Source organism: Salmo salar, chromosome ssa17, assembly GCF_905237065.1.
Source record: "Salmo salar chromosome ssa17, Ssal_v3.1, whole genome shotgun sequence".
NCBI classification, from domain to species: domain Eukaryota; kingdom Metazoa; phylum Chordata; class Actinopteri; order Salmoniformes; family Salmonidae; genus Salmo; species Salmo salar.
Window position 1 is genome coordinate 11,182,352 of NC_059458.1, and position 144,179 is coordinate 11,326,530.

General features: G+C 42.5%; 1 protein-coding gene and 1 long non-coding RNA gene across 8 annotated transcripts; one reads left to right on the top strand and one right to left on the bottom strand.

The window, feature by feature from the left end:
- Positions 1 to 15,341: 15,341 nt before the first annotated feature.
- LOC106575233 (uncharacterized) lies at positions 15,342 to 21,549 on the bottom strand. Its single transcript, XR_001321708.2, has 3 exons — positions 21,385 to 21,549; positions 18,233 to 19,640; positions 15,342 to 16,899 (listed from the first exon to the last, which is right to left on the bottom strand). It is a non-coding gene; the product is annotated as an uncharacterized lncRNA (long non-coding RNA).
- LOC106575232 (zinc finger E-box-binding homeobox 2) lies at positions 21,413 to 98,131 on the top strand. 7 transcript variants are annotated; one of them, XM_045698789.1, is made up of 11 exons: positions 21,448 to 21,562; positions 41,619 to 41,624; positions 79,860 to 80,111; positions 84,127 to 84,195; positions 84,411 to 84,509; positions 86,556 to 86,780; positions 87,904 to 88,118; positions 90,226 to 90,334; positions 90,679 to 92,765; positions 94,230 to 94,410; positions 96,045 to 98,131. In XM_045698789.1, exons 1-11 carry the CDS (start codon positions 21,490 to 21,492, stop codon positions 96,620 to 96,622), a joined length of 3,894 nt encoding a protein of 1,297 aa, XP_045554745.1. In that variant the 5' UTR covers positions 21,448 to 21,489; the 3' UTR covers positions 96,623 to 98,131. The 7 variants fall into 7 exon arrangements, with proteins under 7 accessions (XP_014007085.2, XP_045554746.1, XP_014007083.2 ...); XM_045698791.1 differs by having other exon boundaries at positions 94,230 to 94,332; XM_014151610.2 differs by lacking the exon at positions 41,619 to 41,624 and having other exon boundaries at positions 21,413 to 21,562; positions 79,857 to 80,111.
- Positions 98,132 to 144,179: the final 46,048 nt, after the last annotated feature.

The following is a 144,179-nucleotide window of genomic DNA, read 5'->3' on the forward strand; positions in this document are numbered from 1 at the left end:
AGTAGGTCTGTTTGAAGTTGGTGTACTCAGAAAAGCAAAATGTAACACCACCATCCTCATTATAACTTATCTAAAAGGCAAAGCCTCGTGATAATGAGCAATTTCCAAAGGGACGTGCGGTAATGCAGAGGGAAGATACTGTGTAATTGTGTCAAATCGCTGGAAGTATTTCAACTTGAAAAAAGGACAATACACGCTAGGTTAAATACAGTAAAGACCAACTATTAAACCTGTACGCAAAAAAATACAATTCTACTGCAGTAGGGTTTCTAGCTCAAAACTCTCATTTTAATATTATAAAATTTCTAAAGGTTTATGACGTTATAGTGAAGATAAATGTTTTCCCTTGTGATATATGGTTGTAGGCTGTCCCTTTTAGTCATAACTGAAATGACACTAGAACTCATAGTGACTGAGGATAAAACACCTTACTCCATCATGACAGCGAAAATAGAGCTATCAACCCCAATTGGCTTTGCCGGTTGATAAAGATCAAACAGTGTTCCTTGAATATACTACTTTCAGTTGCCGCAGCCACATCAGGGCTTCATCCCAAATGGCCACCTATTCCCTATATAGTGCACTACTTTTGACCAGGGCCCTTTGAGAAGCAGTGCACTACATAGGGACTATGTTGCCATTTGGGATGTAACCTAGGAGTCAGAGTGCTCAGATCAGGTGACAGTTGATAGTTACCCAATCTGCATTTCAAAGCCTGTTCCCTCTTCGTCAAGAGAGGCCGTTTAGCTCTCGGTTTCGCTGTGATCGCTCGCTGATGAAGCTGCTGATGTTGGCAAACGCCTTGCTGCGTAAAGCTCTTTGTGTTCCGTCATGCAGTTGTTTATGTATCTGTTGTAGAGGTACGATGTGAACGCTAGCCCACTGCTTTCATCTGTCTCCACCAGCCGCTCAACAAAGACTGAAAGACTCAAAAAGCTCCTCCTGAGTTGCAGTGATAATCAGTGGAATCGCCGGGAACATGGTTGCGTGGGACCTACTATTACGTGTATTTCACCGTGTTGTATAGCCAACCACATGTGCCACGTGCGCCGATGTAATAAATGGATGCTTTCAATACAATTGCGTCCCTCAATATTGTATTTTTCTTGTTCTTCATAAATAACTGTCGGAAACTTCAAAATGCTTTCCATGAAATGTCCAAAGGCTCTGTACAGTTTTGTACCAGCAGCTAAAACATGTCGGTGTCATATTCAAACCAAACATTTTATGTCTGTCTAGTAGTCTATGACCAATCGTGTGGGATGCCAGCAATCTCCGTTGAAGAAAAAAAAAAGCATAGGTCTGACCCATACCAACCTCTCAGCTCATAGTCTGTGTTAAATCTAGAGAACGTTCCTTGGTCCAAGCTAAACACATTTGGTCATGGTTAGAAAACATAACCTCTCTCAGACGTAGAGTATTCTGAAGAAGTGGGAGGAGAGCAGGATGGTGGGTGGTTCTGGAGGTTGAGGTGATTGTTAACGTAATGTACTGCTCTTGATATATCCTGGAAAACAAAGGCAGAATGTTCTCTTCACCTGTGACCACCCACTGTATATCAGTCTGCCAAGTTATGCTCCAGAGGATATTCATGTATATGTATTGAATTTGGTTTTGTTTTGTCCTGTCTCCTAATACACCTAAATATGCAAATCTATACAGGTTCTGTAACCTATCGCTGGCTATGTTTAGAAATATTACTTTAGAATACTGTGAGACACCATGAACCAACAAACCTTTTCTTATTGATTGTGCATAACCTTTCCAAACTTCGCTCATATTTTGTTGGCGTCAAAACACCTGATGCAAAATCAGTCTGTAGCGTTAGTTTCCTAGCTAGCATTCCTCACCTTGCAGTTCACTGACATGAAATCAGATAAAATAACAATTGTATACATTAGGTATTACCTAATCGTGTAGGGGTGAGAACGTTTCCACAAGGGACTTGGTCTCTATCTTAACTTGTATTTTCCAAGCATTTTGAAAGTCGACCTCTCGCAATTCCCTCCAAGCCAACCCTCGCAAGGATGCTTGGCTACACCGAGGACATAAATAAAGTGGAAAAAGTAGGCTAAATAGCTCAACAATCGTCAATTTCTTTCCCCGTACAAACCTCAGCGGCAGGCGGTGACAGGAGTGATGATATATTTTGTGGATACACGGAGGTGCAGTGACTTAATACAGCACGGGGGAATACCCTTTTTACGGCGGCCTTGTAAATGTTGCAAACTGATGTTTCCAATTATAATGACTCAGAAATGGTTGGGTTCATACCCTTGATGCCTAAAATAAGCAAAGACCTTTTAATCCATTGCTCAGAGCTTTAATGGCTTTTCGATGTAGTCCCAAATGGCTCCCTATTCACTATGCAGCGCACTACTTTTGACCAGAGACCATGGGGGGGGGGGGGATAGGGTGGCATTTGGGAAGCAGAATTCAGCAAGCCGTAACTCAGATGTTATGAGGAAATATGGCTTCATGAGGAAGACAGCATATAGTGGAGGTGGAGTTAGCCACACACCAAAGGAGATCTTTTCCCCAGTTGGACCTGAACCACTCACATAGCCTCTGAGTGGTCTTGCAGGACCGGCTGTAACTGACAATAGCTGACAGGTCATAGCAATGAGATTTATTTTATTTTACACGATGCAATTCACCCCTGTTCTTATGGAAAATACTATGGCAGTGTACACACTACACTCTTAGAAAAAAGGGTTCCAAAAGGGTTCTTCGCCTGGCCCCATGGGAGAATCTTTTTTGGTTCCAGGTAGAACCAGTTTTTAGTTCCAGGTAGCAACACTTTTGGCTTCCATGTAGAACTTTTTCCTCAGAGGGAATCCCAAAGGGTTCTACCTGGAACCGAAAGGGTTCTACCTGAAACATAAAAGGGTTATTCAAAGGGTTCTCATATGGGGACAGCCAAAGGACCCTTTTAGGTTCTAGATAGTATATTTTTCTCTAAAGGAGAACTGCCAATTAGAACGAACTGCCAACAATAACCTAATGATATAAGTAATTAGATTATACTACAGCATTATATTAACAAATACTGTACATTGCCATTCATGTTACATCTTAACAGCTACGTTGCCCTTTGGGGCTACCATATGTTAAACATATTTCACATTGGGGAAAATATCTTGAACTATCTGTGCAGACTGCTAGCGTGGGGGTTGACCTCCTGGTGTAGCAAAACGTTTTCAAAAGCCTTTGCTTTACTCAGGAGATAACCCTGCATACCTGATTAGCTGCAAATAATTATTTTTCATAACTCTGTCCATGATGGCCAACAGAAAGTTATGAATGTCCTGAGTATCAGTTCAAGATAGCAAAGATGTATATAGCAAAGACGCATATGGAAAAGACTCGTATAGCAAAGGATTATTTAGCAAAGACTCATATAGCAAAGACTCATATAGCAAAGACTCATATAGCAAAGACTCATATAGCAAAGATGTATATAGCAAAGAATCATATAGCAAAGACTCATATAGCAAAGACTCATATAGCAAAGACTCAAATAGCAAAGACTCATATAGCAAAGGATTATTTAGCAAAGACTCATATAGCAAAGACTCATATAGCACTCATATAGCAAAGACTCACATAGCAAGACTCACATAGCAAGACTCATATAGCAAAGACTCATATAGCAAAGACTCATATAGCAAAGACTCACTGAAAATATCAGTTCAAGATATGCAAAGATTAGTGGGAGGAACCTTTAGTAGCTTTTGCTCTCAGATGACTGTACAGTTCCTCACGAGGACCATGGATGTTGTTGTAGGCCTACTGGTGATGTCCTGGTGCTCCGGCCTTGGCACATTCTCTACCACAACACTGTTAATCACTCTTTCCTACAGTGCGTTATCAGGTGAAGACTCTCAAAAGCAGTGACAGAGTGTGCATGTGTCTTAGTTGCACACATGACATAACAATCCGTGATTCACAGTTTAGTCCACTTTTATTTGCTACCTTGTATCTTGAATATAAGTACTAAACTGTGTGTTTAGCTAGTAAAAAATGTTGAATACCCGAATGCCTTTGAATTGAAAGTTCTACTAAATGTTCATTGCAGCTCTTGAAAGCCCATAGAAGATATCCCATATGACAGCGATATGGTGCAGCTATCTGGAGGCGTTGAATGATTGCTTAAACTGCAGCTGTGCCTCCATGGCCAGGCCAGGGCTTGGATCTAGGAAAGCAGGGGCTCCTGGGGGACAGGTTCTGGGCCGTGTTGCTGTGTACGTTGGAGACCAATCCTGTATGTCATGTTGCTGTGTACGTTGGAGACCAATCCTATATGTCAGTGTTCTCTGCCTGAAATGTGTGTATTTTCCCCTGGATCAAGGCAGCTGTCCCCCCCTCCCATTAAGGCAGATATTAAAGTGGGTGGTGGCTGTGTGTGTGTTTGTGCGTCCGACTGTGCTCTGTGTCCGTGTGTGTGTATGAGAGAGTTTTATTTTCCTTTGACTGGCTGTTAGCAACGGGTTGCCAGCATGTATTTAGACCCTCCTGCTCGACTTATCAGCAGGCCCTGTAAATCTACCTGACAGCTCTTTACAGGTAACCTTAATCCCTCTGATTTAATTCAGTTTCGGAACTGTCAGGAAGACCCCCCCCCCCTTTCCTCCCCTCTCTCTCTCTCTCTCTCTCTCTCTCTCTCTCTCTCTCTCTGTTTCTTTCTCTCTCTGGGGGGAGATCAAGCCCTTATCCCATTTCTTGTGTTGCCGAGTTACTGTAACATTCAGGTTCCTATGTTGTTGCGAAAAGGCCAAATCCAACATTTTGATACCTTGTGAGAGATCAGCCGCCGTCAGAACGGAGCGTGAGCGCGTTGCCGTTCAGATTATATTTTTTGAACATTTGTCAGGTTTTTGTGTGATAGATACAGTATGTGTGGGATTTCCTAAACACCAAGGCAAACACTGTATAATCTTGTTTGATAATACTGCTTTTCTCAGAGTTTATATACGACATCAGAACACAGCAAGACGCTGAAAAACACTGGAATTTCTGTGAGCCGTGCAATTTCTATTGCATGAAGTAAATATTTCAGTAATGAAATCTCACAACAATGGTTGGACGTGATGAGACATAGACAGAGGCTTAAACTGTAGACTTACATAGGTTATAATTGATAGTGTTTTATTATCATTCCTTGCATTCACTTCCTTCCTGACTGAGACACAGTCCTGTTTTTCTCCTAGAGACCTGGCTTGTCATGTGATGACACACACATACGCACGCACGCACACGCACACACACATTGACAAGGTCAACAGGTCTTGCGTGCTTCCATTGGCCACATCCTCTCTGTTTTCCACTGAAAAAATCAAGCATCACCTTCTTACTGAGATTAGACCTTGCTTCCTGAAGACTACTTCAGAGGTGAAGTAGTTGAAGGAGAATTTTGCTTTTTTTACAACCAAATCTAAGTGGCATATTGTAGAAGGGTCCAGACACTTTTTTGGCGATTACCCCAACCAGCGAGGCACTTCCTCATCCTCGTTGTGCAGTACAGGGGGTCTGAAAAAACACCCAAATACGTCTTTTAAGAAACGGAAAAGCTCTCAGTATAGTGATGCAGGTCTTTAGATGTTGTACACATGAAATTGTTTCATTATGAACTTAATCCACAACGTTATATCCCATGTTGTGAGACTCAAGCTGTTTCCCCTTTCCAACTGTTCCATTCTCCGTGTAGCCTGCTGCTAGAATGGATGGAGAGGTATCTCTGGAGTTGCAACAAAATGGAATATAACAGTTCGATACAATTTCATGACACAATTTAATATTAATACCAAAAGTGGGGTGTGTGTGTGTGTGTGTGTGTGTGTGTGTGTGTGTGTGTGTGTGTGTGTGTGTGTGTGCGTGTGCGTGTGCGTGTGTGTGTGTGTGTGTGTGCGTGCGTGCGTGCGTGTGTAACTGATACAGTTAGGGGGAAGAGTTGCCCCTATTTGTCAGACTACATTTAGATAACAACCCCCCAAAATTAAGGAAGACAAAAGGAGAAGAGGGGCCCAGAAGTTTAGCCTATTTAACTACAACCTGTTGGACGGTTTCCTGTTCCTCCTCTGTGATGGGACGGCCATCACTAGTTGGCGCACGCAGGGAGCTCTGTAAGGTTGTGTTATCTCTGACCTGCAGCTTTAGCCCCACTGTCTCAGCTGCCAAAACACTCCCATTCAACATTGTGCTGAGTTCATCAAAGCTCTGCGGCCGCGGCCCAGAGCCATAGATCCCCGACAGGACAGGAAAGAGCAGGACAACCACAGCAGTCAGTACCATCACTCTAGCTGGCCACAACGCCTGGGGACTTCCATGACAAGTCCTATCTCCCTACCGGCCGCCTGGGCTTAGCTATCAACCTCCCACAGGTCACGACCACCAGGTCCCTCTACACACGTCCACCACCAGCCCCCACACTCCCACACCCCCAGCCCAGCCTAGGAGGACCCAACCCACGTCCTCTCCACTGTCATGGCTGTCACTTGACTTTCGCAACCAGCCCTCTTTTATCAGAAAACCTGAAGCCCCAGCAACTGACAATGGAGAAGAGCTGCCAAAGACCGACCCTTGTGTATATTTAGCGATGGCTAGCTTGGCAGGCACCCATCCGAACTGTCGACCTGTCAGACGCTCGCACTGTCACCATGTCCCCATTTGATTATGTTGTGAGGAGTCGCATGGGGCTCGGTTTTGTATTGTTCTCCTGCATGTTTCAGTACGGTTCTGAAATGAAGAGCTCAACTGTATCCGTTTCTCTCTAGCACAGAGTTCAAACGGATGTTAATTATAACAGAATATTTAGAATGCTTAAATAGACACTAGAACCACATGCACTGCACCAGATAAGCACAAACATAGGATAGGAATAGTGTGGCACAACATTCCTCTTAACAATTATCAAAGGACACATTCATGAATATTATTATTCACCTCGGAACAGGTTAACGAACCAGAGTGGTGCATCTTATTATAATTCTCCTAGGTCCTAGCTCCTAGCTCCTAGCCCCTAAATAGCCTAGAGTCCTCATCATAAGGTGACAGCTCGCAAGAGTGAGTCAGAATTGTGCTTGTTACATGAGAATGTTATTTTGAAATATGGGGGCAGAACATTAGCATAGGCCTACCTTTTGCTGTGCACATTATCGTACGTTGCCCAGATTGAATCAGATGTATGAGAACATTGTGAAGGAGCACGATGCGTGAAAGGCATCCTCACTTACCTCCACTCCAGCATCTAACCTTAATACAATCAGCCGCGCACAGTGCAGTGGTGCAAATGTTGAGCTTTACTCTTACATCTAAACTCATGGGCATAACAGCTCCTCTACAACAAGGCTTTCAACATGAACACGTTACGGGAAACACGTTTTGACTGTTACCTCTGTGATGACTTTGTTCTTGGTATTGACTTGACTGGCGTGCGTGCGGACAAGGGTTCAGATAGTATAACGTTCTCATCAACAGTCAGTTGGCAACGATCATTGAACACCTTGTACTAATGAAGTCTGTGCTAATGTCGATATTTAGTTATTTCTTCAGCGGAAAGTTTAACTACACACGATAGATGACACGGTCATTTAAGGATCACTTCAGTAGAACGGTATAGACCACTTAGCAAAGGGTTTCAAATGGGACCTAATAGGTTTTTTAGTGTTTAAATGGTCTCTGCCAGGTTAATGGGATCTACAGTGGGAAGTCTGTGCTCGACATTAAAGCTGCATAGACGACTACAGCGGCCGATGAGTCAAGTGTTATTAACCTTTGACCTATTAGCCTGTCTGCAATCAACCGTCCGATACTCAGGTGAACTGGAACGCAGCGCGGAATGTGTAAACATGCCATTTGATGTTCTAATCTGCCATTTGATGTTCTAATTGTGTAAAGTATTCCTGCACATACTCGGGGGGGTGAAGCATTGTTTGTATTCTAATTATCTGTTTGTTTGGGTCAGCGTCCATCATAATAGCTTCTCCTCTGCTGGCCCACAGCTGACCTTGATATCCGGCATTATCATTGAGGATTAGCTAGCGAACCGTCTTAACCAATGTCAGAGAGGCAGAAAGTGTGGTGTTGCCACCTTTGGTAGATCTCATAGATGCTCTTAGCGAGCGAGTTAGCTATGGAAATGCTGCCGAGGCATTTCAGCATTCTCACTGAACTGCAAAACTCCAATTATGTTCCTCCAAACAGTGCTAACCAAAAGACAAATACCACTGCATGGCCTGGCACATGTTACAGCCAATGGCTAAACATAACACACGGTTGCTCTCTCTCGTCTATGCTTTTGGAAATGTTTTTAGACACCCGGCACAGATACATCTTTGAGGTATTTGTGAGAAGAAACGTCTTGTTTTTAAAGCCAAACACGTCTGTCTTGTATGTGCTGCTTGTTGCTGACCCGTGCTTGTTTAATGTTGTGTGTCTTGAAGTGGAAGGAAATGGGATTAGAGACACAAGAGGCCAAGTGTGTCGAGCGGAGTCGAACGGACAAAGCGTTCTAAGAGTCCAGTCAGGAGGTGACATGTTTGGCAGAGCTCCCCTGAACGTGCCACGACCAAACAGGTGCACAGGTACTAGAGCTAGAACACCTCAGCTTCCTGCCCCGAACACTCTCCCTACTCTCCCCACTCCAGTCCCCACACCTCCCCCATAGCAAGCTCCTTCCCAGCACACACCACCAAGATCCCAACAGGTGCAGAAGCTCAACTTTCAGCACTTTTTTTGGGGAGCTGCTTCGGAAATAAATGCCCAGCTTTAGTAAGGCTCCTCTCTTTATCTCTCTCCTCTCTCTCTTTCCTTCTCTCTCTCTCTCTCTCTCTGACGTGCTTTGCTGGGAACAAGCAGGGATGTTAATAACCAGCAAGGTACACTAATCTCTGATTGCAACATTTGGTTTACCTTAATCTGTAGGGACTGCTGTATTAAAGCAGGAATTATACTAATCAGTTCAAGGCCTCTTGCATATAAAACTTCCCATTAGGCTTAAAGTACAACAGCTTACTGCTCATTCGCTAGGAGGGCTACATCTGCCTCTCAATAAGGCCTGTCTCTAATTTTCAAGGTACAGAGTGAAAAGGGGAGGGGACAGAGCTGTAGAGTGGGACATCAGTGGCAGGGTGGGCAGTGTGCGACAGTTGTTGGGGGATGGGTGGTGGTGGGTGGATGAAGCAGGAGGAGGAATGAGCGTAGTCGCCCATCTCTCTCTCTTTCTCTCACTCTCTCTCACTCTCTCACTCTCACTCTCTCTGTCTCTCTCTCTGTCTCTCTCTCTCCGACTTTCTGAGAATCTGAGAATGTGGAAACACAAAGCCAGCTTTGAAGAATCCACTGCATCATAACATGTGTTCATACCCTTGGCAGTTTTTCCTCCCTTACTTCCTCCCTCTCCCTCCCTCTAACCATCTCCATCTCTCCCGTTCTCTCTGTCCATCTTACTCTCTTAATCTCTCTTTCTTGCTCTCTTTCTCTCTTACTTTCTCTCTCTCTTCCGCACATGCGCAAATACAGACCCGTACGCACGCACGCACGCACGCACACATACACACACACACACACACACATACTTCCGACTCACTCCCAACCCCCGCCACCCCACTGACCCTATTCCTGTGCCCCCTGATCTCTAGAGGTGAGCGACAAAAGTACAAACGTCGTCCACAAGGAAGAACAGGACAACAAGAACACAGCTGAGTACAAAGCAGGTCTTTGCTATCTTTAGGTCAGAAGGTATGATAGGTTGATAGGCCACGCAATCCATCTGCAATCCCACTCCCACTGTACCTCTTACCACCTGACAGGAAGCCTTTATTTGGCATACAGGGTGCAGGTTAGTAGAACTGCCTGGTGTGTATATATATGTGTGTGTGTGTGTGTGTGTGTGTGTGTGTGTGTGTGTGTGTGTGTGTGTGTGTGTGTGTGTGTGTGTGTGTGTGTGTGTGTGTGTGTGTGTGTGTGTGTGTGTGTGTGTGTGTGTGTGTGTGTGTGCGAGTGTGTGTGCGAGTGTGTGCGAGTGTGTGTGTGTGTGTGTGTGTGTGTGTGTGTGCGTGTGTGTGTGTGTGCACCTGTCTGTATGTGTGTGCCCCTATGCGTACTCCCGTGCGTGAGGGGGTTAGGGTAGGGGAGGGGGGGGGGTTTTGGTCAGACCCATCTCGGCCAGACCCAAAGGTTTGTGGCGTTGATTTTTCTGAACCCTGCAAACTATAAATCCGACTGATTACTCTGCACTCTTTTGCTTGACTGAGCCTTTACAATCAGACGTCCCCGTTAACAATAAGGCCCTGATGAATCAAACATCTATGGCATTAGTTTCACCTAGCTGCCTCTTTCCCATGCACCGCACTCTCTTTGTCAGACCTTGTTTGATGAGAAAAACGACTGACACTTGGTGCACCTATTGATAAACAATTCTGTAATGAGGGTCCAAAAAAGCCAAATATAACTCGCTGGAGGAAGCTGGGGAGGGAGACAGAATACTAGGGCAGAGAAGAGCTCTTGGGTTTAGGGTGGATTTTAGTATTTTTTTGTAAAAGCTTTTTTATTTTGGCAAGAAAAATAAGATATAATTGGATTAAAAAATAATAATAATAATCGTCACCTTATTATTTATCCTAAATATTTGGGGAAATATTTTGAAATAGGTATATTCAAAGACCCACTGACACTTCATAGGTAGTGAAACTATAATGTTTTTGTTGCGAGACTGAATTACAACAAATATGTTTTTATGTAAATTATCTGAGAAAATGAAAGTATTTATCTATTTCCAGAACATTAATAGCAATTGATAAAGCATTCCACGTTTTTTTTTAAAAAGCACCAGCTCAGACAATAAACCGTAATATCCATGGACCATGCCATCGCTGGCAGAGGATCAAACGTAAACTTACTGTTTGGGATACAAACACCTATTTGTTAGGATAGAGCTAAACCAACAGGAGAGAGGAAAAGAGGGAGAGGGGGAGTGAGGGAGGAGGGAAAGGAGGGGGGTGAGGGAGGGATGCGGGTGATGAGAGAGAGGGGGGGTGTGAGAGAGAGGGAGAAAGAAGGGGAGTGGAAGTGAGTGAGAGAGAGAGGGGGAGAGGGGTGAGAGAGAGGTGGGGGTGGTTCAGCAAGTGAGAGGTGATGGGGAGTTGAAGTGAGTGAGAGAGTGAGAGAAAGAGGTGGAGAGAGGGAGAGAGAGGGGGAGTGAGAGAAAGAGAGAGGGGGTGAGTTAGAGAGAGTGAGTGAGACGGCGAGAAAAGAGAGTGGGGATTCTAACAGTGTTTTCCAGTGACCAGGTCGTGCTCATGGTTCAAGGCCACAGACCTCAAAACCCACGAGCTCAGGCCCTGGTCCTGTCCCCTAGACCAGGCTACTGAGGACTGTCTCATACCGTGGCTTAGACTTGTACGCTGGGTTGTGGAAAAACATGTCAAAGTGGTCTAAGAGGTGAACATAGGGGTGAGAAAAGGTTTGAGCCACCCACAATGCACCTGTAATTGGAAACAACTTTGCAAAACAAGTGTCGGGACAACTGATTAGCCCCAATGTCAAAGATCAGGTCAGATCAGTGATGCCAAAGATCAGGTCAGGGGCAATGGTTAACCTTTAGCAGATGATATGGAGATTATAAAAAGGCTAACTTTATTGTTATGTTTTATTAAATGGATAGTAGTTTATGCAGTTTAACGCTCTGACAACAGATATAGTATGCACTAAATGAAAGCAGAAAGGCCCCATGCACAGAGTACAGACATAACCATTTACATAAAGGAAACACCTCTATTTGTCTGTCAGTACACACATCAAACAAACAAAAGAGTCTTTGAATTCCTGGTATTTTGTTACACCCACCTATTCATTCAGTACCTCACTGTGAATATAAGGGACAAAACAAGTCAAAGTTAATAATGACTGGCTGGAACAAAACACTTAAATCAATAGGTTGACAGTTCATCTGCTCATCATTTAACCATTACCTGGGAGACCTACACCTCCTGCTGTGGCTGAGGTTTGATCCAGATTTGCCAGCGCCTCTCTGTGTCTAGGCAAAGACTCAAACACACACACATATCGGTCTGTGTGTCTCCACCTCTCATTACCCTGTGTGTGTGTGTGTGTGTGTGTGTGTGTGTGTGTGTGTGTGTGTGTGTGTGTGTGTGTGTGTGTGTGTGTGTGTGTGTGTGTGTGTGTGTGTGTGTGTGTGTGTGTGTGTGTGCGTGCGCGTGCGCGTGCATGTGTGTGTTTTACCAAATACCATCTTGCCTGTTTAGAATAGAGCATTATACATAGCCAGTCCATTACTAACAACATAATTAAGTGGTGAGGATTTAAGAGTTTAAACACTGTGGTGTTTCAGGAATAAATGCATTGCAAATTGTGATATTTGTATTCATGCATGTCTTTATTATTGTGTCTGTTTGTGTAGATCCATACAGTATGGTTGTTTGAGTGTGAACGGAATGACTGGGCATATATTCCCAATCTGGGGAAATCTGTCATCTCTAATCCCACCTCAACCTGTCTCTATATTCCTAATTCAGATGGGTTTAATTTCCAGAGCAGAGAGATTAATCAATCTGATTTTCCTGGGATTAGTAAACTACACAGAACAAAAATATAAACGCAACATGTAAAGTATTGGTCCAATGTTTCATGAGCTGAAAAAAAAGATTCCCAAAATTTTCCTTACGCACAAAAAGCTTATTTCTCTCACGTTGTGCACAAATTTGTTTACATCCCTGTTAGTGGGCATTTCTCCTTTGCCATAATAATCCATCCACCTGACAGTTGTGGCATATCAAGATGCTGATCATTACACGGGTGCACCTTGTGCTGGGGACAATAAAATACCACTCTAAAATGTGCAGTTTTGTCATACAACACAATGCCACAGATGTCTCAAGTTTTGAGGGAGTGTGCAATTGGCATGCTGATTACAGGAATGTCTACCAGAGCTGTTGCCAGAGAATTGAATGTTAATTTCTCTACCATAAGCCGCTTCCAACGTCGTTTTAGAGATTTTGGCAGTACATCCAACCGGCCTCACAATCGCAGACGATGAGTATGGCGTTGTGTGGGCGAGCATTAGCCCATTTTTTGGGGGTATCTGTGACCAACAGATGCCTATCTGTATTCCCAGTCATGTGAAACCCATAGATTAATTAATTTATTTCAATTGACTGATTTCCTCATATAAACTGTAACTCAGTAAAATCAATGAAATTGTTCAATGTTGCGCTTATATTTTATATTTATATATATTTTTAGTATAGATTCTGTTACTCATTTTACTCATTTACATTTCTAAGGACATTAGACATATTTAGATTAGGGATGTGTTTATATGTTGACAGGAAAGAATAAAATCTGGATTAGTTAATTTACAGTAGAAAAAGAGGGGAATTAGATTATTGTGGGAGAGATTATTCAAACAGGGAGATCCTGGCCGGACAAAAACGCCTCGAAGACCTTCCACCTTCTCTCCCTAGTCCCTGTATTGTCCCACTGAGTTTACAACCCCAGTCAGACGAACAGACAAAACAGCGGTAGCGGCCTTGACATGGCAGTCAGGAGAAATGAAGTAAAGGGAGCGACCAGGCGCAGGGGTGGGGGCAATAGAAATGATCCTAGGCAACAGATGATGGATATTATCCTATCAACCTGCTGTTAGCTCTACACCACCACCACCACCCTCCCTTTTTCCTCCCTCCCTCTATCCCTCCGTCCCTCCTCTCTTCTTTTTCAGTGACCAGGAGGTTGCCTAGAGTCCACCATCTTCCCCAGCTATAAAACAGCCCAATAATGGGACAGGCAGTGTGGGGGTTGAAGGTGTTGAGAATAGAAACCTCAGAAGAAGAGAGAAGAGACCATTAGGATGCTACTATAGGAGTTACCTCAGCAGAAGGTTTCCCTTCACTCACTGCCTGCAAATCAGCATTTTCACTGGACAATAGGCTCAGCAGTGGCCCCATGATTGCTTCTTTTCAAATGGTAATGAGAATCCAGCTCCTCTGCCAGGTTTTTCCTTAGCAAGAGGACAAATTACAGTTTACAAGGCGGGCATAGAAGAAAAAATAAATAAAAGAAAAAATCTAAGCTGAATATCTTTTTTCGGCCCTTTTCTTTTTTTTTATTCAACAAACTGACATGTAAATTACCCTTTAAGTGCTCCACTCCAGGGCTCTGATCATCTCCTAATTGTCGCAGTCAATTGTGGCCAACAGTCTCTTCAATCCCAGGCGCTTTGACAACAAGCACCAGGATCAAAGAGGAACCAACTCCCTTCAATTTATCTCTATTTATGGAAGTGCCAAAAAGACTGCAGTGAGAGGTGAGAGGGCACCAGACCACTTGCTTGAGAGAGAGAGAGAGAGAGAGAGAGAGAGAGAGAGAGAGAGAGAGAGAGAGAGAGAGAGAGTTTGTTCATTATAGTTCTATAACCCTGATATTTGACAGCGGTCCTGTATTGATGTGCTCCGTATCCAGGACAGTTACATCTGATAACAAGCTTGACTCACATATTGGTACAGTATGTATTGTTTGACAGAGTATTGTAATAACAATTGTCATTTTTTTCTTGACGAAAGTGAAACAACACTATATCTACACCTCTATTTGCCTAAACTGTTCAAGTGTGCCAGTGTAGGAGAAACTATTGCAGGTATACCTGTTAACTGTGGGGCTGCCGGTTTACTTAACACCCCTTACCTACCTTGCAGTGACAAGCAGCTTCACTGTGATTATTATTTCACTGAGGATGAAAATAAATCACATACAATGTTAAGATAGACAGTGTTACAACTCACAATGACTTATATCTTCAAACCAAACCAAAGTATGCTCTTATTTTACATCCTGGTCATTTGAGAGTCAAAGTAACCCCCCCCCCATCTCTGCGGAGGACTGAACCTGATAATTGTCCTACCATAATTCCATTAAATTAACGGTGTCTGGTAGTTGGGAGGGTGGGGAGAATTACATGTCATTTTCTGCATTGTTACTTCAGCCTCATCAAATTGAGTTTATTGGATTTTTCTCTGTGACATATTACCCTTGCTATGGACCAGGTTAGTGTAAATGAACACACTGTATTGAAATTGCTGAGAGATAGAGATAGAGAGATAGATAGAGAAAGAGGTGTGTGTGTGTGTGAGAGAGAGAGAGAGAGAGAGAGAGAGTAGACATGGTTTGGTTTGAAGATATAAGTTAGTTATATTAATTATATTTCTATGTCCTAAGAGGAAGTAGCTGGAAACACTATGTCCTAAGAGGAAGTAGCTAGCGTCATATACGGAAACAGACTATAAAAGGCTGATATGCAAATGTAGGTAGAGATTAGAGATACAACAATTATTCAAATGTTTTATTAATAACGCATCATAGCCACCCTCATTTATTAATCCCAGGGAGTGATAAGTCATCTTTAGAGTCGAGAGTGAAATACGTTTCCTGTTTTCCTGAACAGCTTACCTTAGGGTAAAAGAAAACTAACTGTTGTCCATGCCAAACATTAATTGTCTGTGTTTTCTGCCTTTATCCTTTCTTGGTATATATGCTTCACAAAGAGGGACAATCAAAATATTAAAACAGAAATGTTAGTCTTTCTGAGGCCCTCATAGCCTCCCTCCACCAATCTGTTACTCTTCTGGCCACTGGGGACCTGACCTCTTTCCACAGGAAAGATACAAAGCAAAGCAGAACATCTGATCTGTCTCTTATTGAGCTGCGCAAATGAATAAGTTGTCATTCGCAGTCTCAATCACCATGCACTTACTCTGTTGATTTTAACAAGAGCAACCAACAGAAGAAAAATCAATACGTTTCTGATGTGAGCTTTTTGTTTCTAAGCAATCTGTTCTGTTACTTTGTGATCTCTCTCTCTCTCTTTCACTCTCTCGCTCTCTCTTCTCGCTCTCACTTTATTTTATATACACTGAGAAACATCTGAAGTGTTTTTGAGAAAAGAACAAGCAAAGGAGAAGTGCTCGTTTGCCTGTAAGGCCTGTAGCGAACGTAAACCAAATTCATATTGCGTGTTTGAGACTTCTCCGCAAAGATCACACAAACACACACGGTCACCTCTGTTCTCTAATTGTCCAACAATCGCTCATGTTCTTTACTCTGTACACTGCGAGCAGCGGCGGAGTTTAAAATGGCATAATATCTACAGCTATTTACAGCAGTGGGTTTCAGAATATCACAGAACGGGTCCCATAGAGAGATCTACAGTCAATGTTGTTGTCGTCATTGTAGTGTAGGGAGAGAGAGAGGGAGAGTTACAAACAAACTAGAGGGATAGATGTGAACTGGGAAAGATGCTTTGTGTCACACCATTATCATTTAGGCCCTTATACATTGTATTGTATACCGAACACCTTTAGAAGGCTGTCAGCTGTATGTTTAGGGCCTCAGACATAATGTATACTCACCATCGCTGAAAGGAGCTGTCAGCGGTATATAGGATATAAGTAGTCATAAAGGCAGTCATACCTGGTGTAAGACGTTGAATTGTCTTCAACATAAATCTTACTTAACATAATGTATCATATACCGTACTTGTGGTATGTGAAATTATTCAGGGGAGACATTAAAACAGTGAAATGTAGAGCAGCTTTGGGGTATGTTCTCATGTACAGGAAATGACACAGTCCTGTTCTCCTCCTCCTCCACTCATCCCCCTCACCCCTCGCTCTCTTATTTAGTTTGGGGATTCCAATCCATTAGATTCTTTCCCCACCACCACCTGTGCATTCTCCTCCTCCTCCTCTTCCTCCTCCTCCTCCTAAGTTTTAGCATAGATGTAACATTTCCAGGGAGCAATTCCATCGCGATCGCCGCTCCTTTCTCAGCACAGAACAGCAGTCCTGCAGGGAGTTGGAATCCCAAAATAGCTGTGTTTCCATGGGACTGTAGGGGGAGGACAACAGAAATGATATATCTTTGGGAAAATAGAATCATTTTGTGGCTGGTTTGTAATCATACAACAGACTGTGATTTGTGCAACCGCTGTACTTTTACCTGTCAAGTTATCTTGCCAACGTGTTGTGGTCAGACAAAACATCTTATTAGTATACAAAGAAAATATGTATTATGCCTATGACACTGTTATAGCACGTGGGAAGTTAAAACCTGGTGCCTGATATAATCATGAACAGTAGTGTGCTTCAGCAGTGGAGTCTATGAACTGAACGGAGTCACCCATCTGTTCTCTCCATTCAAAGTGGGGCAGAAAAACGAGGTCTTGGATTCACTCGTCATTCTCCACCTTTCCCCTTTTCTTGCAAAAATATGTTCCACCTGATGAGGGTGATTTCGGGACCCTAAACGGTCAGTAATGACTTTGACATATTTTGTAATCATCGCTTGTTTAAAAATCTAAATGCGCGGTATTTTAACGCTAGAATCCTTATACCTGACAGGTGTGTAAACCAGTTGACTGGTTGAATAATTACCAGGCTAAATACCAGGATCATTACTGATTCCACTGTGTATTCTGTACTGCAGCACTATGGTTTAAACCATAGGCCAGTACTGCTTCTGTGGTGCATAGGATATAAGCTATACAGTTTTATTGTTGCACCACATGATCATTTAAATGTCATCCTAGTTGAAATTGACATAGCCTATATGCATTTCCTGCTTCATGAAACGGTCATATTTGATTCCTTGCTAAATACATAAGTAATGATAAAACTGACAAAGGGCATATAGGGCATATATATGCTGTATTGATATTCATACCAGCAAATATGGCACGTACAAATAAAGACACTTGCTTTCTAGAGCCACAAGAGTGTGTTGTGTTTCCTCTCAATTAAATGAACAGATTCATTAACCCTAAAGTCCCCCTATAGGTCAACTATCGTCAGTAATCCCTTTTCACGCTGTATATGTTTGTATAAAATATTCAAGCTGAAAGCAAGGAGCGGTGTCACTCAGAGCGCGCGGGGTTGAATGAGCAGGGACACCGCTCCAGTTGTGGCGCGGCAGCACAGAGGGATTTGGCAAGTCAGACAGAGACCCTGCACTTGCTTGACATACATTCAGTGCGCACTTAAAATGAATGACTTTGCGTCTTTATCTGGCATGCAATTGTAGGCTATTATTTGCTGTCAAAGTCGGAAGCGAATCACACGCCTACATCAGTCTTCATCTCTCACACACGCTGTACATGACATTAACACACAAAGCAGATAACTCCGTGGAGCTGCAAAACTTGAGTTAGGAGTAGCGTACCTACCAGCTGCAGCAAAGCGGGTCCCCTTCTTCAAGTCTGTGACGCTCTATCACCTGGCTGCGACCAATAACAGCTGCACAAATGACAACAAAGTTATTTTGTACATAACTAGCTAATGAAAATATAACAGTGCAACATAAATAGAGTAGTAGGCTGCAAATAAATACAGTACTGTACATGTAATAATAAACATAATAATCATAATATTACAAATACAACATTATATTCATATTGTTAATAATAATCAGAATTATAATTAGTACAATTATATATAATTCATTCAAATTAATTGCAGATAAGAATATTGAAAAATACTCTAATAGCAATCTATTTTCAGCTGTTCTGTCTATATCGACCGTCTTTTTGGAACATTTAATGCCAGATGTTGAGCACCTTTTCCTCTCGAGCTGTGCTTCCGAGTTCTCTGGAATTTGATTGGCTTTGGACAAAGGCATCAAACAGTCGAGCATCTTGATTGATGATTTAATTATCCATACAATTGATAACTGCATAGGACAGGACAGCAAATATAATACTTTATTTACATAACCAATCACAGCGTTGCAAAGGTGGAGCCTTTCTCTCCATCTATAGCGAGAGACAGACAGAAAATGAAGCAGCAGCATCACAGGGAAATACATAAATAAATCAAATAGAGGAACATTAATTGGAGTAATAGCCATGGCATATAGTTGCAATAGAGTGAAATATGTTCGTCGATATAACCTTGAATAACACCTGTGGAAAAAAAGGAATAAAGTATACCCTTGACGTATTTCAAACCTGGTCAGAGTGATGAGTGCACATAGACTTTGTTTAAAACACACGGGGAAAACTTCAACTAAAGTACCTGTACGCAGCTGACTCCACCTGGCAAGTGCGAGAAGCATCTCAACATACACATCTCTGTCGCTCTTGTAGATGCATGGGGCACGCGCCGTTATACATGCTCATAGTGGTTATTGCGATAGTAAAAATAAACGCACGTCTATAGAGGAGGCAAATAAATAAACGTTTACAAATATAAAACATGAACAACCCAAACCGCTGATGCTCACTTCCTTAACTCTGCAAACCTTACATTTTCATCCCTGGTATGTGTGAGAGTCAGTCAAACTTCCAACGCTTATCATTTTGGTCCGTTTTCCCCCCTTCCAGTTGTGGTCATGTGCGTTGAATATGAGAGTGTTCCAACTTTTCTTCTTCCGGATAATATTCTTGCTTCTTCGGCTGCTATACATGGTAGTCGTAGTCCGACAGTCACAGTTCATTTCACTCGGATCAAACAGCTTGGGAGAGAGAGAAAAAACGTATCACGTTTAGCAAAAGATGCTCACGTTTGGTCCTGCTCAATTATCCCCTCCCGTGACGATAGGTGGCGCGTGTCCCAGGGTTGGTTCTCTCCTCTCCTCTGTATTACAGAAAAGAGAAAGAAAAAATGTCATTAGAAGAGGCGTAACACGTCAGTCCGTCCCCAGGTTTGTTTCCTGGAGTGTCTGAAAGAGATCAGTCCTAACCTGCCCTAGCAGGAATAACGGTCCTTCTCGAACCACTATTTCTAAGGCTTTATTATCATTGCAAGGATCCCTGCACATTTCTCTCCACAATTGCTTACCGCTGCAGTCTCCTGTTATCACTACAACCGAAGTCAACCGAAAATATACTACTATAGGAAATCAGGTATGTGTCCGTTTCTTTACCTCGACTAATAAACTTTATACAATTGGTCATTTATAATTTTTGAGATCGCGACTTAGAGCTTTTGTAGGGGCTTTGGTGCTATAGTATTGCGTTCACGTTAAACTTTCTCTACCTGCACAGGTGGATGAGGGAGCGGTGCGCTTTAAGTATCTAGGCTTGCAGTGCGTTTCATCAGAGAAGATGCAGTTTTGTAGAATTTGCTGAAAAACCTACTCTTCGAGCCGAAAAACCATTAAAAAAAAGAGAAGAAGCTCTCTCTTATTCAGCTTTGGATTCAGTTTCACCGAGCCATGCCTGCACCCTTTTGTATCCAACTCGTTTTTGTTAGTGTCTTTCTGTATCCTTTGGTTTCGTAGAGCAGAAGTTGTCTGTCTCACAATAGGGTAAATATTCGCGTATCATATCCATGTCATTTACATCATTTTGTTCAGATAGCTATAATATGTTTCATATCCTGTCTGGATAATTGTATTTTTGTTGACACATCATTTTGTGGTATTTGTTAGTTTTTGTGTGTTTATTTGTTTTTCCTGTCGTGGGTCGTTCCCCATAGTAATACAATCCAATGACAGAAATTAACCCGCTCATTTTGCTCGATTAGTCCATTGAAAGCATGAATGTTTTCATGTTTTGTCTGTTTTTTTACTTATTTATTTATGTACGTATTTCAGCATGCTAGGCCTAAAACGTAAAATATGCATGCTATCTAAAATTAATCTTAAATTAACACATGTAATCTTCGTAAATTAATGGTGGAGTACTTTTACATTTAGGCATTTAGGCCTACGTATTTCACAACATAGCTTTTTGTATCATCTTTATATTTTTTTATTGTTGTGTGTTGTAAGTGATATATTGCCTGGCGGAGTGAAACTGTTCTTTCAACCTTCTGATATTTACATTTGACACAAAGCAAATCGTTGAACTCATAACTTTAACATTGTGTCATCATCAATATAGGTTACTCTCAATTTTAAAAAAATGTAGGTTAAAAAACATGAACCCAGATAAACCAATGTCGGCCTACTGTTTGCGATGTACGAGTTATTTTTTTATATATATATCGAAGCAGAACATAAAAAGAAAACAGCACAAAAGAAAGAAAAGGAGCAATGGTAAAACTTTACTTATTTGAATTAAAACAATGTAAAACGCATGCTTAACCCAGCACGACCAGTCCGTCTGAATTATGCCTCATACTGAAGGTGTAACTCCCTGTCTCCCCCTTTCTCTGCATCCTCTCCTTCCCCGTCGTCAATGTTCACTTCCACTTATCATCATCCCGATCACTGGCATTATACAGATCAACAATACATTGATCGACCCCTTATCGTACTTTAGCATAGGTATAAAATACACGTTTTGTATATTAATAAATGGTTTTTCTATTATTTTCTGTTTTATTTGGCGCCTGATATTGAAATATGTTCTCCCAGTCAGTCCAGTGTACCCACATTGTTGCTGCCTGTGTTTGGTTGTTAGATATTGAGCCTGCGTGCTGCTGCTGCTGATTCAAGGAGTCGAGTCCATGCGAGCTGCCATCTGATCCACTCTTATCAATGAAGCACGAGATCATGGCGGATGGCCCCAGGTGTAAGAGGCGAAAACAAGCCAATCCAAGAAGGAAAAACGGTAAGAAAAGACATGAAAATAACAAACTGTCATTTGCGAAATATGTTTGTTGTGGATCTAGAGTTGTAATGTTGTCACTGTGACTGTAGTTCAGAGGGGCTGGCTACGAATTGCCAAATGCGTGTTCTGTTCTGCTCTCGTCTCATAGGAAATAAAGGGACACTTCTAACTGGGAAAGAATGCGTAATGTGTCAGTATTGTACTGTGGACATGCGGGACTGTCTATCCTTCATTGTGAAATTAGGATCACAACGTCTTTGCTCATTTCGTAATTTTTACAGAGACGATTTGATGGGAGTTGTAATAAGTTGAGAGTTTATCGTTGTGCGAAAAGACTGAGTAGCAGTGGGAGGAATTTCAGAAAGTTTCCCTGCCCAGATAACGGTTCAGTAGCGAAGTCCCTTATTTTCCACCAAGACAAACCCGTTAGATGAGGACTGATTTTATTTGCTGTTCTGTAGTTGACGTACCTGTAGATTTAGTGGTTTGAGCATTTTATTCAGCAAGTGTTTGTTCCTTATGCTACACATTGCTTAGAGTCTCTCACACCCCTGAGTATATTATGACATTAATGTAATTCATTTTTATATGTCTAAACGTTATTGGTATGTTTAGTCCTCGCGTTGTACCCAAATGATTTGTTATAGTGTCTATCTGCTTTCTCTCGAAGCATAGTCCCCTTTTAGTAGGAAATGATTAGTGTCCCAAACCGTTGGCAACTGGCAAGAATATGAAACAGAACATGGGTGGACAATTCGCAGTGAACATTCTGCAATAGCTTAGTTTACTAATGTATTATAACCAAATAATATGGCATGTGCGCTAAGATGGTGATATTGACCGGTGGTGTGTCTCGTGTCATTTATTTTATTATTAGCATTATGAAGTGCTTTGTGTGGAGCAAATAGCGGTGAAGGATACATTTGTCACTCTGCTATTGTCAACTGTTTGTCCACCCACCGAACTGTGTTACATGTTGGGAGTTATTGAGCCATGGCGTGGATCGCTTTTCGCAGGGAATAGACGTTTGTTCCTTTCCCTTTTTGTGGACTGTAGACTACAATACACCCCGTGCACAAGTAAATCCAGCATCACCACGTCTGGGTCCCGAGATCTTTTCTCAGACGGGAATGCTTTGGATGTTCATTGTTGTTGTACAAAGTAGCCTTATCAAATGCGTATGAATTTTTGCTTATACTTATGAAATGTCTCCCTTTATGTGGCTCTTTTCCTTATTAAATTTTGTGTATTGATTTTGTACAATCAATACAAGGAGAGTCATTGGTGCTTCAAGCTTGTTGTTGTTCTGAATAACAAAAGACAGGAGTGAAAGTAGGTTCCCCTTTTCACTGTAGTTTCTAGGAGATACGAATGTTCTTGCCTCTTCTTGCCTCTGAGCACCAGTTCCCACCTGTTCCAGTAAACAAAAGTTTGGATTACTTTAAAACACTCCATTCAAGTAAGTGTTTTTTCTGACAAACACACAGGCTGACTGATTGACATTTGCATTTGTCAGAAACAAAAATCCTTTCAAATTCCCCCCTTGCAACAGCAACAAGCAGCAAGCAACTTCACACACTCTCAATGCAAAAATAATTAACATGTTATTTTAGTCGCTTCCCCCTCAGTGCCGATGTGGTGTGCAGCGTGCACATATTATAGGCTGACTGAGCAAGTAGAAATTCGACATTCTTGATTCTATCATATTTTTTGAATATGCCATTGTGATCACTGAGTTGCCCCCCCTCCCCCTATTTACATTTTCTCGTCATGGGATGCCTTCAATAGCTCTCTCCCTTTGGGAATGCTGTGGTTGAGCTATTCAGACAGAGTGGATTTTATTTTCTCCCCTGGATGCATGGAGAGATGTCATAGGAGCTGAGCTTGTGTGTCTGGCCGATAGATAACACCACTATATAGCTATATATGAGGATCCTTATCAGACCGATAGCCTACATACTGAGATTACTTGAACGCAGTAAACAAGATTAAAAAAATTGAAATTGAAATATTTTGAATATTGATAGATTGATGATGTAAATGATTTTTTTAATGACATGGGTAGAGAAATAACTGATTTTCTTCTGCATGACAGTTTGTCGTGTTTTCCAGAAGACATTTATCTGTAGTTATAGAATATTTTCAGTAGGATTTCAACGTTGCGATTCACAATTATAGCTCAATTCTATAGCCAGTATTCTGACCTTAGAGTGAGACTGGAATTCCAGGTGAATTTATTCAGATTAGGTTATTTGGTCACATTATAGTTGATAATAATGGTTCTGTAGCCGTGCATGGTGTATTTGGCTTCGCTGTTTGTTGATAACACGCCTTTGGCGTGTGATTCTATAGGCCCACATATGATACTATACATGCTTATCGCATCCAGAGTTAAAGAGTGTAAAGTCAATCTCACAGTTCGGTGCAACTTGATATTGGCAACTCTGTAGTTTGTTGGAGTTTTCTCTCTGCCTGCCTTCCCAGGTGTTGCAAGTCAGACCCAGCTGTGGGGATCTACCTCTCCTTGTGTTTATAAGTAAAGCTGGAAAAGTACTCCACAAACCTATTCCCTTCTAACTTGATTAGTCAATCAGTACTGTTAAAAAGTAGTACTTTTGTATGGCATACTTTCAGTTTCCACACTTTTATTGCTCTCTCAGTATAGGTAAAGAGACATTTACTATGGAAATGACAGACAGGGGTACTGATCAGTATCTCCCGCTCATCTATTTGGTTTACGTTCAACTCTGGGGTAATGTTGGAGTTGTGTGTGTTATGTGGTTTTGTCTGTATTGGGTGTGCCATTTTATGAGGTGGTACATAAAATGATACCACTTTTTCAGGAGAAGTTTCAAATGTAAAGGTAGCAATTCCAATGGTCGTTTTTTCGGACATTTTCTGTAATGCAATACAAAGACCTATACATTTTCAATCAACAGAAAGCCTCTCCATAGATGTTACCATACTCCAGAATATATTGATTACATAATTAAAGGTATAAAAGAAGAAGAAGCTTTCGAGCTTCTCTCTGTGTCTCTCTCTCTCTCTCTCTGGCTCCAATAGTTTAATACAATGCTGTGAATGTGATTATAAAAGCCTGTGTGCATTCACGCTAAAGATATAAAGGAGTTCTACTAATTCTTTAGCCTCAGCTCTGCCTTCAGCCCAAACAATGGCAGATTCCTTCCAGTCTAAACATTTTGTCCATCTCTATTATTCATTTGCTTTTAAGGTGCATTTGCTCCCGAGTCGAAGAGAAAAAGCTCCCCTTTCCTTCCCCCCCACCAAGCCCCCCCCCCTTTCCCTTTTCACAAATGTTTCCTCTTCCCAAGGTAGGCTCTATTTTGTTGCTGTCACAGGGAAAAGGAGGGCAGGTTCGCTGGCGCTCACGGACAATTGATTGTCAGTCGTAATGTGTTTCATTTACATGTTTATAACGTCAATAGTGCTGGGGTGTCCACTGTACCATTTATGCTGTCATTCCCACAAGGGTGCAATTGTCTAAGCAGCCATAGCTAGTCACCTTTTCTGATGGCTTTTTCACTCGGGCAAGAAAATGGAAAGGGCGGTGTTGCCGTGGTGCATCAGTGTTTAGAAAAGGATTATTTTGTTTAAGCAAGTGAAATAATTACTGCAGATATTACGAGCCAGCAAGAAATAATCTCCCTTCAGCAGAGGCCTGCACTGTTCGCATGGCAGTAGTGACAGTGGTGAGACATGAGGTGTCCAGACAGACTCAGGGTTTTTAGAAAAGCGATTTCATATATTTCATATGATGAGATATTATTTGATGATTTACTTTAGACTCATAGACTGATGGTGTCTGGTAATGGTAGATGCAGCATGTAGAGGATGTGTGTTTTTTGTGCACTGTTCCCAAAACAACATCCTGATCCTGATTCCTGGCATGTCGTTATGCCAGAGACCTTTTCCCGCTTTTCAAGCAGATACAGTTTGGTTGATGCATCACTGTAGTTTGATGTTTGTCATTTTTTATCAAACGGGGGGTCATCATGAGCTAAATATATCCTTCTGCTAAAACGACTATAGTCGGACGTACACCACTGAACACATTTCTGTTACTGGATCTCTTACCTGTTAGATTTCAGAACTTCCAGAATAATAAAAAAAGCTCCATATGCATTCCATTGCCTAGTGTGGTGACTTTCGACTTAGTAAAGGTTTTCGTTCATTCAAAACTACATAGATCTCCCTGACATCACGTTAAGCCACAAACACATGTTGTGTTTGCTGTGAGGAACCAGATTCACGCCAGTATCAGACGATTACGAATCTCATAGAACACTAATGACCATCTCCTCAGTCGGACACCAATACGCAACTTTATCCCAAAACATTTTGTCTGTTTCAAAAAAAATCTTTCCCATTTTATTTATTTTTTGGGTTTTTGGGTTCTATATTTTTTTCTCCCTCTCTGGCTTGTGAAGATATTTCCGCCTAACAGGGAGAACACACACAGCAAAGGCACCGTTAGCTGAACCCCTGACACCGCGGTCTTTGGAATGCCTTAGGTATGGTTTCACTTTTGCTCACATCAATGCTGACCTGAATGTCTTTCATATCTGATCCGCCGTGTCTCTCTCAGTAAACATCCCCCGAGGGGAGAACAAAGAAAGGAGCTCTTCTTCTTCTTAATCACAATTCAGCCCTTTCACCGCCAGCAGGCTACATTTGCATTCAGCATCAGAAAGGCCCGAGATGAAAAGGGGGGAAAAAAGGAAAGCAAGAAAGGAGAGCAATAGTAAAAAAAAACAACAAAAAAAAAGCAGAAGGATGGGTGGTGAACAAAATAACTTAGGTGTTTGTGGCTGTTTGTTGGGCGTCCCCTGGTTACTAGCCTAATATAGCTCCTACTCTACCGGGGTAGGCCTGGCCCTCCTGACAGTCAGATAGTGTTACGAGATGGCATGCCTGTACTATTCATGGACACTCACTCTCTCACTTTAAAAAAAAAATGAAAACGTGTCTGAAACGGATCAGATTCTAACTTAAGAAGTCTATACTAGCTAGGAGCAAGGTGTGTTTAGACACAATTACTTTTTTTGGGGGGGGGTTGTTTTTTTGTTGTTGTCCATTATGAAATAAGAATTGGGGAGCAACGCAGTGCTTCTGTCTACTGCTATTTGTCAAATTGCATTCTCACGTGATATTGTAAGGATTCCTTGTGGATGTGTGTTTTGTAAGTCACTAGAAGAGCAGGTGTGTCAGAGGTCAATAGGAGAGTATTTCTGGAGTTGTTGCATTGTGATCTTTCAAAGTATCATGTTAGTTGATACACTATGCTGGGTTTACTGAGAAAAGTTGAGTAGTTGTGTTATGGGATGAAAATAAAAACCCATTCAAACAGTGTTGCCGTTTTTGTTTCTCTTAATTTTATAGCTCAGTACTCTCTCTACTTTAAGATTAGATTTGGTCCCCCCCCTCCTAGAAATGTGGACCAAAGTTTAACCGCATGCTTCCACTCTTCTCTTAAGTTGGTTGACGAGATATCTTTATTGTGTAGTGAGATCTATTTCTCCGCTCTCCTCTCTCTCAATCAGACTAAAGAATCATGTATGCAAATCCGTTGCCAAGCTTTGAAAGGGTCGATGCTTCAGCCTACAACTTTAAATGCATCATGTGATATGAATTCCAGATTCTTTCTTTTTTTTTTTCCAACCAGAACTTTTTGTTAAGAAAAAAAAGGGTTATTAGTACACCTTCCCCCATTCCCAAGCTGGCCGGGATTTAGACAGATTTACTTCAGCAAACACCTTTGGACACTGGGGGAAAGTAGGAGTCTGTTTGCAAAAGGAGTCTTTTGTTCCGAGTGGTGCAGGGATAATTCTTTACTAGGCAGGCGTGATATTAACCCATGCTTCGATACCAGGGGAAGTGGTTAACTCTTTGTGGGCACACACTCACTCTTTACTTGGACAGTTCAGGTTTCTGCTCTTCTCATGCATGGAACATTTTCTCATCTCCGTTGAAAACTTTCCCTCTCTCCCTTTTGTGTGGAAAAGTTGCGAGCTCTTGGATAGGGGACTCGCCTGGCTTTATAGAATACCCAACCCATCATTATAGCTGAAATTCTTTCCCTCTGCAATAGCTTCAGCTCTAGTTGCTGCTCTGTTGGCAATGTCTTCTGTGCTGCTTACTTATGTCACTGTCGAGGACCAGGTACTGGTGAGTTTCTTGCGTCATCAGTGACTAAGAAAAATGCATGAATCATAACCAACGAGAAGGCAGTCCTCAAGCCCCTTGGCTTAATATGTTGATTTGATGTCTCGATATTCATAATGCTTAAAGCGAATAGACATTTGATCATGTTTTGATGAGGATTAAGTCTTAAGTTTGACTTGTTTTGAGACCCGGTTCACTTTATCCACCTCTAATTCTTCGTCCTGCGCTGGATCATATCATGCTGTATTTGGCTGTGTGTGTGTTGTCCGTAGTTCAGGTTGTGTGTGTGTGAGGACTTTAGCGACTCGCGGGTGTGAAAGATTGAATGATGGAGGAGAAGTGACAGAATTAAAGGTGTTTGCGGCGCCGTTCCGCCGTGACTCGTCCTCTAAGCCTGACTCTGTCACCATCCTCTTGCGACTTGACAGTTCATATCCACTCCCCTGTAAGGTGATGTGAACTCCCACAGAACTGAAGTTGGAAAATATTCAGTCGAATATCTTTCTCTTCTTTCTTTCGTTTATTCCTTCGGCTCTTCTCTTTTTTTTTCTGTGTGTGTTATACAGACACAAGGCAAACACTGAAATTGAAACTTCAGTAGACTGGCAAATAATTGCATGCATTTGGATTTTACATTTATGTGTGTACTTTCTTATCCTAAGCCCACAATGTTTTATGCATTGGGTGAGAAAAATACATTTTAGAAAAATATCATGCCTCATTTGATATTTTCTCGAGTGAAAATGCAAAGTCTTTATTCGGCCCATCCATTCGGTTCCCATCCCGCTGTTTGCACACGTCTAGTTGTTTACAATGGCTTGCGTGTGATTTTCAAAATGTTCCACGTGTCAACTTTCCTATTTGCAAGGTACACTTGGTATGACTTGCGACAGGTTGCGTAGCAGGTGGGAACTAACATTTCGATTTCTTAATGAAACAAATTAGAAGTTTAAAGGCACCGTGTTTTGTGCGTATAATCTTATATTTCATTATGCTGTATTGCATGTCACGTACAGTCAGCGTAATACACAGCAAGTCGACAGTTCTAGCAATACACCGTCTGTGCTTCAGAACAAGAAAAATTTGATGGAAATCACGATGGAATTCTCCCATTCTGCTGATTGTCCTCTTACAATATACATCTGGATTTTCCTCATGAGTGAGTAAGTATAGTGCCCACATGCATGACATTTGTGGCTGCTCCACATCCCCCATAGCCTAAACAGCATGTATTCCGCAAGTTCAATAATGACTGTATTATGGCCTATAGAAATATTGGTGTGCTAATGATAATGGCTAAGAGTATATCACTCCATACTGCTCTCGGGGATGGGGAGGGGGTCTACTAAAAAGCTAAAAAAGGAAGGTAGCAACACTAGTTGTGAGGAAAATAAAAGGCGCTTTATCTCATCAGATGCCTTTTGATGTGGTTGGTAGTGTATGAATGGTGCTGTATTTCTCTGTCCGCTGTTCGTTATCTGCATGTTCAAAGTTTTCACCTTTATGGGAAAACAGTGCTGAAAGTGGTCCCTCAGTTTCCTGTTTCGTCCTCTGAAGTCGGTGGAGTCTGACCAGACACAAGGCACGCGTGGCACACACACACACACACACACACACACACACACACACACACACACACACACACACACACACACACACACACACACACACACACACACACACACACCCACACACACACACACACACACACACACACACACACACACACACACACACACACACACACACACACACACACACACACACACTTTTTGATGTATGTTTGATTGTCGGGTGGAAGAGCACTTCTGGCAAGGTCATGGACACATGGGACAATCAATAAGAGATTGTCAGATTAAGGTATCATGACATTTGGAAATGTAGGACTTTTTCCACATATGACTCAATGCATTTTACACTGTTATACTATTACCCTTAATAAGACCTAATAGAACATGTTGCCTCATTCCAGCTCATTTCCTTCCATTTGTTTGAATCATGTAGAAGCCAAGTCACCTAGAGAGATTTTCTCCTTTCCTACCTTTGCCTGGTTGGAAATGGGGAAGGTTGTGTCTGTCTTGTTTAAGGACGTACTGTGTCCGTGTTGAATATTATGGAAGGTAACTGTGCCACTGTTATTTCTTTGTAATTGCAGTTGATTGCTGTGCAGATTCAGTCATTTGTAGCGCTACATTTTTGTCACTTTAAACGCTTTCATCTTATCGTTTGATCAACTGAGCTCTTAACCGAACGTTGCAGCAATAGAGGAAATTGTATGAAATTACATTTCCCCTTGTTATTCAAACATACATTTAACCTTTGCTAAAAGTGAGCCAAGGAGAGAGAAAAAACACACACCTCCCCCCTTTAAATGTCACCAGTAGTAAGGACATGTGTAAAGATAGTGTGTGAACCAGTCTGGCCTTGTAAAAACTCAGAGGTGAATTCTCGTGTTAATAGGTTCTGACTGGCGATGGAGCCCCCACTGAACGGCCTGCGTCCTGCCGCTGTCAAACACCAATGTCAAACAAACACCTCCTCAGGTAGCTGGAGAATAATCACACCGACAGGCCTGTCCTCAGCCTTTCTGACACACAGGACCAGAGTCATGGGGTGGAGGCAGGGTCAGGGGAAAAGGGCTGGGGTTGAGAGCTAGGGTATATTTCTGGGAATGGGGTAGGGCTGGAGGGCTAAGGTTAGGGTTGGGGCTGGGTTTGGGACTAGTTGCGGCTAAAAAAGGGCTGACTCGGTGCCTAGACTGCCCTAGTCTCTACCTGCACTATCACTGACTGTAAGTCCAGGCTAGACCCCAGTCATCAGTAATTACTGGCTACTCCCTGCTTTCCTACCCAAAGGAAGATTCACTCTTATCACTCCAGCGTCTTGTTCCAACATTCCTGAGATAAATTCTCCATCACTTTGTTATTCTTACTACTTAGGGGTATTAGTATTAGCATGCCCATCAAAGCAGACCTTGTACTTTCCTTCTCTCCACGGCCATATCAGTGGTCGTACGTTACGCCAGGGATGCACCATTGGCGGCAGCATAGTTAGAATAATGTTCAGGCAGAGTCATATCGAACTGAGGCACTGACATCACAGGGAGTCAGGATGATGAAGTCGTGTAAATATATGGCTGGTAGCGCGGAAGTTAGGTTAGAGCCACACAGGTACTTAGTCTTGTGAATTAAAGGATTAATCAAATTGCACTTCACGGCCCAGGTACTTGGTTGCATCAGGGCTTTGTTAAGAAAATGTGTAGGAGGAGAAAGTCTCTCAATATTCTGTCTGTTTTCATTCAAATGACAGGGACATGTAGTAGAGGTGGTGAGGTAGAGGGAGAGAGAGTGTGAGAAACATAGAGAGGTAGAGAGAGATCATTTCCCTGTATGTATTCTAGTATTGAATGAGTCTGGGATGTTTTAGTGGCTCAACATGCCAAGTAGGCTACCTTGTAAACTGGCAATCACAGGATCTCTAGTGTTATTACTTTTCATAATTAGTTACAGCAACACTCGGTCCATACTGCCGGAAAAGGAATATTCCTTAGTAATTAAAGTCATGAAATATTCAGTTATGCCTACCTTTTTTAGCAGCCTCTCAAATGAGGCAGCCATTTTTAATGTCCACACTGCCTCTGATTTTATTATAATGGCAGCTTGGCACATCTGCAATTAGTACTTCTACTGACAGTTACCATTTCTGAGGAGCGGTAAGAGGCAGCGAGGGGACACGGGGCGGCGGGGGGACGTGGAGCCCGGCGCTATTACATGTGCACCAAAAGCCTCTCTCTCTCTTTAACCTTGTTGTGTTTTTTTCTTCCTCTCCGACGCAGAGGTTACCTTTTCCCAACGGTGCAAAATCGACTTGACATAACTGTTCATCAGTTTCAGGATTCTCCCCTGAGGTATTTGCATCAAATCAGCTCAGTCAAGCTTCAAGTTGAAATTGGCAGGCCAGAACCTGACAGCCAGGGTAGGGACCGGGGAAAGAGACAGGGAACTGACAGTGGCAGGGCGGGAGGGTGAGACAAATCTCTCCCTGGCTTGGCCAGGGTGGAGGAGAGAAGCGAGAGGAAAGGGCCCTGAGCGAGCTAGGTCACAGGGGTAATGGGCGCAAAGTTAGGCGGATGAAGGGATGAGTAGAACTTTTTTCTCTACTTTTTCTTCCCTTTTTCTCCTCTGCTTCCGAATCTCTGCGGTAATGGCCATCTTTAGTGTTGTCTTTTATTGGGTTTTGGGGGGATGGATATGAAGACAACCATTCGTTGTTTAGCTGGAATAGTGACTTGGAAAAATTGGTTTGGTACAATGGATGATATTGCTGAGGATCAAAACCACTCAGTGAGTGAGTGCAGTGGTGGATATTAAACGTCAGGCTTTCAGAGTTACTCTGTGCATTGGAAAAAGTTGTACACTCGCACACGCATGCACGGACACACGGACACACGGACACACGCACACACGCGCACACGCACACACACACGCGCACGCACACACACACACACACACACACACACACACACACACACACACACACACACACACACACACACACACACACACACACACACACACACACACACACACACACACACACACACACACACACAAAGAGAGAACAAATGCAATTGTCGCACCTTGAATGGCCTGAGTTACATAGAAATGGGTTGTAGCAGGACACAGATGAGCAGTACTGTTATCTTCTTGAATTACTCTCCTCTATAGCCCTTAGAGAAATCGAGATAAGGATTTGTTTGATGAAACTTTTAGTGATTCTTCGCTGCTCCAATTCTGTCTCTGCGACGTCACAAAGCAGGACGAGAATTCTGCTGTAAAATGTTTCAAATCCCCTAAGGAGCAGAGTTGAAATCCTCTTAACATATATTCTTATTAAAGGGGAAGCAGAGATCTAGGTGACTATCATTGTTTCTTGTATTCGTCTTTGCTCTCTTTTTTTATCTTTCCTCCGCACACATGCTTAAAATGTCTTTGCCCCTTTAACAGCCGTAGAGCCTCGGAGAAGTATGACACTCTCACACATCTTTTTTTTCAATCTCTCCTTCTTGCTCTCTATCTCCATCTCTCCCCTCTCTCTGTCTCTCACTCCCCCTCTCTCTCTCTGTGAGCTTTGCATGTGACAGCCAGGGCCTGACGGGTTGATGGCCGTTCGACAGGCAGCATTGAGTCAAAGTGGTGTGACGGCAGAGTTTTGTTAAGCTGGGAACAAAGGCATGGAGATGCCGGCCTGGTATTGTCTGCGTGCATATGGGCCTTGTCACAGTTCCTTCGGATTTTATGCTCTGTTTACTCCTAGCCATCACCACTAATATTCAGAATGGGGTTGCCTCTTTTCTCCAAAGATATGATTATATATATATACCAAGTTTTGCTGTGAATCTCTTGAGGTGCTCTTGGAAAGTCAGAAGAGCAGAGACTCGTAAATATTCTCTTTTTTTAGTGTTGATGTATGCTCAGAAGTTATGTGTTTACTGCGTAGTATATATGGGTTATTTTCATGACCAGTATTACGGATTTTGTTGATGTTTTTTGGAATTACACACTGTGCTCAAACTCTCTCGCGAACCAGTTTTCAAAACCCATAAAAAAGCAACAAATTATAGTTGCATACACATACTGTACTTGAGCCCCCGCCCCCCTATTTCATACCGAAGTTTTGTTCACAGAGAAGCTTCACAGCACTGCCTGTGGCTGCAGGACTCTGATGCCTTTCTCTCCTCCTCTTTATGGTCTCTGCTCAAACTGAAAGCTGTTTGCAGTGAGATTAGTGAAGGGGAGGGGGAGGCAGGCAGCTAGCTGGGGGAAGGTAGACAGGGGAAGGGGGGAAAGATGTCCGGTAGCAGACCATGCCAGCCAGGTCAGGGTGAAAGGCCTGTAGGCCCCAAGCCATCAGCCATGCCAGATATCTCCTCTCCCCATCAAATGTGGACAGTAATGCGAACAGTCCTCTGGTCTCTAATGGGTCGGTTGGTCCCACCATTTCAAGCCAGGACAGTGTGTGTGTCTGAATAAGGTCCATCTATTTCACCTCTGTGCCAAACGCATCTGCCTTATAGGTGCACCTCTATATCAGTTGAGATTGTTAGCCAACAAATTATTTTAGCGGAAGAGACAATACCATTTTCGGGGAACTTGCTATGTTGATGTCTTTTTGTCTTTGTTGTGGCAGTGCTTGTGACATTACATAAACGCAAGTTCCTGAGAACACAGCCTGTAAAAGTCCTCTAAGACACCAGTCTTCTTCAAACCCAATGATATTTTCATGAGCCAGTAAAGATTATGAGACCATTCTTGTAGTACCCATCTGTGCTTTCATTTGCAACTGTCTGCTCAATTGTGAAAGGGGAGGGAGGGGGAAAGAGTGACTTTCATTTAGTTAAATAGATGGGAAAGGTCGATGGAGGTAAAGATGTAGTTAAGTTTTTTTGTGTTTTTTTTATTTTTATTGAGAGGAAGAGTGTAACACAACGTGTACAGACATTAGGTGTTGGGCTTGATACCGTGTAAGTACACATCAGTAGCAGGGCTGCCTAGCTTCTGCTTGTCAAAATTTACGTTTTACCCCAAACACGTATTGGCAGCAATTACAGGGTTAAACAAAATGAAACAGTCTGTAAACAGATGAAATCAGTCTGTCTGTCCAAATAATTTTGGGTTGCAAAACAATTACAAAATTACAGTAGATAAAAATTGTTCCCCGCTTGTATTTATGCAATCAACATAACGAAGAAACAAAACAATTTAATGTGGGGAAATCATCATTCATCTGCATTATAATTGCTTCTTTTTCACATCTACACTGTGGTTAATTAAAATTGTGATTAAATGCGGCTGCGTTGCCTAAGATGTCTTCTCCCCCAAACAGGTGGTACAGAATTTAAAAGTAAAGAGAAAAACGTAATTAGCATTGGAAATTGAGAAATTGCCTGCAAGAATCGGTGTTAATTTCAGTCACTGATGAGGTAATTTATAAAAGGAGCAGCACTGCGGAGACTGTGTAAACTGAGATTGCCATCCTCCTCCTGTCTGCTCTTCCCTGTTCCCAGCATGCAGCTGAAGCTGTTTGCAAAACATTGAACCTATTTGGAATTCAGTCTTCGTTAGCATCATTTTAGCAATTCCTCTCGGCTGCTACTGATAAAATAAACACCAGCGATAGGAACATGTGGCATTTGAAAGGTCTTTTAGGTGTTTTTTCCCAGATAAATCCATCAGAAAAGCAGGGCCAAGGGATAAGGTCATGTGTGTGTCATTAGGATAATGGAAAACTTGTCCAGTTGTAAATACAATGAGTTCTCTCCATTGTCCGGTTCCATCCAACAGTTTCTTCGCAGCACCGCACGTTGGGATGGAACTCTTTGGTCAGGTTCCAGAACCACTTGTTTTGGTTCCAGAACACTACGGTCAGGTTCCAGAACCACTTGTTTTGGTTCCAGAACACTACGGTCAGGTTCCAGAACCACTTGATTTGGTTCCAGAACTCTATGGTCAGGTTACGACCTGACCAGGTTACGACCTCAGTCCGATTTTCCAGAGAAATCCATGAAGGAGCAGACTACAGGCTAGCTACTGATGGTCTGTACTTCTGAATATGTTGTCTGTTAGTTAACTAAGTGTTCATCACTTGACTGACCTTGTGACGTCAGCACTGGCACGAGAGGGATATAAAATGTTACACGATGTTCCCCCGCAATATCACTTTTTGATTGTGGTGTTTTATCAAAGAGGTTTTGTGATATGACACAAGTTTGTCAGTCTGGGATAGTGGCAACATTTACTCAGGTGTGTGCCTTTAGATACCCAGCACATCAATCTCTAGGCCTCACAGCACACGCACACGCACACACACGCACACACACACACACACACACACACACACACACACACACACACACACACACACACACACACACACACACACACACACACACACACACACACACACACACACACACACACACACACACACCTCCCTCCCTTTTTTCTCCATCCTCTGGTGCACTCAGCGAGCGAGCCACAATGTTTACCAATATGTGACAAATTGTTGTGCTTTTCCTCATGTTTGACATCCTTGCTGGGATTGTTTGTTGTATTTTTTGTTTGGCTGCATCCTGAGACCCGAGGTGGCTGCTACTGTACAGCATGTCAAATGTGGTTAACATGCAGCCATTTATCTTTAAAGCCCCTTGCGCACAATGGCTGGGGTGTGCATGGCTGATTGTGAGGAGAGAGCAGTGAGCTTCCGAGTAGAAAGGCAGAAAGTGCTCCCTTTCATAAATGCTGCACCACCTCCCTCCTCTCCCTCCTTCCGTCCTCCTCACCTCTCTTCTTCACAGAATATCCCTTCGTTACTATTTGATTTGATTTGATTATTTTCAGAGTCACTCTGCTGAACAGGTCAGGCAGTATCTGACAAGGTATTTCATCGTTTTGTGAACCTTCACCAGACAGATTGTTCAGTGCAAGTGTAGTGTAACTGAGCCGCTTGTTGCCCGCTGGAGTGTGGCAAATAAGATCCAGGACAGATTTTTTTCTGATTCATTTTTTTTTTTTTACTTCAATAATGTAAGATAGCAAAACAGATTTGTAGTGGCTGGAGATGGGGTGGGAGGGAGTGGGCCTTTCATATTATGCCTAGCTACCTTGCCTTGGTACAGTACATTCCATATATGTCTACACACCGGGTAATGTAGGTACAACATTTTAAAACCTTAGATGTTTCCCACCTTTTGTTTTCGATGTGATCCAGAGAAGGTAGAAACCCATAAACATGTTGTATTTCTGGAGGTACCGTATAAGCTATCACTTCACTCCTCATGGAAGGTGTCTGGGACACAGCGGGTGTGAAAATGGATGCAAAGGAATACAGTATCGTCGCTTTTCAATGTTCAAAACAAGGCGACAAAAAAGATAGATGTTAAATGTTTAGAGGGTATAGTGGAAACATATTGAGGAAATTGTATGGTGTGATTGAGCCAAAAAATCCCTATCAGTTTATTGGATGTATTATTTGCTGTGTCATAGATTAGCATTAACTTGTTGTGAGCAGATAAAGATGAGACATTATTATTGAATTCAGTTTTTCCTAGGTGGGCAGCAAGGCAGGGTAAGCGAGGAGGGAATGTTGAATAGGATGTATTAAGGTTGGTATGCCTCCCTTACTCATATGTAAAGAGAAGAGGAAGAGAGTTTCTTTCTGATATTCTCCTAAACCCTAAGGGAATAACTCTTCTTCCGTGCGTAAATACAGTGAGAAAACAATCCCTAATATCAGGGAAAACCTCTAGTTTGTTTATGTGCGCTTAATGTGAGTCTGTCCGCCTGGGAACCGCCGCAAATGGGGGAAGTATGCGTGGATTTCACAGGTAACGGGATTACGTGGGCACATAATTGATCCATTTGGGGGGAAAATGACAGCGCTCTAAAGAGGGCTAGGCTTTGGAAATGGAGTTTATGAAACAGGCATTCGTAAATTCAAAGGAATCAATACGTCAATTTTATTACGTCTCCAGGCCAGATGGGCTTTAAAGGCACAGTGTCTCCGCTATTTGTATCTTTGTCTCTGTGTCTCTCAGCGTGTCACAAAGGTCCTCAGTGGCCATTTTGTTGTTGCTATTTTACTATAGGGTGGGGGGAAGCCAGATTACCATGGGATCCAATATCCCTGGCCGAGCACATTCATCCAATGAAATATGTTTGTCAATGCAGTAGTTGACTTGTGAATATTATTCTTAAGAAGAAGCCATTTAGTGAGACCGGCAAGAACAATAAAGTATTTTCAAAGCTTGCTCGCCCATAGTCATCCATTTATAAGGTGAGGAAAGTTGATTAACAGCATTCTGCATTTTCATCACAAAAATATTCACATTTAATTTAAATACAAATGAACAAACAGCATCCCAGCTAGGAGAGATTTAATTACCCAACCCGCTAAAATACTAATGAATAATGCAGTAAAGACTGATGCAAACGGACCGAAATATAAGGCCATAGATGTTTTCTTAACCGGAAAAGAAAGGAGAAAAACGGGTTCCAAATCTCATCATGTCTAAGATGCTGGCTTGCCTGCTCTCATTCCATGCAGGTGGGTGAAAACCAGAGGAAAAAGATAAGTAAATAAGAGAAGAAAAAAAAACTAGGCATAATTATGGGTCTTGGCGTTTGTAATACGCTCCCTCCTCTCTCTCCTCTCTCTCTCCTCTCCCTCCTCTTGCTCTCTCCTCTCTCTCCTCTCCCTCCTCTCTATCCACCATTATAGTAGTTCATTTTCGCATTAAAGTAAATAATAAGAAGTTGGTGATGCTTGCCTTTTTAATTCCATTTTCCTCCTTTTTTGTTCTGTTCACTGACTGACATCTGCTATCAATGCTAAGCAGGTGTTTCTGTGTAAACAGACGTGCCCTGTTTGTGTTGCGCCATCCTCGCTACTGTGCACCCAAATGAGCAACGTGATTAAGAATCCTGTAAATTTTTGAAAGGAAACGGATGGCTGCCCGGCTAGAACATAATTACACCGCTCCGACATCCGCAGCTCACCGCCGAATGAAGCCAGAGCCAAAGAACAGCACCAAAATTAATAATATATAATAGCATCTTTCTTGTAATTCATAAATGAAATAAAGTGAAGGGGAGTATCTGCTGATAAGGGTTTTTTTGGGTGGATGGAGGAGGAAGGAGGAGGATGGGGGTAATTTTCTGAGATTGAGTGAAGATTATAGCCTCGGTGATGCGTAACTCAGCCCGGGCGTGTTTAGAAGAGCTTGAAAGACCATTTTTTTTAAACTTTTGCACAGTTCTTTCAGCTAATTTATTTACCAAATGAGGCCTCCAAGAAATGTTCTCTTCTGTTTCATCATTACGGATCTTTATTAGTGCTATTTGATCATCCATGCTACTAAAATGGATGATTTGGCTCTGAAGTTTCAGCTTTCATCCAGTCAACCTTGTATCTGTGGAGTTATCATGTGATGTAGCCATGGTGATGCATACGGGTTAAATGGGCTGCGTTTGTTGTTGTTTTCTCTCATCATCCAATCAGAGACAAGCAGCATTCATGTCACTATAGAAGCTGAGGCAAAGTGAAACAAGAAAAGCTGTTCATAAAAAAGAAAGTGAGGAAGAGGAACGTCCCCCAACAATTCACAAGTCATTTCTTACACTTTGCCTTTTTGTATTTCCCATCTCATTGTTGGTCATGCTCTGTGTTAGCACATCTTCCAGAGATAAACATCACTTTCCCCACAATGCCAACCTCTCTGGAAGCGTGAATACAGACCACAATCGCAGGTTAATCTAGGGAAAAGGACACGAAACTGACAAAACGGTAGAAAATGATATACTTGTGGGGGAAGTTTGAGAATAGCAGTTGTTCGAAAGTGGGTAGGGATGGTATAACGTCTTGAAATTCAACTTCATTCCAAATCTACCGTTGATAAAACGGCATGACTGATAGGCCGATGTTCTGGGGACAAATGTAGTGTGCTCGATTCTTCATGCTGATTTTTTCTTTCTTTCTTGGACTGAGTGAATAAAGGGTGTCTAAAAAAAAATATGTATTCTGTCACAGGAGTTGCGTCTGAAATGTGTTGGAGCTGTTTCTCTGGGCGGGTTCAAATGGTCAGTTCTCTGGGAGGAGAGGGAAATGAAGGTAGCTTGACACACTGACAGAATGTAAACCTTGCAGGGGCAATGTTGACAGTTATCCAGGTTTTTTTTCTTCTTCTCCCCCCATCTTGTTGAAGCAAAGCTGCACTCCCTTTTACATTCCATGTTCTCCTGATAATACAAGGTAACTACGGGTATCATAGATTTAGCATTGCCAATACAAAAAGATACCACAGCAGCATATTCAAAGGATCCCATTGAAGTGCCCATTGTAGTACCTTGTATTTGGAATCTATTATCAGTTGGATACCATGTTTATTCACAGTGTGAGTCCAACTTCCGCCTCTGGCTAAATGCTAACTAACCTTCCTTCTTGCTAAGTGTAATCTCCTTGGTCAGTGGTCAGTGGAAGTGTTACGGTTGTGAAAGGTGTGTCTCCCTGTAAACACACTTGTAAGGGAGCCTTCACTTGCTCACTTCTATTCTTTCCCCTTTAATCAGAGGCCTGAGATTACATCCTCCATCCTCCCTTTCGGAAACATGATAATTACACTCCTCTGTGAACACAGAACCCTGTCCTGTCTGACGTTGTTGGCACTCTGCGAGACTGGGAGGGACAGGCCCCAGATGCTGACAATTATATTCGAGAAATACACGTACACTATACACACACGCTGGCTACTTTAGGACCTTTCCCCTTGTCTCGTCTAGTATGTAACATCTCAAATAGTAGTTGTATTAGATTGGTTTGGTTTTCAACTAATGAGGATATTTGTATATTTGTATAGGCGTCAACATCACTACCTACATTGCAATATGACAAATACAGTTGGATTCACTGAGCTGTGATCTTTTGGTGCTGTCCTTATATAAAGGAGGACCCGTTACTTATAGAATAGGAAAAAAAGATCATATATAAGCCCTCTCTTTTGTCCTGGGTGAATTGAGATTACTCCTTGTTTACCTCGGCCAGCTGCTGTGAGATGATTTGCGCAGGTTGGGGTCACCACAAGCTACTCTGAGGACAATTTGCTGAATCAAGAGGGTGATTGTGTCTGGTGCCAGTCAGTCGCAATTAAGGACAGGATCAGGGGGTAGGCGGCAGGCCTCCAGGCCCCAAGCCCCTGTGCCTGTCATATGTTATGGCCCCGGCCCCATACAAACCAGCTCACCTGAACATAATCGTCCCAACAGCCAGCACGATGCAAATGAGCCCTGAGGTTAGCGTGGGAAAAGAAGCAGTGTCGCAGAGAGCTAGGTGACCCACTAGGCAGGGGGTCTGCCTCAGGAGAGGCCTTTGTTTCTGGACTGCCCACGTTAAAAATAGTCCCCCTTCTTTAGTCTGGCTGGCTAATGCAATGCAGGCAGGAAGGAAAAAAAGTTGGTGATATATGGTTTGTTTTAACAAAAGGAGGGGTGTGTGTGTGTGTGTGTGTGTGTTGGTTGGGTGGGCGTGTGGATGGATGGATGGAGGGGAGAATACTACCTCGGTTCAGGTTGTTTCTTTTGATGCTATTTAGTGTAAGGATCACACTGGGACCTAAGATCAGAAATAAGGCCCCGGTCTCCTTTTTCAGTCTCAGTAGATTCAATAGTGACTGCCAAGCCAGATTGAGGACGTTTGGATGAAACGAGAGACTGTGAAATGTGAACACTAGGCTGTAAACAGGGACTCCTGTTTGACACTAAATCTAGGTTAAATGCAAATTAAACAGCAGTACCAGACAGCAGTAATTAATATGTTACTTACAGTATATATGTGCTGCGGCCCAGAAGGAGTTATGAAGAGATGGTATTTTCTGCATTTACCCATTAAATCTATCTATAGAACAACAAATGACTATATCACATCAAATAGTGTCTACGACAAAACAATTACTCACACTTACTATTAAGGAATAATATCGGAAATAACTCACACTTGCTCTTCCAAGTGCCATGATCATTTGACAAAGCTAAGAGGTCATTGTAAGGAATTAGCTAAATGTACGTCTCTTTAGACCTGTATGGCATCATCACCTATCATGACCTTACTACATTGCCTGCAATGACTATCTCTTGTTGTGTGCCTTTCTGTATCACTGTAGTCAGTACAATATTGTGTAGCATCAATTTTTCCCTTATTTCTAAAGGAAAGTGTTCATGATTTTTGTCTCAATAACATGACCTATGACACTAAATGAGTCAATGTTTTCTTTCTTCTTTTCTTCTCGGTGCTGTCCAATTTGCTGTGGTGTGCGTTCGTCAAGAAGCAGGTAAGCACTGCGAAGTGGTGTATGTTGTAACTGTACTTTGTGAAACAAACAGAAGGCAAACGGTCAACTTTTGGGAACTTCCTTTCATGCAATGAAAGTGTGCATGATTTTTTTTTTATTAAGAAAACATGATTTTAGGGAAAATATACACCCCTAGATATTTGAATATGACATGCATCTACATAGAAAACAAATAGCTCTCACTATGCCATCTTTAAGAAAAATGTATTATTATGTGGAAGAGTAATACACAGCTTCATACTGAATTCTCCTTTGTGTGGTTGTATGTACTGTATGTGGTTACAAACATCTTGTCTGAAAACTTTTCTTACAAGGCAGCGTATTGCCTCTCTCAATACAATACACCCTCGCTGACGCACTAATGCTCTTCTACCTTAATGATCATTTATTGGCAGTTTCTTCTTCTGGCCTTTATTCTCTCCCCCATTTCCTCTTCTCCTCTCCCTTCCCCTTTATCACCATTCTAAATCATTTCTACCAGTAAGGAGCTTTTCTCAGCATGCACAGAGCTCTCAGCTTCCACTCATCAAACTTTAATCGAAGCCGCATTTTAGTTTTCGAATAAAGCACACTTAAAAAATTTAGATGCAAATTATTTTGCATTATTCATGCTCCTGCACGTCCTTGTAGATTTAAACATTTCCGAGGCCACCTTGATTCAAGTAATTACCTAGGCTACGGCTCCCTCCGTCATGAATAAGGTATTTCCTACAAGCAAAGTATGCGCCTGATGAGCTTTTAAAGTGGCTTTACACCGAACTTGTGTATTGCTTCTTGTGCATGAGTGACTCGAACATGCATCGCAATCCGTCTCAGGTGGGGAATACTGGCAGGGCAGCCATGAGTGACAGCAAGGAGCGAGGAGTCTCAGAGAGCTGAATCCGGGGCCTCTTCTCTCTCTTTCTCTAGCTCTTCTCCACCACTCCCCCACCTCTCTCTCTCTCTCTCTATTCCCCCCTCTCTTTCTCTCCCTCAAGTCTCTGCCCTCAGCCCTCTGTATCTTTATCCATTTCACTCTGAAGGCTCCCAAAGTGTTTTAGATCTTACAGCCTTAATACCTATCTTTAAGCCAGCGGCTTTGAATCTCTCTCTGACATACAGAGGGGAAACTAGCAGCTTTCTCTGATTTACCTGAGAGCCAGAAAAGATCCTCAGAAATAATACTGGGCTTTGTTGGGCAAGCCCTATGTATCTGAGTCTATTTGTATTGCCTTTCTGACAAAAGATAGCAGAAAGCCTTTCATACTAGCATCCTTACAAAAGGTAAAAGGAGTGACACTATTCACATGAATTACTCTAAAGTCAATTCAGAACTATGTTGTAAGGGAATATGAATGTATCTGACTTAGGTATTGACTGGTACCTGTAAGTATTGACAACTGAGATCAATTCTAATTTGCCTTCCAAATTCTTTTAAATGAAGATGTCAGATTCTGTGTAGAGTCATTTGTCCGAAACACCTGGAAGAAGTTCTATAGCCGTTGTGCCAAATCCAAGATTGCACACATTCTCCTATATACATTATGCAGTAGTCCTGCTAAAAGCATTGAGACATTTATAGATACATAAAAAGGAAGAAAATTAATGCAAGTACCATTAGTCCTAAAATAACTCAAAATCTGTATAAACAGTAAAACCGCAGAACAGTAAAAACATTGGTTTGTTTGGCAAGATGGTGAAACAATACAGGATCACGTTTCACAGAAAGGAGTTCCTCTTGCTTCTGGAAGAACAATAAAGTAGTTGACACTGTGGCTCGATCATCTTTTCTACCCAACAGAATAATTAATATTTAAACATTCTCATAATGTAGCTTGCCTTTGCCTTGCATGCACTTTTAAGCAAAGCAACAATATTTTTCACCTGGGGTAACACAATGATTTTTCTTCCTGCTGTGTGCAATTTCCCTTTCTAATGCTTTGTGGAGCTTCCAACTACCATCATGCATCTGGGTTATTCATCCCCCAACACACTTTTGTGGTTTTGTATTATTTTTCCACTACAAAAATGTATTCATGAAGATAAATATATTGAAATGAATTTTCCTGTCCATGAGAAAGAAACTGTTCAGACCAGCCTTTCTGAATGCAGAATATTCCCTAGAGAACCAAGTAATGATTTATAAAATCTATCCTGTTATGAGAAGTAATGTCGAAAAAACACATAAGCAGGGGAGTTTTGCTTATTTGAATATCTCAAATAAAGCACTGAATAATGCTGACATTAGCCAATAAATATATATATTTACATTAAAAGTATGTTATTAATGTAGAAGGTCAAGTCTTAGGAGCTTGGTACCTGGCTCCCTCACGTGTTCTCTTCCTTTCCTTGCTTTCACCTCATTCTCGTTCCAAAATATTTGGCCTACTTCCTGAGCAGTCTCTCAAAACTCACCAGTCTCAACCAAACATAAATCCTGCAGTAATTACCAAACATATAGGTCTCTCTAAACTCATCAGTCTAAATCAAACAGAAACCCTGCAGTAATTACCTAACATGCAGGTGTCTCTCAAAACTCACTAGTCTCTACCAAACAGAAATCCTGCAGTAATTACCAAACATCTAGGTGTCTCTCAAACTCTCTGGGGAAAACACAAAACAAATGTCATAAAAGAAATTAGGCAGTTGAATGTATTCCTGCAGGAACACTAGGCAAACACTATGAACAGCTAGTCAGTGTAGGTGTGTGTGTGTATGTGTGTGCCTTCACACAAAATGCTTTACAGATGCCTTCAGGTTTTGTAATTGATCATGAAAATGAATTGCGGAATTTCTGAGGCTGAATTGAACGGCATAAATAAGAGTTATGTGTTTAGCCTGTTCCTCTTTTGGTTGATGTGTATCCATGTAGCTTAGCAAGCACTGGGAGGGGGGTGGTGGTGGGGGGGGGGGCTCAAGAAGCAATGGCTATTTTGCTGAATACAACACACATTGTCTACACTCACTGAAGCAGTAGACTATCTTCGAAAAAAAGACTCCTGTTTATGAGTACATCAGACAGGGAAAACTCTAAGACAACGTGATTGCTTGCTAAGGTGTTTGTAAGAACCAAGCCCGAAGACAACAGTTATAGCCTATGTTAGGTGTAGAAGCACCTTTTTCCTGTCTACCTCTTTGATAGGGAAGGCTACATGTTGTAACCAATTGAAATCCAACAGTGGTTAGGTTTACCTCATATGTAACGAAGACGGAGGGCTTTATAAAAAGTCCAACAGAACCCAACTGTTATGAATCCACTTTATCCCTTTTACTCTCCCCAGAGTCAGAAGCCAGAAGTCCAGATTTTCCCTGTTACCCCCTCTACCGCTGCACCCCAATCCCAAAGCCCCCCTCCGAACCAATCGCAGCAGCCCTTTGAAAATTGATAGCTCATCTTAAACTGGGTGTGACAGAGCAAGGGCAGAAGAGGGCAGTTCATCAGTGCCCTCCAGGCGCGGAGTCATACATAGCTGCTAGGAACGCCAGTCAGAGATCAGGAGCACAGACACTTGGAGGTGAAACCTGAGAAGATTTATAACGAGAAGGTAGCAGTTTAAGGCCACAGCGTGAGCAGGAAATAAACCATGCTGTGTGAGGAGGAGGATGAGGGCTGGGAGACCACTGCCGCTGAAAGACAGAGGTCTGCTCTGCCTCCAGAGAATCCACTCAACCACCCACTAGCCCCCACCCACCCCCTTCAATCCTCCAGAATAATAACCCTCCTCACCCTGGCCAGCCAGGAACACCTTTTTAAAACTTAATTGATTCCTTTAAAAAGCTGCTTCTGCTGACACATTATATTACTGGCTGGGTGAAGTGCCTTATGTCAAATTACCTTGCCATTCTGCATTTACCCCATCTGACTGCGACAGACATTAGTGTAGGACTGTCAAGAATTCTGTCTAGACTGGGGTAGGATTTACACTGTGGCTTGGACCGCATGACATTCAACAATTAGATAGAGTCATGTCTAATTTAAGAGAGCTTTACTTACAGACCCACAACAGTCAGGTCAGGTTGAACCTGTCTACGGTAAGGCCGTAAGGCACCTCAGGTTTAAAGGAAACCTTTTGCTTGGACAATATTTGTAAGCTTTTCGAAAATATCTATCGGAAGATTGACTGTAAGTAATATTCCCTTATTGTTAAAGATGGATCAAAGGTTTTAGGGAGTAAGATAATAGGGAAGACAATGTTTGTCCAGCTCTGACTACTATAGAGGAGCACAATCAAATCAAATCATCCAATGTGAGTGTTACTCCGGGAATGTAGACACAGCCTTTCTATATCTGTTGTTTGCAATGCGTGGACGGTGGACGACGCCCATCTGGTCTTAATAAATCAGGGCTCATCCTATCCCTGAGTCTCATTGAGTCTCGCTGGGCCTCCAGCTGTAATAATACACAGCTTCATCTCAGGTCACTTCAGGCACGGGTCAGATCCTACGAGATGACCATGAAGAGAGAGGTGGGTGGGGGGGGGACCAAGCCGTATTGTCCTAGTCCAGACTCCATCAGCCTAGGGTAAGGCCAAGACAAAAATAAGCATTTAGCAAGTGCAGAAATAGAAAGTGGGTCAGCTTGATCTAGAGTGTAGACTGCTAAACAGGCCCAAGTCAAAAAGGAAACGCGAGGTATTTTGTTGTTGTTTTTAGTGGTATAGATTGCAGAGATCAGAGTTTTTCACTGTTGACGTTTAGTGGAAATGGTCGGCCCTGGGGGAAGAGGAAGATACTCTGCATAACAATACCTACATCTGTCCCCTGTTTTGTTCTTTGTAATATCTGGGGTCTCTTTGTGACCGGCGCTGTCGGGGCAACGGGACTAGACGTTTGGGGGGGGGTCTGTTGTTGTAGGAGTGAGAGAGCTTGTGACTTGAACGCCCCTGTGACACAGCCTTTGTTTTGCTTAGATATTTGATCCTCTTAGCTGTTCAGGGTGCCCCCCGCTTCACCCCTCAATACCACTATACCACCACACACCAAATGCACAGTCACGCCCTCTCTATGTTGATCTCTCTCTCTCTCTCTCTCGATCTCCCCCCTCTCGCTCTTACACACACACACACACACACACACACACACACACACACACACACACACACACACACACACTGAAACTCATTACACTCCTATTATAGTCCCAGTTTGTTGTAGCCTCACCGACTGGTATGCCCTGATGTCAGATTTGACACACTTTGTGATAGAGCAGGACTTGATAAGGTTCAACGTATTTCCTTTTTTTTCTTTCTCAGAAATTGTATTGAAGTGAAATAAAGTTAGTGCAACAGGCCTCTGGAGAGTGTATTACAGGGCCTTTATTGTTTTGAAGCTGAGGTCATCTTTCTAGCCGAGTGAATGTGAGACAAAGGCCAAGCGTTTATTACTGGGCTTTGTGTGTGAAAGGAAACCCACTCCAACATTGTTTGATGGTTAAATGATCCTTAAAAAGATAGTGGGAGTAATACTCTATTCCAGCACTGCATTGGGAAAACCATTGGCTAGCTCACTTGGCTAGCTGTGTGGTTTTCCTAACAAAGCAAGTTAATTCTAGTCTGTAAAAAGTTACTTATTAGTAAAGGCTGGTTTATGTTTCATATTGACATTTTGAATCCGGAGTATGGAGTGTTGCCCTAGTGCTGAATACTGAATTCCGAGCCTGAACGTGTCATAAAAGAGATGTCAGACTCAGCTGTTTTTTTCTTTCTGTATACTAAAACGGGGCAGTGTTCTTCAAGCGTGTACACAATTTTATATGAATATGTTTGATTTGATACAAATAGGTTTCGATATCTGGGAGTGGGCAAGCTGAAGTGCTCTGAGTGACAGTTCACTTGTTGTCATCCCAATTTGGCTGACACGTTGACATGCATCAAGGGCTTGGGTGATGGAAACAGAGTGAAGGACAGTTTCAACAAAAAAAAAGGGAAAATAAATCATTTGATGTGTTTCTCTCATAGTTCAATAATTTCCCCAATTTAAAACAACTAAGATTCATTTAAGTGAATTGGTACAGCATATACAACCCATAGTTCTGTCATACACTAGAAAACAAACCAATGTATTTGTAAAAAAAAACAAAAAAAAAACCCACATATCACTTTAAATATATAAAGATACGAAGATAACATGATGTCACAGTAAATGTGTGTCAGCTAGGGTCCTCAAAATGTCGGCCATTGTTTTCTTAGGTGACCTTGATAATTGTCAAGGTAATTACTATAAGTGGCTATTATATTTCAAGGTGCAGGCATTCATTACCCAAATCAATTTGAGTCAGTATCTACTTGATAATATTCTAAACACCATAGCTTTACGGTATATGAGTGAGAGATGCTGCACACTGCACGGTTCTTTGTTGCGTCTTCGTAATGGAATGCTGTTATTGGGATTGAACCACCTCCCTCCTATCCTCTCTGCAGCAATCAATATTAACAGCTTGTAAAAAAGTACTGCAAAGATTAGCATCAACAAATGGAACGGAGATACTTAAACAAAGTGCATTGAATCAAGCCTCAGTTTTCAAACTTATCATTTTACTCTGTACTATTAGGGTTCCTATAAAGCTTCCTTGGTATGCCATATGCAGCATCTGCCTTACACCCAACATGGAGGGAAGGTTGATCATCCGTTTCAGGCTCGCAGAGTTCGATGGAATTCTATGGACAAGAGAGGGCCATCTCTGCATTCCTTTATGAGGAATTGGTGGAACTTAGCTGTTAAATGTGATCCACCTGGATGGCGTAGGCCCAAGCCCAGAAACCCGTAACAGATATTCAAGCACGGCTGGACGCTTGTCTCAATAGACAAGCACAGCGCTCCTGATAGACAAGCGCAGTTTATGGCCCTCGTCAAGACAACCAAGTATGTGTTGTTAAATCCTGCACCTGCGTTGTGTTACAATAACACACATGTTGTTGGAAGAGGACAGAAGAAGAAGAAGTGCAGACCAAGGCACTTCTACTGGCCTTGTCCAACAGCAATATTTGGGACTTATTAATAAAAACAGAATTATTTGGCAGTTCTTTTGATGCATGTGTCTATTCACAAAGTGCCCCCTGCCTCTTGACAGTAGAGTAGAAGAGATTGAGATTGTTTTAGCTGAAATGCTGCACTCCTCCAACCATTTGCCAATGAGAAAATGACTGAGCCGGCCAAAGACGTGATTTGTGAGAGGCGTGACATAATTCAGTATCATGTAGACACATACTTCAAATGGTAAGACAAATATTGTCTTGCGAAATGTCAATGTAATTAATGACGATAATGATGCCGTTGTAATTGTTTACATCTTCCTGTAAAATCATAAGAGGGTTGTCAGGTATACGAGACACAGGGCTTCACAGACAGTGTTTGGTACGATAGTAAACCAGGGAAAGGAGGAACACCTCAACAAAGGAAGAGAAGTCCAAACACTGTAGGAGCAGAAAGTCCATTCCTAACCGTCCCTATCATTCCCAGTTAGAGCAGCAAGGATTATAAAGGACTGCAATTATTTCACTGACCTTAATTGTCATTCGGAGGGGAAAATATGTAATTAGTGGCGTGTTTACGAGTCTGGCAGTAACACACCTGCAGCTCATCCTATGAGCTTTAATGTTTGCTTTCAAGAAGCAAGACTGGTGCCAGTTTCTGTCACTGCCTGTCACTAAACAGAGAAAAAAATGAGAGAGAGAGAGAGAGAGAGAGAGAGAGAGCGAGAGAGAGAGGGTGAAGGAGAAGAGAAAGAGAGAAAAGAATGAGGGACACCACTGTGCCATTCTTCGAAGAAAGAGAAGAAATCTCAGATTGAGACTGGCTTAAATCCGGGGCTGTGTGTGTATGAATGTGAAGAAGAAATGGGTAGCAGCATTTACATGGTAGCACAATGGAGAGTGCATTACTTACAACACTGGCCTCATTATATCCCCACGCCTACCTTCTGCCCTGCGCTGGTTTACTCACTCCTAGCTCTTATTGTTGGGCTATAATGGCGCTTGTGCATTTCTGAAATTCCCTCATTATTCAGCTTATTAAGGATGTACCAACTCGGTAATCGCGCTGCATTTTGTGTCAAAGGGGAACTGTGTTGATTTACCCACATTTGAAGGCAGGCAAGACGAATGCAGGCAGGCTCAGACTCAATCCGTTCAGTGCAGGCAGGCAGATGAAATTGTTCTGTAAATACGGTGACGTTATAATATTTTGCCCGGCTGACACAATACTGGTGTCCCCAGGAGACGGAGCCAGGCGAAGTGCACCTGACTGATAACCCTGTTGATTTGGATACTGTATGTCATTACAATAGGGAGCGCACACGCTCCAATTCTTTAGGAAAGAACACAAGTAGGGTTATAACAATAACAGTGCAGATGTAGAAGAATGTTGAGCATTGCAATATCAAATAGGTTTATACACACTGTGCATCAGGAGGGAAGTATCATACCCTTTCCATCTTGTACACTCATGAGGAGGGTAAGACAGGATGACAGAAAAGGGCGATGTCTAAAATATATATTTGAAAGGCTGTCTGATAAATTGTCACCAAAATGTTAACCTGAACATCTTTTGATAGCTTGCCTCCATTGCGATCAAGGCATTTGTCCTTTATTTATCGTGCGACAAATAGGTATGGCACATCTCTTAGTGTCATGGACCGAGAGGGGCATATTCCTTAGTGAATGGACATGTTTGTACATTCTACTGTCTCCGAACACAAGACATGGTCTGCCTCCACTATGTAAAAGCATAAGCCAACACAGCTTGAAGGTTATGCCTTGAAAATAGACTGAAACTCAAAAGGGGTCATAAAGACACATAAACAAGCATTGGTCCTCCTAGAACATATTATACCTTCTAAATATTATGCAAGCTTTTTAAGCTTTTTTTAGCGAAGCATCCTCTTCTTTCTGTTATTTGTATATATTTTTTTAAAGTCTATTCAACAGCCATCCAGGATGCCAAGAGTAACAACTGCCTTCTTGCCCCTAAGGGAAGCTGGGGCTGCATTTTGTTATGTGACATGTTGTCATATAGGGGAGAAAATCAATTGGCAATTAAATGATGCACCTTGTGAAGATGACAAAAGGCATTGTGTTGCACAGGAAGAAGTGGGTTGTGAGGGGTTTGTAATGAAGGCCTAATGACTATTCATAAGCGATTTTTCAGTCCTCTGATCCACTTGACTGGAAAGTTCTGCCCTGGAGAGTTAATGCTGTCAGCTTCTTTCACCTCAAAAAGCTGCCGCGATCGACGGTGTAGAATGAGAGCGAGAAATTACCCCAGCTCCTGGCTCCAGGGCTGTCTCAGGTCACATGCAGGAGGCACACATCTGGAACACTATAGGTGCCACCGGGGGACAAAATACTTTGAAACAGGAAGTATAAATACATAAAATTGACAGCGGTGGATACCTCCTTTTCCTCCATGGAGCGTGCCACACTTCAGCTTTGTTCCTCGCCTATGGATGGATGTATCCTATTTCTATTATTGAGCTGCGAGACGCTCCAAGTGTCCATCTGTCTATCTGTCAAGGTCCATCCATGTATTTATGACCTTCTGCTGAACCTTGGTCAATAGTTGACACATTTAAGAATCCCCGTCTGATAAATAGAGAGATGCCTTAAATCTGAAGAGAGCGCTCCAGGGAGTAATGCGGTGATGTGTTGCGGGCAGCCAGAGATGATAAAATAAAGGACTCATCGATGACCTTTCCTCCAGTGTGAGCGTTACTGGGTCACTTGGTAGAGAAATATCAGTTAGCAATTAGAACACCGAGAGGCGATATGAGGTCTCAAACACGCATGGACAAACACTGCTTTAAAACTACTGCTAACTGACCCTTATTTGAATTGTTGACTGTTTATTTCACCGGTTTATACCCTAGCCAATATGTACTAGATGCATTTTTTTACACCACAAAAAAAGAATGATAGTACATTTAATATGCTATTATATATATATATATATATATATATATATATATATATATATATATATATTTCTGAAAACTATAGAGTACAGTGAAACGTTGAGCCGGAAGGAGCGCTTCGAATGCCAAAGAACCTACATATACACCACGGATTCGTTTTCCATTCAAACAATGTGTTATCTTGGCTTTATCTGCTCAGGCAGCTCACCTTATCTAAGGTAAATACAATGATGTTCTCATTAGGCCTGTTTCGTGGGCACTTGGCAGCCGTGTTTGCAGAGAAATAAGAGCAGGACAGAGCCTGTCAGACACAGACCAGGTCACTGATGTAGAGGGAGGGAGGGAGGTAGGGGCATTAAACTGCAGGCATTGCACTCTGAGTGTAATAGTGTAATGCACTGGTGTGGTTTAAAAAAAAAAGTCCAGTGTGTGTACGGTCTACCTGAGCGGAGGGGATAGTGTAGTCCCCATCGCTGTGCCTATCACTTGCACTAACCCAGTCTAGGCTATAGGCTTCACTTTTAACCTCTCTTGGGCAGGTGGGACGCTAGGTAAACGTTTTTCACGACAAAAAGTAAAAAAAAAGTTATATTTACGTTCGTTCAAACATGTCAAATGTTGTATAGCATCAATCTTTAGGGCCTTTTTAACTTAGAACTTCAATAATATTCCAACCGGACGATTCCAGTGTCTTGAAAAACGTTTTGGAACACAGCTAACTCTCACATGAACGCGCGCCAATGAACTCATTTGCTTTCCTGAGTCAACAACTTCCAACCTCCTCTGTTTGCTCTCTGTTCATCATAGATGCCTCAAACAACTTTCTAAAGACTGTTGACATCTAGTGGAAGCCTTAGGAAGTGCAAAATTAACCCTAAGTCACTGTGTGTTCGATAGGCAATGACTTGAAAGGACTACAAGCACCAGACTTCCCACTTCCTGGTTAGATTTCTCTCAGGTTTTTGCCTGCCATATGAGTTCTGTTATACTCACAGACACCATTCAAACAGTTTTAGAAACTTCAGAGTGTTTTCTATCCAAATCTAATAATATGCATATTCTAGTTCCTGGGCCCGAGTAGTAGGCCGTTTAATTTGGGTACGTTTTTCATCCGGCCGTGAAAATACTGCCCCCTACCCTAGAGAATTAAAAGGTAGCCGGAGGAGTGGAACGCTTCCAAAATGACAATTACATGTATTAATCTGCGTCGATCAGCTGGTTAGCACACGAATCAAATGTAAAAATCATTGAGCAATGAAGTGGTGTTGGTTGAGGTTGTCTCGCTTGCATTTCTTTCTCCCACAGTGTCTAAATTGACCCAGGGCAGAGCTAATGCTGGAGCTAGAACAGAAGTCCAAGGGACAATAGGTAACATTTTGAACCAAGGGCATTGAAAAAGCCATTCTCAATGTTACCCTGCTAACCCCGTTGACCCTTAAATAAAGGGAAGCTCAGAAGAATCAACTAGTGTGGGCCCACATTTGAATTTTCCCCAGAGTAGAGAGCGATTGGTGATTTTTGTATGTAATCAGGGACTATAAATTGTCTCTAGATCCTGTGTAAGAACGATGCTAAGTTTCCTTTCTTTATTGTGATTGTTAGGCCTTTTATGGGCTTTCACCAATGACATTAGGACCCATACAGTTGGAAAATACATCATCTCATCTAAAAAAGGAAACATTTTTAGGTCGGTGAGCTATTGGTCCTTGTTATTAGAGTGACTTAGTAGCACAGGACTTCACACTTCTGTCCTGCTCAGTCAAGATATTTTATTGCTAGCGTGACACTTCCCGTTTTGTGTGTGTAAGTGTGTGTTAGAATTCTGACATTGGTTGGAGAGTGTTTGTGTCGGTCTGTCTGTGTGTGTCTGTGTTTGTGTCTGTCTGTGTGTGTGTGTGTGTGTGTGTGTGTGTGTGTGTGTGTGTGTGTGTGTGTGTGTGTGTGTGTTAGTCCTCAGCGTCAGTGTATCACAGCTCACATAGTGCTTGGCCAAGCATGTCCTGGAGGCCAAACTGCCCTGATCAGCAGAACTCTGACCAGTTTCACTACTGCAAAATTTAGCAGGAAATTTACACAACTAGGTGCACTGAAATAACACTGTCCCTTTAACTGCTGAAAAGGTAGTTCTACCTAATCGAGGAGAGAGTGTAACTGAGCCGTGTAAATCAATGCCTATCACTTGGTCTGTGTGTGTGTGTGTGTGTGTGTGTGTGTGTGTGTGTGTGTGTGTGTGTGTGTGTGTGTGTGTGTGTGTGTGTGTGTGTGTGTGTGTGTGTGTGTGTGTGTGTGTGTGTGTGTGTGTGTGTGTGTGTGTGTGTGTGTGTGTGTGTGTGTGTGTGCGTGCGTGTGTGTGTGTAGCCATTGTACTGGTCGAAGTAGTAGCAGCTGTACTCGTAAGTACTTTTAATTGAAGTAGTAGTAGCATCATTATCATGGCTATCATTATTACAAATCATGCCTTTCAGTGGATACTTCTCTTCCTGGCCAACCCCCTAGACATCAGCACATCATTATGTAGTGGCATCTATCAGATACATGCTTAATTAGACGCTGTACAGCACATTAAGCCCAGGGAGTAGCCAAGCTAAAATATTTATAAGGTTGAATATATGTATTATCTGTGTCATAATCCTTTATCAGATTGAAGAGTTTCAAATAGTCTCTTCTTGGTTCTTTTTACAACTTCTGTTCACCCTGTTTCCCTCCCTCTCCTCTGCCATCCTAACCTGCAAGAAGGAAGGAGGCCTGGAGTTGTGGTGTGTTATAATTCCTCATTTATCAACTGAACTTTATGCTATTCTTAGGGGTTATGGAGGCTCTGGAGTGGCACAGCTTTAAGTGCCAGTGAGTGGCACTTCCGTAGCCTGAGTGCTATCACGGGCAACCTCTGTCTGATAAAGCCCCTTGTCGTTTTGCTAGGGGAGGTGTCACCGTCAAGAGCCTTTCTCCCTCTTTCTCATTCTCTCCGAGGCCCTTCCGAGCCAATAGCAAATAGTCACTCCTTTCCTTGGGAGAATTCACAAGGGTCATGTTTATTTCCAAAAATGCCTGCCCTTGTCCTCAAAATATTCTGTCTCTCTGAAAGGGAAGGTTGGAGGGGAGGCGGGGCGAGAGTGGGGGAGCGAGGAGCTCTCCTTTTGGGACTGTAATTAGACATCATGCTTGAATCTCTTTTTTTCTCTCTCTCCCCACTGCAGCTGATAAAAGACAGAGGAAGGCTTAATGAATGCAGATTTGTATGGGATGTGATACACTTGGAGGAAATATATTTTAGCCTCGGTGCTTATTACAAATGTTCTGCTTGTTTTCTTCTTCTGTTGCCTCTTTTCAACCCAAAAAGTCCAGAGACCTAGTTATCGATGCATTTATTTATCAACCATGCTCAATAATCCCTGTCCATGTCTTCTTGTAAGAGACTCATGTTGTTTACTAGCTTTAGGTAACACTTAGAGATGAAGAAAGATGAAAGGAATTAGCTCATACCCAGAAAGTGTACGACAACAAAAAAAGAATCCCTGATCGGTAAATAGCCAATGACGTCAAATCCCTACAGCATTTATGTTGATAATGTACAGTTCACAGTGAACCAAGAATACACTGTATGCAGTTCACAGGGGAGCAACAATGCACTGTGGAGATATTCTGGCTCCAGCAGAACAACATCCACCTACATTGTAATGTCCTTAGCTCCAGAGACCCACGGAATTGAGGTCGTGTTCATATCTGTGACCCGAGCATATCCACTCATGATGAGGAGGGTATGTGTGGGCGGGCCCAACATATCCCAGGAATCTCACTCGGCAAATGTGGCTTATCCTCGGCCAAACCCTCGCTACATCCCAAATGGCACCCTATTCCCTATTTTACTACACTACTTTTGTAGTCCGCCGTATCGGGCATAGGGTGCCATTTTGGAAGCAGCCCCTGTTAGAGAAAAGAACAGCCCACTAAAGACTGTCTACAGATTGCATAAACAAAAAGGAGAGATGGGGTCCGCACTCAAAAAGACGCTGCATAAAGCTTACTTCCTAGCACCTACACACTAAAGAAGGCTGTGAAGCCGAAACATCTGTGTACGCTATCCCTGATGCAGTGAAAACAATAAAAAATATTTTTAAAATGTATGCGACATCGTTTTGAGACCCATCACACCTTTTTTTCCATCTGAATTTACAGGTTTTACGCTCCAACCAAACTTCTGTGAGAGCGCGATGCTCCCCATCTAATTAGCTTTTAATACCGATTGCATGCCAGGAATGAACAGCAAGCCAAGCTTCCAACCCAGCAGTAGAGACCTCACCCCCACAATGTATTAGTCTGGATCCTCAGACCACTGAGCAGTTAAATATGACAGTCTTCTACAAGAGCATCCAACTGCTCACCTGCCCTTAGTTGTGGTTACACAGGAACAGTAACAGGCTCTCTTGGATAAGAGTTGAGCCAAGGTTCCTCTGATCTTCAGTCAAATACATGCTGTATAGGCCTAGTATTTGAATGATTCAAGGTTTAGTTTAAAACCGCTGTTGGAACACATCAGCTTTTTTATGTTGTTTAGCCACATGTTGCCAGTTGCCTTGTCTCCTAAGCCGGGAGAAGGAGTAGGTGTGTGTGTGTGTGTGCGTGCGCGCGTATGTGTGTGTGTGTGTGTGTGTGTGTGTGTGTGTGTGTGTGTGTGTGTGTGTGTGTGTGTGTGTGTGTGTGTGTGTGTGTGTGTGTGTGTGTGTGTGTGTGTGTGTGTGTGTGTGTGTGTGTGTGTGTGTGCAAGAACTCATCCCCGGGGACCTGTGAAGTTTTTTAACACTTTGTGAAGGTTCGATGCAGACCTGCCAGGCTGAGTAGGTGGTGACTGGGTTGGGGGTCGAGGTTCGTAGCGGCGAGGTGGTTCAGGGAACGGGGTCAGAGGTGTCCAGTTGCTGCTCCATGCAGAGTGCGTGATCCTGCGTTCCGGTACAGCCACTGATGCAATGGAGCTGGCATCCAGACAACTCTGTGGGATGAGCCTTGTTGCTCCAGGCCCTCCCAGATGGCCTTGCTGCAGCGGCCCCACTCTCCTCGCACTGCTCTGGCTTGGCGTAGGAAGCCAGGGCCTAGCTGCCTGGATGTGGAAAATGATCCGAGCTCTTACAACATATACAACTTATCACTGGGGCCCTTTGGCCAGGTGGGGGGTTCCTGCTTTATTGATTTTTATTACTTTCTGACGACATACTTCTCTTTGTTTGGCCACCAAGGGCAGTAAATATTGAGCGCCTGTCGGGTGTTGAGTATGAGGGAGAAAGATAAACAGACATACACATCCCTCCTCTAGTCCGGGTAACCGTTGTTTTCTTTTTCCATTTGTCCTCTCCCTCTTTCTCCCCCCTTTTCTCTTCCCTTTCTAGTTTCTGTATTGTTTCAAACAATAATGAAACCATAATTCAAGTGTTGCTGTTATTAAGATTTAAACTGTAATAATAAAGGTGTTCCCTCTCCTTAGTGAGCTCACTTGTGAAGGCTTGTTGGACACCTCAGCTCATTGTGTACTTTGGCAACCATAGGCTTCACCTAGGATTGAGCTGTCCTGGGATTCAGATAGTGAGCTATGTCCTTCATTTAATACCCTTTAACGTGCTCCCTTTTGGTCGCCGAATCCCCCACACTGTTCCGTCCTGGAGGCCTACATCTGTTCAGAGCACAAACCAACTAGGTGTCCATCCATCCATCCCCAGACCATGTACCACATCAAAACTGCCAGACACCATCTTGTTTGATGTCTGAAACACCTCAATTCTATTTTGTATCTTTTTTTTTTTTCACTCAGGATGAATGTATTTTCAAGCATTTTCTTTCACCAAAGGCAACCTGAACTCCAGCAACTTCTAGGCAGCAGTGATTTGGGGGTGATCCTGAACATGTCATCACAGATTTGTGAGAGAGAAGGCGCATGAATTTCCCTGTGGCACATATTGAAACCTGACAAGAAGCCAGCAGGGTGTTGACTCACAATGCCATTTTTACACACACACACACACACACACACACACACACACACACACACACACACACACACACACACACACACACACACACACACACACACACACACACTGAGTCAGAATGCAATTTTTAACCTTCATCTGGGTTCTGACTTCTGACACTCTGCGACCGACAGACCGAGTGGGAAGGTAACCAAACCTTCTCTCATTTCAACACCGTAGATTTTGCCACGTTTGGGTTTTTCCTCGCCTGTCGTTTCTTTTTTTTGTTCTTTTTTTTTTACATTAGATTTCCTAAACCATCTTTATTTTAGTCATTGACACAGATGTTAATCGTTATCTTGTGTCAATATCTGTCTTCTTACAAAAATATATTCTTCTAACATCTGTTTGAAGAGGCAAATCTTGTGAGATTTTATTGGACACTCCTAGGTATTAGCCAATTGAAACCTCTGCTTCTTCCTCTATGTAACCAGAAGTATTCTGAGACTCTTCCACCTGAATGTTTGAATTATTCACCCATGCAGGAAGCTAGGCCTTGTTCCTCCTGAGTACTCTCCTGGGTTGGAAAGGCTAAAATTGCTTCATCATGCCAAAGTGAATGTATGCATACATTATTTAGTCTAACCTGAGAAAATGTGACTTCTCCCTGGGAATTTGTGTCTGTTTGCAGCCTACTTACATTTCAGAGGGGTGGACGTTTTCTTTCCTTCCAGCACAATAACTAAAGCCTACATCAATTAATTCATGGAAATATTTGGAAATAGTCAAATATTCTGATTTAGAAGAAAATCCTCTAAATATTCAGTGGTGGATGCATTATACACTGCTCAAAAAAATAAAGGGAACACTAAAATAACACATCCTAGATCTGAATGAATGAAATAATCTTATTAAATACTTTTTTCTTTACATAGTTGAATGTGCTGACAAGAAAATCACACAAAAATAATCAATGGAAATCCAATTTATCAACTCATGGAGGTCTGGATTTGGAGTCACACTCAAAATTAAAGTGGAAAACCACACTACAGGCTGATCCAACTTTGATGTAATGTCCTTAAAACAAGTCAAAATGAGGCTCAGTAGTGTGTGTGGCCTCCACTTGCCTGTATGACCTCCCTACAACGCCTGGGCATGCTCCTGATGAGGTGGCGGATGATCTCCTGAGGGATCTCCTCCCAGACCAGGACTAAAGCATCCGCCAACTCCTGGACAGTCTGTGGTGCAACATGGCATTGGTGGATGGAGCGAGACATGATGTCCCAGATGTGCTCAATTGGATTCAGGTCTGGGGAACGGGCGGGCCAGTCCATAGCATCAATGCCTTCCTCTTGCAGGAACTGCTGACACACTCCAGCCACATGAGGTCTAGCATTGTCTTGCATTAGGAGGAACCCAGGGCCAACCTCACCAGCATATGGTCTCACAAGGGGTCTGAGGATCTCATCTCGGTACCTAATGGCAGTCAGGCTACCTCTGGCGAGCACATGGAGGGCTGTGCGGCCCCCCAAAGAAATGCCACCCCACACCATGACTGACCCACCGCCAAACTGGTCATGTTGGAGGATGTTGCAGGCAGCAGAACGTTCTCCACGGCGTCTCCAGACTCTGTCACGTCTGTCACATGTGCTCAGTGTGAACCTGCTTTCATCTGTGAAGAGCACAGGGCGCCAGTGGCGAATTTGCCAATCTTGGTGTTCTCTGGCAAATGCCAAACGTCCTGCACGGTGTTGGGCTGTAAGCACAACCCCCAACTGTGGACGTCGGGCCCTCATACCACCCTCATGGAGTCTGTTTCTGACCGTTTGAGCAGACACATGCACATTTGTGGCCTGCTGGAGGTCATTTTGCAGGGCTCTGGCAGTGCTCCTCCTGCTCCTCCTTGCACAAAGGCGGAGGTAGCGGTCCTGCTGCTGGGTTATTGCCCTCCTACGGCCTCCTCCACGTCTCCTGATGTACTGGCCTGTCTCCTGGTAGCGCCTCCATGCTCTGGACACTACGCTGACAGACACAGCAAACCTTCTTGCCACAGCTCGCATTGATGTGCCATCCTGGATGAGCTGCACTACCTGAGCTACTTGTGTGGGTTTTAGACTCCGGCTCATGCTACCACTAGAGTGAAAGCACCGCCAGCATTCAAAAGTGACCAAAACATCAGCCAGGAAGCATAGGAACTGAGAAGTGGTCTGTGGTCACCACCTGCAGAACCACTCCTTTATTGGGGGTGTCTTGCTTATTGCCTATAATTTCCACCTGTTGTCTATTCCATTTGCACAACAGCATGTGAAATTTCTTGTCAATCAGTGTTGCTTCCTAAGTGGACAGTTTGATTTCATAGAAGTGTGATTGACTTGGAGTTACATTGTGTTGTTTAAGTGTTCCCTTTATTTTTTTGAGCAGTATATTTCTGACTGCATTTACTCTGCAAAGGCAAGCCATTAGTTATCATTTACATGGAGGCTGTAGTGAGTCATTTATGATAACTCATCTCCTTCTAGAAATATCTACAGTACTGTAGTTACACTATTTAAAGACAGACAGAAATGTTGCACCCTATACTACCGTGTGAAACGGCGAGGCCTTGTGAAGGTGTCAGGTTCACTAGTTCCTGCTTGTGCTTAGACACTTGTTTGACAGAAGGAGCTGACTCATTCCCTTTTCTTAGAAAATTATATATTTTTTTAAATCCACAGATGTTTCATTCCTCTGACCTTCCTTCCAACTGTCTCTCTCCTGTACTCACCGAGACACACATACTGTAGGCTACAAACCATCCGGCCCCAGCTCTGTATCTGTACCTGGCTCTTATCTCCAACACACAGACATAGCATTACGTAATCAACATGAGCACTCTCTCTGAGACGCTGCCGTTTCACAGATCTTTTGTTCGGTTAGCCTCTTTTACCAAATTGTCGCTAATATGCCATTGCTAATTTAATAGAATAGTCCCTTTCAAATAAATCACTAAATTTGCTAGTTTTGCACGCTGGCAATATTGTGTTTTTTCTCTTGCCGTCTGCCTGCTACGAACATCTCCATGCCATGTGTAATGTAATTAAGTAGCTGTGTGGCACTATTCCAGGAGCCAGTTAACAAACACAAATTAAAAACCCTTATGAACCTGGGAATTTTTATTTTATTTTTATCGCTCTAAAACCGTAAATTATTTTCAGGTCACATGAAAAGCAAAGCCCTGACAGTTTTCTCTGCAATAAGCAGCCTAGGCTACTTCCAGTCCCAACAAACATGGACTCATTCTCTTTTGGAATTCGGAATGGGATTCTATTTCTAGAATATGTTCTGCTGCTTTGATACCGTAGCTACGACAATGACGATCAGTTGATTAAGACGGTAGAATGAGCGACACGGTGTAACACCTCAAGGAATACTGGAAGGGAACAGCTGTGTGGAGTCTGTCTGTATTTCCACTGGGTTGCGTAGTCTGGGGTTGGAAGTGGTGCGGTGGGGGATTGGTAGTGGAGCTTAGGGGGCCAGGGGTGGGCCTCGCCTGAATCGATGCTGTTCAGGGTTGGCCATGGTGGCTTCCTCTTGATGAAGTCAACTGTTGTTACGGGTGACTCTGGAGAGCAAGAGGTTAGGCGCGGCGCGGCGGAATGCAATTTCTTCGCCATCTGACAGAGCGCCAGAATAAAGTGGCGCACTCTTCCTTGGCAATTGCAGGGAATTGCTTCTCAGGGTGACAAATGATTAGCTGTTATCTGTTGACTGAATTTGATTCCTACAAGCAGCTGAGTCAGGTAACTGTGGAGGATCTGAGGAGCGGAGAGGGAGGAAGGAAAGGTTTTTCCAGGAAATGAAATCGGCTTCCCCAGACACACCGGGACCAAATATAATCCTCTCTGTCAGAACAAGATTACTACTTTGTCTAATTACAGACAGCTTTCCGTCAGCGGTAGACTGTTTACCGAACGGTGCAGGTGTCTGTTTTGGTTGGGTATGCCCTTGTTGCATTCTTGTTTGTTTTTAACCCTATTGAGAATTGAGGTTTAGAAAAGCCTCCTTCTACTTCTACATAGTTCTGCTCTTGCGGGTAAATGAGAGCATCTTTTTCTGTCAGAAATTTTTCAGGGGGGTTTTTTCACGTGATTTTGTAGCTAAATATCCTGTTCTCAAATAAGACACAGACAAACATTGTAGTGATCCACAGACATTTACCAAAGCAATAGGAAAAGAGCTTTAGTTCGGCCGAGTCTAACGAGCTAGGATATTGGCAAAGCAAATGTACAATAGAGTCTTTAACGAGCTATAATGAAGAGGTTTATTTCTCTGTAGTGCAGGGTAAGGATTTTGACACATTAGGCCCTGGGTGGAATTCAAGCCTTTGTCTGTGTAATGGTTCTCTGGCACCTTGGATTCAAGTTTGAAGCCAATTTGTGGCAGTGACAGCGAGCGAACAGGCCAGGCAGGGGGAGAGATGTGGTCGCTACTCTCTGAGAGAGAGACTTGAATGGTTCAAGGTGTCAATGCATGATTAGTTCCCTCTCTGCAGTGGATCGGCTGGGTTGTTGTCACCCTGTGAACACAGTTGAAAGGGGAACTGGTTACCCGTTCGTTCTGTCACACCTCACACTGACCAAAACAGATAAGAGCTAGAAAAGAAACAAACAGACATATATAGCACCTTTGAAACACCACACAGCAGCTACACCGAATGGTTGAGCCAATCAAATACCTTTCTGTCTGTCTGTCACAAGAATCAACAGAAAGCTCTATCTTTGCCCTGTGTAAGCCCCAGGGATGTACTAGCTGTCCATTACAGAGGATTTAGTGTTTTCATGTTAGAAAAGTCACACACATATATATATATAAAATCAGTATCTGGGAGGTTTGAGAACATAAACAGAAAGGTAAAGACTACCAGAACATTTAGGGACCTTGTCAGACTGGCCCTTCCTGAGCAACCATGTGGGAGTCTTCTGCATGACGTGTGTGTCACAAGAACACCATAAAATGTCTCGTCAGCTCTTTGTTTTCATTAACTGAAACAACAATCAAGAAAGGAGAGAGAGAGAGAGAGAGAGAGAGAGAGAGAGAGAGAGAGAGAGAGAGAGAGAAATAAATGAAGGGCACCACTAAAAGTGCCTTGGACTTCCTGTTACTGTAGTTCAGCGAGAGGCAAACTAATACTTCACCTCTTTTTATTTGAGTTAACATCTCTCCTTTTCTCAATGTATTTGAGTGCAGCTAGGAGGGGAGGAGCCAAGGGTAGAGCAGAGGAAGGGGAAAGTGAGAGAGGGTGAGGGGTGTAGTAACGTAGCTCCCCCTCCACTCCTCAGGGCTCACTGCTGTTTTAACCCAGTGTTGATAGCCCCAGTGTTTGTCTCAGGCTCAGAGTCTCTCCCTTTTCCCTCCGAGGGGTGTTCCCCACATCCACTTCTCACTGTGGGAGCCTGAGCTCCACTTTTTAAAACTTCTCTCTCCATGTGATTTATGACCCACCCATCAGCTATACCCACGGGTGCTCTCCCCTCTCACCGTCTCCACACACACAGCTCCCTCCTTACACAAAGACCTTGTGACTTAAATGGATTAGACCGGAGCAGTTATCCGCAAATGGATCCCGCAGCAGCCTGGCATTATTACCTCTGTCCTGTTAACTACCTAATGCACTAAGTGTAGTGTCTGTGTCCCCAATGGCATCCTATTCCCTCTTTAGGGCACTACTTTTGACCAGGGCCCCGGTCGAAAGTAGCGCACTGTATAGGGAATAGGGTGCCGCTTTGGACGTGATCTAAGACGGCGTATGATTGCAAATGTGAAGTGGGTCCTGAGCTACTACTCTACTCTGATCTGCCACAGCTCTGTTTACCACAGCTGTAATTACCTGGTTTGAAGGAGTTAATAACCCTAGGAAACTGGTTTTGCAGGGATAAAAGGAGCTGTAGCTCGTGTTCAAAGCGATGAGAGGTTTAACGTGTATACAGAGGGGGATACTTTCCCCTTTTTTCATTCTGTGGCCCTCGAAAGAAAAAAAAGGAAAGTTTCCTTATCAGGTAATAGTTCAAAGGAGAAACTCAGTTGGAAGTGCACTGTCTTGAGGAAAGCTGGGAAGATGAAAGGTTTTTGTTAAAAGTTACGCACAGGACAGGTTTCCTGTGCCTTTCTGCTAACTCCCCTGTCTGTCCCTAGCAAGTTCCTAGCTCCACTCTCTTCCTCCTGCGTTCTTCGTGGCCTACCCTGTCTTTGAGGGGGAAAGTAACCCTCTGTGCCGCCTGTCTGTATAAGATTAAATACCGAGATGGCGACAGGAAAAAGGCAGGGAGGGAAAACAAAGGCCAGGGTGGGTGAGGGATGCTGGGAGAATTATCAGGTTGGTGACGGAAACTGCCAGTTTGTCTGACTGAAATATGTACAAATAAGCTTCTCTGTTTCTCAAACCTTTTGGAGGACTGAGTCATCTATCTGTCTGAGAAAAGGCACATTGGGGACGTGTAACAAAATTATATATATATCTAATAATTTCCCCCCCCACATATCTTTTATCTTGAAAAGAAAACCGAAGATAAAAAAAATATATGAGGAAAACATACCATGATTATAGATTATTTAGGGATTATATTGTAGACAATTGTGTGCATAGACATAAGTCCCATCCTTATTTTCTGTAGTTATTTTTCCTTTAAATCTGTGAAAAAGTCTAAAGTGTAGGTTAAAAGCAGTTTCCTAGCAGGTATAGAGTTAAACGAGGCCAGTAGGGAAGTCTTCTCCCACAGCACATTTCCTCTAGTTTACATTGTACAAATCATTCTGCCTGAGAGAGCTCTAACAGGGAAAGTAAAATGAATATGACTTCCGGTCTAGATGAACATTTGATAAAAGCTAAGTCACTGGGGGGGTCTTAAAGAGAGAGAAGGACGTTTCCAAGGAACTTTGAGGAAGTATCAAGAAACAATGAGCTTAATGCTTTGCCTGGCTTAGCTCTCGTCCTTTGGTCCAAATCGTGTGTCTTAGAGAAATGGTGATAGCTCGCAGGCAGTGACAGAGCCCTGTGTGTGTGTGTGTGTGTGTGTGTGTGTGTGTGTGTGTGTGTGTGTGTGTGTGTGTGTGTGTGTGTGTGTGTGTGTGTGTGTGTGTGTGTGTGTGTGTGTGTGTGTGTGTGTGTGTGTGTGTGTGTGTGTCGGTGCGGTCTCAACATGAGACTATATAAGCACTATAATGTGTTTAACTTGTAAACTAGTCAGAGACAGATTACTGGCGGTTGGCAGGGAGGTGAGGAGGTGACATTTAAACTGTTCACCTTTTGCCTTCACATCTGTCCTGCTAATGGGCCAGTCTCTCTCTCTCTCTCTCTCTCTCTCTCTCTCTCTCTCTCTCTCTCTCTCTCTCTCTCTCTACCTCTCTCTCTCTACCTCTCTCTCTCTCTCTCTACCTCTCTCTCTCTACCTCTCTCTCTCTCTACCTCTCTCTCTCTCTCTCTCTCTCTCTCTCTCTCTCTCTCTCTCTCTACCTCTCTCTCTCTCTCTCTCTCTACCTCTCTCTCTCTCTCTACCTCTCTCTACCTCTCTCTACCTCTCTCTCTACCTCTCTCTCTCTCTACCTCTCTCTCTCTCTCTCTACCTCTCTCTCTCTCTCTACCTCTCTCTCTCTCTCTCTCTCTCTCTCTACCTCTCTCTCTCTCTACCTCTCTCTCTCTCTCTCTCTACCTCTCTCTCTCTCTCTCTCTACCTCTCTCTCTCTACCTCTCTCTCTCTTTCTCCCTCCCTCTCTCTCTTCCTCTGTCTTACCAAACCTCAGGCACCTTTTTAATTTCTTCCCTCGTTCCAATTTCCCAACTAAAAGAAACAGTCATTATTAGTTTATTCAGTTGCTAATGAACGAATTCAAACCCCCCCTCTACAGAATGTATTCACAGGCAGCTGTGAGTGCTTTAACTAATAATAGTTTCCCAAAGACAAAAGATGAAGGAAATAGCATTATAGGGGGGCATAACAATAGAGGCCTATTGGAAGCACTCTAATGGAATGCTCTTTCGTTTAGAAATGGTTTCCTTTTAGAATTTCTATGTGCTCGTCTTGTCTTTTATAATGCTCTCGCCTCTGAGTATATAACAGCTATAGCTGCTCCTTTTCTCCCCAGGCCGGGCTTATTGGCACAGGGAATAGGGCCGAGGTTGACGTAGACTATAGAATGTAAGGTATCTCAACCTGATGAAGCTGAATTCCCCTCCTCCTACAAACCACTTTGCGTTGCCGCCTTGGCAGCCTGGCATGCCCTGCCATCATCTTAACAAGGCAGGTGAATTGTTAATTAAGACTGAGGTAAAAAGGGGGTGTCGGGAGGGAAGGAGAGGAGGGAGGGAGGGAGCAAGCAGGGTAAAAGTGAGAAGCACAAACAAGTCGAAGCATTTGTTCGCGGTGTAATCTACACATCAATTATCCCGCTGAGCTAATTAGCACCTTGCATTACCCCAGGTACCTGCAGCATTCACACATGCTCACTCTTTCATGCTCCTGATCAAAAAAGAAACGGATTGACAGAAACACAGGGAGGCTGAACCCAAGGGTAGAGCTAAGGAGGGGGAAAAAAAACCTCAGATCAAAATTTCCTTTATACTCTTTTACGACAAAAGTAACTCACAGTGTGTATGCGCGCACCGTTACGTTTCCCAGGTCCCTTTCCACATCGTCTATGCGAAAGAAACTGCTCAATTATGTAAGAGGCACAAGCATGTACTATATATCATATACTACGTAGCCAAGGTTGCATGTAATTGACAGGGAAATGGGTCTGTGTGGTTAGTATGGAAAAACAACTGTTTTTAAATGATGGCTCGTTTTATTCATGGTCTGACAGGCAAGAGGTAATGTTTTTGGCAATATTCAACGAAAGTGCTTTATTACTAAAAACGACTGTACCAACCGAATTGGCATCAGGTATTGCAGATTTGATGGACTACGTGCATTTAGATACAACATTTGTTTAGCATTTGTTGTACAGCGTATGTTAGAAAATGTCACAGTGTGACTTTAAACTTTGATTTGTGATATAATGTATTTTTTTTTTTTTAAAGTACTATGTCGTTGTAACAGCAACATCAGTAAGCAATGATGTTCTTAAACGCTAATGACGAAGAAACAGATTGAATGGATATAGGTGGTTCTTTGTCATGTTAAAACCTCTCTGTTACGTAATAAACTAGAGGGGGTGTGTTTTGTCTAAGCATCCTGGTTAAAGATTAGGTCTTATAAAGGTGTGTTTAGCATGACAAAGACCCTTAAGGGGTCCCCATGTGGCCTGTGGGTTCTCCTGTGGATTGGCTGCTCTGTTGGTCCGAAATCATCATTATAATTGACTTGGAAGAAGCAGCTCTGTTTTTTTGCTACTGTGGGGACGAGGAGACCCTCCTGTGATGTAATTAAAGGTGTAGGCTCCACTCTGGGTGGTGAAAAGGCAGGTGAAATATGGAAGTAGTAGGCGGGAGGCAGAAAATGTGAGAAAATCTGTCTCTGACAGTGTTTACACACACCCACGTCATCCATAACTTATGATGATGTTGTTCATTTAGTTCAATCAGAGAGAGAGAGAGAGAGAGAGAGAGAGAGAGAGAGAGAGAGAGAGGTGACTTACACCTCTGTCATCTGCCTCCGATAAGAACGCCTATCGACTAACGCAACTCACATTTAACATTTACATTTAAGTCATTTAGCAGACGCTCTTATCCAGAGCGACTTACAAATTGGTGCATTCACCTTATGATATCCAGTGGAACAACCACTTTACAATAGTGCATCTAAATCTTTTAAGGGGGGGGTTAAGAAGGATTACTTTATCCTATCCCAGGTATGCAGTACACATGGTCCTGAAATGTATGTGACTCGTCATACAATGTCTCTGTTAAAATAAGAGCATCCTAGTTTTTGCATCCAATGTGTTTCCTGGTATCCTCGTGGAAGCCACGTCCTCCTGGCTGCTCTGGCTAATTGGGAAGTGGTAACAGTATCAGGTCCAGTGTCTGTGTCCCTCTTGAGTCTCCCGAGGCTGTTTCCCTCCCTGTAGGACACAGAGCCTTGCTGGGGCCCGTTGTCAGGGGGTTCGCCCGTTGTCAGGGGGTTCGCCCGCCGCTCATTTGCTGATTGGAGAGAGGTGGAGAGAGGTTGGCGGGGAAGAGGGGATGAGGGGATGAAAAGAGGCCCATTTCCTGCAGCTCGTTTGATACCTGGTGGGGATGCTATTCAGGTGACAAAGATCCAGGCACAGAGGGGGGACCAGATGTGATTTACACACTCATTAGCATCTGAATGAAAAGGCTGAGACCCAGGCTGGATCAGATCAGATTGGGGCCATGCAGACCAGACCGGGGGTGGTGGGGGTGGGGGCCCTGCTTACTCCCACTGCCAGGCTTGGTCCTCACCTGTGTGGGTGGATGGGTTCCCGTTCTCCCCTCTGATCTTTATCCCATCTGAGGGGCCTGATCCCTCACCCTTCGAAACCCCCCTACCTTCCCTCCCCCTTCACCCTGGCCCCCAGCTGGTGACAGACTGGCAGACCGGCAGCGTTTTATGACAGTGAGCAGTCTTTCCTCTCTCTCGTTCTCCTCTCTCTCTCCTCTGCTCTCTCTCTCTCCTCTCTCACCTCTTTCTCTTCTATCTCTCATTCTCCTCTCTCCCCTCTCTCTCTCACTTTCATTCTCCTCTTTATACTCTCTCTCTCTCTCTGTCTCTTTCTGTCTCTCTCTGTCTCTCTCCAGCTCAGAGCACAGATGCGATTCAGAAAATGTGCCTTCACACCAATTTTGTTTTTTACCTCGTTCATTGTGTTTAATACACATCAGGAAAATTCGACTAACCCGGCCTCTGACAATGAATCCCAAACAATGCCGGTTTGCTTGGAAGTCTTCCAAGATGCTACCTTGTGACAGTGAGCCTCTATTTCATACGTTGGATTCAGTTCATTCATAGGCTACAGAGCTCTAATATTTTATGTGGTAAAAGGTAATACATTCAATTTGGTCATCATTTTGGCTAACAGTAAATGATTTTCGTTAAGAATTTGGAAAGAAATGGTAATAAGGAAACTTTTCTGTATGGTAATTGCTTCGCTCTGTGTTTCTCTTGTGGGTTTAGTCAGGTTGACAAGCTGTCTCCTGCAGTGTTGAAAACTGTGCGAATACAGATGTTTCTGTTGTTTTTGTTCATTAGAATCTAATAGAGAGATAGGCGGGGAAGAGAATGAGAGAGAGAGAGAGCGAGGGGGAGAGAGTGAGAGAAGAGAGGGAAAGAGATGATATCTAGTAGAGAGAGAGAGAGAGAGAGAGAGAGAGAGAGAGAAAGACAGAGGACACAGAGAGAGATAGAGATTTTTCTTCTCGCTTTTGTTTATTGTTTATTTCACTTGCTTTGGCAATGTAAACATACAGTTGAAGTTGGAAGTTTACATACACTTCGGTTGGAGTTATTAAAACTCGTTTTTCAACCACTCCACAAATTTCTTGTTAACACACTATAGTTTTGGCAAGTCGGTTAGGACATCTACTTTGTGCATGACACAAGTGATTTTTCCAACAATTGTTTACAGACAGATTATTTCACTTATAATTCACTGTTTCACAATTCCAGTGGGTCAGAAGTTTACATACACTAAGTTGACTGTGCCTTTAAACAGCTTGGAAAATTCTAGAAAATGACTACCTTCAAACTCAGTGCCTCTTTGCTTGACATCATGGGAAAATCAAAAGAAATTAGCCAAGACCTCAGAAAAATAATTGTAGACCTCGACAAGTCTGGTTAATCCGTGGGAGCAATTTTCAAATGCCTGAAGGTACCACGTTCATCTGTACAAACAATAGTACGCATGTGTAAACACAATGGGACCACGCAGCCGTCATACCGCTCAGGAAGGAGACACGTTCTGTCTCCTAGAGATTAACGTACCTTGGTGTGAAAAGTGCAAATCAATCTCAGAACAACAGCAAAGGACCTTGTGAAGATGCTGGAGGAAACAGGTACAAAAGTATCTATATCCACAGTAAAACGAGTCCTATATCGACATAACCTGAAATGCCGCTCAGCAAGGAAGAAGCCACGGCTCCAAAACCGCCATAAAAATGCCAGACTACGGTTTGCAACTGCACATGGGGACAAAGATCGTACTTTTTGGAGAAATGTCTTCTGGTCTGATGAATCAAAAATAGAACTGTTTGGCCATAATGACCATCATTATGTTTGGAGGAATAAGGGGGAGGTTGCAAGCCGAAGAACACCATCCCAACCGTGAAGCACATGGGTGGCAGCATCATGTTGTGGGGGTGCTTTGCTGCAGGAAGGACAGGTGCACTTCACAAAATAGATGACATCATCAGGAAGGAAAATTATATGGATATATTGAATCAACATCTCAAGACATCAGTCAGGAAGTTAAAGCTTGGTCGCAAATGGGTCTTCCAAATGGACAATGACCCCAAGCATACTTCCAAATTTGTGGCAAAATGGCTTAAGGACAACAAAGTCAAGGTATTGGAGTGGCCATCACAAAGCCCTGACCTCAATCCCATAGAACATTTGTGGGCAGAACTGAAAAACTGTGTGCGAGCAAGGAGGCCTAAAAACCTCACTCAGTTACACCAGCTCTGTCAGGAGGAATGGACCAAAATTCACCCAACTAGTTGTGGGAGCTTGTGGAAGGCTATCCGAAACGTTTGACCCATGTTAAACAATATAAAGGCAATGCTACCAAATACTAATTGAGTGTATGTAAGCTTCTGACCCACTGGGAATGTGATGAAAGAAATTAAAGCTGAAATAAATCATTCTCTCTATTATTATTCTGACATTTCACATTCTTAACCTCTATGGGCTAGGTGGGACGCTAGCGTGCCACCCGTGGTGCACTCCATCAACAGCAGGTGCATTTCAAGAGCGGCAAATTTGAATCCAAATAAATGTCAAAATTCAAATTTTTCAAAAATACAACTATTTTACACCATTTGAAAGATAAACATCTCCTTAATCTAACCACGTTTTACGATTTCAAAAAGGTTTTACGGCGAAAGCATAAATTTGGAGTATGTTAGGACAGTACATTTACAAGAGTTGTGTGTAATGTTTTGTCAAGTCAAAGACAGGGTCACCAAAACCATAAAACCAGCTAAAATGATGCACTAACCTTTTACAATCTCCATCAGATGACACTCCTAGGACATTATGTTAGACAATGCATGCATTTTTTGTTCTATCAAGTTCATATTTATATCCAAAAACAGCGTTTTACTATGGCATTGATGTTGAGGAAATCGTTTCCCTCCAATAACCGGCAGTCAAGTCAGCGTCACAAATTAAATAATTAAAATTAGAAAACATTGGTAAAATATTATATTGTCATTTAAAGAATTATAGATTTACATCTCTTGAACGCAATCAACTTGCCAGATTTAAAAATAACCTTACTGGGAAATCACACTTTGCAATAATCTGAGCACTGCGCCCAGAAAAATACGCGTTGCGATACAGACTAGACGTCATGTTGGGGAGATCTAAAATCGAAAATACTATGTAAATAATCCATTACCTTTGATTCTCTTCATCAGATGTCACTTCCAGGTATCACAGGTCCATAACGAATGTAGTTTTGTTCAAAAAAGCTCATCATTTATGTCCAAAAATCTCCGTCTTGTTAGCACATGATCTAAGCCAGCCGGACTTCTCGTCATGAACGAGGGGAAAAAAATATATTTACGTTCGTTCAAACATGTCAAACGTTGTATAGCATAAATCATTAGGGCCTTTTTTAACCAGAACATGAATAATATTCAAGGTGGACGAATGCATACTCTTTTATAACGTATTGGAACGAGGGTACCCAACATGAACTCGCGCGCCAGGTGTCTAATGGGACATCATCGTTCCATGGCTCTTGTTCGGTCAGATCTCCCTCCAGAAGACTCAAAACACTTTGTAAAGGCTGGTGACATCTAGTGGAAGCAATAGGAAGTGCCAAAATATTCCTCAGCCCCTGTGTTTTTCAATGGGATAGGTTTAAAGTCAATACAACACATCAGGTATCCACTTCCTGTCAGAAAATGTCTCAGGGTTTTGCCTGCCAAATGAGTTCTGTTATACTCACAGACACCATTCAAACAGTTTTAGAAACTTTAGAGTGTTTTCTATCCATATATAATAAGTATATGCATATTCTAGTTACTGGGTAGGATTAGTAACCAGATGAAATCGGGTACATTTTTTTTATCCAGACGTGCAAATGCTGCCCCCTAGCCCTAACAGGTTAAAATAAAGTGGTGATCCTAACTGACCTAAGAAAGGGAATTCTTACTAGGATTAAATGTCAGGAATTGTGAAAAACTGAGTTTAAATGGATTTGGCTAAGGTGTATGTAAACTTCCGACTTCAACTGTATGTTTCCCATGCCAATAATGCCCCGTTGGAGGGAGGGAGAGAGAGAGAGAGAGAGAGAGAGAGAGAGAGAGAAAATAGAGTAACTGACAGATTGTGTTAGGCTTCAGGTGCAAACACAGTGTTCCAGAGATAAATGTAGCTGTAGGCTACAACTGCCTGGACAGGAAACCATAACAACCTTGACCAGATCAAACTGTTGTTTTTACCCATTTACTTATCTCAGGGTCTGTACAATAGTTATGGCGAGTTAGGAAAGGTGAAACACATTTGTGGGAACACAAAACAACTCAACTTGTCAGACTTGTGAAAGGATTTTAGCTTTTTTAGCTTCTCAAAGGCCAGAAAAATAAAAATGTACTAACCTCAGGCCTATACGTTTTGTTACTTTTTTTGTACTTAGCCTATTTTATTAACATTGTAAAGGAAATCACCATCAAATTACTTTGTAAGAGTGCATAATTACAACTCAGGTTCTGCTTAGCTGTTATTAACAAAAACCTACAGTAATCCATTCTGGCAGTGCAATATGTTATTGTAGCACACTAATTAATCTTACAGGAAGTGTAATACATTTACAATATCAGATTGAAGCAATACTGTATATAGATTTATTAAATCTTTTAATCAGTTCTGGCTAAATTAATTTTTCACTGATTGCTTACATTTGAATTTGCATATACTTAGTGCAAGTAATTTATTTTCATGGATTCCTTTTTATTAAAATGGGGGATATGGCCCTTGAGCTAAAAAAAAATTGCTGCTTTTTCCACAGAACATCCTCACTTTATTTGCATTAAATACCATGTCCATTTTTATGCAAGCAAAATCTCCAGCTAAAACTGCTTCCTGTTAGGTCTGCCTTATATGACGAGGTTATGACTTATCAATATGACCTGCATCCAACAACAAAAGGCTCTATTTTGTCAATTTGATAGATTTGAGAGTTTGTCGAGGCATGTCTCTGACATCTACTGCAGTCACTCTGTCATGCTCTGTGGCCTTGGCGAGACCGGATGATGCTCCTCGTGACGCACCTTTCCTTTCTTTGTCCCTGATAAATGGAAATGTGATTGAAGACACGTTCCGAAGAACGTCTCTCTTTCTCTCTCACTCTCTCTGACACATATGCACTCACACACGCTACCCCCCCCCCCCCACACACACATGGGCGCTCACACTGCAGCACTCACTTGTACTACATTATACTGTAATTGATGACAGTGATGCATGGATACATAAAGGGAGAACTAGTGGTGTTATGCTGGTGGCTGTAAACAAGGTGCAAGGCCCCACTGGCTCTCTGCCGGCCTGAGCTCACTCACAGCAACAACAGACAGACAGAGCAACAGTCAGGTCATATTAAACAGCTAGCTGATAACACTGTGCTGTGACTATCAATTTGTTGCCCCCCTCCCCTCACATCAAACCAACATCAGGCCCTGGCCCTACTCTGGCCCCGTCAGCAGATTCCTTTACCTGGAATGAAACTGGAACTGTGTGTGTGTATCTCTGTGTGTGTATGTTTGTGTGTGTGTCTGTGTGTGTATTTCTCGATGCCAGTGTATGTGTGTTTATAAAAGAGCATTCGGCGGGGAGGGCACACTGGGGCGGGGAGGGCACACTGGGGCGGGGAGGGCACACTGGGGCGGGGAGGGCACACTGGGGCGGGGAGGGCACACTGGGGCGGGAAGGCGGAGGTGGGGGGCGTGAACCTGTGGCAGCGAGCCATGGTGTCTCTTTGCAACTGGTGAGGAGGGCTGGAGAGAGAGAGGGAGGGAGAGGGAGATAGAGGGAGAGAGCGAGAGACGGGAGGCCCGACGGAGACAGGGCCACAGAGGGAAAGAGAGAGAGAGAGAGTGAGAGAAAGAGGACAGGTCCAGATAAGATTCTCAGCTTATAGCAACACACTACTCCACTATCAAGAACATGAATACTCTCTTCTTGAGGGAGCAGGCCTCCAGAGCAGAGCAGAGCTAGCAGGCTGAGAACATCTAGGAAGCTAAAATATAACAAGAAATAATACGATTCCAAAAGAAGTTTGTTACATTTGTACGTATTGTAAGATGAATTCTCCCTGTGCCTTACACATTGGATTTATATGCTATATTTTGATTGTGAATAAAACTAAAGCAAGGGTTTGTGTGTTTGAGGGGAGTCTTCCAGCTGAGTGCTTTTTGGGGTAACATGAATATTTGATAGGAAACCTGATTCTTCTGGATAAAGCACCATTCATTTAGTTCTTTGATCCCCTATTCCTATTTCAGGACATTTCATTATTTATCTGCTTATAAATATCTGCACAAATTGAGCAGGCATAGGTGATTTGTCAACAGTCCAACATCGACATTGATGCGCAGGTGGTGCTCCCTTGGTATTCCCAGTAGTGATTACTATACAATTTACATTTGTACACATTTACGTACAAAAGCACACACAATTCGAATAGTTTAAGTACCCGCTTGCTGCATTCATTGGGAAAATTGGTAAGAAGCCTAAAAAGGGCTTTTATACTATAGTCAAAGAAAATTTGAAATTGTCTCCCTTTATGTGAGCAAAGTACCAGTTTGCCCATGATGAGCGACTCAAACTGGAAAGTGTTTCATCCTTCCTCCTCCGAAAGGTTTTGTGTGTATTTGGTTAGTTACAGTAATTATAGCCAATAAGTGACAGCCAAAATCAGACAGGAGAAAGTAGAGGCTGCAAAGGCACACACACACACACGCACACACAAACACAAACACACACACACACACACACACACAAACACACACACACACACACACTCTCGTAGCAAGGACCCGCTGCAGAACATCTGCTGAGAGATTTGCATATTAATTAACCCATATTAACACTAATTATTCTGGGAAATTATCAAATAAATTACATTTTCTAATTTTAACCTTTTCCTTTGCTTGACGTATGTCAGCAGCCAGAGGAACCTTTAGCTGGAAATCGATCTCACCTGAGCCGGTGATCTTAGGATATTGTTATTTCTATTTATACATATACATTTTTTTCATTTCATTTTCAGTCCTGAGGGCAGCCTAGGGAGCTTTTGTGTGCCTTGCCCCCCCCCCCTTTTTTGGGGGGGCTCCTGCGTTGGGGAGGAGGAGGCCCAGAACATTTGTCGAGGGAGAGGAACATGTGTGCAGGGATGTACAGATGGTGGATCTGTACAGGGCGAGTAAAGGTGGGCCCTCTGAGCAGTTGAGCAAACCTTGAAGCTTTCTTTTTCCAGCCTGTTGCTCAGGCCTCTGCAAATAAATGGGAGTTTAATTCAATTAGAATCAGGCTACTGTGGATGCCTCATGGCAGACATTATTGAACATAACCAACCCCTTCCTGACACACTCAGAATCACTCACTACTCACTCCCATGCACACAGACACAGAGAGAACACACACACACACACACACACACACACACACACACACACACACACACACACACACACACACACACACACACACACACACACACACACACACACACACACACACATACACACGCACGCACATACGCACACACACTCCCCACTCCCAGGTTGGTTTACACATTGCTGAATTTTCACCATTCATCGCCCTCTGCCACTGTCCTTTTACTGCTTATGGCTTTCTTGGTCTGGCCCATGTGAAACACCAGGCCAGTAGACTTGGACAAGATCTTAAGCATTCTTGTGTATCTCACTGGAATACAGACAGACAGTCAAGCATTTTTGGTATTTCTACCGAATGTAAAACAGCCAGTACTCCTAATGAGTAAAACGCCAAAGTTAGACATATTTAAAATTCCAAAGACAGAAGAATATACTTAAACGTTCCCTCTGTTCCTCCCACCTACGACCCCCAAACGCTTCCTACCCTAAAAGGATGATTATTCACGGAACAGCCTACTCAGAGCCCTAAACTCTGTTGTGAAAAGGAATTGTGAAAGTTCAAAGGTCATTGTTAAAACCTCTTCCAGTGGGGTAGCCACAAGGCTATGACCTAATTTCTACCTTAATGCCTCTTTACCTCCCCTATTCCCCCGTTCTCCACCTCTACCCCCCCGTCTCCCCTTCCCCCTTCCCCCTCTGCCCTCCTAGCCATTCAGGTGATCTGCATTTTTCTCATTCATGAGACAGGGCAGTTATTCTCCAATAGGGTGAATGTCCTTGCTCATTACCGACACTGATAGCTACAGGAAACACAACATTACCTGGAGCTAAGCCTCAGCGGCCAGTTAGCCAGGCTCTCAGTGTGAGTCACCTACCACCTTTCCCCATCGCATCTAACGGGAAGCTGGCTGGAAACTGGAAAGTCTCTGCCCCCAAATATAGGGTACTGTGATGGACACAGTGACACACCGGGTGGAATTGATCTTCTGGCGCCTTCTGTCTCAACTGTTCCATCAGACAGAAGGGGTTATTTGGATATTTTTCTGGGTTGTTCGTTACGGATCGAGTGCAGATCCAGCACCTCCCAGCTCGGGAGCCTGTTGAGAGGGCTTTGTGGAAGAGTGTAGGGAAAGGGGAAGAGTAGGCACACAGATGCACGTTTGCAGCACATTCACCCAAGTATGTTTATTTGAGTGTGTGCTTTGGGCATGTTCAGATGGTCAGTGTATGACTCAAGGTTTGTATGCATGTATGACACGGATATTTTGTAGTGTGAGAGTTAGGGTTTGTTTAACAGCTCGACAGTAAAACACAGTCATATTTTTGTTCTTAACACGCTGTTTTTTCTCTTTGGAAGAATCTTTTACTTTTAGATGACTTGATAGGACCTTTTTTTTTATTATAAGGGTACAGAGAAACAGTCACAGTAGAAATATCGATTGTCAAATGTCTTTATTTGTTTTAAGAAAGATGATGAGATTCCAATCAGACTCCTTTTTTTTTGTCACTGACAATGAAAGGAGAACTCGCTCTCTCAACCTTCCACAAAAAGCTGTCATTATGGAAGGTTATAGACATCATAATCAATGCACTTTTGAAACTGCCCTCTGTACTGCTATGCCTGACAGCCTAATACCAGAGTTCTGAAAGGGTTACGTCAGACATGTATAAGCCTGATATTAAGCAAGACTCAAGTGAGCAATTACAAGTGTCATTTTAATTATCTGTAAAAGTCATTCCCTTTATTTACCTCCAATCAGGAGAAAGAAGAAAGCTGGTGAGAATCAGCTGGTAACAGGTAGCATCAGTCAAAATGCCAGCTATAATTGCCTTTGTTGAGGGCGGCACTTAAACTAAAGCAGGAGAAAAATAGAAAGTGTCATCTGAAAGAAAACGTAGCCCTAGAAAGTAAACATGATGATTTCTTTGTCTATCTCATCTAGAAACACAAAAGATTGATTAGCGGTGAGGTATAGAACAAAATAATGGCAGAGTGTAGGCTAACATTAGTAGGTTCGAAATGACTTTGTTTCAGAGTACAATGCCCGACGTCAGGCTGGTGCTTATATTATACTGAGGCGTCTGTCAGAGATGTCACCTAAACAAAGCAGGCTTTCTGAAGTCAATGCTACATGCTTCTTTGATTGACAAGTTGCACACTGTCATTTTTGTCTTCTCCAAGCTCTTTGGTGAGTAATGCTCTGTCTGATAGCCAATGTTCTAGCTTGGAGATCACGTCCAGCGAGCTCCCCTCTCCTACTCCCTACCTCTCCCCTAAAACATGTAGACCTGTATGGAAGCACAGATCCCCAATCTGGCGTTAGAAGCTTTTCATGGTTTGGTTTGGACAACTGTAGATGTCTAGAGGTTTGCAGGGAGTGGGGTGATCTTCACGTCTCCTCTATGTCCAAGGTCCATTGTCTCCAGGTTCGTTGCTCAATATTGAAGACGTCACATTGTAGCACCTCTTTTCATGCGTTAACCAATACGCTATACATAGACCCATAGTACACTGAAAAATTCCCTATGAGAGTTTTGGGGTGTAAAGAAAGGCCTTTTAAAACCTGTCCATCCTTAGATAATGTCATTCACCCCTCCTGGGTATTTGTCAGTATTCAGGCTGTGTCCAGAGATCAGGTCTGCAGGGGCGGGGTAATAGCTTCCCAGGCCTCCTGCTTCTTTGTTACCCCCTGCCGCCCGCCTGCTAGGCCACCCTTAGAAACCTGCCTGGGAGAAAGGGGAGTAGGGAGTCCACAGCACGTTGTGTTGCTAAGAAGGGGGGTTAGGGGGTTAGGGGGGGGGTTAGGGGGGTAGGGGGTTAGGGGTAAGTTGGGAAGGGGCCAAAGGGGAAATACAATAATAATAATAATAACATATTATCAATTGTGGGCCAAGGTATATCGGGGACCACACAGCAGGAGTTTGAATGTCTCACTTTCTTTTTGGCTTTTCTTTGGCTTTCTCTTTTTTTCATGTCTGAGGGCATTACCCAGTCTGAACTTGCCTAAACCCTTGTGGTCACACCTCTTGAAAAGGTTTTGTTTCCCCCGTCAATTGGTATTCTAACCAGGTCAGCTGATTCTGCTGGCCCTGTCTACGCAGCCGTTTTCATTTTAATTTGCGCCTGTTGTTCGGAAGGCAAGTGCAGACCCGTGGATTATACAAAGATCATGTATGAACATACTGTATATGCTCAACGTAATCTTATTTCTCTCCATAGTATATAACAAGAAAATATCTGATTTATTTTCCCTTCTCAGTTTTGGAAATTTGGAAGCTATTAGAGTTTTATTTAGTAGTCATTTATAGCTACAGTACAGCAATTAAAACGGACCTTAAACATTTTTGCACTCTGCTTTTTCCTCGTCTTCCCCTAGCCACATTTGAAATTGGTTCCCATGATGTCATACTCTGATTTCCCCCCTTTGTGGTTGTTTTGAGTCTGTTTCTCCAGAGTAGTGTTTTAGGAACTAGCAGTGAGGTGTGTGATGCGGTGATGTGGCGGTCCTGTTTCTCTCGCTGAGCTAATGTCCTGTGTTTATTCCTCTAATAAGTCTTTTGACTTCCTTCGTAGGACAGACAATTTATGGACCTTGTGTGTAGACTGGAGAGGCTAGAGAGACAGCCTTGTGAGGGCAGACTAATTCACAAACAGCCACCTTCAATTGAGTTCACAGCCCTTATTTACAGGCTGCCTATTTTAAGATAAGCTGCCATGTGTCTGGGACCAAGTGTTGTGGAATCAAGCGGGCCGCTACTTGTGTGAGTTATTTTAATATGGGGCTCGACTGCGCAGTATTTCCCTCCGCAAACCATGACTCATTGACAACACTCCCTGAAAAAGACAAGAGGAGAGGAAATGGAGGGAAAGGAGTGGGATGCAGGTCCTGTTTTGATTAAGTTAGGGGTGTTTTATACTGTATGTATTATTTCATCTATCATTGTAAAGATCTGACTTGACGGTTGATGTCTGTCAAGTTCTGGGGGAAAATACAGTACAGTAGGTACGTCACTTACTTAAGGAGTGGTGAATGTGATGAAATGACTAGGGGTTAAGCCATTTCAATCCAGGGTGGTATGGCTATTTGACATTTGTAAATATCAGAAGTGCAGAGTATCTCTGCCACGTTGGGTATGCTTTAGATCTGTGAGCCCAACTGAAAGGTGTAGCTAGGTTGGCATCTCAGGCAGTCTACTGCGGGAGAAAATGTGTGGCTATTTTGGCGTGTCTACGTAGCAGCTGACTGACTCCACACAGCATGATGGTTAAAGTTACAGATTCCAGTCTGTCGCGGTGGGTGTTGTTGTAATTGGGATGTACCCCCACAAGAAAGGGCCCATGTCTCAAACAGGAATGGGTTTAAACCTGTAATCAAATAAAATCAAAGTTTATAGGTCTCTTAAACAGTTTGGCAGATGTTATAACAGGTGCAGCGAAACGATTGTGTTACTTGCTCCTAACAGTGCAGTGCAATCATGACTTCATCTAAGGACATAATCCTCTTTGACCTTTTTTCCATTTCAGCGTCAGTACAATGAACACCAAACGTGAATTCCTGTGCAGTGACCCATCTTGTTTTGTTTTGTGTTCTCCCTCATTGCAGCGTTGAATTATGAGAATGTGATGGATACTGGTTCAGAGACAGAGGATGAGGACAAGCTGTTGGTATCGGAGGAGGACGGCCTACTTAACGGGGTGGGCAGCCCTGCCAGCCTGAACAACCACGACGCTGGATCCCCGAGGGTGGGCCACACCCTGATGACAAAGGAGGATGAGGACGATGACATGAGGGACAGTGGAGTAGACCATGTCTGGCATGACAACGACATGCTGCACGCCTCAGTCGACGGTACTGGTGAGTGTCTCACACACACACACACACACACACACACAGAAGCGCACGGATCACGGCCAAAATGTTTTTCCGATTTATTTGATTTTCCATGAGATGATAGGTTAGCCAACTCCTCCCCCTCCACCACCTCCACAGTAACAGGGGCAGCGATTGGCCGTGCATGCCAGTCATAGGAAGTGTATGAGATCAAACCACATTTTGACATGCAGTGAGTTGACAGGGGCAAGCAGAGTCAGGAGACATTACTGTAACTTGACGATAAATAGGAAACGTATGACGGTGCCACTTAAGATTGCAGAGGAATGTTGGAGATTCCTACACCCCACATGACTGAAACTCACTCGGCTCGTCCCAACGCTAAATCTCGACCATATTTATTCTCATCTTTATCCTCACTAAAATAAACCAGAGTTATATAAGATGATATTAACAGATAGTTTTTCAATCATAAAATTAAGAGCATACATGACGTTTTCTAAGAATCGCCTCTTTTGATTGTCTATATTATCGCAATATGATCAGACTTTCAGTATGTGATTGATATAGCTTCATTTGCTAATAATCTAGTTTAGATCATTTCAGGCAAGTGATACATACAACTTTTGTGGCGCCTTCCATTTTGTTTTATTTGGAGCATCACTGATAGCAGAGAGCCTAGTCATGGATGCTTGAAAGATAAATACTTTTAATTAGGGCTAGGCGATAATCATTAAAGGAAGCCAGACTGCTGCAAAAGTCATTAACAATCTTAAATGAAATTTTTATTTTTATGATAGCCATTTACATGTATAATAGGAGTCAATGATTCTTGCAGCGGTGTGACAGAAACAGAGTGTAGCGAGAACTCATGTAAGACACCCCATTTAAACGAGCCGGTGTTAGCTATTCATTTCTCCTAATGAACTGGGTTCTGTAGAGTGCTGAAAAGGGGGAAATATTTCACCATCTAAAATGTTATTACGCTCCAAAAATGATCATCTATTGAAAAAGGAGGAAGTTCACTTAGGGGGTTACTGATTATCGACGTACAAATCGGAAACATAATTGTCGTAGACAATCGATGTATTATTTTGCTCTGTTTATGGATATTTCTACTAGTGAAGGTTCATATGGGGTTTGATTCTTTAAAAATAGAAATGTTCCAATAAATCAAGATCAAAAATAAACAAGTAGTCAAAGCGTACAGTAATTGTTTATTTGATAAAAGCCTGTGGTGCCTTAATGTCTGTAATTCAACTATGTTGCAATTCCCAGATAATCTGCTTCTCATGTGATAAAACGTCGTCTGCCATATTTCTGAGACCTTGTGTAGTTAATTAGTGCAGATGATGGGAGTCTTCGCTTTCCCAAGCTTGTGGGCATTATGTTTGACTGTCCTTTTTCCTCTTTCACGGTGCCTTACTGTCTACAATGATACCTCAGCACATAACTTTACCCGGAGATAAGCTGTGCTTTTCTCCCCTGCCTTTTCTACGTCAGCTTTAGTACTCTGTCCAGAGGATGCAGGTTTTGAACAGAAGAGCACTGCAAAGGTTTCTTAGCTGTGCCTTTCCGGTGCCAGCACAATCAGAGTTTTGTGTTCTAGAATGGTCCTTGACATTCTTTTATCCCACAATGGGGTGGGCTGGAATACATGACATCACTATCACACTATCATTCTAAAAGAAATCACCTGCATTCTCCCCTTTCTGCCCTTGTCTCTTTCTTCTCCTGGCCCGGCTCTGTTCAAGGACGTTCAGAGAACTAACAGAAAGGAGGAGGAGGACCTTTGTTTTTATTGCACCCTGTTCCACTGGTAACTGGCCATAAAAATAGGAATGTTTTCAAAACAAACAGCATCAATGGCGTTAAGTAAATAGGTGGACTTATGGCAGGGGAAAGGTATTCTGGACCCCTCCTAGGTCGCAGTCAGAAACTTAAACATCGTCCTTCAGTGAGGTGCAGGCCTTCTCTCACACTCCCCCTCTCCTTACATGATTTATCAGGTAGAGACAGACAGAGAGAGCAGACTGGCTCTCAACTCCCATTACACTTTCAACTATAAAAACTGTCTCTCTCCAATGGATGTGTAGCTGTCAGAAGCAATAGAAATGGCCCAAAAAGGATCTGTGCAAAGGGCCATAGAAGTGAGGTAGGTGTAAGTGGTCTTAGCCTACCTCCTGCTGGAAGTTCTCTCAGTCTCATTCCTTGACCACATACAGATTATAGGGACTGTTCAGGGTAAAGAGGGGACAAAAAGCAAGTCCCCACTTGTGCTCCTTGAGTCATATCAAAAATATGCAGTGAAATTGGATTACTAAAGGCTGCGAAAACCAAAATGGCTGCATCCATGCAAACTCTCCCACTTTCCAGGAAAAAGAAACGTGAGGGCAAGAGGAAAAGAGAGCTTGATTAACATTCAGTAAATTAGAAATGACAAAAAAGTAACTATTCATATATGCTGGTCTCTTAAACACCAGAATTATATTTGTGGCTGTGGTGGAGGATTTTTTTGATTGCTCACAATACTCCAGTGTATCTTCAACAATATTGCTAAAGGGCCATTTCCTTAGAGTGCAGCCTGGCTTGATGTCATTACTGAGAAGACAACGGCACTCCAAACCCCCTCGTATGCAAATGAAAATGGCTGGCAAGTTTCTCCACCACACAGTCAAGCTTCATGTCAAGGGAAAGTTGAGTACTTTTCATTCAAAAGAGTAAAAAAAACATCTCTGAAGCTATTGGCTGTTTAAAAAAAATATCTGTTTAGTGCAGAAGGAAACCATCTCACTTCAAGCGAAAGAAACAGAAAAAACCCTCTCTTAATGATTGAAATAAACCAAACCATTAAAACAACAGATGTTTCACTCTACACCAAAATATACGGTGTATATATATATATATATATATATATATATATATATATTATTTTTGTATTTTTATTTTTTGATGATTATTACTTTTTTTTTCTGCATTTGATTCGTGATAGCTAATTCACTTTTTATTCTGAAGATTTTACACAGCTTGTCAGCTACTTTTCAAACTCATTTCCAAAATGTTTTCTGTTAAGTCCAAGATGCAAGAGACAGTAAAGAAGAGAAATCCTCTATTCCCTTAATCCATTGATTTGTTTGTTTACCCCTCCATGGCAACACAGTATCCTTGAGACCATAGAAATCACATGGCTAAAACAAACAATCCTGTTGCTGCAGGATTATATTCAAAGACAGGAGCCATTTTTATTACCAGCCACTATCTTCTCGGAAGTACCTTGATTTAATTTTCAAAGACAGGACGGAAGAAAGGAGTCACAGAGGACTCCTTAAGTTAATTGTCTGTGGACATGAACACCAACAGTGTCCCCTTGTTCGCCGCCACCTATACGGCAAGAGAATTTACCCACCAATGTCCAAAGTTGTTCTCTCCCTTGTTTATGAGCCTGTCTGTCAATCTGGGGTCCTTTATTTATGGCTGTTTTACCTGTGCCAGGACAAAATGCAAGTCTGCCTTTGGTGTTCCTAAGACTATGCATTACGCTGATTGGTAATAGAGTCTAAGCCCACAGCCCACGTTTTTCTGTGAAAACCCCCCTGTATAGTTTGTCATTTTTTTCTGCCGCATGTAGATTGTTAGTAGTGTCACAGTGAGGGAATAACAACTGCAAGGCCTTTTGTGCCGGTTACTCCTGTCTGATTGTTCAGGTGGATGGGGCTGGCTTTTTAAATTAATCTTTCTTTCTGGCGACTCTCGCTACCCCCGGAATGGCAGAGCAGCTTTCTTTCCCACTGCTTGTTGTTGTTTTTAAGGTAAATAAGGCTCTGTCTGGTCCTGATGATAGCATTCATTTAGAATGCCACACAAAGCCTCGGCACAGTGCAACACAGCAAGCCCTTTATATCTTCGTACCTTCCTCTGAAGGCTTCATTGTGAGGCTTGGGTTTGCTTGGTACACTACAGCACGGAACATTGAACTGAACTTCTCTTCTCCTCCTCTTCCCTTCTTCCTCCCCTCCTCCCTCCCCCCTTTTCTCCACAGATGAAATGAAAGATGATTATGACACTTTGGGGCCTGACGCCACTCTTCAGACAGTTGGAAACGGTACAGGTGAGTTGATTTAATCCATTGTGAGGAGATTTGATGTACAGATGTAGGATCTTAATTTGATCACCCTGTTGTAGAATAACTTTCCTGCAATGAAGGAAATGTAAAACTTGTAGGGCCGGTTTCCCGGACACAGATTAAGCATAGTCCTGGACCAAAATGTATTGTAATGCATTAATTATAATCCACATAATAATTCACATTTCCTGTCGCTGCAGGATTATTTTCCTGTGGTAGCAAACTGGCTCAAATGAAGATCCTACATCTGTATTGTGTTGAAAGACGAGGCCGAGACCAACCACCCTTCCAATCCTTGTGTGGGTGGCTGTGTGTCTCTGCGTCCGTGTAGAGCATTAGTGTCCCTGCATGGTCCTTTCTACACAAAACTGTGGAACCAAATCCTACCTGCCATTTTTAATTAAGTAAACAAAGCTGATTTCCACCCACAAGTTTTCCCTCCATGATATCATCCTGACCGCTGCTGACAACTGGCCTCGGCACCGTTTTAGTAAACACTCACCACATAATGGGAATCCTTCCTTAGGAATCTTCTATTCTTCTTTTAATTTATTTATATATTTTTAGATTTTTTGTGTGTGTGTGTGTGTGTGTGTGTGAGCACACACATGTGTGAGTGTGCGTGCATGCACACGCATTCCTGCACACGCGGTCCTGTGCATGTGTGGTGACTTTTTTGTGTGTGGAACTTTAGACATCGCAAATGTTTCCATTCAGGACATTAAGGTCGTGGAAACAATGTAGTGGCACTGCATTGGAACACAAAACCCACCACTGGATTACATGTGATTTCATTTAAGAAATGAAAATTGTAAGCACTCTTTTATCCAGGTGATTTCCTCTATTACAGAGAAGAAAGTAGCCTCTCTTATTTTAGAAGTGAAATTTCAAAGGAGTCGCTACGAGGTTGAGCTTGTAGCTTGTTGGCAATACAGCGACTTCCTAAATTGCATTTCATTTGCAAAATCAAATGAGTCTATATTTGATCTTTTTAATGTATTTTTAATCCTTAAGATACATATTTGTTTAACGGTGAGTTGTGAATCCAGCATAGAGAGTTCAAGCATCCTCACAGTATTGTCTCTAAATTCCATTAGATGATTCTCAAATTGTTCCCACAAAGTCCTAATGAGAATGCAGGAAATTGAGCTGCCTAGTTAACAGTTGTTTCATACGATTTAATAAAAGATCCTTTGGCACCAGTGACATTTTCATGCCACTTTTGACAACCAAATCCACTACCTTGACCTTTCACAAATTGGGCCCATAAAATAATCACTGCCAAACAAATCACAATATAAAAATGTACCTTGGCTTGGAAATGTCTAATTAAATAAGTAACTATCTAAATCCAGTCAAATAAAACAGTTTGTGTGACTTCCTGTAACATTTAGCACAACAATGTGATATGTGACATGTGTTATAACAGTGATATGATAGGGGATAACAGAATATAGACTTGCCTCACATTGTTGGAATGCTGTATAGTATAGCTTTGAATGAACGTGAACCTTTGAGGGTCTATCATCTTCTGTTGACTAATGAAGGTTGCAGATTTTGATTGGCTTTGTTTGCTATTGGAGCCACAGCTATCTCTACTCTGCAGCTTTGGGATTCCCCAAAGAGAAGGGACTGGAGAATATGAGAAAACACATAATGTGTGACTTCAGCAATTTCAGAAAGGCGGCTTTAAAAAGTATTTTCTTGACTATGGTTAAAGCTTTTTTTGTGCAACATTGTGGTTTGTCCTCAGTAATCTGTTCCGCAGCCAATCAACTAACCAGAGCCCTTTTATTGACCCCTTGTGTGGAAGTCAATACACAGGGAATTTGTTTGTACTGTTGCTACACAATGTGTAAATAAAATGTTAATCGAGAGGCTTAAACACTGAGGCTTGATTAAATAGATGGATGTCTTTCGATAATCTCAAAGATTCAAAATTGTAAAATTCAAATTATTTTCATTTCAAGTATGATACGGAAAATTAGAAGTCATTTGACCAGTTTAAATTGTATTCCCCACATTTATTGTGTAACTGGTAATATGTTTCAAGTAGATGCAGTATGTTTATCTAAAATACTTTCCCCATCATTTAAGGTGGTACTTCAACTCATATTTCTTGTTTTAGAGGCTGTTGTGTGACAAGATAAAACAGTAATTCAGATGTATTCTTAATGTCTGTTGTGGCGTTTCTTCATCACATTTAGACCCGACATGTTCTCTGTTTTGCTGTAACACACATTTCTCTTGGGGAATTTTTTTGAAACCCATCTCTCTCTCTCTCTCTCTCTCTCTCTCTCTTTCTCTCTCTCTCCCTCCTTCTCTCGTTCTCTTCTTCTTTTCAGTTAAGAATGTTGTTGATTGCACTTCCGAGTTTGAGGAGTTCTTCGCTAAGCGTAGCAAGCTCCAGGAGGAAAGCCTGAGCGAGAGCCACAGCCACGTGGTCAGCATCGCTGAGTACCTGCAGCGGGGCGACACTGCCATCATTTACCCAGAAGCACCCGAGGGAGAGGAGCTGTCCCGTCTGGGCACGCCCGAAGCGTCTGAAACAAACGGCCAGGAGGAAAATGGTAAGAATCCATAGACCAGCCAGGGAGGGCAAGGACAGAACCAGGGACAGGGGCTGTATGTATGAAGCGTCTTAGAGTAGGAGTGCTGATTTAGGATCAGTTTTGAATTTTAGATCACAATGAATAAGATTACACGGACAGGGGTGAGCTAGGGCCATATGTTTGAAGCGGTTTAGAGTAGGAGTGCTGATCTAGGATCAGTATTGCCGTTTAGATCACAATGAATAAGATTACATGGACAGGGGGGGAGCTGATCCTGCATCAGCACTCCTACTTTGAGACTCTTGCTACATAACGTCCCCAGAAGAGAACAGAGCAGCAGTGGTGTGGCTGGACTCTTCTTCGGTGTCTGTGGCTCAGTGACATGGGCAGCTGTTGGTCTCACAGATTCTTCACTGGATGCCTCTGTGTTTACCTTTGGTCCTTCAGTCTTTAAGCAGCAGCAGCTGCCAGAGGTCTGAAATAAGATAGTACACCTCTCAGACCCCGGGGGAACAGGGATTGAATTAGAATGGATTTATGATACGTACTTCAGAAATTATGAAAGTGTGGGAAAAAAAATTGTATTAAATAAGCCACTTGAAAGCAATTAGGCGAGGGGACTATGGTTAAGGGGAGCAAGGAAGGACGAGGGGGGAGGGTGGGTGAAGGTAGTGTTCTTAAAAACCAGGTCAAGGTGCTTTATTTCAGACTGACATTTGTAAAATATCAGTGTGAGATTAGATATCATGTTTAGTTTGTGTCTTAAATCAAAAGTCAAAGAAAAAACACAATTGCTTAAGATAAAAGTATGTTATACAACACATTCTGAAGTGTATAGGTCAGTTAAAAGCTAATTCAAATTAGTACGTGTGAATTTTCACATGTCTTAGTATGTGATATAAAAAAAAGGAGGGGCCAGAGTCTGTGTGTGTGTACGTGTGCGTGTGCGTGTATGTATATGTGTGTGTCAGGGCATGGATGCCAGCCTGAGACGATGGTACTCTGTAGAGCAGATTGCAGTGATACCTCCCATACCATTCCGGGCAGTACGCCCATTAGCTGCCATTGATTTGCTGACCTTTTGGACCGCTTTCTCTCCCTAACCCCCCTCCCTTTCTCCCCCCCCGTCTCCCCTACCCAGACCTGCCACCTGGAACTCCAGATGCTTTCGCCCAACTGTTGACCTGCCCCTACTGCGACCGGGGTTACAAGCGCTTGACATCGCTCAAGGAGCACATCAAGTACCGCCACGAGAAGAACGAGGAGAACTTCGCCTGCCCCCTGTGTAACTACACGTTTGCTTACCGCACTCAGCTTGAGCGACATATGGCCACGCACAAGCCCGGCAGAGATCAGGTGAGGATCATATGCCGTCGTTTGTTTTGGGGGGGGGTTACACTTTTCAATCACTTTCAGGATCATATGCCCCTATCACTTCATTTCTAATGTGCTATGATCCCTTGGAGGAAATTATATAATTTTGATTGGCAGTCATTATTAATTTTTCATGACATTTTGAAGATGCAGATCTTTTAATGGTAATAACTTTAATTGAGGCCCTAAATGGTTTTTTGATGGCCCCGTCTGATATGATTTTGCCGTCTTATGTTCACGATCGAATGATTATGTTAATTTCCAATTTAGACATTTTATCTGCTCCTCAATTTCACTTCAACTAGTAGATTTTATGTTCTTTAAAATCAAGCGTTTCCTTTATGCAGTACTATGTCATACATTCCACCATTTACCTTACATTGCGTAAAAAGAATCAACATGTACACTTATTATTGAGTCTCACTCACTCTCAATGTATTTTTTTTATACAAACTAACCTGGGAATTTGTTGGCAATTTCCATGCATCACATCCAACTCCCTGTGTGGAAAAAAAACACCTTCTATTCATAGACGTTACATTTGCTTGCCAACCATGTTTAAAAATAAGTGAATCTGAACAAAACCGGTAGTGACAAGTTAAGTCCTCTTGGGGTAAAAAAGAAAGAAGAAAGAAAGTAAAATATGTTGTGAAGTTAGTGAATCATTGTGTCATCGCTTACAGGCAAGTCCCAATCCAATGTCCTGTGAGAGCTGTCTCTACCTAGGAAAAGATTCCCTCGCCATAAACACCATACAAAATTCTTAAATAACCTATAACTCTCCTTATCCAATTAACCAATCAAGAGAAAATGTGTCATTAATACGAGCCAATAATATTTGAATGCCCAGCCCATGCGTCCCGACAACAACATCCAACATCCCATCCCTAACCTTCCCTGAGTCATGTAGGATAGCAAGTCCCCCTCCCCAAAAAACACATTTGCCGGTGTTGCTGCCATTGACAATTAGGGTTAGAGAATGATTTTATCTTATTGGCACAACTAAAGTTTACTGCGGTCCTCAGAGGGAAGCAGCGGGAGCCAAAGCAGCTGTTGCTGTTTGTTTATGCAACTCAGCAACATACGAGTGGTGGGGTCCCTGACTGGCGCTTGGCGGCCCCACCGACAGACAGACCCACTCCTGCTCGATCTTTGAAGGTTGCTGCCGTTTGAACAATCCTCCCTGTGTCCTCCCTTACGCCATCTGTCTCCCCAGGAATGTGGGTAGAGTCAGCACACCCCAGCAGTTGTCAGGCTGGATCAGGACGCTGGCTGCTTCTTTCTGCTATGCCTGCCTGCGTAGCGAGTGCTGCTGAGAGATCTTTTGTATTGCCTAAGCATTTAACATGTTCACCTCCCACTCAGAATTAATTGTGCACGCCTGGTATGCCCCCCGTTTACACGTACACTGTTATTGTTGTTGTGATTACTATTATATTAGGATTTTTAAACAGGCAGAGGCCTCCCCCTGTTTGAATTGCAAATTGGAGGGGCTGCAACTGATGTTTACCTTTGAACAGAGAATCAAGGCCTAGGCCCATCCTATCCAGCATAGTCTAAGATTATTAAAGAGACGTTTGAGGATTCAAATGATTAGTGGAAATCTGTTCCAATTAAGACATTTCAACATTTATGGAAATGTAATGTTTCTTCATGTATAATTACTGTTGTATGTAGGTATGTGAAATACAGGGAAGGACTTCTTGTGAAATAGTCAGAATATCTTTTGAGTGATTACCCCAAATTAATAAGATTAGATTGCTTGTCTCTAATGAGGGGGAAACTATATTAAAAAAGAGCCCCTTTCATTTATTTTATTTTATTGGCTGCCAAATTCTAAAGGCATGCTTCCTGGGCTCGAGAGCCAGGAAATGAAAAGGTATGTGATTCCCTCTGTTATCAGCGCCACTCTTGTACTCTCTCATTGGAGTTGGAAGTAGAAAGAGGCAAGATGGGCTGTGTAGCAACGCGAGACATTTGGCTTGTCGGTCGATTGCACCGAGGGCTGATTGTGATTATTTAGTGAACTCTTTTCCCCCTGTAATGTTGTTAGCAGAACTCATGTCAATACCTGCTTCTTTCTCTATAGCACCAACTGCTGAACCAGGGGGCTGGCAACCGCAAGTTCAAATGCACAGAATGTGGCAAGGCCTTCAAATACAAGCACCATCTGAAGGAACACCTGCGGATTCACAGTGGTGGGTAGCAAGGGGGCCTGTGCACTCCTCTTTGAATAAGCATAACCTTGATTTAAGACTGCGGTGAACTTCACAGGGTGTACAAAAATCGATTGCCTTTTTCTTTTCTCTCTCCCACTGTTCCAATGGATGACTTGAGCTACTTTGTTTCCTTCTATCTGCCAATCTCACAATTGAGCAGTTCAGTGTTTACACTTTAATTTGGCATTCATTAAAGGTGTTCATTGTTGATACATTCTCCCTTAGCCCACTTGTAATTAATAATTGAGAATATGTGTGTTCATTATGCCATTCTAAATGTGTTCATGGCAGATCTTTTTAAAAGTATATGTTGTCTCTTTCAGGTGAGAAGCCATATGAATGCCCGAACTGCAAGAAGCGCTTCTCCCACTCAGGCTCCTACAGCTCTCACATCAGCAGCAAGAAGTGCATCGGCCTTATAGCAGTCAACGGGAGGATGCGCAACAACATGAAGACAGGCTCTTCCCCTACATCAGCCTCGTCCTCCCCCACTAACACCGCCATCACCCAGCTGAGACACAAGCTAGAGAACGGAAACGGAAACGGCAAGCCCCTGGGCCACCACCAGGACCAGAACAACCACCACCTGAACATCAAAACAGAACCACTAGACTTCAACGACTACAAACTCATGATGGCCTCCCATGGCTTCGGCGCACCTGGGCCCTTCATGAACGGAGGGATGGGGGGAAATAGCAGCCCGCTAGGGATCCACTGCTCAGCCCAGAGCCCCATGCAGCACGTGGGGGTGGGGATCGAACAACAGCTCCTTGGTTACCCGTCCCTGAGCAACAACCTGAGCGAGGTCCAGAAGGTGCTCCAGATCGTGGACAACACTGTGTGCAGGCAGAAGATGGACTGCAAACCGGAGGAGATCTCCAGGCTCAAGGCTTACATGAAGGAGCTCGGGAACCAGATCGAGGAGCAGAAACAGGGACTGACGTCACAGGGGGGTCACCAGGTTGGTCTTCCAGTCGTCAGCCATAACGGTGCCACTAAAAGCATCATCGACTACACATTAGAAAAAGTGAACGAAGCCAAAGCTTGTCTCCAGAGCTTGACCACGGACTCAAAGAGACAAATTAGCACTATCAAACGTGAGAAATCCAACCACATGCTAGATTTAGGTACAGAGGATAAGATGCATGAGAACAACATTATGTTTACACCCTTTTCTTGCCAATACTGCAAAGAAGCCTTCCCAGGTCCAATTCCCTTGCATCAGCATGAACGTTACCTGTGTAAAATGAATGAGGAGATCAAGACAGTTCTCCAGACTAGTGAGAACCTTATGCCCACAAAACAGGGGATGTTTACTGAGAAGCATGCCCTCCTGCTCTCGTCCATGCTGTCTGAGAAAAGCCCCATCAACCCGTACAAGGACCACATGTCAGTGCTCAAGGCCTACTTCGCTATGAACATGGAGCCCAATTCAGAGGAACTACTGAAGATCTCCATAGCGGTCGGCCTTCCTCAGGAATTCGTCAAAGAGTGGTTCGAGCAGAGGAAAGTCTACCAGTACGGCACCCCAAGAACTCCACCACTAGAACAACAACGAAACAACCATGCAGATATAGTTCTAGCCGCAAACAACCATAACCACGCTCCCACTAAAGACTCAATGGCAGCTAGATCCCCAGTGTCCCTGATCAAGTCTAATGACCGTGACCGCAACCGTGACCACCATATCATGTCCCCCTCCATTGCAGAGCTCCATAACAACGTCAACAACTGTGAGAACCAACTCAGACTCATGAAAGCCAACACGTTCAGTGGACACACCAAACACATGGGTGACCACTCCAAATTGGACCACCTCTCAAGGAGCAGCACACCTTCTCCTTTGAATCTTTCCTCCACATCTTCCAAAAACTCCCAGAGTAGCTCATATACTCCAAACAGCCTGATGTCTGAGGACCTGAATCTCAACATGAACCTGTCTGAACAACCACTGGACCTGTCACTGCCAAAGCTCATGAAGGAGCCCAAACACGCCATGACTGTGAAGAGCAGACCTAAACTAAACAGTATGAACCACCATGACCACTCCAGTGTTCCCTCCCCACGAGAACACTTCGAAGAGCCACTTAACCTGGCCTATCTCAAGAAGGAGTTTGAAGGCAGAGGCCAGAACCACCTCAATGGAGACTTCAACAAAAGCACCAGCCCCTTGTTCGGGATGAACCCCTTCGGTGCCAAACCGATGTACACGTCGCTTCCGCAACAGACCGCGTTCCCACCTGCCACCTTCATGTCTCCAATGCAGGCCAGCATGCCTGGGCTGAGGCCATACCCAGGGCTGGATCAGCTGAGCTTCCTACCACACATGGCCTACACTTATGCAACAGGAGCAGCTACCTTTGCTGAAATGCAGCAGAGGAGAAAATACCAGCGAAAGCCTGGTTTCCAGGTAAATAGATAAGCCACTTGTGGTTTAGTTTTTAAGCCTCCGGTTTATCCTCTCCCCCCCCCCCCCCTCTCTCTCCCCATCTTTAACCCCTTTCTCTCTCTCTCTCTCTCCCTCTTTCTCTCTCCCTCCATCTCTAACCCCCCCACCTCTCCTCTCAAATTCTCTAAAATGATCTGCTCATTGTGCCACTAATTAAAAGGTACTCTAATGAGCTCAAATGCTCACCTGCAGCACATTGAACCAGGGAGAAAACACAGTCAGGTAGATAACCAGCTGTCAAACGAGCCTGGAGTTGTTCAGTTCTCCAAGCAGGCGTCATTAGCGATATCAGCATATAATTGCTGTTTCAGAAGAGGTTATGATGTGGGGGATTCAGTTGTTGCCAGACTCCACCGTGAATTGTCCTTACCGCAGAGTGCAGGCAGCATCACATCTCCAGCTGTTCAGTGTAGTCTATTCCAGAGTAAAACATAGACTACATACCCTTTAAAATCAATCTGTCTCAGCCTAGTTTATTTCATTTTTTTTCCTTAGGTGTTTTGTGTCGTGAATTGTGTGAGGGAAATAGTGTACATGATCTGTGCAATAGGAAAAGGGTAAGCCCTGGAGCTGCACACAGCACAGAGGATCTGACTCCAACTCCAATTCTCTGCCACTTTCTTGTATTTTTATTTTAAAGAGATTAGCACTCTAAAGCCAAAATGAGTTTCTACATGCAGGTTAATAATGCACAGGCTCCATGTTCATTCCCACTGAATGCTGAAGGCTGTTTAACATAGAGGGAACCATTTTGATAAAAAAGTATTAATAATGTTTCCTATTCTAAGTTATTAAATTAGATTTTTTTTAAATACAGCTACGGGCATTTAGCTGAAATTGATGGCGGAATGATAGTAGCTCTGTTCTTTAAAAACAGTGTAAGAAAGAAAATGTCCCCGCCAAAGGAATCATTGTCAGACCAGAGCGATCACTTCTTAATGAGAGCAATGGTGCTTCTCAATATTGGTCATTTAGAACACCTCTTGATTTAATCATTAGGAGTTGGAAATTAGAAGAATATGACAATAAGCCCCGCAAAGGGCTTTCTCTTATTATTATGACCTTCTAATGTAATAATATTTCCCCCAATTCATTTAAGTCTATGCCTATCGGGTTCATTTTCCCTTATAAAGAACAGATACATATAGAATTAAAACTCTTTCATGTATAACATTAGACTGATGTGGATTCAAATATATGGAGATTTTTTTTTTTAAATAACATTCAGGGTAGATTCTCCACCATTACCATGTAGCCTGCCATTTATATATTCATTTGTTCATTTACACCTGAGCTCTGTATTGGAGTGTTCGTAATTAGGTCAAACAGTAAGTTCCGTTCTGTCTTTCATTCAGGTAAACATCAGGAGGTACTGTACCTGTACTTAGCTGACACGTGTGGATTGATAAATGTGTCATTTTCTAGGGGGAGCTGCTAGACGGAACAGCAGATTATATGTCAGGACTGGATGACATGACCGATTCAGACTCCTGTCTGTCCCGGAAGAAGATCAAGAAGACAGAAAGTGGTATGTACGCGTGTGACTTGTGCGACAAAACATTCCAGAAGAGCAGTTCCCTCCTAAGACACAAATATGAACACACAGGTATATACTGTTCTGGAACACTTATTTTACCCCATTGCTTTTATTTCTAATGTTTTGTGTTACTAAACCCTTTCAATTGTTTCATTTGGTTTATATTCCCACTTCTTTCTTGCTTTGTTCTTTTTCAGTTGTATGTAAATCGAGACCTAACTTGTTTCTTCATTGACAGGGGTGAGGAGATATACTTACTAAAATATGTAGAGCAAGACATTACGTTATCGGGGTTATGCCAGAAATACCTTTCTCTGAATATATAAGCTCCATACTTAAATCAAAATGGGGTAGGAAGTTCCTAACTAAATGTTGTGTCATTGCTTTGCATAATGCATGAGGGCACTGTCTGAAGTAAATGTCATCCTTGGCCATTTCTAATTATATTCATCACATGCTACTTTATTAACCCTATTATGATGTACAAAACACACTAAGCGTACCCACATATATGACTTATAAAGAGACTGAGACAGACTGCTGACAGTATCACTTGACCAAAACGGTCCTTTGTTGACTATTACTCTAATCAGCGATAGATCGGTTTAACCCATCGAACATTTGTGTGTTGATGACATTTTTGGATTATTTTTTTACACTTCTCACAATGAAACTCTTTCGCTGAGTTGCGTCATTCTTTACACACATGACTATATGCAGCACGCAGCAGAACATGCTTGATGTAGCCTGCAGTTGATCTGGTTGTGGTATTAGTAGGTGTGTGTTGCAAGAACGACAGTTATGGAAGGTGTCGAAGGCACTCCGGGGCTATTTGTGGCTAGGAATTGGCCAGATGTGTTGGTGTCTGTGCTTGGTGGCACAAGTGGTGTCACGAGCTGATTGAAATGCCAAAGGAGAAACTCTGTCTTATGATTTGTGTCAGATAGACTGTTATATTTCCGGATGTGCTGAGGTGTAGTAAATTCAAAAAGGGGTGCAACTGTCCCCAACTCCCCACCCCATGATATAAACCATGACCAGCCACCATTGCTGGCTGCTGGGGGAGTTTTTATTTAGCCAGATCATTTGGTAGCATGATGTAATGAAATTTCACTCCATCAATGTAGGGCGGCTCGAGTTTCTCGTCTCACACTTTTGCATTCAGGGTATCCCATCTTACATGGTGAGTAGAGTAGAGATGAGTCCCAGTATAATTGAGGGACAGAGGCGTCTAGAAACTAGAATGATTCTTCTGAGATGATCAGGGTAGCCATAGGAGTCTCTTGTTCAATTTTCATCTCCTATTTGTTTACTTATTTGTCACAGCTTTCTGTTTGTTTAGTTTGCGATGGTTTATTTACGTTGCATCCATCAGTGTGGCACTTACGACGAAAATAAGTGTCTGTGATTCTGTTCCTCCATGCTTTAGCGATAGGAGGGAATTTCATAATGTAAACACGACAGACCCTGTGGTTTATTTAAGCTGCTTATCTCCTCATTTGGAATAAACAAATAAGTTATGACACGGTTAGCATTGAAATTGTAATACTAGTTCAAGTTGCTTCGTACCATTCGAATCATCTGAATGTACTTTTAGTTTGTGTTTGTTCTCCTCCTGATGTTTATAATTGTGTGAAATGTAGTAACAAAGTAGCGAGCTGGAAAACTCATGTCTGCTTTCCTCTCCCTTTGTGTCTCCTCAGGTAAACGGCCACACCAGTGTCAAATCTGCAAGAAGGCATTCAAACACAAGCACCACCTTATAGAACATTCACGACTGCACTCGGGCGAGAAACCGTACCAGTGCGACAAGTGCGGGAAGCGCTTCTCTCACTCCGGCTCCTACTCCCAGCACATGAACCACCGTTACTCTTACTGCAAGAGGGAGGCAGAGGAGAGGGAAGCGGCCGAGAGAGAGGCCCGGGAGAAGGGCCACCTAGAGCCCACAGAGCTACTATTGAGCCGGGCCTACTTACAGGGCATGACTCCTCAGGGCTACCCCGACCTGGAGGACCGCGAGGGCATTCTGAGGGAAGGAGGGATGAACGGAGGAATGAGAGATCGTCAGAAGGAAGTTGAAGGAACGTACGCGAAAATAGGACGTAGGGAAGAGGATTTTGAGGAGGAGGAAGAGGAGAGCGAGAACAAGAGCATGGACACAGATCCAGACACGTTGCGGGATGAGGAGGAGAACGGAGAGCACTCGATGGACGATAGTTCGTTGGACGGGAAAACAGAAACCAAATCGGATCACGAGGACAATATGGAGGACGGCATGTAATAAAACTACTGCATTTAAAAAGCTTCCCATCTTACTTTTCTGTTCAGTATTGTTACCTGCTTGGTTTTAAACGCTGCTGTGTTGAAGCTGTACATGCACGTGCCTGAAGCTTCTAGGAAGCTTTGAATTGAAGGACTCAAGGGGTGGTGGTTGTACATGTCTCCAAGGAGACATTGATTTGAAGTTTGGTTTTGGGGTGGGGGGGCGGTGAATTGTGTAAGAAGATGCTGCATTATGCAAAAATGAATAAATGAATCCTTTTTAAAAATTGTACAGTATTAAGGCCTAAAAATATGTGTGGTGCTAACATCCTAAAAACTCTGTGTTCCATAGTCTTTATAGCACAAACTAGTGACTTGTACAAATTGCACTTCGCTTCTATAATCACTACAAAAAGAATAAAAAAGTATTGCCTATGTATATATTTATACAGTGTTGAATAAAGCAGTAGTGTCCACGCTACAGTCCATCAGTTGTATTACTTATCTTTCACTTAATGTGTTGTCTATAGTTTTGCCCTGTCGTCAGGCCAGCTAGCCACACAGTTTTAGGCCTCAGCATTTCTCTGTGAAGGAACTTAACAGATATTACCTGTTTGATTTTAAGATACTGAAGTCTTAAAGAGACCTTGAAATGAAGGGAAACGGTTTTGGCAGTACAGTACAGTAGATGGAAGGATCATGTGAACAATGAAGGAGAAAGCCTTTGTAAGGTGTTTTTGATAAGAAAAAGCCTTATATGCAAACCTTTTAATCTGTGTGTTTCTGCAAGTGCCATCCTTGTATTGTGTGAAAGGAGGGTGACACATGTTACCTCTTCACCAGCTTCGGTATTAAGAGATAGCTCACCTTGATCTTTCAAGCACCCATGTCAGTATTAGGACACTAGGCCGCAGCTCCTTAGTTTACATATGTCTGTGCAATTTTCAGGTTTATTTCATTAACTTTTGTCAGTATTACACCAAACAATTTTTTGAAACATCAAAATTGCATTAATTTTGTTTGTAGGTTGAATAACATTTTATTTATGTGGCCCATTTTATATTTCCTAATTTTATTTATTTCATACTGTAGTGTACAGTATTATAGTTCTTCAATATATAGATATATTTTAGTAAAAATGAACTTGGCGTTGATCATTGGGGCAAATTTTACGTAAAGAGAGCATTTATTGTGTTTTGAAACATTAATTGTGAAATGCAAATTTTCAACTATAATATTTTGTTTTATTTCCTTTATTTTCCAATTACTGGAAATTCCAAATTTGGGAACTTTTATACAATATTGTGAAAACACTGTATTTTTAACTAAAAAAATTCCACTTTCTTCATCTTTTTTTTTTTTTGGCAAAAAAAATGAAGAGGGACTGTTAAGATACAATGTATGATACCATGACTGAAGAAAATCTTTCCTGAAATGTCTTTGTAAAAGTATTATTGAATTTTTAATTTGTAATTTCTCTTGGAAATGACCATGCTCGAATAAAAGTAGCCAAATTACAAAACACAAATGCCTTATGTTTACATTTTTTCGTGCTTTTGTAGCAGTGCTCGAGAACCATATAACTACACCTGTCACTCAGAAAAGGAGTCGTCTGAAAGTAAAAGACCCACATTCCCCCAAAATTGGGAGTTTGCCTCGTATGATTTCAACTTTTCACATACTGAGTCACACAATAATTCAGTATTTTTATCATTATTTTCAATACTTTTATAACATTCAATAGACTTAATGATTGTTTAATGACAATCACATTACCAAGAGAGGAAAAAAAGCAAAGAAACAAATTCAGTCATTAAAATGAAAGGTGGACGCCAGCTACTGTAAAAGTACTTTCGTGTGAAGATACTTATAGCTATTAACCGCTCACACTGCATATGCAGATTCAAAGCAACATCAAAAGGCTAAGATGAAAGAGAAAAGGTTGAGCAATGCCAAACGCAGAGCATGCTTTGCATATTCCAATTTTCATATTGATCCTGATGCCATCTGATCATTCGGCGCTATCTCACAGATAAAAGGGGAGGTCTTAAATGATTAGCCATTGAATTTAACCATCTACTGTTAACTGTTGGGAGGATAAAAAATGCAAAGCTTCCACAGAGATCAGAGGTAAGGAGAAGATACCTTCAAGGAGGATAGAACACTCCAGGTGGAAAGTATTTGACACGTTCTAGTACCCTTCTGCGCCACAATAAAGAAGATCATGACGTTAGGAGGGAAGTTGTACTTGTACTGTTGTTTGTTTCGCCCCAGTCAATCATTTTGAAGTAAAGAACAATTTCCTTTTAAAACTTCATTTGAAAATACTTAACCAAGCTAGTCGAATGTTTGGGAGGAAAAAACACCTAATGACAACATGCTGTTACAGTAACTCAATAATGTCATATTGCTGTATGTTTTGGCCAGATTGGTGGTGTGTTTGGAACATATGAACTCTGATGATTCATCACTGGTTTTAGGTATAGACTCAGACATTAAGTGTAGATTTTTCCTTCAGGGTGTGCAATTGCATCCATTGAAATCTCCAAGTCTTACTATGGTTACATTACTTAATGTTGTCATTGGCTCAACACATACTGTACCTCGCTGACATATTATATAGGGAAACTTTATGGCCCTTGGCATTCCCAAGTTCTCAGATGAAAAGGAAATTAAAATAGAAGTGTGTACCACTGAACTGAATAAAAGGTATATTCAGTAGAATTAACTCTGAATAAAGGATATGCAACTTATTTCCAAAACGTTTAGTAAACATATAGCAAAACAAATAAGAGGAGGTTGATGTAGGATCCAGGATATATCCAGGGTAAAAGAGGTAGAGAGGAGAGCTCAGACTTTTGACCTCATTAAATTATTTACATATCCCCATATGCTGCCCATATCATTCTCAGGGCGTATGAAGGACGGCCCCTGTGAAGAAGGCCCAGACCTGGCACTGGGAGAGAGAAAGTTCACAGGCAGGCAGGCAGGAGAAGCACAAGTGACCAGTAGGGATTAGCCAATCAGAGTGTCAGAAGAGCAGCCAGCTGTTAGCTGTTCAGTCTGGCCCAAGCAGAAAGAGACCCAGAGCAGGTGGTGCACCAGTGTGCCAGTGGTGGGACAAAAACAGACAAAAAAATGATGATGATAATAATAAAAGAAAATCATCCAACCAGACCTATATCCTTATTGAAGGGCAGAGTCTCGTGAAGTGTGTGCTCCAATGCACTGTTGAGAATGATGGCAAGCCAAGGAGTTCTCAACTTTTTAAATGTGTTGCATATCATGAAAGGCTACACCATCTGCGACAAAGATGCTAACACACATGGATTTCTGCCCGATGATGTAAAATACTCGATTTAGCAAAAGGGCTGTAACTCAGGCAACTTCACCGACCGAAAATTCAACTGTAAATGTTTAGTATGCATTGATCACAATACATGATTTACCAATAACATACAATTCTGACATATTTCAACATTATCTCATGTATTGATTTCCAAGGTAAAGTATCAGGACAAGCAGACTGAATACTGTCACTCTCAGTTGAGGGGGTACTAGAGGTCCAAGCATGCCCGGCCTGCATTCCCTATTCTGATGAATGCAGCAGGTGCAGAGCGGAGAGGAGCCAGGCGAGCAGTAAAGGGCACAAAGACAACAATGCTCTCCAAAATCGGAGGGGGTTGGGCGTTGTGTGGAGCAAAGACCCCTGCATAGACTTTTATTATTTTGCATGTATTATTTGATGCACTTGTTCACACCCTAGCAGCATAGTTGACGTGGTATGGAAAGGAGGCATGGCGGGAAAAGCAGGCGTTGTATGTAAGTAAGCTATTTAGACTATGTTGCTCTTGTGATATGGTGAGTTGGACCCTTCCTCCACCAGTCCATCAATACACTCTCATACCATAGCAAACCATTGCCCTACATAGAGAAGGCACACTGTTGTTGAGTCAATGTTACACATTGATACAGTTTTCAGGGAGTTTCACGACCAAGGCTTCCAATCTTTCTTTCTTTTTTGTTTGTTTTTCTTTTCTTGCAAATCAGTCTGCACTGTTTATCCATCCATACTTTCTTTCACCTCTTTATAAAAATCCCCATCTCTCTCTCTCTCTCTCTCTCTCTCTCTCTCTCTCTCTCTCTCTCTCTCTCTCTCTCTCTCTCTCTCTCTCTCTCTCTCTCTCTCTCGGAGGGGAAAGTGATTATGTGTTTTGCCAACGCGTTTGTGGAATCTTTGATATGCACAAACACAGATTCTAATGCAAAGCAACAGCGGCTTGGGCTGACGGGTGATTAGAATGCTGGATCATGGCTGTGTCTGCAGGGCCTCAGCTGGGTACAGGGAACATCACTCATTACACATTTCTCGGGGACTTTAATTCGTGCTAGGCCCAGCATGCCGGTGTAGGTGTAATCATATCTATTTAAATTACTGGTCAGTTTTGGCCGACGACAATGATAATCTCCGATGCCATAGGATAGGAGGATGGGATGATTCCGAGTTGATTAATCTATTGGCCAAAACAAAGTGACACTTCTTTAACCTTATCAATGAAACGGTTAACCACATGATCCCCTATCCATATAGGGTGATTAGGCTATAGCCTGGTTTCTGAAAGCTAGCGACCACCTTCAGGGTTTTCTGTACAAAACTTTACCAGGGATATTAATTTCAATGGTGCACAATACTCCTTCACAAATTACAGTGATCCTTTCAAGATGGGCACATGCATTTTTTATGAAAGGCATCATGCAAATGGTGGATGACTGCCTAGACTTTCATATCACTAATATGTTACTGTCCTCTTGACTTAATTAAACATGGTCCCCACTATTTTTGACAGGAAAATATCTCTATTTTAATTAGATACTTCACCACCCGACAAAAAAAGGACGATGTAATTCAAAGTACGGTTCATGTAGTCATTTAACTCTCGCAAGACTCATTGTCTGCTTGCCCTCCTTTCGGATGTCAAGCTATGATTTGTACGCAGCTTGAATTATAGTAAACAGGGTATTGTTAATAGCTAGAATGATTGAAGCTCAAATGTTCGTATGGCCTCTCTAACCCCTGTACAACGTTTAGCGCTGGCTCTGAAGAGGCCATTGGCAATTAATTTATGAGGTTAGTACATGGTAGGTATATGATTATGCACGGTGAATAAGACCCTGAGTTAATGGACTTAACACTGTTTTTACACTGCACACTCTGGAAATAGATAATTATGCCATTGAGGGAGCCAAACCTTTGCAGCCAAAACCTTTTTGTTGGATTGAAATGTATGCAATTTCACATATATGTAATTTCTTAAAGCAAGCATTCACTCCTATCCTACTGGGATTAGGCCTAATTATATTAAGTGTAATTTATTAAAACAGTTCATGAACTACAAATTATACTTAAAATCACTCCTTAATGCTCTTAACAGTAATTAAATAGCTTAATATCTCAAGAAAAAGGAAAGAATATAACAAACATTGTTGAGATAAAGCACTTTTTGGGAGTACAATTTCATTCCATGGACGTGTGTGTATGCTAGCATTGATAATATCACATAATTATCATAAATTCGTTAGGTTGAAGTGGCTATCTAATACAACTACACGCTTCAATAAAATAAGTCTTTAGAGCACATTGTCCTGTTTGAGGGAGAGTGTATGATAAAGTGTAGCTGGGGACCTATAACACTGACCAATTATGGACTAACATTGTTATCGCTAAAGAGATTGATGTACTTTTTGATAGAGACGGACCGAAAAGTAACTTTATTAACTGAGCTGCCTATCTTGTAAAGGCAGTCTGTGTCTCTCTTTTTTTTTTTTGAGATAGAGACAGTGTCATCTGCTTGTAAGCATATATAAATATTGTACTCAAAGGAATTCATTTCAGTCGTCTTCTATGGATGTCAGTGGAACAAACCTGGCTGATAATGCAGAAAGTGGTGAGGCTGGTGAACGTAGTAATAATCCCCCAAGGCTAATATGTATTTCCTAGCGCTCAGCTCTGTGAGCAAGAGAGATTCATAATATGCATTTGGCTCCCAATAAATAGGTATTTTTCCTTTATTTAATGATTAGCTTTAGTGTGAGGCCTGCACTTTTGAAGTGTAATGATACTTGACTCATGCTGCAATAGAAAAAAGGGTCCTCAGTCATTCTTTTGCTTTGAAACCTTAATCTGCACAACATTTAAAGTTGCCTCCCCTTTATGAGATCAAAGACCCCCGAGAAATAATTATTCAATCATAGGCTGTTACGTAAAACCACAAAAATGGTATTGTAAAAGTGGGTTTTTTTCACTCTAAAAGGAAGGTTTTGAGGTTGTAATACCAACTTATTCACTGGGTATAATATTATGCATACTTCATTTGCATGTCATTTCATGTGGTTAAACTGTATTTATGTAAAGGAATGAATTCTATATTTTGTCTGCCAGGACATGCAGAAAGCCTTTGAGTAGGCTACTAGTACTAGATCATTAATTCATGGAGGGTTTGTAAGGTGGACACCTGTATCACTAACCTGCAATATCTACAGTAAATCTTTCTTCTAAAATATACTGTATGTTTCCTTCATGTAGAGACAAGCTTGACTGGTTGTCAATATCAAGCAGGTTCTGATGTAGGGGTGTAAGTTTATTTTTGACCTATCTTGTATGAACCGTAAATGAGACCTAGTTGTGGTGGTGAGCGTACATCATCACTAATCACCTAGAAATATGTGTGGACAACAAGAAGAGGAAGGGGGGGGGGGACATGATTTATTTGATAGAAAGCCAGACCCCCTCTGCTTTTCTCACATGTAATCATCTCCACATTTCCACGGGAAACGCTAGAGATGGTTGTGTGGGTGTTGTTTTTTACTTCATTAAAACCAGGGTTTGTGAATCCCAGAGACCTCTCACGCCAGAGACTTGATTCAGCACTGAACCATTTCAAAAAGAAGTTGCTTGTGTCTGTTAAGACTGGAGTTGAGTAGAATGAGAAGATTGTTGGGAAGTGCCTCTGTGCTGTGTTTGTGCAGGGTTTGTGCTGTGTTTGTGCTGTGTTTGTGCTGTGCCGAGGGGGATACCAGAGCAAAGTGGGTGGTGTGGCCCACCTTGGCAGCCGCTAGCTATCTGCAGGGACCAGGCTGTACCGCTGTGGCAGCTGAGATTGTTCTGTGTGTAACAAAGCCAGTCTTACTGTAACTCTCCATGTCTATCCCATGTGTAATATGAGACATGACCTTCCAGGGAACACTTTTAATGGGATCCATCCATACACGGATGATGCTCCACAGCCCTCTGTGTGTACCGATGCCTTCAAATGAATACATTTACACAGTTAAGACAACATCGCATACTTCTGTTTCTGCTGTCTTCGAGACATGCACATTAAATTGAGACATGATAACTTCCACAAGAGGGACTACAGCTGAATAGATAGACAATGCTGGTTTTAGATATTTGCTAGTGAACTATCCACAGTATGTGGATTTATAATAACACGGCATCTATATTTTCAGTGAGTAACGTTGCTTGATTAGATGCACAATTTTGTCATGCTTACAATGTTGACGTGTAACTGTTGAATCCAATCATGTACACACTATCTCTCCGGGGTACTTGATTGTACTGCTGACATCTTTCAAGCGGAAGTTAGCCAGTGAGTGGACAGGAATGAAGTTTGTTGAGTTGAGTGTCTCCTCCATCCTTCATTTAAGTGATCAGTGGAGCTTCAATCTGCTGTCTCCCCTGAGAGGGACTTTAATGGGGGGATACTTCATCTACTTCCTCTGGTGTCCTATGAAGGCATATCCTAATTAGCCCTGTGGTGAGATTGCATCACTGTTGACTTCTGTAGTGTCAGGCCCAATTGGGGATGACGTAGTGGAAGGCCGCACTGCCCCGTGTGGATGGGTGGATCGGGCAGACAAGTGGGTCAGACTCAGGACTGGTCAAAGTGACGATACATGGTATGGCAGTGATGCCATGGCGGCGTTGACCCATTGGAGCCATGGTCAGGCAACCTTGTTTCCTGTCTGCCCATATACAGGGCATGCATACCCATAGGGCACATGAATCAATGGTGTGCCAGCTTGATAAGGGTGATCCGTTTGGTTCATGCCATCTCGTTGGACCTTCTATCCGCATAGGTTGTAATTGCAAGGGCAGTTTCTATTACAATGACCTTTCAATGATTGGTGGAGGAGATTTATATTCTATACTGTAACTCTGGTCATAGGTGGTATCATAGTCCTACATAAATGGTTATCTTTTCTATCTTGTCAAAGGTATTACCTTCATGGTGATAAAAGTATTATTCGTCCAAAAGTTATTCTTCCAAAAATGCCGGATATCTAGTTAGGCTAATATCCCAGTTTAACAGTTTATCTGGACATATCCAAAAGGTTTATACATACACTGAGTGTACAAAACATTAGGAACACCGTGCTACTATTGAGTTGCACCCCCCTTTCGCCCCCAGAACAGCTTCAATTCATCAGGGCATGCGCTCTACAAGTTGTCGAAAGCGTTCCACAGGGATGCTGGCCCATGTTGACTCCAATGCTTCCCACAGTTGTGTCAAGTTGGCTGGATGTCCTTTGGTTGGTGGACCATTCTTGATACACATGGGAAACTGTTGAGCATGAAAAACCCAGCAGTCTCGCAGTTCTTGACACACTCAAACCAGTGCGCCCGGCACCTACAACCATACCCCATTCAAAGGCACTGAAATCTTTTGTCTTGCCCATTCACCCTCTGAATGGTACACATACACAATCCATGTCTCAATCGTCTCAAGGTTTAAAAAGCCTTCTTTAACCCCCTTCATCTACACTGATTGAAGAGGATCATAGCTTTCACCTGGGTTCACCTGGTCAGTCTGTCATGGTAAGAGCAGAGTTCCTAATGTTTTGTACGCTCAGTGTATATACAGTACAAAAAGTGAATCTGGTAAACGTCCAAAGCATCTTCAATTTGTTAGAACAACAGGCTTTCTGCAAGCCAACGATAGAATACAGGCTATCCATGAATTCTGGGAATTGAGTTGTCAGAAATAGAATCCGAGCACCGTACAACCAACCGAGTCTGATCGCTCCGAGTAAAAGTGTGCCGAGCACTCGAATAGTCTTGAGAATAATGAACTTGAAAAGATCCTCTTAATTTTCTTTCTGTTATGTCTCAGAAGGGAGACCCAGAAGAATTTAGAATTCCAGTCAGAGGTAGGCAATGATTAGATTGCTATGCCCAATTCTTCCGACATTCATCTCCCATTCCTTTAATATGTAAATCGTAGGTATGCAAAGATCTGATGCTTTTATTTAAGAGATATGTCCTCAGGCGATAGTAGTATGCTTCTAGGGAGAGCTCTGTGTTGCTATGAAATAAATAGCTGTTGAAAGGATCACATGAGTTTGTATCTTAGAAGATGAAAAGCTAATTGACATGAATAATTTATTGTGATGCAATACGTTATAGAAATCAAACAGTGGCGGAAAAAAAAATAAAGCAGAGTTCAAATATTTCATTATAAACCAGGACGTCATAATATTAGAATATTCATACGAACAAACAAATTTCCTTAGTGATGCCGATGTAAGATAGGAAGGGTGCAACAGAAGCCTGTCTGACTTTTTGCTCAAATAGAATGTCTGCATTGTAGAATATATACTGCAGATATATTTTGGACATTTTCTGAAATTACAATGAAAAATGATACATGTACCTCCTTTAATTATACCGCCTGCTATAAGCAGTCATAAGAACCCGTAGTTATTTAGAACATGCTTCATTGAGAGGGGTAGAGGGTTGCCACAGTTTAACCGTGAGGTTAATCCTTTGTTAAAAACTTGATCTTCTCACTTCCCATAAATGACACTAATAGCATCATTAACATGTAGGGTTTGCACAAACACACACACACACACACACACACACACACACACACACACACACACACACACACACACACACACACACACACACACACACACACACACACACACACACACACACACACACACACACACACACACACACACACACACACACCCACTGTAGTGGACGGTCAGCAGGCCAATGATGTATGGAGGCAAATTCCATATCTCTGTTGGCATTGTTCAGCCTGAAGTATTCCACTCTAACGGAGGCCTGTTGGATTTTAGTACCACACAAAGGCTTCCCTTATTACACTGAACTTTTGACAGCGCGGGTTGTGGTCTGCAGTGGGTGAATACTTGACATTTCGGTGTGCTGACCTACTCTACTTTCATTTGCTGCTGTACTGTATATATTTATTATTATTTCAATTGTTATTATTATCTATTTGTATTGTTTTATTTCACTTTGTCCTGCATTGTTGGAGCTCGGAGCACAATCATTTCACTGTACCCTGTAATTATATCTGCAACCCTGTACATGTGAATATTGAACTCTCTAATCTCTCCTTCCTTCCTATATCTCTCGATGCATGCCTTAACCCGTCTGTCCTGCCCCCTATGCCCCCATGAGCTTTGTGTAAAACAGGCCTGCAGATTCTGTGTGTATCCTAACCCTTACTGAATATTTGTACGATAAATGCTGCTCCAAGTTCTTCTTGTGTCACGGAATTTCATATGCATTATTGTGAAGACAGACATGTTATACAGTTTGTAGGAAAGGTTATTCTGATAATCTTGTCCCATGCTTTATTTGGCATTTATCAAGGTCTTGTACAGCATGAGTATTCCCTTTATTCACCTAAAGGTTTGTATACCTACGCTTATTGTAATTCACCAAATGATCCTGTATGGTTTGGGGAAGTGTGACATAAATGAAACAGATTATTTGTGACATGGGAATATCTGAGGCATTCACTTATACTGTTTATCAAATGAAACGGTTCTCACACCTAGACAACGGCATGTGTAGAACTCATTGTAACCTCTCGAAGTTAATGCAGGTTCGAAGCCATACAATCTCAAACACACTCGTAGTTATTTCATGTGCTGAAAAACTGAAACTCCAAAACAAGATATGAAATTGGGCATATGCAGCCTAATAAGACCTCTCCACCGGACTACATTGAGTAGTCAAATGTTGGAATGAAAAGAAAGCCTGAGCCTTTGAATAAAGAACTACATTCTTATTTAGGAGGTGAGGGGCTGACAATGACTACCCCTCGCGCCGAGTTGAGCCTGAGAGAGAGCCAGACTTGTTCATCCCTTGTTATACCGTTAATGTGTATGATTTAAGGGGAATTATGCACATCTCAATGTGCCTATAAATGATATTATTCATGCACAGGTGCTGCTCTAAGCGGCTTCTGAATGATAATTAAGATAATCTTTTCTTTCTCTCTCTCTCTCTCTCTCTCTCTCTCTCTCTCTCCTTTCTCACGGATCCACTTTGTTCTGCAATAGCTCCTGTGTCAATACCTCGCAAGACGTACGGCGGGCCTTTCCCTCAGCCATTGTCTGATTTTTTTTTTAGCACAAAACCTCCACTAACAAGTGAGACCACATTTATGTTTTCCCCTGAGCCTCACTGTATTCTAAGAAATATGTGCCAAGTTGAATTAAAGTCACCAAAAAAAAATGTGCGGCTGAAAAACTTGGTGAGAACGTTCCCCAAGGAATTGAAGAGAAGATGAAGTAGTTTAAATTCTATAACATGAATATGAAGACATTAAAACACTTTGCATATGATAATCTTTTTCTCTCCTTTTTTCTTGGAAAAGGAATATTATTCCATTTTGAATGGTTTCCAATGTTTGTGGATATTTATCCAGTCTTTGAACATAGTGAAAGGAGATCAACTCTTATTTTTGTCTCACTTTCGGGGCATGACAACTGTTTTGCGGGTTACTATTCCGGGTTTCTATTCCAAGTTTGGAGTTTGAGCACAATATTTTGAAAAGGAAAGTTTGAGCAGCGTCTTTTGTTGTTGATCACGACAAGTCGTAATTGCCAGTGGTGGCAACACAGTGTATGGAGGTATGAGCTCCTAACTTGACTGGGAGGGAACAGTCTTCTTTATTGGGACATCATGAATTCAAGGATGGCCAGTAAACTCATGCATTTTTTCCCCCCCAGTGAGCACCTGGCACATTGGAATAACCAGAGATTAGCTACAGAAATAGAGCCATGGCCGACAAAACAGTCATTTCCATAGTAACTAATAGATGTCGTAGTGTCCCATTATCAATTATATTTTACGTAATGTACTGTAAGGTGAACTAGAGGGATACATGACCTTTTAATAAGTTAAGCCAACTTAATTTAGCCTACCAACTGAACTTGTGTTACGTCCTTGGCTGGTCTGTTTTGGAATCGTAAGACTGTTTGGTAGAGGGAGAGAGGAATACCGGCTGGCTGCTGAGGAAAGCAGTGAGGGATGATTACCGTTGCTTATAGAGTGCATATCCAGCTGTATCATCTTAGCACAGCTCCTTGTTTACAAGAGTCATTTCAGAGGAAGGCCATATTTAATTAAGTTTCCCTTTGTGTGCAAATGAGTTGTTTTGTTTGTCTTTGGTTTAGTTTGATTTGTTGTGTGTTTTGATGTTTATTCTTTTTGGTAACCACGTGTTGTCTAGCTAGCTAAGGTAACAGTAAGGCTGGGTGGTTGGATGGCTGGATGGTTGGTTCTCCAGCTGGCTTACATTCCCAGGCTACTGTCACATCCTATTGCCTCAAATTAACACAGTTCTAAACACACAACACGCAACAAAACATTTACACCGTTCCTTTACCGTATGGACTGTTACACAGAATGTCGACTAGCAATCATTAGAAGCAGTATCAATTTGATACAATTTCAGAATTTCCGTTAATTGTGTAATATCAACGCATCCTCCAAAAAGGATTACATTCAAATGCATTGTCTTTGTAAACGGATCCGAGTTAAAATGACATCTTCGTTTCTAAAACACATAGGAGCAAGGACGGAATTAGAGTAACAATAGTTCTCTCTAAAACCTTCCTTTCGAAATGACACTAAATGATATATATTTAAACCATGCCTTGTGGCTATGGCATGCCCTGAAATGTCTTTAATAAGGATCGGGGGGCGTTAATGGCTGGTATAGCTCCAGTTTTAAATTAGAAATAACCCAGCAGAGTTCTTGACTTATAAAAAAGGTTAGAATTAAATACAATTAATTCATCTCAATTTCCGGTTCTGAATGCGTATGGATCTGAGAGTAGTTAGGAAACAGATTATTTGATATCATTTTAATTGTACTCCCATAGAAACCCATAGTACAACGACAAAGCAAGTGCTATACATTCTGCAATAGTAAACTAATTTGGATTCTCTTTCTTGTCTCAGCGTAAAACTCATTTTGTTCAACCTCTTTATGTTTTAATCTGATTATAACCATCGAAGCTGATAGGTATCTCTAGTTATATTTGTTATCTGTTTCCTATTTCGTGTACGGTAGTTACTGATTGTACATAGTTTGTGCGAGCCATTTTTGAATGGTCACAGGTGTAGAATTGTTGCCCGAGGGGGACACTCCTTAATGAGCAGCAAATCACTACGAAATTTGCAGCGTTCGGCGGAGAAGAGAACTCTGAAATACCCAGTACCTAATTAAGTTCATTCACACCTGTCAACAAAACATTCTGAAAAGTCTTACATCTCAGATGAGTGTGTGTGATGAGGGTTGTCCTCTTGCACCTGTTATTCTATATCATAAAAGAAATATCATCAGAAGGCTTGATAAGATGAAGACCAGCCACATTGAAGTAAATGTGCAACTTCTAGGATTATTTTTTAGCAAGGCCAAAGATCAAGATCAAAATACATTAGATAGAGTACAAAAGCACTTGGATAGGAAATTCGTTCCTTCACCAAAAGTCTTTGTTCCTTCAGCAAACCTCAGTCAATTGAGTTCTTAAAGTCACTGGGTCTAAACCTTAACCATACAGGATGTCTCAGACTATTCTTGGCAGGAAAAGGTAAAAATAGAGAAGTTTCATCTGGTTTGAGTTTACGGACTACTTGACTTTTTCTTTTGTACGTGGGTCCTAGGCTTTTTGATTGAAGCTCAAACGGACCAGGAAGTGCAAATAATCCCTATTCTGAAGATGTACAGTGATGTGATTGTGTGGCAGTAGGAATGGCTCGTGGGCTCACCACATTAAAGGCCTTGCAGAGCTACAGATGAGCAGGGACTGGGTCAAGTTAGGGAGACCGAGGAGCTTCAAAAACTCATAGGTTTGCCTTTCACATTGGAAGGGTCTAGATGTGCATTTTATTAATAGCATTCATCATACTGCTGAGTTTTTTTTTGGGGGGGGGGTAACCCTTTCCTTTGTTCTTTAATTGCCATGATATGTTGGCTGGTCGATGGAGGAAAAGCGAGATACTATGTTAAAGCTGAAGAGCAATAAATTATACTTTGATCGGCTATCAGGGAAACAGAGTTCGGGACAGGCATCTTGTCAGATTATAGTTGTTCATGTGCGAAAGAAAAGTAGACTGCAGAGATTCAAAAATGAATTTTTTGTTTTGATATCATTGTGTATGATGTTGTTTTTGGGCAGTTGTGTTACTTGTTCGTTTTGCTAAAAGTAATGCCGGCATTGTTGGGTCTGGTTTTAGCATAATGTGGTGGACTTCCCTTTGACTTTCATTCCAAATACCTCAGGACTTCATCTGCATAATCCCACTCCTCTAGCGGAAGGACAGCCAGTCAATTCCTTCGCTCCACCTTTTCCTTTCCAGTGTAAGTACAGTAGCCTACGCAAAATAACCTTGGAGATGTTTTCCTTATGAGGTAGCTCCAGATGTAGGGACCTTAGAATCACATGTAGCCGGCCTACATTAGCCTAGATACCATGTGTTCTATAATGTCAACAATATTAGGCAGACCCTTCTAATTACTTACGTAATTCTCAACTTTTTTTCTTTTTTAAATAAGTATTACTGAAACATGAAAACACTCAATTACCATAACAATATTGCGGCTTTCAAGTCGTCATTTTATCCTTTGTGATTCAAAAGTTCATCAGTATTTCAGAGGCTGATTAGCATATTATTATGTGAGTGGTGCCCATCATTCTTCTGCTGTACATATCTCGCTTTTCTCCCTTGTTTTAGAGAAAATCACCATTTAACTGCAGTAATTCCTTTCAGTAGACTCTTTCCAATTGGTAGTCATGGTCTTTGGAATGGGATGGGCTTTTACTCTATATACAATCCAACACTGTAAATCCTTGTCAATCCAAAGTCAGTGTTCCATGTTATCAAGCTAACAAAAACAAATACACAGCACAAAAGAACCCTAATGAAAATGTCATAATTGACTGTGTTTAGGGGGACTCGATCATCAGTTCTGGCTTGATTTGAAGACATAATCTGTCTTTGGCTAATGCCAGACATCTTTACTAGTGGGTACACATGTTAATAAAGTCATAACCTCTTAGCTTGTTATGCTCATCTAATGTACTTGTAATGATTAGGTTATGAAAGAAGCTGTGCTTTATCATTGTGTTGCACAAGAGTTGACAAATCTTAAGACCTTCAACTGGAAATAATTAGTATCTATTTAAATACTGAATACTGACCATAGTACTGAGGCAGAGCTAAGCCTGTTAGCTAACAAATGTGGTGACAATTAAACAATTTATCCCCCCTACTGTTAGCTATGGCTTTATCACCTGAAAATTGATTACAATTCTAGGGATTGCAGTATTGGTTGACCACAAAGTTACCAAATCTCTGCAAACATAATGAAAAAAAAGCCCTTTTTTTACATTTTAATTCAAACAATTGAGAATCCCTCTAGTTATTTTTTTGGTCTTTTGATTTTTGTTAATTGTTTCCATGCCAGAACCCAAAGTTTGTAGATCCCATATGAAAACCTGTGCAGACGACAGTGCTAAAATTAGATCAGGCAGGCTGCTTATCGGAATGTTATTTTTTTCTCCCTCTCCTCTTTAATTTCTTCACATAGTTCAACATTAAAAATCAGGTCAACCTTTAAGATTTAGGAGAGAAAAAATTAATGGTGTGCTATTTTTATGCAGTAGAAAGACTGTTAATTTGGTATGACCTTAGTCAAAGGCGGTGAAACAACAAACTCTTTTTACTTCTTCTTCTCAAGACCAAACCCCTGGTCTCCCATGTCGCTTTCTAAATGAATTGACATGAGTAGCAGGCCTGTGCCAATGTTTCTCCAAGTCTTATCTGCAAAACTCAATACATAGGATTGCCTTCTCTCATCAGTATATGAGAGGCTCTATGAAAATAATACTCTTTCATCTAATTTCATAGCATATTGTTTTGATTAGCATATGTATTTCTTGATTGAAAATATTTGAAACTGTAAATACCCTTCAGCCTCTCAGTACTGAGAATATTTAGCCCAGTGAATCAAATCATGCATATGTATTGCTATTCCTAAATCTTCTGGGTGCTGATGTCACAGAAATAACTCTTTCCACAGAGTCAGTTAAAATGTTTGGTCACCATGGAACCTTTGAAACCGATTGTGAAGGTTATTGCTCCTTTGAGACTCTTTGTCCCTTTAGACTTTGTCATATGAATACCGAGGTGCGTTCCACCCTTTTCCACCGTTTTCTCCCTGCATTAGAGCTCACCAACGAGGTCCCACTGGGACTTCCCTTGACGAGATCAAAACTTTTCACAGGCGAGACCTCGGTGATTCGTCGTTCAGAGGCCTCCATTGAAGCGTCCCCACAGGGGATATTTTTTTTGTGTGTTGCAGAGGGAGCTGAGGCCTTGAGGGGTGAAGGTGAATGTTTGGAGCAAGTGACAGAACTTTAACACTTTGTCTTTTGTTCCAGGTTGTTTCTCACCAGGCCTGTCGGCCACAACCTGCCTGAACCACATCGCCTCTGACCTGACCTAGCCCTGCATGGCAGAAAGAGAGAGAGAAAAGGGAAAGCAAAAAAAAAGAATAAAAAGAGCAAGGATATGGGTATTCAATGCAAACAAAACTAGGTCGATGTCACCCTACATCTCATTTTCTGCATATGTGTGTAATCAACCTTGATGTACACACCATGGATCAGCCTATTCAGTTAAAACACAGGATTAAGCATTGGTTACTTGATATGTATTCAACATATAACCATTTATATGTAAGTTGCTCCTATTCGCGTATAATGAGACAATATACAGCTAGTATTACTTTATCTCCATTTCCTGTTCCATTTGGACCCCTTTTTGTGTGATTTTTTTCCTTCATTTTCCCCCAGGGTCATGAACCTAGTCACAGTTTTACATTGTTATTGGAATGTTAGGAGAAAAGACCCTAACCGTGAGGTGGGCCTCATCCTAACATCACAGCAATGTGCTTGTTATGTACTAGGGCAGTGAATCTCGCACATGCATAGCCAAGGGTCACTCTGTTGTTAATGAGGTGTGTGTGTGTGTGTGTGTGCCCCATGGGTAATGAATGGGAGGGAGGGAGAGCCATGCCATGCCAGACAGATTTAGACCAGGGGGGCACAGGCCTCGTCTTATCTCTGTGCTTAGCCCAGCAGAAATTAAACGGCCTATAGGTTGGTTGCCTGGCACCACGGTACCATACAACAATGCAAAACATAAACAATAGGCTCAAACACTTTACGGTTGCTTCTGTGGTCCCTAAGAGATCCATGCACTTCAATCTCACATAATGTCTATGCGTTAATAAGCATCCTCTTTTGAGAGATACAAGCCCATTGTTGAGTGAAGACAGTTAATTACAATGACAGCTCAAAGTGGGGCTGTCTGTCTCTCTTCTTCAGAAAGAGCAGGATTATTCATCGCACTGATAAGAATTAATATGCAAGAAGACGAGAAATATTGTTATTTTTTCCAATGGACAGAATTGTTATTCTCCTAAAGTATACAGTCAGTTTATCTTTGTTTGTTTCTTTAACCCTGTTAAATACTGTATGGCAGCACTTTTGGACTCTTTAAGTGAACTGTTTAAGTCAACGGGGGATTAAGATAGGCCTTATTGGACTTGAATTGCCATCGCTATGATTTGTGTTTATAATCTCAAACAAATAAGGTTTAATTTAGCAGTGGTAAACAAACATTATTTACAGTCTGTGTTACATTTCAGAAAACAAACTGTGGAATGGATCTGTGACAAAGACATGATGTTATGCTTAACCATAGCCAAAAAAAGTCTACACACACTATAATTACCCTACTGTAATTAAAATATTTGTTTGTTATGAAAGTATAGTATTTACAGTCTTAATAACTTATTGCAGACAGCGTTGGGTGTTTCTCTCAAAAATGCTCTTCATAGTGTCATGGGAGTCTAATGACAGATCCCAGTGTAAACCAGAGAACTATAGTTGCACTGTTGCAGGGATCAGAAACTCACCCCTGCTGTTTTTGTCCTCAACCATTTAATCAATCTGGCATTAGTTTGGTACTGTAGCTTAAACTTTGCTTACCTCCAAATCTGGAAGCTGGGAAACTCTTCATTTTGTGCTCAGGATATCTGAATTCATCCCAGAGACTCAGCAAGTAAACGGATCATCAGGACAGATGAGAAATGGGCTTTTGAGCAATACTCTTTTTTTTTCTTCCACCACCTTGCTATTCACACGGATACAGTGCAATCCAATTCAGGCTCATAGGCCGTCACACCTGTCTAGAAGCTGGAGACAGGACTAACAAAGAAGATGAGGGAGGAGGAAAACCTCTTTTAGACTCTGCTAGGAAAAAAAACTGGAACGGCCTGAATGTTAACGTAATGTTCCACAATATATATTTCTGCAGTTTAATTAATTACAAGTTAATCAATAACAATGCAGTGTTCTGTTATTTTAGTAGTCTTCCTTTTCTAATCTCACACTTTTGCTATGAATTGGAAAGACTGATTCTGTTTCCTAAAACATTTAATGTACCCATTTCATGGACAATGTTTTCTGATCATGTATATTGTTAATTTCTCCTTTTCCACTCCAACTTTGTGGCAGATGTGCAGTTCTAACTTGGAGTCAACACCGAATGAGTCCCTCCACCCACCACCATCACAGTGCTCATTCCAGACTTAGACCACAGGCCTACAGAGTTGAAATGGCTCATACCATAGAGTTAGTTAGAGGACCCAAACATGTTACAGTGGCAAGAAAAATGATGTGAACCCTTTGGAATTACCTGGACTTCTGCATAAATTGGTCATAAAATTTGATCTGATCTTCATCTAAGTCACAACAATAGACAAACTCAGTCTGCTTAAACAAATAACACACACACACAATTATACATTTTCATGTCTTTATTTAACACACCATGTAAACATTCACTGTGCAGGTTGGAAAAAGTATGTGAACCCTTGGTTTTAATAACAGGTTGACCCTACTTCGGCAGCAATAACCTCAACCAAACGTTTTCTGGTCAGGAGGAATTTTGGACCATTCCTCTTTACAAAACTGTTTCAGTTCAGCAATATTTTTGGGATGCCTGGTGTGAATCGCTCTCTTGAGGTCATGCCGTGTAGCTCAGTTGGCAAAGCATGGTGTTTGCAATGCCAGGGTTGTGGGTTCGATTCCCACGGGGGACCAGTATGGAGAAGAAATGTATGCATTCACTACTGTAAGTCGCTCTGGATAAGAGTGTCTGCTAAATGACTAAAATGTATAAAAAAAATGTAATACCACAGCATCTCAATCCAGAAGGTGTATTTTCTTCTGTTGAAGCCATTCTGTTGTTGATTTACTTCTGTGTTTTGGGTCGTTGTCCTGTTGCATCACACAACTTCTGTTGAGCTTCAATTGGCGGACAGATAGCCTTACATTCTCCTGAAAAATGTCTTGATAAACTTGGGAATTCATTTTTCTGTCGATGATAGCAAGCTGTCCAGGCCCTGAGGCAGTAAAGCAGCTCCAAAGCATGATGCTCACTTCACCATACTTTACAGTTGGGATGAGGTTTTGATGTTGGTGTTTTGTGCCTTTTTCTCTCCACACATACAGTGTGTTCCTTCCGAACTACTCAACTTTAGTTTCATCTGTCCACAGAATATTTTGCCAGTAAAGCTTTGGAACATCCAGATGCTCTTTTGCGAACTTCAGATGTGCAGCAATGATTTTTTTGGACAGCAGTGATTTCTTCCAAGGTGTCCTCCCATGAACACCATTCTTGTTTAGTGTTTTACGTATAGTAGACTCGTCAACAGAGATGTTAGCATGTTCCAGAGATTTCTGTCAGTCTTTAGTTGACACTCTAGGATTCTTCTTAACCTCATTGAGCATTCTGCGCTGTGCTCTTGCAGTCATCTTTGCAGGACGGCCACTCCTAGGGAGAGTAGCAACAGTGCTGAACTTTCTCCATTTATAGACAATTTGTCTTACCGTGGATTGATGAATATGAAGGCTTTTAGACATACTTTTGTAACCCTTTCCAGCTTCATGCAAGTCAACAATTCTTAATCTTGGGTCTTCTGAGATCTCTTTTGTTAGAGGCATGGTTCACATCAGGCAACGCTTCTTGTGAATAGCAAACTCAAATTTTGTGAATGTTTTTTATAGGGCAGTGCAGCTTTAACCAACATCTCCAATCTCGTTTCAGTGATTGTACTCCAGGTTAGCTGACTCCTGACTCCAATTAGCTTTTGGAGAGGTCATTAGCCTAGGGGTTCACATACTTTTCCCAACCTACACTGTGAATGTTTAAATGATGTATTCAATAGAGAAAAGAAAACTTTATGAATGTGTGTGTTATTAGTTTAAGCAGACTGGGTTTTTCTGTTGTTGTGACTTAGATGTAGATCAGATCTAATTGTATGACCAATTTATGCAGAAATCCAGATAATTCCAAAGGGTTCACATACTTTTTCTTGCCATTGTATATGATGAGTCATCTAACTAACTCTATGGCTCATACATCCATGCAGTGTCAAGCCCTTTGTTTAAGAATCACATTTTCGGAACGTTGTTTGGTTGGGTTGTTTCATCCTAACGACAGTAATTTTACTTCAAGGGATAACCACACTTAATTAAAAAGCAGCATAGTTGTTTCTAATCCACAAATTCAAGCCAAAACAAAGCCCCGGAAGAACAGGAGGACAGCCAAGACAGCTCACTGACAGGCATACGATGATATTAAGTGTCGTAAGTGTTTATTAAGATGGGGTTAGTCAGCTTATTTATCCAACTGTAATGCAAATAATGCCTTTTAGGTCAGGTCTGGACAGACATAACTGTGAGAAATAACAGCATTGTAGATACATTCGTCCTAGCTCAGCGACTTCTTGTTTTTCTGTTTTTTAATGGAAAGTGTTCCATATAGCCCAGACTTTGGCCACAGAGGAAAACTTCAGGCATTATGTAAACAGTATACATATCTAAACATCGTTCTAAGCAACAACCAGCAGTACGTTCTTGAAGCATCCTCCCCGAGGAGGAATGGTTGAGGCTGAAACTGAAGAGGAGGATGAGTTTAACTCAGTAGCTGTGTCATGAATAACTATTTTCCCATGTATTGTAGTATCACCAATTAAGCACCTAAACCGACTGATTTTGGATTTTGAAAGTAACGTATTGTCAGACAAAGATAAGAAGCATCATCAAAAGAAAAATTGAGGGGGACTTTGTTTTCACGATATACAGTGCCAATGTTTCACTCTTCAGACAGAAACTGATCATCACTGACCTTAAATGCAAGGCAATGCTTGGGCAGGTCATCTTCAAAAACTTCTGAGCTATGTTGTAGATGGAAGTGTGTTCGTGTACGTTTGTAAGCGTTTGTGTATGGTTATTTATTGTAGCTGTGGTGAAATAGCTGAAATTCATAATGTAAGCTTGTTGCCCAGAGTGTTTTTCAGCTCATTTTCAAATGGTAATTTGCCTTATCCAAAGCAAACTCATGGAGTGCAAGTAAGTGTGATTATTTGCATGGCTGACAATCATTCAACATGCCTCCGGTCTTTTTCAAACTGCTCTAGTTTGTCCAGTCTTTGAAAAAAAAACATGCTTGGAGAGACCAAAGGCAAAAATGTGAGATGACTTTAAATGCTCCTTTCTTTGAAGTATTCTTTAATTTGTCCCCCTCCATTACAAAGAAATACACATCAAATCAAAACAAATTGTATTTATCACATGCGCCGAGTACAACAGGTGTAGACCTTCCTGTGAAATGCTTACTTACATACGTAAATGTCAGCGTTATAATTTGTGACTCAGATTTGTTGTTATCCTTATAGTCAGACAAGTACCTATTTTTTTCAATGTTATGTCACAGGACCACAATTTCAAAATATAAAACTTGATTTCCGTCAGAGGTAGTTTTACACCTTAGTTCAATTCGATGTCAATATCAGTCTGAAAGGATCTGACATACGGGAACACCAAACTGTTTGAGTCCTTCATTTGGCATGCTCATTCATCAATCAGTATTTAAGACATTAAATACATTGGTAATTTAATAAGGACTGACCTGGGCTAGCAGGAAGCCGGGCTGGCAGACAATACAAACTCATTTATCACTGTGGAAGCATGCTGGCATAGAGCTCATTTCTTGGTTTTCATTGTTGGCAGTTAAGGGCTGGGGTTGACCTGTAGCACGATGTTAGAGTGGATATACTACAGGATTATTCATGTTTACAGGTTAACTTGGATTGTTAGAAATTGTTAGAGTGAAGGTAAGACTCGATTTTCTCATGTGCGATTCCAACTAATTAATTAACTTATTTGGAGTGGTGGGGTTCAGGAATGTCTGAATTGGAACTCAGAATAGTGTCTGTAACCATGGCAGCAGGCAGGATATCCTGTTTGAACCATTTCCCCATGCATGTGAAGCACAAAGGTATACCAAGGTACTTTATGCATTTGATATGATATTTTTTTGTGAATAATTTAGCAAATCAAGAAGCGCCTGCACCTCTGGGTTTTTATTCAAGTCTGAAGGCAGAGTAGGCTGCTGATAACGAGATGAAGTAGTGAGCTGGCATGAAAGTAGAATGGAAGACGATGACAAGCCCAAGGAGTATTAAAGTAGGTTATTACAGTCTAGATTGCGGCTATGCAGTGCATTCGGAAAGTATTCAGACCACTTGACTTTTCCACATTTTGTTTTGTTACAGCCTTATTCTAAAATTGCTTAAATTGTGTTTTTTCCTCGTCTAAATTTACACACAACACCCCATAATGACAAACAAAAACTGTTTTTTAGATTTTTTTGTTGAAGCGCCTTTGGCAGCGATTACAGCCCCGAGTCTTCTTGGGTATGACGCTACAAGCTTGGCACACCTGTATTTGGGGAGTTTCTCCCATTCTTCAGGTGGGATGGGGAGCGTTGCCGCACAGCTGTTTTCAGGTCTCTCCAGAGATGTTTGGTTGGGTTTAAGCCCGGACTCTGGCTTGGCCGCTCAAGGACATTCAGAGACTTGTCCAAAAGCCAGTACTGCGTTGTCTTGGCTGTGTACTTAGGGTTGTAGTCCTGTTTGAAGGGGAACCTTTGCCCCATTCTGAGGTCCTGAGCGCTGTGGAGCAGCTTTTCATCAAGGATCTCTCTGTAATTTGCTACGTTCATCTTTCCCTCGATCCTGACTAGTCTCTCAGTCCCTGCCGCTGAAAAACATTCGCAAAACATGATGCTGCCACCACATGCTTCACCATAAGGACCTTCAATGCTGCCGAAAGGTTTTGGTACCCTTCCCCAGATCTGTGCCTCGACACAATCGCACTGCTTTGCTTTATCTTGCCCAGGTCGCAGTTGTAAATGAGAGCTTGTTCTCAACTGGCCTACCAGGTTAAATAAAGGTGAAATAAAACAAAAATAAAAACAATCCTGTCTTGGAGCAATACGGACAATTCCTTTGAGCTCATTACTTGGTTTTCGCTCTGACATGCACTGTCAACTGTGGGACCTTTAGACAGGTGTGTGCCTTTCCAAATTATGTCCAATCAACCAAATTTACTACAAGTGGACTCCAATCAAGGTGTAGAAACATCTCAAGGATGATCAATGGAAACAGGATGCACCTGAGCTCAATTTTGAGTCTCATAGCAAAGGGTCTGAATACTTATGTAAATAAGGTATTTATGTATTTTTTTTATACATTTGCAAAAAATTCTACAAACCTGTTTTCGCATTGTCATTGTCATTATTATCTACACATTATGTGTGTAGATTGATGAGGAAGAAAATTAATTTCATACATTTTAGAACAGGTCTGTAACGTAACAAAATGTCGAAAAAGAGAAGGGGTCTGAATACTTTCCGTGTGCACTGTATGTTGTATCTCTCGATATGTGCCTTTATGGTCCATTGTTCTGCATCGTCTGATGACATTTATGAATAAGGGACAACATCACGGTAGATGGCAGAAGGTGGAATGATTACTTTTGACATTTTCTGTCTTCTTAAACAAAACAATTGTAACGGTTTAATTTGACTGGACAACTCCTTAGATGACTTTTAGCTCCCTGTATAAGATGAAAAGTACACGTATGAACATGCCTGCTTCAAGCTGCTAACCCCTCTGCTCTTTCTTCAATTGTGTACACTCTTTCTCCATTCATATCCAGGAGACTAAATTGCCTCAGGCATAGCTCTAGGTGATCCTGTGTAGACATTACCCTTACTGTAGCCTTCTTCATACATTACCATATCACTCCTCCTCTATAGTCTGCTCTCTCTGTCAAAGGTAATTTTGCCATTTTAAAGCACGTTTAAATATATTGTCAAATATCCTGCCACTCGGTTAAAGATAGATAAAGGAAAGTATTACAGCTTTATGATAATTTCATTCCCAGTGTGTGATTGCTGTACATTATACTGTTTTTGCTCCATTTTGAAAATATGATCCTTTTATGTCATCTTGTATTCAGTGTTACATATGCAAATGTACAAAAATGTATACCATAAAAGCCATATGAACATTTGCATATGTTTACTGTATTGTCTGGGATACATACTGTAGATTCACCTTTTGCCCTTTGTCCAAAGGTCAGAGTTTGCTTACCTGCACACATACAGTATCAGCCAGACTGCCATAGCATGTCTCTCTGTTACCAAAACTATGTATAATGTAAAAATGTGTACATAATATGCATATTTCATTATCCTACCATGGTTTTCTCTAGAGACTAGACGGAACAAAAGTAGTGTTCATTATGGAAGTTGCTTTTTCTTCTGTTTTTGAGTTTTTCTTTTCTCTTTCTCTCCCATCTCACAGGGGAACTGAAGGCAAGCTGGAGTTCACCCAGCATATTTGGACCCTTTAAATAAGGATATGAATCCTTTTACTTTTGTCAGACTGATCGTTCAGAGCTTGCCCACGGACACCGAGACGCTGCTTTCTGATCATGATGCCAGAGGAATCAGTAGGGAGGCAGTCCTTACGAGATGCCATTAGGACACAGTGGAGAGAGTGAACTGTGTTACGATGAGTCACTGATACTCCTTGACTGCTGGGGTTGGCTGTAATGTAATGGCTGTAATGTGGATTTTAATGTGTTGTAATGATATGATTTTACATGCAACAAGACTCTTGATGTTTTCTGTTCGGCTGGCTGGCTGGCAGAGCCTCGGCTGCACTCGAGCAAGGCGCCTTCACCTGTAACATGACAGCGGTAATGAGGATGATGATAGTGTTGATGTGGAGAAGTGACACCTCTGGTGTAATGACAGATTCGGTATCTCCCCTTCTAACCTGATAGTTCATTGAATAACCTTGTTTACTCTGCTCAGGCAGGCTTTGTAGCTTTGTTACACTGGGGTGCATAATGTGGCGTAGTCGACTGAAGTAGCGCATTATTACAATGATGAGTCATGATCACTGAGAGTGGTCCACAGCATTTGACATCTAGGTCACATGCATTTTAGGTGCCCAAAGTGCAACCAGGCAGTCACTCTGGTCAGTTTGAACACTAGATGTGAATGTTGAGCCCTGTCTCTGTCTGTGTTCTTGCCTGGCATCTCCTCTCTTCTCTTTCACTCAAAGCCCAACTCTCGCCATTCCAGTCCAGTGGAAATCAATGGCATTTTTTGATTAGTGGATGCCATGGGGAAGACTTGTGATTATTACCAATAAAGGGAATTAGATCAAATGATTTTTAGACTTTGAAATGTGTGTTTAATCAAATTTGAGATAAAGCCATCAGTGAAATTGCCGTTGATTTATAAATAAGATAATTGGTGGGTGGCATTCCTCCTAAGTAGCTCTCACTGGCACAGAGAGCACCGTTTTATTGCTTAGTCAAACCTCCTCATTCAATTTGAAATTTGCCTATTGAGTGGAATTCTCTCCGGACATGCCAGACACTACTATCCGTAATACCTTTCTACAAGTACTTCCTTGTCTACTTTAGACGAGAGAGGATTTGAGCATTTCGAACTCTATCCTTTACTTTGAGCTCCAATTCATCACCAAGAATCTCTCTTCCGGGCCTTTTAATTTGTCTGGTGTGACTTTTGGCAATAATGGCAGATATTTATAATATGGATGTAAGGCAGTGGCAACAACACCTTGGTTTCACAAACACGTAGAAACAATAGTGTCTTTCATTAAGGTAAATAACTCACGGTGAACGGGGCATTTTCAAATCGTACAATAAAACAATATGGATACACATTACTGTCCTACTGTACGTGCACCTTTGTCATGCATTGTATATTTGTGTCCCTGCTTGTTTGTGTAAGCTAATTTGAGATGTGTGTGTTCAGTAGAGTCTGTCTCAACAAAAATCATCCTTGTTTCCCTTTATATTTGCTAAACAAAATGACTGCTTGTGTTGGTTTCCTCTCAGAAGTCTGGGCTGGCCCACATCTCATCTTCCCAGACGCTTTGTGTTCATGTGGAGTAGAGAGTAGGAGGACAGTGACACAAACATTAATGCTTCACATTCCTGTGACTACCACACAGTGTCTTTGTGAAACCGGGATCTAGGTAAAGTGTTTGTCAACTGCAGTCTTCACCCGTGTATTTCTTGTTGTGCTGAGAAATAACAATTGTTTGAAGTGGGTGGCAATCGACTTCATTATTTCCAACCTTTATTTAACTGGGCAAGTTAGTTGAGAACAAATTATTATTTACAATGACAGCCTACGCCGGCCAAACCTGGACGACGCTGGACCAATTGTGCGCCGCCCTATGGGACTCCCAATCGTGGACGGATGTGATACAGCCTGGATTTGAACCAGGGACTGTAGTGATGCCTCTAGCACTGAGATGCAGTGCCTTAGACCACTACACCACTCAGGAGCAGTACTTGAATTAAGGAAGGAGTCTCCTAACTTGAATTCCACGTCTGACTCTTAAAATTCCAGGCAAAATCCCTATTGACATCAATATCAATGCAAGATTTACAGGAGCACGCAAGTTAAATGCACATATTTGAACTCCAGATTACACCCATAATACATAAACATGTGCATTCACACCACCGGAGAAGTTTATAGTCTAAGAATCAAGCTAACTGGGTGGCGCTCACAGAACATATAATTAATATTGCCTTGTTAAAACCCCTTTTACAAATACCCTGCCTTTTTGTATTGCTTTTTGACAGATATAGCAGAGCACTACAAACACTTGTCATTTGAGAACAGTGCTAAGTCTGTCAGCCGTGATTCCTTTGACGGCATCCTTTTTTTGGAAATTTTTGGCACATGTACATTTTATACCTGAATAATATCCTTGACTGTACCACTCAGTTGGTGTCAGAGGTGAGAGCACCAAGTAGAAATCCCCCATTGTCTGTGTATTCTACCACTCAGTTGGTGTCAGAAGTGGGACCGTTCTCTGTCACCATACACTTGGCGCTCTGTGAGTGAGTTGGCCCGGTCTTCCTATTCCCCGCTGTGCTTGAACCCCCTGGTGCTTGTGTGTGTAAATCACCTGGAAACGTCCACGTCTGAGAGGTATCAGCAGAGAGCAGAGTGGTGGCCTCAGGAGGAGTCCTGCTGTGGGGAGGTCTACACGCTCGGCTCAGCACAGGATTACAGGTTTACAGGTCTGGAGCAACACTATGACACTATACTATACAAGCCGCTTCCAATCCAATTCACCTACTACCTTGCCCACGAAGGATTTTCGACATGAGAGACACACGTGCGTGCGCACACACACACGATCATACAGATACACACCATTTAGGTCTGTCCAATGCATTTCAGTCAGCTTTAACTTACAATATTTTAGATTAGCTATGCTAGCTATTTTCGGTCAAAGTTTTTGTCAGAGCAAAAGTAGATTGAACATCACAGCATAATTGGGAGGAATGGATCCAATGCATTTAGAATGTAGAATGTAGGACGTAGAATGGCGCCAGAGAAGATGGCTGACGTTTTATGTGCTCCTAACCAACTGTGTTATTTTGTTCGGTTTTTTTTTGCGTTGTTTGTAACAACAAAAGAGCTGAGTCAGGTATTACAGACTCAAACACTGCCCCTGTCCGAGTCCGTAGTACCAACACGTTTCAAGCAGACCACCATAGTCCCTGTGCCCAAGAACACCAAGGTAACCTGCCTAAATGACTACCGACCCGTAGCACTCACGTCTGTAGCCATGAAGTGCTTTGAAAAGCTGCTCATGGCTCACATCAACACCATTATCCCAGGAACCCTAGACCCACTCCAATTTGCATACCGCCCTAACAGATCCACAGGTGATGCAATCTCTATTGCACTCCACACTGCCCTTTCACACCTAGACAAAAGGAACACCTATGTGAGAATGCTATTTGTAGACTATTGCTCAACGTTCAACACCATAGTGCCCTCAAAGCTCATCACTAAGCTAAGGACCCTGGGACTAAACACCTCCCTCTGAAACCTCAGGAGACTGAAAAGATTTGGCATGGGTCCTCAGATCCTCAAAAGGTCCCCCCCCCCTTTTACACTGCTGCTACTCTCTGTTATTATCTATGCATAGTCACTTTAATAACTCTACCTACATGTACATATTACCTCAATTACTTCAACTAATCGGTGCCCCGCACAATGACTCTACCGGTACAGCATGTATATAGCCTCAGTATTGTTTTTTTACTGCTGCACTTTAACTTTTATTTCTTACTCTTATTACATTTTTATATATATATTTTTTAACTGCATTGTTGGTTACGGTTTGTAAGTAAGGTCTGCACCTGTTCGGCGCATGTGCGCATGTGACAAATACAATTTGATTTGATTTGATTAGCCAGCTGAACAAACACTGCTTTTACATTACAATATGAAACTTGCTTTTGAGTAGTTTTTTTTCTTATATTAAGGGGAGAAGTTTGAAATGTTTGAGAAAAAGGAACCTTAAAGTTAATTGGAATGAATCCTCCACACAACAGGCAATTATGTTACTGAAGACGGACAATACTTACTGAAAAAGTGAATATCTTAGCTCGACTCAATGTCTCATTTTCAAAAGTGTTTGGACTGTTTTGGCAGTTTTATCAGCAATGGGTATAATTATTCTTATCTTGTAGGAATATATTACAGATGCACTTATTTTTCACTCATTAACATTGTGTGCTAAAGCTGCCTTCATGAAGAAAAATCATAATATGTAGCTAATGTTCTGCCAAAAGTAGGAAATTAACTAGAGTAACCCTCTTAAAAGTTGTATGACCTACCCTCATCTAGATCTGGCTAATGTGTGTCTCCTGCTTTTTCCAACTGAAAGTTATTTAAGAGCCACTCACATTCATTACCTGTTATGGACATTCCTCCCTCCAGATACGACTTTGAAAGACTATAGCATTAACATCTCCTCTTTAGAATTGTCAACTCTCTCTCACCTCAAGCCTGGAAAAAGTCTTGAATTTCAAATAGCCCTCTGCGAAATGGCCGATGTAGACATGCAACTTTGTACTGACCTTAAGAGAATTACCATGATGTGTGTAAAATGACTTGATGTGTGGATTAGGGAGGGACACAGGCACTGAATAACTGTGCCACTTTGGCTCGCTGTTTTCCCTTTTTGAAATGATACTTGGAAAGGTTATTTTACTCAGCCCAGCATGCAGCCAGTAAACATCACAATCCATCAGAACTAGTGTTGGGGAAAAGGATGGTTTGTTTTCACACTTAAAGGAGACATGAAATAGAGTGTCCTTAACTTAATCACCACCTTGTTTTACCACATTTGCATATATTTGCATATTAATTGGACTACAGATTAAAATTGGTTTTGTAATTTTAATTAAGTGTCCACAAAGGTATATGATTAGAACTGTTTAAAATACAGTCTGACATAACTAGAAGCAAAGGCTTTGGTGCAGATTTTTCCCTCCCCCTTTTTAGGAAGGGGGGATTACTTTCAGGGAATGTCTGTTTTATGATAGTAATTTTGTATCTTTAGTAGATTACACAGCCAAGTAGACTGTGGGGGATGGAGGGAGGAGGAGAGGGGTGGATATCAGAATCATTCTCATTTTTCAAGATTCATATTTTCCATGCTGTTGATTTCCACTGCTTGATGAGTTCATGTGCAGTGTCTTTCCTGATTGGGAATTTTAGTTCAGGCATAAATGCAGAGAATCAAATTGATTCAGTTGTAAGCAAGCAGAATGAATGTAGAATTACTTATAAATGGGGAAATGGGCATGTTATTATCTCAACGTTATGAATTTGACTTTGTATTATCGATAGGTTCCAGGTACACATCATTCAATACATTCCCTTGAGATTGAAGCACACCCTTGGCAGTGGCCAATAAAAAAAAGATCAAATAATTTATCTTTCTTCTCTGTGTTTTCATAATTTTCTCTCTCTCAGTATGTGTAGCCCATGATTCTGATGCTGTCTGGAACAAAAGAGTATGACACGTGGCCGCCGTAGCATTTGGTTGATTGATGCCAGCAAGCATTTGGCCTCCCTTAATAAATACAAAAATAAATAATTATCTAATCAGTGTTGAGCTGAGCTCAACTATGGGTTGTCCTGAAAAAGCAAAATGTCCCCCAAGGGAGGCAAGTTGAATTTGGCTTCCCACCTATCAAATCAAATCCTAAGCAAAACGTCATCATTTTCAGAAAAACGTGTCTGTTTCTGGTCTGCTTGTGTTGATGTCCTGCAGTAGCTATCTTGCTAAATTGACCCTTTCCTAAGCCATGGATGGCGATGTGGATTTTGACTTAATTCTCTGTACAGGCCAATGATTATAATGGCGATTCTGATGTAACCATACATTAATATATTGTGCCACTGGCCTGAGACGATTGAAGTTCAGTATGTAGCCTAGTAGTCTCAGGTTAACTAGCTAGCTAACTTAGCTGGTTCATTGTTGCCAATGCGAGGAAGTTAGGGTAGCAAGCATTTTAGCTAGGTAGCCGATGAAAACAAAAACCAAAAGCGTACTGTATGACATAGCCATAGACCGTTTTGCCAATATGAAAGAGAGGAGGATAGAATTGGCGATCAACTAGTCTACAAGTAGGGTGAGTCAACTTGCACGCAAACACACACACAGAAATCAGTATCCATGGACAGCCACATGTTATTTAGCAACATTGATTGGACTGAATCGTTTTTGGTATCTTTAAGTTTGTTTTCAGTGTATTAAACTAAGTGCATATAGCCTTGTTGATTTGATGATGTTTAAATGTTGAAGTTGAAATGGTGCTGGAATAATGAAGGCAGTGCTCCTGTTGTCTTTGTGCTGAGTTGAGGTAACTCTGTGGTTCTAAATCAGTAGTTGTTTAGTCAACTTTGTTCAATGGATGGGCCTAATGCTGAATACTGATTGGATAAAATCGCATTCCAGCCGGTGTCTATTCCAGAAGTTACCACCAGCTAAATATATAACGTTAAAATGCCTATTTACTCTGTTCCATCTGACTGCGCAACCCACTGTCTCATCAGCCCAGCCAGGCAATTTATAAACTTGATCTCCGCTATAAAAAGCATCTAGACGTTATCTCACATTTCATTTAGACTAATTTGTATAAACCTTGCTGTCTGTCTCTCTGACATTTGAAACATTACTTCAATATTCAAGCTCGAGCTCCAGCTGTCCCATAGTAATAAACGTGTTGAGAGTCAGGATGAGACAGACAGGCAGGCAGCGTTTGTCAGCCAGTCGAAATCATGAATCAGCTGACATCATTTTTATGAATATACACAAAGAAATGTCAATTGAGAAAATGTCAAACGAAACGAAGTGCAGCTAGTTTGCAATCTTTACAGCTCCCGTTTGAAGTGATTGTGTTAGCTGTGTTGTTGGCTATCTACGCCAGGCAAAATTAGCTCATTGTTATGGATGTATCTAAATAAATGTCACTAGGAAACAGCTTAAACAAATGTAAATGCAGCTACTTTGCTGTTGTTCTGGCTGCACTTTTTGACGTGACTGTAAATGATCCTTAGTTGGCTAGCTAGCAAGCAATGGATAAGAACGTTGCCAGCAAGTATTGCAATGGAACATTTAGAACGAATGACTGAGTCGCGTCCATAGATACAGAACCAAAAGACTGAATGACTGGGTCCCGTCTCTAGCAACAGAACCGATAGAACGAACGACCAGACGGATTGGGTAGCAACCCTAGATTTCTTTCTGGACTATATCTTGTGGAAGGATGGAATAGTATGAATGAAATCATCAAAATAATGTTTTTAATGAAAATATGTCAATCATTATTTGAATATGTTGGTAACCCATTGTATAAAAGTGATAATTCCCTCGAAACCAGTGTTTGGAGACTTTATCTCGGGCCTAACAACACCCATGCCAATATATCCTCCAAACACCAGCAGGTCATAGAACTATTTGTTACATGACTATTTGCTTTGTGGACTTCACCGGACAGTTTTGTGATGAAACAAATGTATGTGTAGTTGAATTTAATCCACCACTATGCGAATGTTGTCTTTTTGTTGTTACTCGCCTTATTGTATATCACAGTGGTGTATGAACGGATGGGTTATAGAGAAAACAACGCAATTATCACAACATAGGTTGTAGTATGGCTTTTTTACTGGCTTGGCTTGCTCAGTGATTTTACCCACGCACCACTCTGGCCCTTGGTTATATGTATCATCACTAAGGTTCATCCTTGCTCTTAGCTGAGGTCATCATTTTTGGCAATTTGATGTGAAGGTTCTGAATCATTGCAGGGCTCCGGAATCGTTGTAGGGTTCCTACTGACTAACCTGCAGCTGGGGTACAGAATAAGCTTTTTACACTGAGACTATAATGAATACAGCTTTGGCAAAGTCTGATAGCTTGACATGTCAAAGACATTCTCAAACACAATTTTTTGATGCAATTATAGTGAAGTCAGGGTAGTATTCTGTAGACTCTGAGGGAAACATAATATTATGGAAATATTTCTTTGGTGTGGTCTGGAAAGTTTTTGAAAAACATTTGGAAGCATTTTCCTCATAAAATACTTAACTATTTAAATGACAGGATACTGTTTCTTGGTTTCTGGTCCTCTTTTGTCTCAAAGTATAGGGAAAACAGTTAGTTGGCAATAGACTCCATTTGAAAGATACACTTTTCACCATATTACCCAACTTTTACTACTATAAGTATTACTGTATTGTATCTATATAGTCTCGGTATGGAGGCAAGATATATTGGAAATGCTGATGTTTTGTTGATACTTACTCTTCCACCGGTGTATCCATTACACAAGAAAACTCTCAGAAAGCTAGTAAGAAAAAACAGAGCCCATGCTTCTGAACACAATGTTCCACAGTAGCGCATATTTTTGCATTGCTTTTCAGAGCAAGTGTGACTCTCGAAGCCGTCATTGCACTTGGTTACCACTTCAACTGTGGATTAGGAGACAAAGAAGTCTCTTCTTCCCTGGTTGCAATCTGCTAGATAATGCCTGGCTTGGAATTGGCCCCTCATTAACCACTCCTTAACCACCTCTCTGATGACGAGCTCCTCTGTCATCTATTCTACTTTTCAAAAGCTGCCTTTTGGGAACCCTTAAACTCACCATGCTGGTTTCAGTTTTTCCTCCCTCGCTTTTTTAAATTGCCACTTCTTGAATTACTAAGCTGTCCTAATAGGTACAACCTGTGCGGACTGTTCGAGGGATCGCTTTTTGAATTCGTTTGCCTATTTTTGTGCGGAGGATAAATGCTATCCATGATGCTCGGTTGGTAACATGCAATCCTGTCATAAATTAATCTGGCCCAAAACACAAGCCTTAGTGCCAGGACTTCAAATGTGGCTTCAATTTCTTCAACATTGACATCAGCATCTTTCCATCCTCACTCTCTCTGTCCTTACATTCTCCTCACTCAACCCCCCCCCCCCCCACCCCACACATACTTTATGTCTCTCTTTGTCCAATTGACAAAAAAACTGAACTTGTCAGTAGCACTGTTAAACTTGACTATGAATGAAATCTCTGTCCAGTGCCCTTTGGGTTTTCTGTTTGCTATAAACATTCTCTGTTAACATTCTGTGTAGTGTTATCAGAGGTGAGATAGAAAACCACCCACCTTTGCAGAGGGGGAAAAAAATGGAGGAGAAAGATGGAGGAGAAAGGTGCAAATCACAGAAGGCCAGCGAACATTGTTTAAGCAACATAGGTGGTAAGTGATGGATGTTTCATCCTTTTATGTCTGAGCATTATCATAAATAAAATAGGACATAAACACAAGCCTTTGCTCACTAATGGAATTTGTCAACATGAGAAAAAAAGCATTATATTGTGCTCTTCTCCTCTCTCTCTCTCTCTCTTCTCGCTCTTCGCTGATGCTTTGCCAAATACTTATCCCCTCTCTTGTGAACATTTAGCATTAACTCAGGGGAACTCCTGGGAATCGCAGTGCATAATGAAATTACCTCTGCGCAAACAAATAGGGTCAAACTCTCAAGGAGAAGAGTATTAGAACCATATTTTGCTAATTATGTGGCAGGTTCTTTCTTGCATCTATGGAGGCTGTTGAATAGTGTGGATATTCATATGTCAGCATGTCCAATCCTGATTTAATATGCTACCAAAAAAGAGCTACGAAACTCAAGCAAACAACACAATAGGAGCCATACAACACATTATCATACTAAATGTGTTCTATGAACACAGGGTTTAATTGAATCATTGGATTTCATTAAACCTTGCCATTTTCTAAATAAACATCCAATAAATAGCAACAAAAAAATGTTAAGTAAGCTAACCGCACCCAAGTACCGATGGTAACAAAATAAATATGCTTTAAAAAATACATCTGTTATCCAAAACGTGAGCAGTGTATTGCCCTGTACTGAAGGTCCATTAACCATTTTCATATTCAATGTCCAGGCTATAGACCTACACCTATTCTGAATAATGGTTTCTGTTTAGAGGTGGAATATTTATGAATAATAAGAAATTGAAGCAATCCTACCCAGGGGCAAGGCCCTTGTTATCCTAAACGGTATTTTTATCCACCACAATGGTATCAGCTCTCCAGTATACTAATTAGTCTTACCTGTATAATCATCCCCAGCAGTGAAATGCATGCTATTACCTATACTAGCCATGACAGAGCATTTCATTTCGTAATTACTGAGCATGACTGGTGGGAATTAGTTTAGTTTACAAAATATAAGTAAAGTGGGGGGGTGGGGCCGTTATAAAATCCATGCACATTGCATACACAAGGCCTGGAGCTGTTTGTGTGTGTGTGGCTTTATAGTAGGAATTCACTATCTATCTGCTGGAGTTGCAGCAGGAAGAAGTATTTTCTTGGCACCAGCATTATCATTCCCTCATCTGCCAGAATGGGTTGACAGTGAATTTGCGCTATCAGCAGAAATATTTGTGTTTTCTATTACTACATACTCGACATTCTACAGCAAGACAAAGCATCCCACCAAGGGATATCGATAAATCTGACAAAACAACAGTGGAGACCACCTATGCTGCATCGCTGTGTTGGCTCGAGTATCTGCCGCGCTGGAACCAGCACGGCCATATTTTTTTCTGTCTGTTGCTGTGTTGGCTTTGTTGGCCACCTACTCTAATATCATTAACAGGAGTCCTCCATTTTGTAATCTCCTCTAAACTTAGCAAAGCATAGCTGGATTATTGCTGCTAACATCCTCATGAATTTGGGATTTATTCTAAGGTAAATTAGGATTGAAAGAGGTAGGGCTTCACCACGAGTTAATCTCTCTCTCTCTCTTTCTTTCTCTCGCTCTCTGTCTATCACTGCATGAAAGCCCCCTAGTTCCCTGTTATTCCTCCCTCCTTTTTCTGATGATAATTCCTAGCAGTTTGTTAATCGACATGTGTCCTGATAAGTAGTGGACTTCATCCTCAGATTATAGCCCTTACATATTGCAATAGTGAGCTGGCAGGAAGGATCAGTGTTTCAATGGATCACTGTTTCTCTCTAGAGTCCAACTGTTAACAGGTGTAGACGGAAGTATGGCACACCGACAGTCCAAATCGCCTTTGTACTCCCTGTACATTATAACTACAGGAGCACATGAGCCCATCTGATATGGATCAGCTGGTACCTAAAGGGATTTTCATATTTGATTCAAAATGTCTGACCAAAAGGAATAACTCCTACTAAACTAAAAAAAAAAAACGGCAACACACGACAAAGAAGGGAAAATGAACTAACTGGCAGTGAAGGCAATTTATCGCTGGAGTACGGTGCTTGGGTTCTCCTCCATCCAGATTTCCCATAAGGTATATGCTTCAGTGTAATTCATCATATGCCCATACTGCTAACTGCTCTTTCTCTCCATGAAATATGAAACACTATGAGAGAGCATTTTTACAAGGCATGGTGAATGGGTTATTATTTTGCCAAGCTCCCAATAGATTTCCCAACACTGTTTTTAGCGATTACTACACGAAGGCCGGAACTCAAGCAAAGCTCATTTCACAACTTAAACAATGTAAACATAAATCATTTGATCAATTAAGCATGCAATGATATAGAATGTTATAGACCTGTTTAGTTAAGTAAAGGGTAGAAGTAGGTCTACACCTGTCATGTCACAGAAACCATGGTGCACGGAAGCCTGTGTTCTAAAGTTCTTCACATGGATTTATATGGAACACCTGCGGATGACTACTCTCAGCCCTATCTCAGAGTCAGAGTTCACACAGTCAGCAACAAGGCGAGTTGAGCCATTTTTCTCTCAAAGCTGTGAAGTTCAGAGAGGGTGGGTGCATGCGCGGCAAATGAGGGATATTTAATGCACAGTAAACAACTAAAGCACTCCAAGCTTTAAATCCCAAGGGAGGAGGAGATGTGGACTCAGTCTGGCGAGTCTCTCCTTTCCACTCACAGTGGGAGATGGCAAATGCCATATGTCCTGAGCACAGCGCTTGTGTTAATCCTATGCTGGGCTGGTCCAGAGCAGCCAGGAAGGCCAGCATCCATCCATCTGCCTGCCTCTGTGGCACTGTCCTACCCCCTTTAGCTTCCACTGTTGATGGGGATGTCCTCATCAGAATGAGGCAGTGGCCCAGGTTACAGAAGTTAGAGGCATGGTGTTATGCAGGGCAGATAAAAAAAAATACAAAGAGATTTAACCAGGTAGGCTAGTTGAGAACAAGTTCTCATTTGCAACTGGGGCCGTGGCCAAGATAAATCGGCTGGGGGAGTGTGACACAAACAACAACACAAAGTTACACATGGAATAAACAAACAAACAGTCAATAACACAGTAGAAAAAGTCTATATACAGTGTATGCAAATGTGGTAAGATAAGGGAGATAAGGCAATAAATAGGCCATGGTGGCAAAGTAATTACAATATAGCAATTAAACACTGGAATGGTAGATGTGCAGAAGATGAATGTGCAATTAGAGATACTGGGGTGCAAAGGAGCAAGATAAATAAATAAATACAGTATGGAGATGAGGTAGTTGGATGGGCTATTTACAGGTGGGCTATGTACAGGTGCAGTGATCTGTGAGCTGCTCTGACAGCTGGTGCTTAAAGCTAGTGAGGGAGATTATGTGTCTCCAGCTTCAGTGATTTTTGCAGTTCGTTCCAGTCATTGGCAGCAGAGAACTGGAAGGAAAGGCGGCCAAAGGAGGAATTGGCTTTGGGGGTGACCAGTGAGATATACCTGCTGGAGCGCGTGCTATGGGTGGGTGCTGCTATGGTGACCAGTGAGCTGAGATAAGGGGCTTTACCTAGCAAAGACTTGTAGATGACCTAGAGCCAGTGGGTTTGGCGATGAGTATGAAGCGAGGGCCAGCCAACGAAAGCGTACAGGTCGCAGTGGTGGATAGTATATGGGGCTTTGGTGACAAAACGGATGGCACTGTGATAGACTGCATCCAATTTGTTGAGTAGAATGTTGGAGGCTATTTTGTAAATTATATCGCCGAAGTCGAGGATCGGTAGGATGGTCAGTTTTACGAGGGTATGTTTGGCAGTATGAGTAAAGGATGCTTTTGTAATGAGGTCTGTGTGTAGCTTGTGTAGAGGAGTCAGGCGCAGGACAGCAGATATGAGTAAATAAACGTAATTTACTCAAAATAGGCAAATACAATACAATAAAGCAAGCCCACATAACGGACAGTATAACATACAAACAATTACTCACAAACAAACATGGGGGACCAGAGGGTTAAATAATGAACAAGTAATTGGGGGATTGAAACCAGGTGTGTAAGACAAAGACAAAACAAATGGAAAATGAAAAGTGGGTCGGCGATGGCTAGAAGGCCGGTGACGTCGACCGCACAAGGAGAGGGACCAACTTCGGCGGAAGTCGTGACAGTACCCCCCCTTGACGCGTGGCTCCAGGGCCGAATGTATCCCTGCCCCAGGGATTCGGAGCCATATGTTGCCATAGCCATCTCCTCCTGTGACAGAGGATACACGTGACTCCTGGGAAGTGCTGCATCTACCAGGAGATTTATCGCACAATCCCCCCGTCGATGGGGTAGTATTTGAGTCGCCTTCTTCTTACAGAAGGCGAGAGCAAAATCGGCATATTCTGAGGGGATGCGCACGGTGGAGACCTGGTCTGGACTTTCCACCGTAGTCGAACCAATGGAAACTCCCACACACCTCCCTGAGCACTCTCGTGACTACCCCTTGAGAGCCCTCTGTTGCCACGAAATAGTGGGGTCACGACAGGGTTGGCCCAGCACCAAGGGAAACGCAGGAGAATAAATAAGGAAGAGACTGATTCTCACCTTGTGACCCTCCTGCGTAACCATGCTTAGTGGAGCGGTGGCCTCCCTAATCAGCCCTGACCCTAATGGTCGACTATCTAGGGCGTGCACAGGAAAGGGCATATCTACAGGAACAAGGGAGATCCCTAAACTAAGAGCAAATGAACGGTCAATAAAATTCCCAGCTGCGCCTGAATCTATGAGCGCCTTATGCTGGGAATGCAGGGAAAACTCAGGAAATGTAATAAACACATACACGTGAGCAACAGGGGGCTCTGGGTGAGCCTGGTGCCGACTAACCCGAGGTGACATGATAGTGCCCTGCCTGCTACCTCGACTCCGTGAGGAACCTCCCCAGCACCGGCCAGCAGTGTGCCCTCTGCGGCCACAGATGGTGCAGGTAATGGCCCCTCTTCCGGTCGCCCTAAGCGCAGCACCTCCCAGCTCCATGGGCGTCAGAGCGGAGGCGCTGGGGGATGGAACTGACGGGCTCTGATCCGGAAGTCCTCGGGTGGCCTGCAGGTTGTCCAGCCGGATGGACAGGTCCACCAGCTGGTCCAACGTGAGGGTGGTGTATCGGCATGCCAACTCCCGACGGACGTCCTCGCGCAGACTGCAATGGTAGTGATCGATCAGGGCCCTGTCGTTCCATCCCGCGCTGGCGGCCAGGGTCCGGAAGTCCAAAGTGAAATCCTGCGCGCTCCTCGTCCCCTGCCTCAGGTGGAACAGACTTTCACCCACCGCTCGACCCTCAAGTGGGTGGTCGAACACTGCCCGAAAGTGGCGGGTGAACTCTGCATAATGATCCAATGCCGGGTCTCCCTCACTCCATACGGCGTTGGCCCACTCCAGGGCTTTGCCTGAGAGGCAGGAGACACGCTCTCACATCCCGAAGGAGCCGGGTGGACGGTCGCCAGGTAGAGCTCCAGCTGGAGTAGGAACCCCTGGCATACGGCAGCCGTCCCATCATACTCCCTCGGGAGTGCGAGCCGAATCCCGCTGGGACCGGGTGAAAGAGGGGTGGACCGTGGAGCCTGCTGTAGTGGGGCTGGTGGAAGCGTTGGACAACCTCCTTCTCTCTCCCATCTATCCATCGTCTGCAGTACGTGATCCATGGCAGTGGCCAGACATTGTAACAAGGTCGCATCCTGCTGGACGCACTCTTCGACCAAGAAAGGGGGACCGTCTGCTCCTGATGACTCCATCCCAGGTGAGTAATTCTGTAATGAGGTCTGTGTGTAGCTTGTGTAGAGGAGTCAGGCGCAGGACAGCAAATATGAGTAAATAAACGTAATTTACTCAAAATAGGCAAATACAATACAATAAAGCAAGCCCACATAACGGGCCGTATAACATACAAACAATTACTCACAAACAAACATGGGGGACCAGAGGGTTAAATAATGAACAAGTAATTGGGGGATTGAAACCAGGTGTGTAAGACAAAGACAAAACAAATGGAAAATGAAAAGTGGGTCGGCGATGGCTAGAAGGCCGGTGACGTCGACCACAGAACGCCGCCCGAACTAGGAGAGGGACCGACTTCTGCGGAAGTCGTGACAGCTTTGTTGCGAAATAGGAAGCCGATTCTAGAAATCATTTTGGATTGGAGATGCTTAATGTGAGTCTGGAAGGAGAGTTTACAATCTAATCAGACACCTAGGTATTTGTAGTTGTCCACATAGTTGTCCACATAAGTCAGAACCGTCCAGAGTAGTGATGATGGATGGGCGGGCTGGTGCGGGCAGCAATCGGTTGAAGAGCATGCATTTAGTTTTACATGCATTTAAGAGCAGTTAGAGAACAAGGAAGGAGAGTTGTATGGCATTGAAGCTCGTCTGGAGGTTAGTTAACACAGTGTCCAAATAACGGCCAGATGTATACAGAATGGTGTCGTCTGCGTAGAGGTGGATCAGAGAATCACCAGCAGCAAGAGCGACATCATTGATGTATACAGAGAAGAGAGTCGGCCCAAGAATTGAAACCTGTGGCATCCCCATAGAGACTGCCAGAGGTCCGGACAACAGGCCCTCCGATTTGACACACTGAACTCTATCAGAGAAGTAGTTGGTGAACCAGGTGAGGCAATCATTTGAGAAACCAAGGCTGTTGAGTCTGCCGATAAAACTGTAGTGATTGACAGAGTCGAAAGCCTTGGCCAGGTCGATGAATACGGCTGCACAGTATTGTCTCTTATCGATGGCGGTTATGATATCGTTTAGGACCTTGAGCGTGGCTGAGGTGCACCCATGACCAGCTCTGAAACCAGATTGCATGGCGGAGAAGGTACGGTGGGATTCGAAACGGTCAGTAATCTGTTTGTTAACTTGGCTTTCGAAGACCTTAGAAAGGTAGGATAGATATAGGTCTGTAGCAGTTTGGGTCTAGTGTCTCCCCCTTTGAAGAGGAGGATGACCGCGGCTGCTTTCCAATATTTGGGAATCCCAGACGATACGAAAGAGAGGTTGAACAGGATAATAATAGTGGTTGCAACAATTTTGGCAGATCATTTTATAAAGATTGTCCAGATTGTCTAGCCCAGCTGATTTGTTGGGGTCCAAATTTTGTAGCTCTTTCAGAACATCAGCCGTCTGGATTTGGGTGAAGGAGATATGGGGAGGCTTGGGCGAGTTGCTGTGGGGGGTGCAGGGCAGTTGACCGGGGTAGGGGCAGCCAGGTGGAAAGCATGGCCAGCCGTAGAAAAATGCTTATTGAAATTCTCAATTACGGTGGATTTATCATTGGTGACAATGTCTCCTAGTCTCAGTGCAGTGGGCAGCTGGGAGGAGGTGCTCTTATTCTCCATGGACCTTACAGTGTCCCAGAACTTGTTTAGTTTGTGCTACAGGATGCAAATTTCTGTTTGAAAAAGCTAGCCTTAGCTTTCCTAACTGCCTGTGTATATTGGTTCCTAACGTTCCTGAAAAGTTGCATATCACGGTGGCTATTTGATGCTAATGCAGAATGCCACAGGATGTTTTTGTGCTGGTCAAGGGCAGTCAGGTCTGGAGAGAACCAAGGGCTATATCTGTTCCTGGTTAAAAAAAATTGGAACGGGGCAATGCGCGACCCGGGCTGGCAAAACCCTGGATCATTGTTATTCTAACTTCCGCGACGGATATAAAGCCCTCCCCCGCCCTCCTTTCGGAAAATCTGACCACGACTCCATTTTGTTGCTCCCAGCCTATAGACAGAAACTAAAACAGGAAGTGTCCATGCTCAGGTCTGTTCAACGCTGGTCCGACCAATCGGATTCCATGCTTCAAGATTGCTTCGATCACGTGGACTGGGATATGTTCCGCACAGCGTCGGACAATAACATTGATGAATACGCTGATTCGGTGAGTGAGTTTATTAGCAAGTGTATCGTGATGTTGTACCCACAGCGTCTATTAAAACATTCCCCAACCAGAAACCGTGGATTAATGTCAGCATTCACACAAACTGAAGGTGCGAACCACTGCTTTTAATCAGGGCAAGGTGACCGGAAACATGACCGAATACAAACAGTGTAGCTATTCCCTCTGCAAGACAATCAAACAAGCTAAGTGTCAGTATAGAGACAAAGTAGAGTTGCAATTCAACAGCTCAGGCACGAGAGGTATGTAGCAGGGTCTACAGTCAATCACGGACTACAAAAGGAAAACCATCCCCGTTGCGGACCACGATGTCTTGCTCCCAGACAAACTAAACAACTTCTTTGCTCGCTTTGAGGACAATACAGTGCCACTGACATGGCCCGCTACCAAAACCTGTGGGCTCTCCTTCACTGCAGCCAACGTGAATAAAACATTTAAACGTGTTAACCCTCGCAAGGCTGCTGGCCTAGATGGCATCCTCAGCTGCGTCCTCAGAGCATGCACAGACCAGCTGGCTGGTGTGTTTACGGACATATTCAATCAATCCTTATCCCAGTCGGCTGTTCCCACATGCTTCAAGAGGGCCACTATTGTTCCTGTTCCCAAGAAAGCGAAGGTAACTGAGCTAAATGACTATCGCCCCGTAGCACTCACTTCCGTCATCATGAAGTGCTTTGAGAGACTAGTCAAGGACCATTTTACCTCCACCCTGAAACCTGACACCCTAGACCCACTCCAATTTGCTTACCGCCCCAATAGGTCCACAGACGACGCAATCGCAATCACACTGCACACTGCCCTAACCCATCTGGACAAGAGGAATACCTATGTAAGAATGCTGTTCATCGACTACAGCTCAGCATTTAACACCATAGTACCCTCCAAACTCGTCATTAAGCTCGAGACCATGGGTCTCAACCCCGCCCTGTGCAACTGGGTCCTGGACTTCCTGACGGGCCGCCCCCAGGTGGTGAGGGTAGGTAACAACATCTCCACCCCGCTGATCCTCAACACTGGCGCCCCACAATGGTGCGTTCTCAGCCCTCTCCTGTACTCCCTGTTCACCCATGACTGCGTGGCCATGCACGCCTCCAACTCAATCATCAAGTTTGCAGACGACACTACAGTGGTAGGCTTGATTACCAACAACGACGAGACGGCCTACAGGGAGGAGGTGAGGGCCCTCAGAGTGTGGTGTCAGGAAGATAACCTCACACTGTCATGTCCTGACCATTGTGTGCTCTTATTTTCTATGGTAGAGGAGGTCAGGGCGTGACTGGGGGGTTTATTCTAGTTTAATATTTCTATGTTGTTTGGGTCTAGTTTCTATTTTTCTAAGTTGGCGTTTTTGGATGATCCCCAATTAGAGGCAGCTGGTCATCGTTGTCTCTAATTGGGGATCATATTTAAGTAGTTGTTTATCCCACCTTTGTTTTGTGGGAGATTATTTTGAGTTAGTACTCTTCGTCACGGTTTGTTGTTTGGTTTATGGTTTATTGTATGTCTTGCATAGTTTCACATTATAATAAAATATGTGGAACGATATTCACGCTGCGCCTTGGTCCGTTCCTACACACAATCGTGACACACACTCAATGTCAACAACAACAAACTGAAATGGTCCACCCACACAGACAGCGTGGTGAAGAAGGTGCAGCAGCGCCTCTTCAACCTCAGGAGGCTGAAGAAATTCGGCTTGTCACCAAAAACACTCAAACTTTTACAGATGCACAATCGAGAGCATCCTGTTGGGCTATATCACCACCTGGTACGGCAACTGCTCCGCCCACAACCGTAAGGCTCTCCAGAGGTTAGTGAGGTCTGCACAACGCATCACCAGGGGCAAACTTCCTGCACTCCAGGACACCTACACCACCCGATGTCACAGTAGGGCCAAAAAGATCATCAAGGACAACAACAACCCGAGCCACTGCCTGTTTCCCCTGCTATCATCCAGAAGGCGAGGTCAGTACAGGTGGATCAAAGCGGGAACCGAGAGACTGAAAAACAGCTTCTATCTCAAGGCCATCTGTCACAGCTGTTAGAAGGAACGGACCAAGATGCAGTGTTTTCGTAGTTCCACATATTTATTTAACCAGTGAAACCAAATGCAACCATTAAACACTTCAAAATATACACAAAACATCAACCGTGATGCAGGACGATCAAATACACTCAAAACGAATAATCACCCACAAACACATGTGAAACAAACATCAACTTAAATAGGACCTCCAATTAGAGACAACGACAACCTGCTGCCTCTAATAGGAGGTCATGCCAAACAACACCAACATAGAAATGCAAAACTAGAAACTGAACATAGACATTCAAAAACAGACAAACACCCCCTGTCACGCCCTGACCTACTCTACCATAGAAAATAACCACTCACTATGGTCAGGACGTGACACCATCAGACTGTTAAACAGCCATCGCTAACATTGAGTGGCTGCTGCCAACATATTGACTAATCTCTAGCCACTTTAATAATGAAAATGTCACGGGTGTCGTAGGGTGTAGACCAAAACGCAGTGGGAAAATGTATACTCATCTTCTTTTTATTTAGTGAAGAAGGAAAACTCAAAACAACGTATACAAAAAACAAACGAACTAGACAGTCTCGTCAGGCACACAGCAAAACAAGAAACAATCTCCCACAAAATCCCATGACAAACACATCCCATGACAAACACAAACACCTTCAATCAGAGGCAACGATAGACAGCTGCCTCCAATTGAAGGCCCCAATCCCCATACCAAAACATAGAAATACAAATGCCTAGACAGAACATAGAAATAAACTAACATAGAACAATAACCAAAACCCTGGACTAATAAATCAAATACCCCTCTACATACACAACCACCCCGAACCATATAAACCAAATACCCCCTCTACATGAACACATACACAAACACACCCTGAACCACATAAAACAAATACCCCCTGCCACGTCCTGACCAAACTATGACAACAAATAACCCCTTTACTGGTCAGGACGTGACAGTACCCCCCCCCAAAGGTGCATACCCCGGATGCACCTTACAAACAAAATAAATAAAGAAAGTAAACCCCTAAACTAAAGGGAGGGAAGGGAGTGTGGCTGCCGTCACCGACGGCTCCTGTGCTACACCCCCCCTCCCCAAACCTCCTACAGTGGAGGTGGCTTAGGCTCAGGCCTTAGTCCCCTACCTGACCAGTCCACCCCCACTGAATACCTCTGCCTAAAGCCTGTCACTGAGGACCCTGGACTGTACTCTGGGAGCTCCGGACTGCGGGACGACTCTGGGAGCTCCGGACTGCGGGACGACTCTGGGAGCTCCGGACTGCGGGACGACTCTGGGAGCTCCGGACTGCGGGACGACTCTGGGAGCTCCGGACTGCGGGCCGACTCTCTTGGTTCCGGACAGTGGGCCGTCTCTCTTGGTTCCGGACAGTGGGCACGTCTCTCCTGGTTCCGGACAGTGGGCCGTCTCTCCTGGTTCCGGACACTCTGGACAAGGCACTGTTACTGGACACTCTGGATGAGGCATTGTTGCCGGAAGTTCAGGACGAGGCACTGTTGCCGGAAGTTCTGGACGAGGCACTGTTGCCGGAAGTTCTTGACAAGGCACTGTTACCGGACACTCTGGACGAGGCACTGTCGTCGGAAGCTCGGGACTGGGCTGACGCACTGGAAGCCTAGTGCGTGGGGCTGGTACTGGAGGTATCAGACTAGGGACACGCACCCCAAGGCTAGTGCGAGGAGCGGGAACAGGACTTACTGGACTGGGCTGACGCACTGGAAGCCTAGTGCGTGGTGCTGGCTTAGGAGACGCCAGACTAGGGACACGCACCCCAAGGCTAGTGCAAGGAGCGGGAACAGGACGTACTGGACTGGGCTGACGCACTGGAAGCCTAGTGCGTGGTGCTGGTACTGGAGGTATCAGACTGGAGACACGCATTTCAAGGCTAGTGCGAGGAGCAGGAACAGGACGAGTTGGACTGGGCTGACGCACTGGAAGCCTGGTGCGTGGTGCTGGTACTGGATGTGCCAGACTGAAGACACGCACCTCAGGGCTAGTGCGAGGAGCAGGATACACTGGACTGTAGAGGTGCACTGGCGGTCTCGAGCGCAGGACTGGCACCAGCCGTACTGGCTGGGTGCCCAATTCCCCCTGGCAAATGCGGGGTGCTGGTACTGCACACACCGGCCTGAAGATACTTGGCCTCGCCACAGTATGCATTAACCCGAAGCACGGGACCTGTCCAGTCAAAGGTTGCTTAACAAAAGCACGGGGATTTGGCTTGGGGCTTAATCCTCGCCCAGCCAAACTACCCATGTGCCCCCCCAAAAACAATTCTTGGGACTGGCTCTCCGGTTTGAATGCCAACCGTGTTCCCCTGTAACATTCCCGGTCCTCTTTCGCCTTCCTCCATGGGCCCACTCCGGCTTTAATCTCCTCCCAGGTCCATGACTCCCGACAGTCCATCTGTTGCTGCTCCCTCCTCCGCTGCTTGGTCCGGGTCTGGTGGGAGATTCTGTCACGGGTGTCGTAGGGTGTAGACCAAAACGCAGCGGGAAAATATATACTCATCTTCTTTTTATTTAGTGAAGAAGGAAAACACAAAACAACGTATACAAAAAACAAACGAACTAGACAGTCTCGTCAGGCACACAGCAAAACAAGAAACAATCTCCCACAAAATCCCATGACAAACACATACCTATTTATAGGACCTTCAATCAGAGGCAACGATAGACAGCTGCCTCAAATTGAAGGCCCCAATCCCCATACCAAAACATAGAAATACAAATGCCTAGACAGAACATAGAAATAAACTAACATATAACAATAACCAAAACCCTGGACTTATAAATCAAATACCCCTCTACATACACAACCACACCGAACCATATAAACCAAATACCCCCTCTACATGAACACATACACAAACACGCCCTGAACCACATAAAACAAATACCCCCTGCCACGTCCTGACCAAACTATAAGAACAAATAACCCCTTTACTGGTCAGGACGTGACAGAAAAAATTTTATGTAATAAAGGTATCACTAGCCACTTTAAACAATGCCACTTTATATAATGTTTATATACCCTACATTACTCATCTCATATGTATATACTGTACTCTATACCATGTACTGCATCTTGCCTATGGCGTTCGGCCATCGCTCATTCATATATTTTTGTGTACATATACTTGTGTGTATAAGGTAGCTGTTG

Bases quoted from the DNA above. Each gene is read 5' to 3' on its own strand.
- LOC106575232 (XM_045698789.1), top strand. From the start codon at position 21,490: ATGAAGCACGAGATCATGGCGGATGGCCCCAGGTGTAAGAGGCGAAAA. The intron at 80,112-84,126 runs GTGAGTGTCTCA...TTTTCTCCACAG, and splicing joins CGCCTCAGTCGACGGTACTG to ATGAAATGAAAGATGATTAT. The intron at 84,196-84,410 runs GTGAGTTGATTT...CTGTCGCTGCAG, and splicing joins GACAGTTGGAAACGGTACAG to GATTATTTTCCTGTGGTAGC.